This window comes from Ailuropoda melanoleuca, chromosome 1 (assembly GCF_002007445.2).
Source record: "Ailuropoda melanoleuca isolate Jingjing chromosome 1, ASM200744v2, whole genome shotgun sequence".
In the NCBI taxonomy this organism is placed as follows: domain Eukaryota; kingdom Metazoa; phylum Chordata; class Mammalia; order Carnivora; family Ursidae; genus Ailuropoda; species Ailuropoda melanoleuca.
In genome coordinates this window covers 190,398,193-190,542,371 of record NC_048218.1, presented here as the reverse complement: position 1 = coordinate 190,542,371, position 144,179 = coordinate 190,398,193, and the positions used below count along the sequence as shown (strand labels likewise).

The 144,179-nt window shown below is 42.4% G+C and overlaps 1 protein-coding gene across 2 annotated transcripts; it reads left to right on the top strand.

The window, feature by feature from the left end:
- The first annotated feature begins 25,550 nt into the window (after nt 1-25,550).
- On the top strand, nt 25,551-128,818 carry UBE2H (ubiquitin conjugating enzyme E2 H). Of its 2 annotated transcripts, XM_011230345.3 has the most exons (7): nt 25,551-26,051; nt 85,479-85,555; nt 86,189-86,263; nt 103,081-103,120; nt 104,698-104,750; nt 119,336-119,464; nt 124,533-128,818. In XM_011230345.3, exons 1-7 carry the CDS (start codon nt 25,999-26,001, stop codon nt 124,655-124,657), a joined length of 552 nt encoding a protein of 183 aa, XP_011228647.1. In that variant the 5' UTR covers nt 25,551-25,998; the 3' UTR covers nt 124,658-128,818. The 2 variants fall into 2 exon arrangements, with proteins under 2 accessions (XP_011228647.1, XP_034527926.1); XM_034672035.1 differs by lacking the exons at nt 25,551-26,051; nt 85,479-85,555; nt 86,189-86,263 and adding an exon at nt 96,251-96,823.
- Nucleotides 128,819-144,179: the final 15,361 nt, after the last annotated feature.

Sequence of the window (144,179 nt, the reverse complement as noted above, 5' to 3'; positions counted from 1 at the left end):
GGGCCGTGACCTCACTTGCCCTTGCAGAACCAGGGGTGGCCTAGAGTGAGGAGATCAAGGCTCAGCCCCAGAGCAGCATTGCCACTCACAGGATGTGGTGGGCAATCCAATGTCTCTCCTCATTTAAAAAATTAGGATAAATAATACCTGTTCGGCCTTTTTCACAGGATTCCTGTGAAAATTAAATATGGAAACATTTGTAAAAAAAACCCTTTGTAAAGTGTGTAAAATGATATACAATGTGAGACATTGCAGTCATTACCTGGGGCACCAGCCCTGGAAGGTAAGGGTTCTACAGTCTCTTATCTGTTTAGGATCGTATGCCTACCCTGTGTGACTTAGCTCCTGAGTATGTCCAGAGTGTCCATTTTCTCAGCTTGCTAATGAGCCAAAGCAGTACCAGCTGGAGCCTGAGAGAGACAGAGAAAATGAGAGACAGAAACAAAGATAAAAAGACAGACTTCACCTCACTTCATGACTGAGATTTTGCAGGGTGGGTATCAGCACACTCTGGGACTTGCTTACTCCTGTTCAACAAAGACCAACTGTCATGGTTTGGGTCTGAGCTCATAGAGAGAGCGCGAAGTTAACTCTAAGATACTCATTAGAAATCCATGGCAAGGGGCGCCTGGGTGGCGCAGTCGTTAGGCGTCTGCCTTTGGCTCGGGGCGTGATCCCGGCGTTCTGGGATCGAGTCCCACATGGGGCTCCTCGGCTGGGAGCCTGCTTCTTCCTCTCCCACTCCCCCTGCTTGTGTTCCCTCTCTCATTGGCTGTCTCTCTGTCACATAAATAAATAAAATCTTTAAAAAAAAAAAAAAAAAAAATCCATGGCAAGGTATCATAAAAGCACTTAGGACCGTGGGGTTCATCATTCTATTCTATTGATTTTCTATAGATTTGAAAGGAAGGAAAGAAGGAAGGAAGGAAGGAGGGGAAGGAGGGAGGGAGGGAGGGTGAATGAATTACGGTATATGAGCCTGGAACCCCAGGAAGAGGCTGGGTTAGAGGTGTAAACTTGGAGGTGGTCTGAATACACCTGGTGTTAAACTCATGGGCCTGGAGGAAGTCCCCTGGGAGAATCAAGGAACCAAGCTCTGGGAGCCCCGATATTTAAAAGCCAAGAAGGTAAAAGGTGGAGGGACATAGGAGATGAAAGGATGTGTCCTGAAAGACAGGTGATGAGGCAGTTTTAAGGAGGGGATGACCAACAGTGTCCTTTGACTAAGATGAGGGCTGGGGATTGACTGTGACCTTGGTAAGCTGGAGGTCGTGGTTTCAGTGCAGTGGTGGGGGCAAAGTCTGGATCAGATGGGGGTAAAGAGACCAATGAGCGAATGAGTGTGTGTGTGTGTGTGTGTGTGTGTGTGTGATGAAGACAGATACGCGTAACACCATTGATGGGCTTTTGCTCTAAGAGGATGGGAGTGGTAGGTAGAGCACTTTGCTTGATTGCGTCACAAGAGAGAAGATATTACTGCGTGTCTTTATGCTGATGGGAATGATGGGGGGGCAAACATGATGAACAGCACTGATACGGGGGCGGGGTTAACTGCAGGAGCAACGTGTTTGAGTAGAAGAAGAGGGAATGATATCAAGGGCAAGGATGTTGGAGATGGTCCTAGGAACAAGGGTGATTCATCCTTCGCTCAGGAGAGAAGACAGAGTACGTGTATCAGTCAGGGTTTAGTTTCAGGAAACAGAAGTCACTACAGCAGTTCTCAGCAGAAATGGTTTAGCATGGAGACCTGAAGGCTTATAAACTCATTGACACGTTTCTGAACAGCTTACAGGGAGCTAGCAAAAAACGGGTCTGCCAGGGCAGCTGCGGCCTCTGCTGTGATCAGGATAAGTAGGAAACATGTGAGTTCAAGACTATGCCATGTAGTTAGGCAAAGATGTCCTGCATATTAAGCCAAAAGCACAATCCATAGAAGAAAAAATGAGCAACCCCGTCCAGAAGCCGTGTGTAGGCACTCTGGTGGCAGTCCTCATCTCTGAGTCGTTGTCACCCTAGCCCTGGCTCAGACATGCAAGGCAAGGGGCAGATTCCAGCCTCTAGTCAGTTGTCAATTCACTCCTAGCCTGTGGGTCTTTCTAGCTCAGTGTCCAGACATCATGGAGCAGAGACAGGCATCCTCACCTGGCCTGAACTCCTGACCCACTGAATCCATCCACACAAGAAAATGTTGGAAGGAAAGAAGGAAATTAGTTCAGTATATGAGTCTCTACCTCCAGGAAGGAAGAGGTTGGGTCAGAGATGTCAACTTGACGGTTGTCTGAATACATTGGATGGTTGTAAACCACTGAATTTTAGGTTAATTAGTTATGCAGGAAGAGTGACCATGACAGAGAACATGATCGATGTTCTCGGGCCGGAGTGGGAGGGTAAACATGCCGCCTGGGTAATGCTGATGGCACCCTGAAATTGTCCAAAATTTAAAGTGAATCTAATCAGCATGATTTTGTGTTTTGCTTCAATGACACTAGACTGAGCAAACGCAGAGTCACTGGACAGTCGGTGTGCTCATTTCCTAGAACTGCTATAACAAGTTATCGCACACCAAGTGGCTTAAAGTAACAGGAATGTATTCCCTCACAGTGCTAGAAGCTAGAAGTCTGAAAAGGTGTAAGGGGGGCTCTGCTCTCGAAGGCTCCAGGGAAGGATCCTAGCTTCTGGCGGTGGTTGGCCATCCTTGGCATTGCTGGGCTGGGAGCTGCAGCACTCCAGTCTCTGTCTCTGTGGTCTCGTGCCATTCTCCCCTCCTGTGACTGTGTCCGAATTTCCCTGTTTTTATCAGGATATCGGTCATTGGATTAAGACCCGTACTAATCTAGCATTACTTCTTCTTAACTTGAATACTCCTACAAAGACCCTATTTCCAAATAAGGTCCCATCCATGTATTCACTTCAATACATCTTTTAGTGGGACACAGCTCAGCCTGTGACAGTTGGATTCGAACCAGAGTTGGGTTTGCCAGGTGAACACCATGGTGGAAGAGACGGGAAGGGCGTGCGTCGTGTGGTACACGTTAGAGTCCCTATAGTGATTGCTGTGGGCTGAATTATGTTCCCCAAATCCACATTTTTTTAAAAAAAATATCTATTTAAGTAATCTCTACACCCAATATAGGGCTGGGACTCAGAACCCTGAGATCAAGTCGCATGCTCTTTCGACTGAGCTGACCAGGCACCGCCCCCCACCGAATCCATAGTTTGAAGTCCCAATCCCCGGTCCCTCAAAATGTAACTGTATTTAGGGCTAACATCTTTAAAAGAGGTGATTAAGTTAAAATGAGCATTAGGTTAGAGCCCTAATCCAATCCCACTGGTGTTTGTATAAGAGGAAGACACACAAGGGCCACAGTGAGATGACTGTGTGAAGAAGCAGCAAGAGGGCTGAGAAGAGAGGCCTCAGATGACACCAACCATGCTGACACCTTGATCGGCCTTCTAGCCTCCAGAACCATAAGAAAATAAATGTCTGTTGTTTAAGCTACCCGGTCTATGATATTTTGTTATGGCTGCCCTAGCAAGCAAATACAGTGATGGACCATGGAATCTAACTGGATGAGAAGACAGAAGGACCTGAAGAGGATGTGGACGGTGACACTTGGTAGTATTGTTCTGATGAGGTTGAATAGTCAATGGAGTGGAAGGTCCCAGAGCGAGTGAGCTAGCAAAGTAGAAGTGATGGTCAGAGTGACCGATTCTTGGGTCCTCAACATGTCAGGCCACCTCTTGGCTGGCTTCTCAAAGGGCCCCAAAGATGGTTGACCCAGCTCCAGAGTCACACACAGACCCGCCAACATTTCACAAAAGAGGAGGCACTATTTCTTCCACTGTGTTTTAGGAACAAAGAAATCTTTACTAGAAGGCCTGAACTTGTCTCCCTTTATTTCTCAGAGGCCAGAAATTGTAGCACATTCCATTCTGAGATCTCTAGCACGGGAAGATGATTCTTATTGGTTTAGCAAAGCACGTATCTGTGTGAAGGAAGATGGATTCCCCAAACAAAATTGGAGTTATCCTAGCTAGAAGGAAAGGGAGACTGTGTGCTCAGTACTTTCTGCTACCAAGGGATGGCAGCTGTCATAGGCTAACGGCTTATGCTTTGAGGAGATGGGGGTTCTGAGCAAGGAGAGAGAAGTGGTTTGGGAGCAATCCTGAAGTTACCTGACCTACCTCTAGACCCTGTGGTATAGAGAATATGTAACCTCTTCTCTCTCTCCTCCGTCCCTGTACTCCAGCCACCCTGAACCATAGGATCCCATCTAACATGTTGTGTGGTGCTCTAAGTACACCCTTGTCTCCCTTCATGCCCTTTAATTGTGCTGCTTCTTCTTCCCTAAATACCTCTTTTTCCCCTACCCCAAATCCCTCCTTAGCCTAGCTCATTTAGATGGTCTAGTTCAAAGCTGAAAGATCACCTCCTCCAGGAAGCCCTCCCTGAATTCCTCACTTTAGGCTACATGTCCAGCCTGAGCATCCCACACATGTAGCAGATGTGAACTGCTCAACAATAGTGAGGATGTCAGTTACGTTATTTTTTTTTAAGATTTTATTTATTTATTTGATAGAGAGACAGCGAGAGAGGGAACACAAGCGGGGGGGGGGGCGTGGGAGAGGGAGAAGCAGGCTTCCTGCTGATCAGGGAACCCAATGCGGGGCTCAATCCCAGGACCCTGGGATCACGACCTGAGCCAAAGGCAGACGCTTAACCACTGAGACACCAGGTGCCCCAGTTATGTTATTTTTTAAAAAATGTTTTTGGTATTAATTAGAACTACCCCAAGGCCACCCACTTGGATTGGGGAGAAATCTGATATCAATTGTTCCAGAGATGGGTTCTACTGCTTTGGATCATCACTCGACCCTGGAGTACTTAGAAGGGGTCCCCCAGGCTCCTGGTGAAAGAGGCCCTGGTGTTTCTGCTGAGGTACTCTGCTATTTCTTTCTTTCTTTCTTTCTTTCTTTTTTAAAGATTTTATTTATTTATTTGACAGGGGGAGAGAGAGACAGCCAGCGAGAGAGGGAACACAGGCAGGGGGAGTGGGAGAGGAAGAAGCAGGCTCCTAGCGGAGAAGCCCAATGTGGGGCTCGATCCCAGAACACCGGGATCTTGCCCTGAGCCAAAGGCAGACGCTTAATGACTAAGCCACCCAGGTGCCCCTACTCTGCTATTTCTGTTCTCTCTTGTCATTGACCTTCCATGGGATCCTGCTGCCTCCTGGTTCAGCTCTGTGCTCAGAATACGAGCACCTAAGCCCCTCCTCCAGGCCCCACAACCTTAAACAACCTAATTCTTCATCCCAGTCCTCAAGACTCTCCTGAAATCTAGCTTCAGCCGGTTTCCAACTCCCTGAAGATCCCACCCCTTTCTTAGACAATGAAATCTAATCTCACTGATAGGAGATTACACCACCTCCCGTTATCACTTCCTGAAGGTAAAGATTTCCCAGAAATCGCAGTAGAGGCCTGCTTTAGCAGACCGGGAGGGGAAAATGCCTTTCATTCCCTCCAAGGCTTCACAGTAGCAAGGGAAACACAAGTTCATTCGTAGTAGGTGACTCTCCTACATGCATCATACATTTACCTCTCGTACTAACCAAAAAAAAAAAAAAAAAGGGAAAAAAAAAAAAAAAAAAAGGGAAAAAAAAAGAAAAAGAAGATTTACCTGTACTATAATTATGTCTGTTTCAGTTGCCCTAATGGCCTTAGAAATATCTTGAGGACAGATATCTCATATTACAAATCTTTGAACTCCCCAAATGAGTGCTTGATAAATGTTGGATGAATAAATACCTCGCCCGTGGAATTCAGAACTCTCAGGACAATATTGTACTTACTGGCCTTGTTGCAAGGCATAAATACCAAGGTCTCTGTTTGGCATTCTCTTCTACCAACAGAGAGCTCCTGATTTTTGCAGTGCGAGAGCAGCTTGTCTTTCTAGACTGGGGACAGGCTTGTATAAGGCTGCAAATTTGTACTGGAATTTTCTATTATATCCGGCCAAATCTTTGCCAGCCTGTAAAGATCAGTTCCATGTTTTTTTTAATTTTTATTTAATTTTTTAAAAAAGATTTTATTTATTTATTTGACAGAGAGACAGCCAGCGAGAGAGGGAACACAAGCAGGGGGAGTGGGAGGGGAAGAAGCAGGCTCCCGGCGGAGGAGCCTGATGCGGGGCTCGATCCTGGCACTCCAGGATCATGCCCTGAGCCAAAGGCAGATGCTTAACAACTGAGCCATCCAGGCGCCCCTGATCAGTTCCATGTTTAGCCAGTGGACTTGAGGTTCCTGATTCCAGACAGTTAATAGTCATTGTGTTAATAATTTAGCAAATACAGTCTCATTTGAGGAAATTTTCACCCAAGGAAAACACTGGAAGACCATTTATGTGATCAGACAGGTTTTTGTTTTCTTGCTTGTTTCCTTGTGTATATGGATAATAATTGTTTTTGTTTTGTTTGGGGCTTACTCCATCAACACCTTGGCTTCGAGGTATTAATAACACTGACCAAATAATAAACAACTGAATCGGCAATGCCCCAGAAACCAAGATGCCATGGGATGAAGTGTTTCCACCGTGCTGAAAATGAACATTATTAGCACAACTGACCACTGCAAGTAGGGTTATTTTATTCCAGAAGTCAGGCAGCCAAAGGAGGGCGGGCTCCTTGGCATAATCTTCTGACTCAATATCTCCTTCCTTTCCCCCAGAAACAGAGGAGGGCTTGGAAATGCACTCAGTTATCTCGAGAGCAGACACATTGTTATCCCTCAGTGAGAGAAATTTAATTCCAGAGATCTGTGTGTGGGAGCTCAAGGGACACCAATTAAAACCCAGCAGGGTTTGAGAGAAAGGTATCTAATAACCAACAAACTTTATTTCTCCAAAACAAGTCGTACCAAACACATTTATGGATCCTTTTCTATTCTCTCCCTGACTTAATTACTGCCGGTAGATAGCTGGAACGCGGCGGGAAGCAAACTCGAACACTGTTACTCTCCTCCCCACGACGGCTCGCTCACGCTCAGGTTAGACGTGAGGTCGTCCTACTTGGGTGACAAGGGAGGGTGAGCACTGCTGGGCCTGGCAGCAGAGGCCTCCTCACGGAAGGTGTGATGTGACAAATCAGTGCCCGGTGGGGACGCTGTGTGTCTGGCACAGACAGAATGCAGCGGTGAGGGAATGGAGCAGAATAGGGAAAGGAAAAAGGATGGGAACTAATATCGTTGGATCGAACGCCACTGTGCCACGGGAATTCTCAGGGGCTCCTTCCTTAGATGGCAAGGAAGGCTGGTAGAGAAATTCTCCACAGAAATGGGCCATGGCCACCTGAGATAGAAACCTAGAAAGGGGCTTTAGTGAAATGAAAAAGGAGGTGAGGAACTCCATCTAAGTGTTTAGGTATTAAGTCGGTACTGAGCACTTGACTACGTATTCCAGTTGATTCTGCTGGGCACTGGGTACCTTACCTAAAAGAGACTGGTTTTTACCCTCAGGAGCTTCTGGTACTGTGAGAGAAATGGATAGGACCAATCAGGTCCACAAAAACAACCATGAACACTGACATTCCACGAATATTCTAGTCTCCTGCACTGGCCAGGGCCCTGCCCCAGGCCACGCAGAGTGTGGCCTCCACCTGTGGCCAAAGACCAATTCAGCTCTGGCACAACATTCCGAAGATCTCAGAGGACACCTCCTTTCCTCCCTCAGCATCCCAGAAAGGCAAACTTGTGAACGAACCAAGTTAAGTTCGGGGGCACCTGGGCGGCTCTGTCGGTTAAGCTTCTTCCTTCAGCTCTGGTCGTTGTTCCCAGAGGCCTGGGATCGGGTCCCACGTCGGGCTCCCTGCGCAATGCAGAGCCCGCTTCTCTCCCACCCTCTCCCTCTGTCACTCCCCCTGCTTGTGCTCTGTGTGTGTGTGTCAAATAAATAAATAAAATCTTAAAAAAAAAAAAAACAACCAAGTTAAGTTCATCTGGGGGGGAAGGGGGTGTCCATGATTTACTACTGATGTTGGCTGTACACAGTCTGAAAAATCCAGAGGAACTCCTTTTGCCCAGGAGTTCCACTTTATTTGGAATCTATCCTATGAAATTTTTAAAAATGAGAATGTGATATACAAGCACGCAGTGTTAATTATAACCACGAAAAAAGGGAGGCAGCAAATATCCATAAATCGATTAACAGTTAAGTACATGATGGTACGTCTACACGATGGAATGATTTGTAACAGCTAAACACAATGACAGGAGCAATTGCACATGATTTCGTAAGTGAGAAAAACTGATACAAACTCATATATACAGTATACTTCAATTACGTAAAACCGTGGAAACCTAAAAATGAAAATATGCCAAATATCAAGGCATTTTTTCTGTGGGACGTGGAATTATGGATGACTGTTGTTTTCTTTACATGTTCTAAGTTTTCCCCCCAAGAAGATATTACATCTATCTATCTATCTATCTATCTATCTATCTATCTATCTATCTACCTACCTACCTACCTATCTACCTACATACCTACCTACCTACCTTATCTATTTGTAAAGAAATCGCTACATCTAGAGATTGGGGTGAGAACATCTAGTCGGGCTAGAATTCATGACCCCAAGATCAAGAGTCACATGCCCTCCCCACTGAGCCAGCCAGGCACCCCAGAAGATACTACTTTTAAAATCAGAACAGGTTTATTACAAATGGAAAACAATAATTTCAAGTGTCTAAGTAGCTATGGCTGAGTTTTGAATTCTAAATTTTTCTTCCACTTTCCTGCCCAGTTCCCTTTTCTCTTTGTTCCCATTTGAGGAACTGTGGGCCTGCAAGGTAGGGGTGGGTATTTGGCTAACTAAGCTTTGCCGAGCCTCCTGGGCACCCGTTGAAAATAACTGCTCCCCTCGCCTGGGTCTCCCTCGCCCTGCCTCTGAGGGAGTGTGGGAGCCAGCAGGCACCAGGTGAACCCGCACCACGTGGGCCTAGCAGGAGGCCTAGTTTAGGGCCTCAGGAGGAAGCCAATAGCTCTGAGACGAGTTGGGAAGTGGGGGAGGGAGGCTGCGCTGGGGGAGTGAAGAGTCTGGGGCCAGAGCAAACGAGGAGGCCCCTGGGGCCTTCGTCTGGCAACTTCCCAGCAGCTGCTGCACACCTTTCCTCCTTTTCCAGGTGAGGAAGGAATATTTGAGATATTTGAGATAACCTAGATGTCAGGAGCATAAAAAAGGAATGGGGATGATAGGCTAGTCCTGGCTGGATCTGGACCGGGCAACGGGTTGTACCCCACTGGTCACCCATCTTGTTTGTCGGAAGAGGCCCGGCCAGCGGGTCTGAGCCCCTTCGTGTGCTTCAGAAGCTCGGGGGTAGAGGATGTTAGAGGTTTAGCCCCTCTCTGTGCACTGGTCAAAAATCCTGGGCAAGGAGATTAGTTTAGACAATGTATCACATGCTGGGATGCTTGCTGGGCTGCAAGAGTGTTTCCTGTCTTTATTCAGTGACAATGAATACCAAAAAGAGTTTCCTTTTCAGGAGTTCCATAAGTCAAGCAGCCCTGAGGGGAACACAGCAGCACGGGGCACAGGCCTGTGAGCTTCCACTGTTTGAGGGGGGGGGGGGGCTCCTGGGGAAATCAGGGTAATCTATTTAGAGGTGGGAGGAGAGGGACAATGGCCTCACGGGACCGGAAAGTCTACCATGACCTTCAGAAGAGGCGGAGCCAGAGCCTACGTGTTACTTCCAGGGCTGGAGATACCAATAATGGAGGAAAGGAGGAAAGGTCTTTTAGGGACTGGGGTGGGAAGGTCTGAGGGAAGAACTCAGGACATTCGGTTGTCCTTCCTCCAGCGTGTCCTCTCATTCTCCCTTGTGGCCCTGTTCCAGATGATCTCTCTACTCGGATAAATCAGATTGATTTCCCACCTCTTTCTCCACTAAGAGAGCACAGGTTGTCTTCAGTTCATTTCACTGCTGCACTATTCCTTCAGCAAATATTCCTCCGACCTGCTTCTTCCATCAGTAATTCCCAAACATTTTCGATTAGTGGGCCACCTCAGGGGGAGCAAAATATCCCTTATTAAAAGCATGATTTAGGGATGCCTGGGTGGCTCAGTCGGTTAAGCGGCTGCCTTTGGCTCAGGTCATGATCACGGGGTCTTGGGATCCAGTCCCTCATTGGGCTCCTTGCTCAGCAGGGAGCCTGCTTCTCCCTCTGCCTGCCGCTGCTCCTGCCTGTGCTCTCTCTCCCTCTCTCTCTCTCTGACGAATAAATAAATAAATTTTGAAAAAAGCATGATTTACTTCATGCTTCTCAGACTTTTTCATGCCATGGCACACGTCACAGCTCATGTCATGGTAGATTTACCATAGGTAATATTTATATGACACAAAGGAGAAACTGATTTTGTAAGGCTGGATGCAATCACCAGGAGCCAGCTACCCCGGGGCTGTGGGGGGCCATCTTTCCTCCACACACCTATAACCCACAGCTTGGCACACCATTGGGAATCTCCAATCTGACACTTGGAGCCTAGCTACTAAAAAAATTACAATAATAAAAAAAAAATCCCTAGAACTAATCAATGGAAGGAATGCCTGTCAGTGACACAATGATGACCTAAACTATGTATCTTAAATACTGGGAACACATTTTAAATTTATGCCCCAAACAAAATATGGACATTTTATTTTAAAGATTTTACTTACTTATTTGANTGGGGGGGGGGGGGGGGGGGGGGGGGGGGGGGGGGGGGCAGAGGGAGAAGCAGACTTCTCACTGAGCAGGGAGCCCAGTGTGGGACTTGATTCCAGGACCCTGGGATCGTGACCTGAGCCGAAGGCAGACACTTAACCAACTGAGCCACCCAGGCGCCCCCAACATGGACATTTTAATATGACACTGTCATTCTGTTACCAGCATCATTCCTATGAAGTCCCTGCTTGCTACAACTAGACTACCCTGGGAGAGCTAATGGCTAGAGGCAGCTCGCTTGGGGGCCACAGAAGACTTGGTGTTCTTTGGATATCTATTCCAGCCCGTGAGGGGTATGAGGGCTCTTTGTAAGACTCATAACAATAGCCTCCCAGCTACTACAGGTTCTGAACCAAATGAGAACAGGGCATGGGCATCAGATACATTGAGATGAAAATATAGCTTTAGGGACACCTGGATGGCTCCCTCCATTGAGTGACGACCCTTGATCAGCTCAGGTCTCGATCTCAGGGTCGTGAGTTCAAGCCCTAGGTTGGGCTCCATCATGGGCATGGAGTCTACTTAAAAAAAAAAAGAAAAAGAAAGAAAAGAAAAAGAACTGGATTGGAAGAAATATAGCTGGTATCTACATCCAAAGGGGCTTCCTATTTTTAATTCTCTGAACTAAGGGGACAGAGTCTTCAGCAAAGCAGCTGGATAACTACAGGGCACAGACCCCTATCCTTCCTGCCAAGGACTGCAGGCTCACCCCATGAAGTGCGGGAGGTCAGGAGAAGGATTAATGTTATTTTCCCAGTACCATACAAGCAGAAATCTCCATTTAATGGGGCAAGGTAGGATGCAGAGTGATGAAAATAGCCTTTATAAACCTTTTACTCTCAAGTAAATGCATAATTTATCGGTCTTGGCTTTCTGGAAAACAGAGCTCGAGGCAAAGCTTAAGGGTTAATGTTTCACTGGGGAGGTTGCAAGTCCCCGGCAGCAAGAGTGAGGGAGGGAGATGAAGGAAGGAAAGAAGGGAAGCAAATAATACAGTCACGTGTTATCAAGCTGGCTAGGACCGCACAAGAAAATACACGTGGTTGTCGCTTAGTCACTTGGGATATCTCCAAAGATTGGGAGAGTCCGTTGGGGAGAGAGAAGCAGGGCAAGCAATGGGCCGTGTCTCCCGGTCTCCCCTCCCTTTTGGGTCAAAGTTTACTCCATAGGGGTTAACTTCCTGGGTCTGGGTTGTATGGGCCCTTCTGAGCCGCTGCTGGGAAGCCAGAGGCTCCTTGAGCCCAGCTGGGTTAGATTTGGGGGCTGGAGCTGCTGGGCCCTCACTCCCTGGGTGGGGGGGGATTGACACAGTGCCCGAGCCAAATAGAGCAATGGCAGCAGCTGCGACTCTAGAGACGCAGAAGAAGTCAGTGCTACAGCGTCTCCAGCTGGGAAGCAGGGCAAGATGTGGCAAGATGGCTGGGGAAGGGCTGGGGCTTGGCCAATCCAAGAAGACGTAGACACTGGGCCCAGAACACGAATTACAAAAAACCTATCTTGGTTCTGAATTTGCTCAGGACCCTGATGCTCAGAGCGGTCCGATGTCTCGTGACTACAACTTTGATAAGCCCTGGTTAGAGGAAAAAAAAAAAAAAAAAAGGATGTGCACGGAGCGATTTCTTGTGCTCTCTCTTCAAGATGAAATAATCCAACAGTCTGCAAGGGCCCCGGCAGCCTTGCAAGTCTGAGCAGGGCCTTCAAAGGTACAGAAGGCCTGGGTCACTGGCCCCACCGCTAGCCAGGTAGCCAGGTAGTGGGAAAGCATCATTTTGGTTTTTTTTTTCAAGCTGTATATGATATTATTATTATTTATTGAGATCGAATTCACGTATCCTAAAATTCACCCTTTTCAAACATACAGCTCAGTGGTTTTAGAATACTTTCAAGGTTGTGCAATCGGCAGCATAATAAATTTTATTTATTTATTTATTATTTATTTATTTTTAGATTTTATCTATCCATTTGACGCAGAGAGAGAGAGCGAGCACAAGCAGGGGGAGCAGCAGGCAGAAGGAGAGGGAGAAGCAGGCTCCCGCCTGAGCAGGGATTCCCCACGCGAGGCTCGATCCCAGGATCCTGGGATTATGACCTGAGTCAGAGGCAGACGCTTAACCAACTGAGCCACCCGGGTGCCCCAGCACAATAAATTTTAGAACATCATTACCCCCAAAAGAAATCCCACTACCCATTAGTGGTCACTTCCCATTTTCCCTTCCCCAGCCCAGGAAACGACAAATCCACTTTCTGTCCGTATAAATTTGCCTATTCTGGGCATTTCAGATAAGTGGAATCAGACATTACGTGGCACATCGTGGCTGGCTTCTTTCACTTAGCCTGTGTTCAGAGTTTATCCATGCTGTTGTATGTGTTAGAATTTCATTCCTTTTTATGGCTGATGAATATCCCATTGTAGGGATATAGCACAGTAATTTTTCCATTCATCAGTTAATGGACTTTTGGGTTGTTTCAACTTTTTGGCCATTAGGATAATGTTCCTATGAACATGTATGTACAAGTTTTATGTTTTCACTGCTCTTGGATTCATATCTAGGAATAGAAATGCTGTGTCATACGTTAACTCTATGTTTAACATTTTGAGGAACTGCTAGACTGTTTTCCAAAGTGACGAACCACTTACTTTCCCACCAGCTCTGAATGAGGATTCTAATTTCTACATATCCTCACCAACCCTTATAGTCTGTCTTTTTGATTACAGCCAACTTAGTGGGTGAGAAGTGATAGGTACCTCAGTGTGACTTTGATGTGCATTTCCCTCACGACAAATGATTTTGAACATCTTCTCATTGGCTTATTGGCCATGGAGAAATTTCTATTCAAATCCTTTGCCCATTTAAAAAATTGGGTTATTTGTCTCTTTATTATTGAATCATAGGAATTCTTTACATATTCTGGGTAGTAGAACCATGTCAGATATATGTGTGCAAGTACTTTCTGCATTCTGCGGCTTGTCTTTTCACTCTCTTGATGTGTCCTTTCAAATACAAAACTTCAATTTTTAAAAAAATTGTTTAAACTTTTCAACATTTTTATTTATTTATTTTTTATTTTTATTTTTTAAAGATTTTATTTATTTATGTGAAAGAGAGACAGCCAGCGAGAGAGGGAACACAGCAGGGGAGTGGGAGAGGAAGAAGCAGGCTCCCCGCGGAGGAGGCCGACGTGGGACTCGATCCTGGAACGCCGGATCACGCCCTGAGCCGAAGACAGACGCTTAACGACTGCGCTACCCAGGCGCCCCAAACTTTTCAACATTTTTAAAGATTTATTTATTTCAGAGAGAGGGAGCACAAGTGGGAGGGGCAGAGGGAGACGGAGAGAGAGAATCTCAAGCCGACTCTGTGCTTAGTGCAGAGCCCGACTCCGGGGCGATCTCACGACCCTGAGATCACAACCTGAGCTGATACCAAGAGTTGGACGCTCAACCGACTGTACCACCCAGGCACCCCTAAACTTTTCAATTTTTAAAAATATGTATCTGATGCATATCTTTTTATCATTTTTTGCATGCATACATTGGTATATACTTTTTTGAGATATGACTGATGTATAACATATTAATTTCAGATGTGCAACATAGTGATTTAATATATGTACAAACTACAAAATGGTCATTTTTAACCAAGTAGAATGTGATCGAATCACAGCAATCGTGGTATAGTTTTTTTTTTGTTTTTCATTTTTTTTTTTTTAAGATTTTATTTATTTATTCGACAGAGAGACAGAGATAGAGACAGCCAGCGAGAGAGGGAACACAAGCAGGGGGAGTGGGAGAGGAAGAAGCAGGCTCATAGCAGAAGAGCCTGATGTGGGGCTCGATCCCGTAACGCCGGGATCACGCCCTGAGCCGAAGGCAGACGCTTAACTGCTGTGCCACCCAGGCGCCCCAGGTTTTTTTTTTAGATTTATTTATTTATTTTAGAGAGAGAGGGAGAGCAGGTGTGAGTGGGGGGAGGGGAGGAAGGAAAGGGAGAGAATCTTGAGCAGACTCCCTGCTGAGCGTGGGCCCACCACCAGGCAGACAGGAAGCCAGCATGGGGCTAGATTCCACCACCCTGAGATCTTGAGGCAAAATCAAGAGTTGCATGCTTAACTGAGCCACCCAGGTGCCTTAATCACGGTATAGTTTGGTAACAATCCTCTCTCCTTCCCCTGCCTACCATCACGGGCCAGTCAGCTGAGGGCACATTTCCTGGACTCTCTGCCCTGTGACCACTGGAGGAAGGCCAGGGTAGCCAATATGCCCTGAGGGAAACCTAACTGTCTCTTGAGACATTGGGAGAAGTCAGAGAAGAATTTAGGGAGGAAAAGGGACCAGGAGTCCTAGTTTCTCATGTTAGCTTTCTTTTTCTTTGGTCAACTGAGCAAATTCATACATCTCACTTTCCCCCATTGCAACTCCGCTTCTCCTCCAGCAAAATTAGCAGAAGACACCTGGCCAGCATTGAGAGGACTAAGAAGAATTTGGTTAAGTCCCTTAACCAAAAAATTTTTTAAGTTCCTGGTTCAACATAAACTATCGTTAAGTGTAACCTTCCTGGTATTAGCCAGTTCCCTCTGCCCCTCCCCCCATAGTCTCTCAGGGGTAAGCAGATGAATTCCCCAGGTGCCTGTGGCCGCTGGGATTGGAATTCAACACCTCAGATTTTGAGGCCATTTCCTTCAGGGCCCATACCTCCCCATTCCTTCCCAGAGAGCCGGATTTGAGCAGTGGGTGTGGAAACCCTGACTCCACACGTTCTGCCTTTTAAATGCAAACGTCTGTTTTAGGCACAGAAAATACAAAGATGAGCAAGACCATTCCTGTGCACAGTGCAGTAGGGAACCTGGACCAGAAACAAATAGTCGCTCCAACCACATGACACCCACAAAATAGAAGTGCTATGTATACATGGAACTTGGCAAGGGGGACCTGGACTCCAGTAGATGGGCTCAGGTGGGCGGCCATGTTTGCCCTTGACCTGCAATAACCCAAAAAGCTGGGGGAAAGGGCTCATCCCACATCTGGTGGGACAAAACGGATCTCTCTCTCTCTCTCTCTCTCATAGCACCTTTAGTGTAAAGAAAGTTGAAGTTCTTCTCAGTCAACAGACTAGAAGACAAAGGGCCATTCCACCAAAGCAAGTGAAGCTTCCATTTCTCCAATCCTCCACACTCCTGCTATGTTTAAGAGGGAAGGAGAGTCCAGAGGAGGAGAGATGGGAGAGGAGGAAAGAGAATGTTTGGTCAACATCTGTTTCTGCAGCAATCTGGAGCAACAGGGCAGATTTGTTTTGTTTTTGTTTTTTAAATAATACTTTTATTTATTTTTTAGATTTTATTTACTTATTTATTTTGAGAGAGAGAGAGAGAAAGTGCGTGCGTGAGCAGGGGGAGGGGCAGAGGAAGAGGGAAAGAATCCCAAGCCGACTCTTTGCTGAGGGCAGAGCCTGACACAGGGCTCAATCCCATGACCCTGAGATCATGACCTGAGCTGAAGTCAAGAGTAGGATGCTTACCTGACCGAGCCACCCAGGCACCCCTAAATAATACCTTTATTGAGCTAATTTACATACCATACAATTCACTCGAAGTGTATAATTTAATGGTTTTTAGTATAGTCATAGAGTTGTGCAATCATCACCACAATCAATTTTAGAACATTTTCATCCCCTCAAAAAGAAATGGCTGCATCCCTGAGTGGCCACCCTCCATGCTTCCTAGTCTCCCCAGCCCTAGGCAACTATCAGTGCATTTCCTTTCTCTACAGGTAGGCCTATTCTAGACACTTAGTATGAAAGGAATCGTACAATATGGGGTCCTTTGTGACTGGCTTCTCTTTGCAAAATATCCTCAAGGCTCATCCATGTAGAGCGTGGAGCTGTGTTTCATTTCACTTTATGGCCGAATAGTATTCCATATTCCATTGTATGGACAGACCACATTTTGTTTATCCGTTTATCAGCTGGTGGACATTTGGGTTGTTTGCACTTGGTATTATGAATAAGGCTGCTTATAAACACGCAGATACAAATGTTTGTATGGAGGAGTAGGACTTTCAGTTAGTCATCGTCAATCATTTATTAACTGCCTATTGTGTATACAGCACAGAGACGGGAGTAGGGCTGAGGGAGGGGGGGAGGGGGGTTGAGACCCAAAGAGCTATAAATGTGAAATATAATTTCCCAACTCTCTTCTGACTAAAGAGATATAAAATCAAAATGTATTCTAGGAATCTTCAAGGATTCCAACTCAAAAAGAACTGGCATAGAGGGGGCAGTGAAGAACATCTGATGATTTGAAGGTTATTGCCTTTGTCATGTTGTAAGGTACGTAATTGTTGAATCACTATGTTGCCTACTTGAAACTAATACAATACTGTATGTCAACCATACTTCAATAAAAAAGAGATTTATATTAAAAAATCCGATAATGGACTGGAAACTAGAGGATATTAGGGAATCACTGCTCATTTTCTTATTTGTGATAATGATATGGTTAGCAAGGAAAATGTCCTTATTTGTAGGGTATGTGTGTTGAAGTATATAGGGCTGTAGAGTCATAGTGTCTGAAGGTATTTTCAGAAGGGTTAGCAAAAAAACAAAAAAAGTAGACGCATTTCACATACACATGCCTGTAGGCAGATAAAGCAAATATAGGAAAATGTGAACAGTTGTTAAACCTGGATGGTGGGTATTAGGGTGATCATTGTATTATTCCCTCAAATTTTCAGCATCTTTGAACATTTCCAAAATGCCAGTCTAAAAAGAGTACCAAAAAACTAAAGCAAGGTAAGGAGATAAAAGTAAGGGGTGTACCTTTTCACACAGGGTGGTCAGGGAAGGGCTTCTTTGAAGACAGGACATTTGAATAAAGAACTCAGTGCCAAAAGGAGGGAGTTGGCCCTGAGGATGTAGGGGAAGAACATTCCAGGAAATGGGAATAGCAGGTAGAGGTCCTGAAGTGGAAATGAGCTTGGTGTGCCCATGAATTCAAGCAACTAGAATGTCTGAGGGGATATGGGGGAGGTCGGAAATGAGGTTGAGAATGTAGCCTAAGGCCAGATTATATAGCATCACAGAGGCCACAGGATTGAGATTTTATTCTGAGTTTAAGGATGACCCACTGAAGGACTGTGAGTGGGGAGTGACTTGAGCTGAATTATATTTTAAAACACCTGTCTAGCTCCTGGGTGGAGAATAGACTGTGACGTAAGGGGGGGGTCATGGGAGGTAAGAGTGGCCGATAAATGGATTTATTGCAGAGAAGCTGGTACCTCAGATGAGGTGATGGACACAGGGAGAAGGGGTTGGGTTTGGCAGACGTGTTGGCCAATGGAAGTTGCTCATGGACTGGGTGTGAAAGTGAGAACAGAACAGCCAAGGGAGACTCCAAGGACAGTCAGCAAGGGCTGAATGGTAGTGCCATCTGCTGAAATGGGGGAATACCGGAGACTTCTTCTTTTCAGAGGGATATTCATTTGGTTTAGAATGACCTGGAAGTCTTCCTGGTCACAAAAGAGGTGGCGTTTGGGTTGGGCCTTCAAAGGAATGGGTTCATCAACATCAACAAATTACATTTTTCATTGAATTAAGGAACAGGGTGGCACAGCATTGCAGATGGCACGGGCTTTGAAGTTGAGGACCTGGATTTGAATCCTGATGCTGCCCTTTACTGGCTCTGTGACCTTAGGCAAATTACTTCATTTCCTTGAGCCTGAGGCTCTTCATCAGTAAAACAGGCAAACAACATCAGTCCTGCCAGGTTGTTAGGTTGGAAGTAACATACCTTGGCATAGTGTCTGGCATAGAGTAGGTGTTCAATATATAAGATTTCCACCACTCTTCAGAGACCATTAGGAAGAACTAACTTTGTGGGGCGCCTGGGTGGCTCAGTTGGTCAAGTGTCTGCCTCAGGGTCCTGGGATCAAGCCCTGCACTGGGCTCCCTACTGAGAAGGGAGTCTGCCTCTCCCTCTGCCCCTCCCCCATCTGTTCTCTCTCTCTCTCTCTCTCTCTCTCTCTCTCTGTCTCTCAAATAAATAAATAAAATCTTAAAAAAAAAGGGGGGGAACTAACTTTGTGAACTTCCAAGGGACTGCTTTAAGCTGTTAATGTTTTGTTGCCTTCTCAGCTAGAGCCTTCCTTTTTTCTTTTCATTCATTCCATATTTGAGCCTTTACCGCATACCACATGCCCTTGTAGGCATTGGTTGCAGAGCAGTAAGTGCAACAGACAAAATCCTTGTCTTCATAGAGCTTACATCCCACTGGGGGGAGAAGATACACAGAGAGCCAAGTAAATACAGTATGTAGTATGTGAGATATTGGTGAGGCCTAGGGAGAAAAGCTAAATGGAGAAGAGGTGCTGGGATGGAGGTGGGACTGCAGTTTGTAATAGGGTGCTCGGGGAAGTCTCTCCAGAGAAGGGGACATTTCTGTAGAGACCTAAAAGCGATGAGGGAGTAAGCCATGTGTTTATCTAAGTGGAGACTGTTTTAGAGTGGAAGAGTGGCAAGTGCAAAGGCCCTGGGGCAGGAGCATACTTGGTGTATTTGAGGAACAGCAAGAAAGCCCTTATGGCTAGACGAAAGTGAGGAAAAAGGGTAGGGGCAGCTCCTGTAAGGCCTGGGAAGCCTGTGATGGCTTTATCTTTGACACAGAGTAAAATGGGAGTCTCTGAACAGTGAGGAGACAAGATCTGATTTATGATTTAAAAGATCACTGGCTTCTATATGAATGAATATGGGGGTTGAAGAGAGGAAGTCAGTTGAGAAATGATTGTAGTAATGATGATGGCTCAGTAGAGGTGGTGGGAAAAAGATTCTGGATGTATTTCATAGTAGAGCCAACAGGATTTCCTGATAGATTGGATGTAGGGTGTTAGAGAAAGAGAGCGGTCCAGAATGGTAGCCCCAACTTCGACCTGAGCAACTGGCAGGATGTATGAGGTTGAACCAAATGAAGTGGCCGATATTTGACTGTTCTTAACTTCAGAAAGGCAGTTCTTTATATTTCAACTTAATGGCTGCCATTCACTGGGGAAAACTATGTGAGAAAGAGGTGGGGATGGTGTCAGAAGTTTAGTCTGGGACTTGAGGAGATGTCGAAGACGTACCCGTATGCATGTGTCTGGAGTCCAGGGGCAAGGCTCCAATCCGAAATGTGCACTGGGGTGTCAGGGTATGCATGGCAATGTAAGCTGAGACTGGATGGGGTCACCCAGGGATTAAATGTCGACAAAGAACCGGAGCTGAGGGCTGAGTCTGGGGCCTCCCGCATTTCCAGATCAGGGACATAAGGAAGCAGCAAAGGGATCACAGGAGGCTACAGCTGACAGAACAAAGTCTCCACACAGGGCAGCTGGCCCGGATGAGTGCTCCCTGCATGGAGGTGTCAGTAATTTCCAATCTTGCTCCCTCCTTGGGCCTTGACATTAGGGTGTGTGTGTTTGTGTGTATGGGGGGGCATGATCATATTTCATATATGATTAGCACTTTATTTTTTAAAATTTTTTAATAATAATTTTTATTATGTTATGTTAGTCACCATACAGTATATCCTTAGTTTTTGATGTAAAGTTCCATTATTCATTACTTGCGTATAACACCCAGTGCGCCATGCAATACGTGCCCTCCTTACTACCCATCACCAGCCTATCCCATTCCCCCACCCCCCTCCTCTCTGAAGCCCTCAGTTTGTTTCTCAGAGTCCATAGTCTCTCATGCTTCATTCCCCCTTCTGATTACCCCCCTTTCTTTATCCCTTTCTTCCCCTACCGATCTTCCTCGTTCTTATGTTCCATAGATGAGAGAAATCATGTGATAATTGTCTTTCTCTGCTTGACTTATTTCGCTTAGCATTATCTCCTCCAGTCCCGCCCATGTTGCTGCAAATGTTGAGAAATCGTTCTTTTCGATGGCTGAGTAATATTCCATTGTATATGTGGACCACATCTTCTTAATTCAGTATGACTAGCACTTTAGAGGGGCAACATCTCTTCTATTTGATCGAGAAAAGGGCAGTGCCAGTACTATCATCCCATTTTACAGATGAGTAAACTGAAGCACAAAGGTTAGGTTACTTGCCCAAATGATATCAGTGATAGGCAGCAGACCTGGGACTGGAAGGGGTTGTCTGTCTCTTAAGTTCCATGCTCTCTCTGAGTCATGCCGCTTTTGGGGGATTGCTGTTTGTCCAGCGAGCCTGTTGCCACAGGTAGCAAGCCAAACAACATATGCAGGAGATGAAATCTTCTGTCCTTGCTGCCATCTGTCCTGCATGTGCCTGAGCTCCCCCTGACTGCTTCTGTGGGGACAAACTGTAACAGGGTTACATGGAAATGGCTTGAGATGATTTTCTTTCTTTCTTTCTTTCTTTTTCTTTCTTTCTTTCTTTCTTTCTTTCTTTCTTTCTTTCTTTCTTTCTTTCTTCTTTTTCTTTCTTCCTTCCTTCCTTTTTTCTTTCCTTCTTCTTTCTTTCTTTCCTTCTTTCTTTCTTTCCTCCTTCCTTCTTCCTTCCCTCCTCCTTCCTCCTTTCTTCCTTCTTTTCTTTTCTTTTCTTTTCTTTTCTTTTCTTTTCTTTTCTTTTCTTTTCTTTCTTTTTCTTTTTCTTGTAATCTCTACGCCCACTGTGGGGCTCAGACTCACCATCCTGAGGTCAAGAGACTTAGCCAGCCAGGAACACCTTGAGGTGATTCTTAAGCTTTTATTTCCCTAGCAGCAAGGAAAGTGCTGTTATTTGGCTTCTAGAGGGGTCTGGGCCTGTGATCCCAGATGCCGAGAGCGCCTGCTCAAAATGAACCCATTGCCCGATAGAAATGGTCAAATGGAATCAAGAGGCTTTATTTGAGGGATCTTCACATTTGGTGGGAACAGTGATAAATTCACTTTGGCTTTAGAGCTCTTGTGTTAACAGGTGCCTTCAGAGAAAGAGAGAGAGCTAGCTCAGCTTTTAGGCTGTTTGGGCAGTGGTCTTCCACTCACTCCATCAAATGATGGCTTTCCTCTTGCTCCCTCTTAGTGTCTTGCTCAAAGCATTATATTCTCTCCAAACTTGTTTGCTTGCTTTTGGGAAGCAGCTCCTGAGATCGGAGGCTCCATTGGTCAAGCTTGGCCCTGCCCTGGGGAGAGATAAACAGGCCCAAATACATTTCCCAGATTGCAACACGGGTGACTCAGGCAGGGTGGACAGCTGTTCCCTCAACGGCACCCTGGTTGTACCTGATAAGGAAAAACATGGTTCATTCCAGCACATTGCCATGTGTGGGCACACATATAAACAGACACTCCCAGGCCCCAGTGTTGTCTTAGAGTAAATTATTGACATTCTGAATGGCTAAAACATTGGATAAAAAAGGTGAGTGAAAAAAAAAAAAAAAGGTGAGCCCAAACTTACATCGTTCATTCGAGAGGAACTCCAGGTTTTGTAAGCCAACAAAATTAGTCAAACAAAGGCTGCCATTTGCCACCACTTTGGAGCCCCTTTTGAACCTACCTGGTCAAGGGCATATTCAGGAGTCTTCCGAGGCTCTGGAAAGATGAGGGGAGGGGTTGCAATGGAGGAAAGGGGATGAAGTCAGAATAGAGGAAACGGATTTATGAAGGAGCAAATGGCAAAGCGCTCAGAGAAAAAAGGCGTGTCATAAAAACGTGAACATACTTTTACCACAAAGAGAAAGAACTGACACTATGACATCTTAAAAAAAAAAAACCCCACCTGAAGGCCTTTCTCCTTAAATGATAGAGAGTGCATAAGGAGTGGGGCAAAGGGGGTTTGAGATTAATAATAATACCACCCCCAGTAATATATTGCATCTTGTAATCAACACTTCATGTTACCTTTATGAAAAGCAATTTATAGTTTACAATGGGCTTTTGCATTCATCCTTTCCATTTATTCCAACAACCCACTCAAGTGGCAGGGCATTAGGGGCCCCATTTTACAAATGAGAACACTGAGGCTCTGGGAGGCTATCTGCAATTAGCTGAGGCAAAATTCAGGGCTGGGGAAGGGCAGGTTTGTCCTGAGTAACCCAGAGCTAAGATACTTACTAGACACTACCACTTCTCTAAGTGATTGTTTTTCAGTGACTCCTCAGAGGGCTAAATCTGCATTGCATTTCTAGGTAGGGCAGCCCCACCTTCTCCAGTGTTGTCTGGAACACGTTTCTCTAAACACCTCTCTAATTATTTTTGCTTAGGGCTTAGATCACAGCAGCATTGCATCTGTAAAAATTAAAACCCACCAGGGATAATTTCTAGATCCACCCCATGCCCTTTTTTCTCAAAAGTCCCATCCTTGACCTGTTCTTTCTGTTCTGGAAACAACACCTTTGGGTCCTCTGAGCCAGCCACCTTGCTCTCAGGTAGGGAGGAAACATCCTTATTTGCACTGGATATTATGGAAGAACAGGATTCACCTGGAGGGATCAGGCAGGTGTTTGGAAAGTGCTGATGCCTATTGGAATCTTCACATGGTGGTTCTCAAACTTTGGCCTGCATCAGAATCATCTGGAGAACTTGTTAAAGACATGGACGTCCAAGCCTCACCCCAGACCTTCTGAATCAAAATCTCCAGTGGCGGGGCCTGGACATTTGTGAGCTTAACAAGCTCCCCAGATGATTCTGAAGTACACAGAAGGTTGAGAATCACTGTCTTAGCACGAGAATGGGGGTTACTCAGGTGAAGGAGAGTGAGGGGCAGTGCTGGGAGAGGAGGTCGTAGCAACAGGAGCCTGGAAAGCCTAGAAGAGACAGGAACAATTTTCTGCTCCATCCTTATCTCCCTCTAACAAAGTGATCACATAAAAGGGGTTAGAAATCTCCTCAGGTCCTCCTTCTGACAGATTTGCTATGTGCAGTGGGAAAGACCAATGTACCCCTTTTAGAAGCAGTTAAAATAGTCTTTTTTTAGAAAGTGGAGTAGAGGGGCACCTGGGTGGTGCAGTCGTTAAGCGTCTGCCTTCGGCTCAGGGAGTGATCCCGGAGTCCTGGGATCCAGCCCACACCGGGCTCCTCCTCTGGGAGCCTGCTTCTTCCTCTCCCACTTCCCCTGCCTGTGTTCCCTCTCTTGCTGGCTGTCTCTCTCTCTCTGTCAAATAAATAATAAATAAAATCTTTGAAAAAAAAAAGAAAGTGGAGTAGAGGTTATCAGGGCCTTGGGGTGGGGAGAGTGGAGAATGAATGCGGAATTGTGGTCTAACGGGTGTGGGGTTTCTGCTTGGGATGATGAAAAAGTGGAAATGGAGAGTAGTGATGGCTGTACAACATTATGAACGTATTTAATACACTGAATTGTGCACTTAAAATGGTTGCAATGGCAAATTTTATTTTACGTATATTAATCACACACACAAATAACAAGTCCTTTGGAGGGATGGAATGATAGGAGTAAAGAAGGTTTAATTTTAATTGATTGCTGCCGCCCCAGGTGTATGTGTGTGTGTGTGTGTGTGCGTCTCTATGGGAGGTTATATAAGGGGACCCGTCTCACAGCACATGGTCTGACAAAGTACAAGTGTATTCATAGGAACAAGGGAATAGATAAAATTTTGGCAGCAAAAATGTGGCATAAACATCAGGAGTTGCCTAGATTACTCTTTCCTGCCCCCTTTTCCTGGTTGACTCCTAGGTCCCATACCACTTCTTATGGAGTGCTTTGCAGAGCAGGGACTCTCAAACTTCACTGCGCATAAGAACCACCTGGGGACCTTGTTAAACTGCAAATTCTAATGCAGTCGTTCTGGGGTGAAGCTCTAGCCTGCATTTCTATCAAGGTCCCAGGTGATGCTGACACTCTAGGGCCACAGACCATATGTGGCGGGCTGTGTAAATTTGAGGCCTTCGGGGTCGCCTGGGTGGCACAGCGGTTAAGCGTCTGCCTTCAGCTCAGGGCGTGATCCCGGCGTTCCAGGATCGAGTCCCACATCGGGCTCCTCTGCTGGGAGCCTGCTTCTTCCTCTCCCACTCCCCCTGCTTGTGTTCCCTCTCTCGCTGGCTGTCTCTATCACTGTCGAATAAATAAATAAAATCTTAAAAAAAAAATTGAGGTCTTCGTTCACCATGATAGCCTCATGTCCGGCAGAGTGATTCACACACAGTAGGTGCTCGATAGATATTTATGGAATTAATGTCGGAGTATATAGCTTTGGGACAGGGGTGTGGAGGGCAGAGCAATCTTTGTCTTTTGAACTACAGCATATTCGGGGTGTTTCTGCTTCTATCAGTCATTCACTTTGTGAAATTACCTCATACTCTGTGGGGTAAGGACGCTAGTACCAAATTATTTCTGGTCTTGACAATTTGCTGCCTCAAGTCTAATCCTTGAAATAGTGGCCCTCTCTACATGGAGGGTAATGAGCCCTGGTTTGCAAGCTCTGAGGAAGCCTTGCTGTAGTCTACAATCGCTGCAAACAGATTCTCTCCATTCAAGGAGGAGGCAAGGTGGAGGGAACATGCTGGTGTGGGAATTTCCAGATTTTAGTGCCTATCCTAGTAACTGCCACCTCAAATTAAATAAACAGCAGTTTTAACAGTGTATGTGAGAAGGAGGTTCGTTACCCTAAAACACACAAATGTAATAATATTGCCATTATTTACTATTATCGTTTATGATGATGATAACGACACTGGCAGTTGAGCGATTAAGTGTGTGGGGGAGTTGGGGGAGGGGGCACAGGGCTGTGAAGGTAAGAGAAAGAGGAACTACAACTCCCAGAACCACCCGGGAAAGTCCACGCCGCGGCGGCGGCGCCCCACCCCTTTCGCCAGCTGGGCCCGCCCTGCCGATGACGTCACAGAGGTGACGTCACGGCGCCCAGAGCGAGGCTGGGGTAGAGAGGCCGACTGAGCCGGAGTCGTCTGCTGGTCGTGGAGGCTGCTAGGGAGCCGGCGAGAGGGTGAGCGGGCGAGCAGACGAGCGAGCTAGAGCAGGCAGGAGGGAGCGACGCGCGGCGCAGAGTAGCGCCGGGACCAGGCCGCGGAGGAACCCACAGCCGGAGAGGGGCAGCCCGAGCCCGGCGCCGCGGGGTCCCCACCCCCACTCGGCCGGACAGTGCCCGGTGTTCCCCCGTGCGGGGGGCGGCGGCGGCGGCGGCTGACGGGACCGGACAGGACCGCGGGGGTGTTGCCACCTCCACCGAGGAGCCGGCGCGGCCGCGGGCTCTTCAGAGCCGGGGCCCGGGGCCCGTGATAGACGGGCCGAGGAAAGGAGAGAGGCGGCGGCGCAGGCGACGGGGAGGCAGCGGCGACACCATGTCATCCCCCAGTCCGGGCAAGAGGCGGATGGACACGGACGTGGTCAAGCTGTATCCTTCGTGGAGAGGGGATTCGGGCTGTCGAGTGGGGGCGGTGTGGGGATGCCCAGGGCACCCCTGAAACCCAAGCAGGGGCCATGGGGGCACTCCAGGCCACTGTCCGAGGCTCCCTTCCTCTCCTCCCTCCCCCTAGTGCCTACGGCGGCTCCTTGGCACCTCCCAGGAGCCAAGAGCCTATTCAGCTCCCCCTTTATCTGCAGCACCCCGAAATGTGCGTTGTTCCTCGCTCTTCTGCACCCTCATTGCCCGTGACTTCCTTTCACGACGTTTGGATTCCCAAGACGGCCTTTTTTTTTTTTTTTTTTTTTTTTTTCCAGGACCATCCACCTCTCTAGACCGTCGTGCCCACCTCAGGGTCTCTCCTGTTTGCTCGTTCTGGATGTAGGGACTCATGATAGAAATTCCCGAGAGTGAAGCCTTTCTTCCTTTCTTGAGATGCCTCCATTCCTTCCACTCACTATGCTTCTTGAACTGGGGTAACTCAAGTGACCTCCTTTATCCCTAATTCCTTTCTATATTAGGAAGAGTAGTCTGCTCAGTGCCCCCTGTTGTAATAAAGAGCTCTGAGTGTTTTAAATCAGAGACCCTTGTTAAGCTTTCTGGTCACTAAAAGAACCCCACCGTTTTTGTTTTCACTGACAAAGCCTGTCCCACCCATAGTTGGATGTGGTGAGGACCCCCAGCCCTCCAGCAAGCCACCCTCCATATTGTGGATATGACAGCTGGGGGAGGGAGAGAAAGAGGATCTCTCCTTGACAAAATAGCCTCTCTACTAGCCACTTAAGCAAACTCCCTGTATGAGGATAAGGTTCTTGGGGAATAACTGCCCTGATTTTACCAAGTGACACCCTTTATTTCCACCCCCTCCCCCAACTTTATGTACTCTGGAGGTAGCAGTGGGAAAGCTGTAACTGATAAGGGCCCTTCAGGCAGTGGTTTTGGTTGGAGTCCAGACTGATTATTTCATGACCAGCTAGAGAAATTCGCGAAGGTTCCTGTGACAAATCTAGAAAAATTTTTAGGGGTAATTTAGATGGTGGGGGGGGGAGAGGAAATGAGCCCAGTGTTCTGAACAACTAATCCCTGGGGAGAAGGGGAACCGGGGATGGGGAGTGGTGGTGTGTGAAACGCAGTTAAAAAGTCCTGTCTCCTGCTTCTCTTTCTCCCTCACCCCCATCCCCCCACCATTTCCCCCTGTTGCAGGGTTTTGTTTATATAACTCAAGTTGTTTGGCTAGATTCTTCAGGTGAATTCCTTCTTTCTTCCTTTTATTTGTTACTGTTTTTGACTGGATGTTTTTCTTCTTTTTAGAGCTTGATGATTACTGTTAAATACTCAGTTATGGAATTCTCCGAAGTTTTAAAAAAGTAGTTTTTGTATTTGGTTTGGAAGTGGGGGATGGGAGGGAAGTTGCCTGGGCAAGAGATTTTTTTTTTCATAATCTTTTCAGGAATAAGGTGTTTTTCGCCTCACTCAGGAAAACTTAGCTAGAAATTAGGAACATTAGGTAGACTTCTTAGTTTTAGGGTTTTGAAGTTTACAGTTTTTGGTAGGTGGGAGGGGGGATTACAGAGAGGAGCAAATAATAAAATATATGTTCCAAATATATGTCTAGGCACAAGTGAAATTGACTCTTTATGAGCTGTTTGTGGCTGTGATTGAGTTTTGTAAATGTGTGAATGATACCAGTAATGTTGGCTTTTCATAAGGTTTCAGGAAAACTTGTAACTATGGCTGTGTGTACATTTTACACAAAGCAGTTTCGGGTTTTATTTTTGTTTAGAAACTAGGAAATGACATGGTGGCAGAATCTGAGTTATTTTTATCCTGAATTGAGAGTTACTGTCACACCTAATGCAAATTTCTACCTAATGTTTAATTGGGATGGAGGTGGAGAGAGAATTCCAGCTGTTTTTGATCAATGTCAGAGTCTCAAATTTTATACATATATATTTTTAGAAGATTGAGGATAAAGGGTGAGGCCTAACTTGACCTGATGCCTTTTCCATATAGTGCCTTTTGTTCATTTAGTAGTTGTGGCATCTAGAATGATTACCGCATTTAGGAGTCGGGGTGTGGGGGGTGGAGAGGGAGAGGAAAACAGACAAAGAACAGCAGGGTGTCTTTCTCTTTTTTCTTCCCCTAAGTGGCTTATTTCATAGCTTATTTTTAGTAGAAGATGAAGAAAGGCAAAGATGCATTGGCCTTCTGTTCTTTCCCCACCTTCCTCCTTTCTGACAAAAGAAAGCAGAGGCGCTTTAAAATCATAGATCTCTGAGATAGGAGGACAACAGTCTCGGGACTTAAAAGCCAGAGGTTATCTTTGTTTCGTATTTATTTTCTGGTCTCACGTAGTTTGGAAGTTAAAATTTTTGTATTTCCTTTTGTGTGTGCATGTGTGTTGTGGGGATGAGAGATTTTGTGGCCCCTTTTCTCTGTTGAATTCGTATTAGTAGGCCCAAATGGAGCCAATAATTTTCGAGCAAGGTATATTTAGCAAAAAATTGAAGGTAAAATATTCCAACCCACTATTAAAATTAGTACAATTGTGTGAAAGGGCCGGGGGTTGAAAATGAAAGATGGTGGAGAGGAAGTAAAGAAGGTCTGAAGGAATGTACTTGCTTTTTGCCCCTCGGTGCCTCTTGATGATTTTTTTGGTTTGGAGGCCGATAGCTGGTTTCATTGCAATCTCCTGTTTCAGCCCATTTTGGGATGTCTCCTGAGTGTAATTATGCCACCACGATTTACAGCTTGGCAGGGAACCTATATAGTAGGAAAGTAGCGGTGTGGGGGTAGGGAGAGAAGGGGATCTGTAACTAATTGGCCACTGCTTTCCACCAGCTTGCTATGTTCTTTCGGAGACAGTCTCTGGTTGTTGTTTGGAGTCGGTGATATTTCTTTTGTGACGGGTTGGTAGGAGGAGAGCTGACTCTCAAGTTATGCAGGGAGTGAGTGTTTTGCACTGATGCACTTAATAATCTGCTGGGCGATTATGTTCTGAAACTCTGACTCATTCATTGTTTCAGTTCTGATCCTTTGCTGAGGGTTGTGCAAACCTCTCCAGGAGCCTAGAGACTGATGTACTGACTTTTGGGCCCTGTAGGAATGTGTCCCAGTCAGAAAACTTACAGTCAGCCCAAATCCTGTGGAACGGTCGTGAATAGTGTGGCCATTTGTTTGCAAAGTCAGGTAGATTGGTTATACTGTGCTGTTCCCAGCCTGGCAAGCTTTGAGGTTTCCATCTCTGATTATTTAGATTGTCTGAGAACTGGGACTCTGGTGACCTTAAAGCGTGATTTGCCCTAAAGGAATATCGGTTTAAATTCTCCCTGGTGGAGGAACAAACAGCTCAGATTACACGGGTTTCCTTGTTGGTGGGGGTTACTCGTCTCACCCTGTTGCACAGCCTGGTGATCCTTTTATCTTGTGAACCAGTGCCCCTGCTGAAGGCTGGAGCTGCTTGTTTTGGAAAAGCATATGCAGGCAAAAGGCCTCAGGCATAGCTCCTCACAGCTCATTGGCTGCTCTGTTACTACCCGGAAAAGGAGGAGGGGCGGAGCTACAAAACAGCTGATGGAGTGTGTGACCAGTGTGTGTTTATATACAAAAGAAGTAGGGGCTGGGGAGGCCTTGTGAGTAGTGTTACAGGTTCAGGTGTATTTTCAGGGGGTAAAAAGAGGAAAACCTGACTTTTTAGAGTACAAGAAATAACTGTTCAAGGTTAAATCAGAGAAGTGAACCTGATAATAATGGGGACTTGGCATATACTATATTTGTTATTGGTGAGATTTTGGAACTTACTTTATAATACTAAGTTTTCAGAGATTCCCATTTTCAGAGGGAGTTGCAGTAACTTAGGATATGCTGCCATTTTAAATGTACTTATATGACTCACGCAGGGATTCAAAAGTATGGTAGAAATGTAAATTTTCCCGTCAAAAGCTTGAAGAGTGCTAGAAAGGGTCAGTGACTTTAAATTCATTAACAGCATTAGTGAAGTCTTACAGAATCCTGGGTGTCTGCTTTAGGGTCTCAGAAGCTTTCAATAACAAGTTCATCCCCCTAAAACATTTGAGCACACTCTTTATGCCAGGCTTGGTGCTAGGTGCTGGGGGTTTAGTAGTGAAACATTTAAGTGTGGGTGGTCATGGTGCTTATGTAACCAGTTAAACAATTTAAAAAAAAATCAAAGTAGAAGCTGTTTATAGTAGGTCAACACTCTATGTAGCAGCTTTTTGAATAACTTGTATTTACTTTCAGAATTGACTTTTCAAGGAGTAGAAAGGTTAAAAAGTGAATTTTATGCGATAGGATGTATGGGGATCTGTATTTCTAGTATTTTAAAGATAGATGTTAAAAAATGGAAACAAAAACATTAAAATGCTTAGCTGTTTGTCTTTCACCTCAACTTTGGTATTTTGTTGTTAATCAGTAGTTATTCTATCCCTAAGTCAGTAGTCTTTGTTACTCTTTAATTTGTGCTCAAAGTGTAGACAATTCTGTAATCTTTTAACTAGCTCCAGTGTCAGTTGAGAGAACCTGTGTTTTGCTTTTATTTCCTGTGGCCTCTGTTTTTGTGAGATGATGAGGTGGAAGGTGGAACAGTTTTATGGTCTTCAAGCTGGAAGTTAAAGCTTTGGCAACTCCCAGTGTTCTGAATTTGTCTTCTCTGCCTAGATTTTGGTGACAAATATAACACACTGGTACTTATTTTTGTTAAGCAGGAACCTACATGAGTAAGCATTCACAGCTTCAGAACATCAGAGTCCTGCAGTGCAGTTCTAGTAAATTACACACAAGCCTAAAAATTCAGCTTATAGGGGAAAAAATCTTTTGCAAATGTGACCCATAAAAGTCACTTAACCCTATTGGTGTGCGTGTGTTAGGAAAAACCTGGATTGGTTGGTTTCCCAGTGTTGTGCAATTTCCCTAGCACCTTGACCTGTTTTATATGTGTGTATACACGTGAATTTGTGTGTGTGTATGTGTATACACATGAGTATATATGAAACTTAGTATCTTGTTCACCCCCCCTTTTTTTTTTTTTAAGATTTTATTTATTTGAGAGAGAACCAGAGAGCACAAGCAGAGGGAGCAGGAGCAGATGAAGCAGGCTCCCCGCTGAGCAGGGAGCCAAGAGGGGGCTGATCCCAGGGCCCTAGGATCATGATCTGAGAGGAGGGCAAATGCCTAACTGACTGAGCCACCCAGGCACCCCTATCTTGTTCTCTCTTAGTAAATTTGATGATTCCAAGGATCATTGAATTTTTATCCATTGCAGTTCAGACGCGTAAAAGTACTTATGGTATGATAGCTTCTTGACCGTAGACCCACCGTATATGTTTTAATAAAATACTTTAATGAAAATCCTTGATTGGATTATGCAGGTAGTAAGGTAATTGAGGAAAGTATGGGTTACAAAAGGTAAAGAAAACAGTCCCCCATAATCCTATCCTTTAAACAGTGGTTCTCAAACTTTAGTGTGATCTTAATTACTTGCAGGGTTTGGGTTGCTGGGGTACCAGCTCTGGAGTTGTCTGATTCAGTGAGTTTAGAGAACTTGTATTTCTGACAGGTTCCCAGATGATATTGATAGTGTTGGTCCAGGGACTACAGTTTAAGAAGCACTGTCCTCAAATATTAATGTTATGTTTTTTCTTATAAGTCTCCTACCCCCATACATTATTTTCCACCTGTTGATCATACTATATGTGCACTGTTTTTGCTTACTGCTTCTTGCAGCTTATTTTCCTGATTAAAAGTATGAAACATAATGAAGAGGTCACATAATATGTGATTCCATGCCATTGATTTAATTCTTTGCCATTTTTCTGTGATAAGATTGAAATTAACATCTTGTGCATAAGGCTTTTCTTGTGTTTTTGGATTATTTCTGTTTTCTACTAGATCAAAGAGTAACCATTTGAATTAAAATATTTAATTTTTTCTGTTTTCTTCTAGATCAAAGAAAGTAACCATTTGAATTAAAATATTTAATTAAAGATCGTGGGGCCCCACACTCAGTGTGCTCTCATTTTGTTCTGTTGTGTTTTAGTTAGTGTGATTTCAGCAGTGAAGCAATCAACCTGTCGTAGTGATGACAAATGGGTTCTGATCTCTTTGTTTTAAACTTTGTGTGTGTGAGATAATGGCACTCTTTAAATTAAGGACACTTTTGTACTTCTCTAAGTGCCTACTGTGAGTTGATGGGTTAAATATATTACATTCATGATTAGATGTGACTGGCAAGAGCTACAGAATTAGTTTTGGTATCTGGAATTTTTTTTTCCTTTTGTTTTTTACTGAGGTATAATTGACATAACCACATATATTTAAGCTGATAAATTAGATAAGTTTTGACAAAAATATCACCCGTGAAGCCTATCAGCACAACCATTGATCTAATTTCTGTCTCTATAGATTATTTTGCATTTTCTAGAATTTTATATAAATGTAATTATACAGTATGTACTTTTATGTGAATTCTTTCATATTTTGAGGTTCACTGTGTTTTTTTTTTTTGTTTTGTTTTTGTTTTTGTTTTTGTTTTTTTTTTACTACTGAGTAGTATGTGATTGTATAGCTATACCACAATTTGTTTATGCATTTACTTTATGGGCGTTTGGGTTATTTCTAGTTTGGAACTATTACGAATGGAGCTGCTTGGATGGGTGTTTTCTTTTCTCTTGAGTAAATATATAGGAATGGAATAGCTGAATCATGGGGTAGGTATAAGCTTAACTTTTTAACGGGTGGCCTGAATTTAATTTTGATGATGTATTTCCCATAGAATTAAGTAGTGACATTAAACTATTGTTTGTTTTGTATTTTAAAGGAATCCCATTAAATAACATTCTGAAGTACTGATTTCTAATCTCAGTCTGTCAAAGCTAGTTTTGTAACTGTTTTTCCCTCTCCTCCATTCAAAATTAGTTAAATTTTCATCGTAAAATATTTTTGTTTTGCGGCCCTTTGACATGGTACTTCAGGAATTATGATTACAAATAACTTTTATTTTTGCATTTGTTAGTAAGACTATCCTTTTCTGAAAAGATAAACACACTTTTTGTTGGTGATTCCCTTTTTTTTTTTTTTCCGTAAAATACTGATAAGAATTTTTTTTTTTTTTTTTAAAGATTTTACTTATTTATTTGACAGAGATAGAGACAGCCAGCGAGAGAGGGAACACAAGCAGGGGGAGTGGGAGAGGAAGAAGCAGGCTCATAGTGGAGGAGCCTGATGTGGGGCTCGATCCCATAACGCCGGGATCACGCCCTGAGCCGAAGGCAGACGCTTAACCGCTGTGCCACCCAGGCGCCCCAGAATTTTTTTTTTACATTAGTTTTACTTAGCACCTCCAAGTGCATTTACGGCAGTTGACAAATACTGATGTCGAGAACTCTGTTGAGGTCTGAATATATCTTCAGTTTTCATATGGACTAAATTCAGGAACAATGGTGACTCTGACAGAACCGGAAACAGATTATATGTTTCCTTAATATGTTTTCCCGGAATTTTTTTAAAGTTAATTTTTAACAAAATAGGATTTTTTTGGTGTTTTTTTGTTTATTTGTTTTTTTACTTTCTGGCATTCAATGTGAGTTACTTGATAGATTGATAGACATTTGCCATAAGAAAAAAAAAAGACATTGCTTTGTAGTAGCTGGTATTGTCACGTTCTTACAAATGACAAGCATTTGAATTTATAGGTAGGTGTTTGCGTGCATGTTGCTTTAACAATTAACATATTAATGGCAGCTGGAACTTCTAACTTGGCTAACGAGAAAAAAGACGACAACCTGGTTTATGCCTGTTTCAGTTTGCAGTCAATGACAATTTATTTGGTGGGGAGACTTCGGGTTAAGTCATCAGACACAAGGGTGGTGCTCTGAGCATGTTTATTAAGAGTTTGTTATTTTCAGATTGCCAAAATGTAATTAAAGTGCAATATAGAAACCTTCTGAAAAAGCAGAAAAGTCAGTTTGTACTTTTGAGAGACTGTTGTTACATTAGCGATTCTCAGGGGGTGGGGGTATGGTGGTTTAGAAGAACTGCTGTATTTTTATGTGCAGGTACCATCGTAGTTTCTTCTCTGTACCTCACCAGATGCTTGCAGAGGGTGTCTGGTTGTTTGCAGGCCTGTGCTTGTGTAGGTTGCTATGCCTGGCGGAACCCAAATCCTCAAGAGCCGGGTGGTGGAGAGCCCCACAGGGCAGCTGTATGCGGACGAAGGATCCTTTTTGCCTTCCCCTGCTCTTTAGGCATCTAGGGCATAAGGTAGGAGGTTTGTAAGGGTGCTGCTGATCTTTTGACCTGGCCCCTGCAGAGAAGTCAGGGAGGAGTAGGAAACCCATGTGCAGGGGAGAGGCTTGGCTGGACTTTGCCATCCTCTGCAAGACAGATGTGGTTGGTGGGTCTGTCTCCGGGCCCACAACAGGTACCACTTGCAGGGACCATATTTCGGGATTTACAATATTGCTTAGTTGATTGGGAATGGAATCTTACGTGTTTTGTTCAACTTCATCGTCTCTTTTAGACACTTTTATTTTATTTTATTTTTTTTTTTAAAGATTTTATTTATTTATTCGACAGAGATAGAGATAGCCAGCGAGAGAGGGAACACAAGCAGGGGGAGTGGGAGAGGAAGAAGCAGGCTCATAGCGGAGGAGCCTGACATGGGGCTCGATCCCACAACGCCGGGATCACGCCCTGAGCCGAAGGCAGACGCTTAACCGCTGTGCCACCCAGGCGCCCCTCTTTTAGACACTTTTAGGGAGGCATTATGTATAAAAGAGAGATTCCCTACGTGTGAAAATGTTATTAATGTTGTAAGTTATGAGTTTTCTTCTTTTTCCACGTATCATGTTTTTATCATGTACACTTTTCAAGGTTTCTTGGATTATAAAATCTTAGTTGAGGTAATATAAATAGAAGAGTAGATACAGCGTGTGCCTGGTTCGTGTTACCGCAGAAGCAATTGGGTTACTACTCAGCTTAGTGAAAATAAATTTAGCTGTTTTGTCCAAGTGGTGCCAGTATAACTTTGGTTATCTGGATATTGCTCTTTAATCAGTTGATGTTGTGTAATTTCAGAAAGGTTGATTAATTTAAAAATTCATAAATTTGGCAAGCCTTTCCACGTGGTTACCTATAGAAAGTTGATTCAGTTAGAACTGTGTTCGTAAGAGATCACTGGGTGTGATATAGTTGGTTGTATTGTTTTATGATCTTACAGACTACTGAATGTTTAGTACCCCTTTGCTAACCTATTTATGTAAATCTGTGTATAAATTAGTTAAGTCTCCTTGGCAGCACGGCCTGAAACTACATAACCCTTTTTGTTTCACTCCAAAGGAAGGAAATGATTTACTTTTTTTTTCCATTAACAGTCACTTTTATATGGCTTTTATATATGGTCCCACAGCTGTGAATTAGTAAGCACTTGGTCAGACCGCTAATTTAAACTAAGGCTTTTATAATGAAATCATCTCATGATGTAGATCTTGGAGATTTGGGGGTTTTATTACACATATTCACATTCATATAGTCAAAGTACATTAAAATGTAGAACATGATACATGTCTGATAACAGGAATGACTGATCTTGGCAACAGAATTTGACATTATTAACATCTCTTAATTTTACCAACTAATTCATTCAATTCGCTACAGCCACCGTCTTCATAATGAATGAAATGAAAAAAAAAGTTTCTTGCCCCTTTATTCATTTGTATCCTTAGAGATTAGAAACAAAAACAAAAAACAAAATACTTTTAAGTCAGATTTGTTTTATGGGTAGAAGAAAGAGAGGAAGTAGACCTTTGAGTGTGTTCTTTAGTCTCATTGTCTGGATTGCTGCCCATTTCTCCTGGCAGTTAAGAAAGGCAGGTCTTGAATGCGGTCTTTGATGATCAAGTGACATATATTTGAGTATACCTGTATTGAATCATTTGTATACTGAGAACACTTACTTGCTTTTGTCTTGTCTTTCTATAAGCTCTTGGGTTAGAATAGTTAGGTTCCAGATTCTATCTTTGAGTAATTAATGTGGTGTTTCCTTTGAAATTTAGCTGAGTTTTATAACCTATAAACCATGATACATCAGGAAAACTATTGGTGGCTCATCAATACTGTCATTTCATTTCATGTATTTCCATTTGTTTATCTGTTTTCTTTTTCTGTTGGTGTTCCTAACTTACACTTTGACTAATTTCTAGAAATCAAGCAAAAGTTAAATACACTGGCAGGAAAGTACACAAATAAACCTTTGAGGAGAAGTTCTTTCCAGATCCTTTACGGTATCTTATGTTCAGTCTTAACCAGAAGTAGTAGTGAAGCCACGTCCTTTTTTCTAGGAGTTTGGAAATCAGAGTATACTAGACTTTGTTCACTTTGTGTGGTTCAGCAATTACTTATCAAACTAGAACTTATGCTAAAAATACATAGTAGTTTACAACTTTGCTATGTGTCCTCTGAATGTAAAAATAGGCTATGCCTTAGATTTGCCTTAACTCCGTTCAGTGAAGTCAGACACAATGGAACTTGACACCTGAATTTTGTGTTATACTTTAAAGGTCCTGGTGTCTCCTTGCCTCTGAAGAATTTGGTGTTTCTCAGCTAGTTTTATGTAATCTGGTCAGTGTTTCTGAGATTCAGAAACTGCTGACTCTGCCTTCTTTTAATAAGTCCTCAAGGTAGGAAGTCTGGAGGTCTTTATCATCCAGCATCCTCCTGTGTTCTTAAAGCAGGGTAAATGGGAACAGTCCTGTACTCCTGTGGGAACGTATTCCCAGGGGTGAGTTCTAGCCCCTTTGCATCTTGTACTTCAGAGAGTGACTAATGAAATAACCATGTTTACTTGGGCTTATTGTTTGTTTTGGGGGGTGACCTGGTACATATGCACAAGCCTTTGAACTGGATTATCTTAATTGACAAAGATACATGTTTTATCTTTCCATTTGCTTAGTGGGTAATACAATTAGAAATTCTGTTTTTTATAGAATCGGAAATTAGCGTATGATCTGTATGCTTTTAAATTGGGGCTTATTACTCATTTGAATGAATTGGTAAAACATAAGGATTTTAGTGTTAGTTCTGGCTGTTTTATTTCTTAAATGTCATTCCTACGGTGTTTTGTCAGCTTTGATGAAGTTCTGATGACATTTTATTATTTAAAGTTAAATTTTAGTAGATATTACACTTACATAGATTTTAGCATGTTTTTCCTACTTGGAGAAAACCTGGAATGCAAATAATAGTATTACAAAGCAATGGTTGCTTTCTAAATATAAGAGCTCTTTGAGTTGAGATTAATAATTTTATTATTTCTAGGCAAGATCCTTTGTGGTTTTGTTTGTTTTTAAGATTTTATTATTTGAGAGCCCACACAAGCAGGGGGAGGGGGAGAAGGAGAGGGAGAAGCAGACTCCCTGCTGAGCAAGGAGCCTGATGTGGGAACTCCATCCCAAGACCCTGGGATCATGACCTGAGCCTGAGGCAGATGCTTAACCGACTGAGCCACCCAGGCACCCCCCACTTCGTGGCTTTAAGTAGTAGTTTGAGAAATACTAATTTGTGGCTGTACTGCTTCAGATGAGGAGAGTAAACTCTGGTAACTTTGTTTTTATTATTGATACCAAAAATAGAAGCCAGAGTTGAAATTAGGAGTCTGTTTTTCATTCCTGACTTCTAAAATCAGTTTTACTATTTAGTAGTCACATTTGCTATATGAAAAATAGAATTAAAGCAGTATAACCTAATGCCTTAGTTAATGCTATTTATAAGAGTATAAGAGTCCTAGAGAATAAAAGATGACACTAAGTAGGTTTTAATATAAATGTTCTGGTGTCTCTTTATAATAATAGAGTAGATGGCACTGCTTTTATATTTTTGAGGTTTCTGAATTGTATGTGACCTGTCAATAATTAAAAAAAAAATAATATAAGCCCTGTAATGGTGCCTGACTTATGGAGTTTTTATCAGCATAGAATGACAGCATGCTGTTCCTTTCAAAACTTTGTATTTAATTACCTAAATCATACTTTGGTTTTTAAAAGGTAAATTTAGGGAATGGGAATACAGGTGAGTAAAAGGATACATCCAGAGCCAGAATAGGATCCCATCAGAGTTTAAAACAGTTCAGTAGTTAATATTTTAATACTCTTTAGGTATTTTGAAGATATCTTTTGTAGAAAATTTAGTTGCTAACGTTTTTTTTTGTTTTTTGTTTTTTGTTTTTTTTTTAAGTAATCTCTACATCCAACATGGGGCTCAAACTCATGACCCCAAGACTCATGCTGTATGGACTGAGCCAGCCAGGGACCCCAGTTGCCAACATTTTCTTTTCTTTTTTTGTTTAATTTTTTTTTTTAAAGATTTAATTTATTTATTTGACAGAGATAGAGACAGCCAGCAAGAGAGGGAACACAAGCAGGGGGAGTGGGAGAGGAAGAAGCAGGCTCCCAGCGGAGGAGCCCGGTGTGGGCTGGATCCCAGGACTCCGGGATCACTCCCTGAGCCGAAGGCAGACGCTTAAGGACTGAGCCAGCCAGGTGCCCCCAGCATTTTCATGGATATTTAAACTCTGGGTGTCTATAATGGATCAGTTTTGCTCCATGTTATAGTAATTTCAGTTATTAGTCTCAAGGCAGCTAAGCATGTATAAAAACTTTGGATGCTTACTTTTTTATTTATCTCTAAATTTTTTTATTTTTTAAGCAGGCTTCACACCCAGTGTGGGGCTTGAAGTCACGACCCTGAGATCAAGAGTTGCATGCTCTACCAGCTGAGCCAGCCAGGTGCCCCTGGATGCTTAATTTTTTTTAAGTTGGGATGAGAGAAAGCTTGGGAAGTAAGCAGCCTTTCTCATTTTCTGCTGTTTTGCTTTAACGTTTGATAGCTTTTTTTTTTTTAATTTTTTTTTTTAAGATTTTATTTTTATTTATGTGACAGAGAGACAGCCAGCGAGAGAGGGAGCACAGCAGAGGAGTGGGAGAGGAAGAAGCAGGCTCCCAGCGGATGAGCCGGATGTGGGGCTCGATCCCGGAATACCGGGATCACGCCCTGAGCCAAAGGCAGACGCTTAATGACTGCACTACCCAGGCGCCCCTAACGTTTGATAGCTTTTTACTCTTCTTAGATAAGCTTTTAATTTTGGATTTACAGAAAAGTTGCAAAGATCCTACAGAGAGTTCCTGTACCTCACCCAGTTATGATTACCCCTGTGTTATTTTATGTTACAGAGACAACACTGGTCAAAACTAAGAACAACCAACAGTGGTTGGTATGTTACCATAAACTAAACTTCAGGCTTTTTTCAGATTCCACCAGTTTTTCCATGACTATTCTTTTCAGTTCCAGGATTGAATCCAGGATACCACATTACATGTAGTGGTCATGTCTCCTTGGTATTCTCTAGTCTGTGACAGTTGGTTCAGTTCTTTCTTGTTTCATAGAACGTTGACAGTTCTGGAGTACTGGTCAGGTGTTTTTTTGAATATTCCTCAGTTTTGGTTTATCTGATTTTTTTCCACTCATGATTAGACTTCATAATAGTAAAGGTATTAAGATTGGCCAAACTCATTATGAGGTTTTGGAAAGAATACCACAGGGGTGAAGTGCCCTTCTCATCGCAAACAGGCTGTGTGAGGGGCATACCTATGTCCTTAGGACATCACAGGCCTTAGTGGTGCTCGCCAGGTTTTTCCTGTAAAGTTACTATTCTTCCTTCGGTATTCTGTTCTTTGGAAGATAGTCACTAAGTGTAGCTGACATTCAAGAAGCCCCAGGGGAATTAGGTTCTTCTCCTGGAAGGAGTTACTGTTTCTCACTTGTGTGTGTGTGAATGTTTTGTTTTTGTTGTTGTTGTGTTGTTCTTGACTCTTTTTCTATTTAAATTTCTTCTTGTGGCCTCTTCTCTCCCTTTCATTGTAGAGTTTGTTCTGTCAGTCTTCAGGTCGATTTCTAGGGGTTTTGAGGATGATTTGATAGTTACTAATTGTTTTGGTGGGCGGAGATGAACTTGTGGTCCTTCTACTCTGCCACCATCTTCCTGCTCCTTGTTTTTGACCCTTGATTGTAATATATTAGTGCATTAATCTAAGTTATTAGCTTTTGTTCAGAAGTTATATTTGATTTTCAATGAAGTATAAATTAGTACGGCCTTAGGGAAATGAAATGGGAAGTAAATATATGAGGATGTGGTCTGGGAGCTTACAGATTTGTAGGATTTGTTTATTTAGCAATTTGCAAGTGGCAAATTGAACTTTCTACATTGGCTGTTTTTAGGTCTATAATAACATTTATATGTGAAAATGAAGGTAAACTTAGAATGAGCTGCGAAGGTATTAGTTAAAAGCTTTATAACTCAATCTTAGAGTTTTAGGGTGGGGTACTGATAAAATGCTATTACATTCTGTGTGGCATCTTGTTATTAACCAGTTATATAATTAACTCATAAGAGAGAAGAATATATTCTCATCAGCCGCTAGTTTGAGCAGAGGATCATTATTTTGGCCCACAAAAGCTTTTTATTCTATCTTAAAGGAATGCATTTTTTACCATTTTGATAACCTTTTTCTTTTTAGCAGGTCTATTTGTAGTTTCACTGAAAATCTTGACATAATTGTAGTTGTCAGTTTTTTTTTTTTTTTTAAGATTTTATTTATTTATTTGACAGAGATAGAGACAGCCAGCGAGAGAGGGAACACAAGCAGGGGGAGTGGGAGAGGAAGAAGCAGGCTCATAGCGGAGAAGCCTGATGTGGGGCTCGATCCCGTAACACCGGGATCACGCCCTGAGCCGAAGGCAGAAGCTTAACCGCTGTGCCACCCAGGCGCCCCTGTAGTTGTCAGTTTTAACCAGAAATTCAATTTTTTTTTTTTTAAGATTTTTATTTATTTAACAGAGCGCGGGAGCATGTGCGCACACACAAGTGGGCGCAAGCAGGGGGAATGGCAGGGAGAGGGAGCCCAGTGCGGGCTTGATCCCAGGACCCTGCGATTATGACCTGAGTCGAAGGCAGACGCTTAACCGACTGAGCCACCCAGGTGCCCCCAGAAATTCAGTTATTATGGGAAGATTAACTGTGTGAAACTTCACTTTTTCTTCAGAATTTTGTAAGCATTTGAAGCTTAACTTTTTTAAATGAGAAGACTCATTTTACTTTGACAACCCCAGTGTATTTTTATTTTGGCTGATGTTTTTGTCATTTTCTCCTTTCTCCCTGGGAATAACACTGATGATGAAAGTCCTAAAAGTATATACAATACATTGTTTTCTTTTTATGATTTTATTTTATTTGTTTGTTTGTTTTTAAGATTTTATTTGTCAGAGAGAGAGCACCAGCACGAGGAGCGGCAGGCAGAGGGAGAAGCAGGCTCCCCGCTGAGTAAGGAGCCCCATGCAGTACTTGATCCCGGGACCCTGGGATCATGACCTGAGCCAAAGACAGACACTTAACTGACTGAGTCACCCAGGCATCCCAGATTTTATTTATTTTAGAGAGAAAGAGCGAGTGTAAGTGGCCGGGGGCGGGGAGTGAGAGGGGGAGAGGGAGAGAGAATCTGAAGCAGACTGTACTGAGTGCAGAGCTGGACACTGGGATTATCTCACAACTGTGAGATCATGACCTGAGCCAAAACCAAGAGTCGGATGCTTAACTGACTGAGCCACCCAGGTGCCCCAGTACATTGTTTTCTTGAACAGAGTGTATTTATAGTTGAGGCTATTAGGTAAGTGACCTCTGGAAAAATGTTGGCCAAACCCATTTGGTTTCTAGGCTAAGATGTTAAGCTAAACTATCTCTCTTAGGAACTTCCTTGAAAATAGGAAAAAAGGTAGAAGTTGAATATTGGTAAATATCTTGCTAGTTATAAACATAGTAGTAATAAATAGTAACACAGTCTTTGAGATTGTAGAGGACAGTTTGGAATTTGTATATTAGTTCATGGGGACACCTGAGCTTTTGTGTGGTATATAGGTCAGAAGTGTTTATAACCAGCTGTTTATTGGCTTAGGAACCCCAGTGGTGCACTTGTAGACCTTTGGCCTTATTTAATACTAACAGCTGGAGGTCATGTAGATGCTGAGAGTCCGTAGTGCGGCACTTAGGGCCAGTAAGGCTTGGTGACTCTGTGCCAGTTTTGAACTGGTTCTTTGCTCACTTTAAGTCCTTTAAAAGAAAAGAAACAAGGCTTAAGTTTTAAAGAGCAGTTTTAGGCTCATAGCAAAATTGAGGAGAATGTACAGAAAATGTCTCATATCCTTCTGGCCCCACTCATGCACAGCCTCCTCCATTATTAGCATCCCCCACCAGAGTGGTGCATTTGTTACAACTGATGAATCTGCATTGACACATCATTATCACCCAAAGGCTGTAGTTTGCATTAGAGTTCATTCTTAGTGTTGTGTATCTGTGTGTCTGGACATACATATAATGACATATATCCATCATTATGGTATCCTACCCAGTATTTTCACAGCTCTAAAAATTCTCTGTACTCCACCAATTCATTCCCCTCTTCCCCAACCCCTGGCAACCAGGTATCTTTTTATTGCCTTCATAATTTTGCCTTTTCCAGAATGTCCTATAGTTGGAGTCATACAGGCTATAGCCTTTTCAGATTGGCTTCTTTCAGTTAGTAATATGGATTTAAGTTTCTATTATGACATTGCGTGGCTTGATAGCTCATTTCTTATTAGTGCCAAATAATGCTGCATTGCCTGGATGTACCACAGTTAGTTTGTCCATTCACCTTGGTGAGCTGTTTTTAGTGAACAGAGCTAATATTTTTTCTAATGGTTCTTCATTTTTCCAGATTCACCTTTGTGCTTAAAAAAAAAAAAATCAACAACAAGTGGTTCCATTTTATACTGCTGGCCCATTCTGTTCTTAGTTCTGCCTTTCTTGACCCCTAATACTTGCTCTATAATGTGCTGCTTCTCATTCTGGTATATTTCAGTTTATTCTTGTAGAATCTTTGCTTTGAAGTGTTATGGCCCACTTTTTATGGATTAAAAACCTGGCTGGACAGATTGGCTGAAGTGCTGAGATCGTAGAGGAAGTCCTTTATGGGAGGAAGCTGAAGCCAATGAGAGTTTGTCATGCTTTTGTCCCTTTGGCACACATTTAACTTTGCATATGAAGTAGGTGCTCAGAAAACACCTGTTAAGTGAATTTTGATACATAATATACTATAGGTTTTTGCCAAGTCCTTAGGTCAGTTTTAGACCAAACTTGGCACCTGATGGAAAATCATACAGAAATTATGCTGGGGAGAGGCACGTCCTCCTCAAATGAAGAGGACTGCAGTTCTTTTTCGTTCGTTCATTCGTTTGTTTGGTTTTTTTTTGTTTTTTTTTTTTTTAACAATTTTATTTATTTGACAGAGACAGAAAGAGAGAGAACACAAGAAGGGGGAGCGGGAGAAGCAGGCTCCCAGGGAGCCCAGTGCAGGGCTGACCCCAGGACCCTGGGATCATGACCTGAGCTGAAGGCAGACGCTTAACCAGCAGAACCACCCAGGCGCCCCAGGACCTCAGTTCTTTATGTGCAGATTCCATTTGCCATTTCATGTACACTGCTCATTTTTCCATGTGTGATGTGAGCATTTGTGTTCTGAAATTGTCCTAAATGCTAATACTTTATTTTAATGTTTTATTCATTTGACAGAGAACACAAGCAGGGGGAGCAGTAGGCCGAGGGAGAGGGAGAAGCAGATTCCTCCCTGAGCAGGGGCTCGGTCCCAGGACCCCGAGATCATAACCTGAGCCCAAGGCAGACGCTTAACCGACTGAGCCACCTAGGCGCCCCACTTTAATTTATTAATAGTCATTTTCATATGAGTTCCCTTTTAAGATTGATTGCTGGTTTTATTTAAGATCAAAAAAGCTATTAGGATTGTGGATTGGGGAAAGAAACAGTTGGAACTTCTGTTACTTTGTGAAATAGGATACCTTAGACTCATCAAATCATATAGCTTATTAATACCTCTGTACTTCGTAAAGTGTCTCAAGTTATTCTTTACAAATTAATGGTTGTCAAGGTAGATTTTACTAACTGAAGTTTTGATACAATCAATTTTTTTGTCTGCCCAAGACCTAACTGAGGAGTTTATTCTTGGTTTTTTGTTGTTGTTACCTCTCACCCATACTCTGAGGAAGAAGATTTTAAGAAATGCTGTAATAGCTCACACCTTTTATAAAAATTATATGTGGCCTGTTTTTAGTTACTCAAAATAGTGGGGAAAATATAATAGCAAGGTGTTTAAAATCTCATAGGTACAAAACTTGAAGTTCAGTGATATAGTTAAACTGTACATACACATAAATACAGCTTTTTTTCTTTGTGTCTCTGCATGGGCTGTTAGGAAAAGATTTTTACTCAGGTTATTGGTAAATTCTTTAATAACTTGAATTCTCAACACTGATTCCGAAGTATTGCCTGCAGACTTCTTGGGATCCTGGAGACACTTTCTGGGGGATTGTAAGATCAAAACTAGTTTTTAGGGCACGTGGGTGGCTCAGTCATTAAGCATCTGCCTTTGGCCCAGGTCATGATCCCTGGGTCTTGGGATTGAGCCCCGCATCGGGCTCCCTGCTCAGCGGGGAGTCTGTTCCTCCCTCTGCCTCTGCCTGCTGCTTTCCCTACTTGGGCTCTCTCTGTCAGATAAAATCTTAAAAAAAAAAAAAAAAAAGATTAAAAAAAACTTGTTTCATAGTTACCTTATTTCTTTTTTCATCTTGCCTTTTTTGCTGACATTCGCTCTGATGGTGCAAAACCAGTGGTGGATAAAACTGTTGATGCCATAGCACACCAAAACAGTGATCATAGTAGAAATACTCTTACCCCCACATACCTAAAGTTAAAAAAGGGCAGCTTCATTTGAGCATGGCTTTGATGAGGAGTAAAGATACTTATTAAATTTTGGCCTTCAATTATGTGTGATTCTAATATTCTGTGTGATGAAAGGGGAAACACCTTTCCTGCAAGTCGCAAGTATGGTGGAGTTTTCTAGAAGCAACAACACAGGTGATTTTGAGTTGCCAACTGAACTAGCTGTTTTTCTGTGGAATGCCGTTTGTACTTGAAAGGATGTAGTTGAAACAGTTGTAGTTGTTCAGAGTTGGATGTTTGGCAGACATTTTCTCCAAATAAAGCGAGGCCATCATTTCAAGGAAAACTGCTAGTATATAAAATGATATAGTAAAAATATAAAATACAAGTTTTAAAGTAAAAATTGGAATCTTGGGTAACTTGTTTTCTGCTACCACATGCTTGACAGTCGTCTAATACTTACATTTTGATGGGATTAGTGGTGATATTAACTAACATGATCTTTCAATATTGTGTAATGAAATGTATCAGTATTAGGAAGATCCATATGAGTCTATGAACCAGTATTTCCCAAATAGCCAGCACATGATAGAAAATCATGCTTGGATGGTGCCTGGGAGGCTCAGTCGGTTAAGCCTCTGCGTTTGGCTCAGGTCATGATCTCGGTCCTGGGATCCCTGGGATTGAGGCCCTTATTGGGCTCCCTGCTCGGTGGGGAGTCTACTTCTCCCTCTGTCCCTCCCCCTGCGTGTGCTTTCTCCCTCCCCTACCTCTCAAATAAAATCTTAAAAAAAAAAAAAAAAAAAGAAAATCATGCTTGGGTAAAAGACCCATTAAAAAAATGCAAGGTAGTAGACTAGTGGAGTTTAACAATAGGAAAAATTCATTGGTACCATTCCAGATTCAACATTGCAGCTAGCCTTTAGGAAGCTACCACTTGTCAAGTTTTGGTGTAATATCAATGGAGAATGTTCAGAATGATCTGCAAAGTCTATTAAACTACTTTTCTTTTTCTAACTGCATTCAAAACATAATGTACCAGATTTAATACAGAAGCGTATATGAGAATCCAGCCCATTTCTGTTAAGCCAGACGTTAAAGAAATTTGCTAATTTTTTTTTTGCTTTGGGAATTATTTTTCAAAAAAATGATATGTTAACATCCATAAGATTTATTACTTTATTTTTTTTTAAAGATTTTATTTATTTATTCGACAGAGAGACAGCCAGCGAGAGAGGGAGCACAAGCAGGGGGAATGTGAGAGGAAGAAGCAGGCTCCCAGCAGAAGAGCCTGATGTGGGGCTCGATCCCAGGACTCTGGGATCGCGCCCTGAACCGAAGGCAGACGCTTAACGACTGCGCTACCCAGGCGCCCCAAGATTTATTACTTTAAAATGAGCTGATGTTTTAAATTTCACAATGGTAAATGTCAGTAAAAGCTCTTTGGAGTCATCAGTTTTTAAGTGTAAAGGGTGCTAAGACCAGAAAGTTTGAGAACCACTACTTCAACAGATGTATGTCTGAAGAGAAGTTGTGTTGTACAAAGTCTAGGACGTGCTTTATTTGTACCTAATGCATAGTGTTGGCAAAATAGTAGATTCTTTTTTTTTCTTTCAAATTTTTATTTAAATTCTAGTTAGTTGACATAGTGTAATATTGGTTTCAGGAGTAGAATTCGGTGATTCATCACTTACATATAACACTCAGTGCTCATTATATCAAGTGCCCTCCTTAATACCCATCCCCCATCTAGCCCATCCCCCCCCCCTCCCTCCATCAACCCTGGTTAGGAGTAGATTTTTTTTTTTTTTTAGATTTATTTATTTTAGAAAGTGTGTATGAGCAGGGGAAGGGGCAGGGGAAGGGGGAGAGAGAGAGAATCTCAAGCAGACTCCTTGCCGAGTGTGGAGCCCAACTTAGGGCCCAGTCCTACTACTGTGAGATCATGACCTGAGCTAAAATCAAGATTTGAGGGGCGCCTGGGTGGCACAGCGGTTGAGCGTCTGCCTTCGGCTCAGGGCGTGATCCCGGCGTTGCGGGATCGAGCCCCACATCAGGCTCCTCTGCTGTGAGCCTGCTTCTTCCTCTCCCACTCCCCCTGCTGTGTTCCCCTCTCTCGCTGGCTGTCTCTATCTCTGTCAAATAAATAAATAAAATCTTAAAAAAATAAATAAATAAATAAATAAATAAATAAAATCAAGATTTGAATACTTAACTGACTGAGCCACCCAGGTGCCCCAAGAATGGATTATTTAATAAAGTATTTGAATCAGGTTGAATTGAATTATACAGTAAACAAGGTAAATACACATTTAGCCATGGAGGGAAGTTGGTGTAATGTGGAGATGGGAAGTATTTTCATGTCAGTAAAGAGTGTTAGAGTTTATACTGTGTTTTATAGATTCTAACACCTTTTTTTCCATCTCAACATCTTTTGAATTGAGATGTCTTAGAGTTGGTGATGAATCGGGTCGTCAGCCTCTTTGTTTCTTGACGTTCTGAAATAATGTAGATATGATGAAATAAGGTGGCACGTTTTTGTGTGTGTGTGCATGTTTTTGTTTGAAGCTGAGGAGGAAACGTTGAGTAGCAGTTTGCTTTTTGGCCTACAGGATATGTTACATTAAATTTTATCAGGCCCTGAGTTGACTCTGGGCAGTTGGCAATGGGTCCATTGTTAGAATATCCCATTCATAAAACATACATCTTCATTCTAAGAAAGAAGACTAGATTCTACTGCCAGAATTCAGGCTCTTAATGTAAAATGTAAAATGTGATGTAAAAATTTTATATACATAGGAAAAACTTTGTTTTCCCATGTAATCATATTGTTGGGAACGTAATGGTGAGTATTGAGTTATTCTCATTTCTGTTCTAAAGCAGGCCATGGGAGGTTTTACCGTGTAGCTCTTAGGAAATGAAGAACAGTGGGGCGCCTAGGTGGCTCAGTTGGTTAAGCATCTGCCTTTGGCTAAGGTCATGATGTTAGGGTTCTGGGATTGAGTCCCTCGTCCAGCTCCCTGCTCAGTGGGGAGTCTGCTTCTCCCTGTCCCCCTGCCCATCCTCTTGCTTGTGCACACGCTTTCTCTCAAATAAATAAAATCTTTTTAAAAAATTGAAGAGTAGCAGAATTGAAAGACTTAAAAAATTTTAACGATTTATTTTTGACAGCATATGCACACAAGTGGGGGGAGGGGCAAAGGGAGAGGAAGAGAATTCTGAAGCAGACTCTCAACTGAGCATGGAGCCCAATGCAGGGCTCCATCCCATGACTCTGAGATAATCTGAGCTACTCAGGTGCCCCTAAAATTTTCTTTTAATTGAAGAAATCCAATATTTATTAATACTGCACTGAAGCTTGAAGAAGTTGTAAGTTTACTTTTGGCTATTGTTATTCTGAACTTGAGTACTGTTAATATTTATTCTGTGTGGTCTTATGAGGACCTGGGAGATACAGATGCTCATTTGTGTAACTTCAGAGCAATTTCTGTTCTCTTGAAGAGGTCTATTAAAAGATGAGTTACTGGGGGCGCCTGGGTGGCTCAGTCGTTAAGCGTCTGCCTTCGGCTCAGGGTGTGATCCTGGCGTTCTGGGATTGAGCCCTACATCAGGCTCCTCTGCTGGGAGCCTGCTTCTTCCTCTCCTACTCCCCCTGCCTGTGTTCCCTCTCTCACTGGCTGGCTGTCTCTCTCTGCCAAATAAATAAAGTCTTTAAAAAAAAAAAAAAAGATACTGTGTTCTGTTATTAACCTCCTGCCTCTGTTTAATTCTGTATAAAAACAAAAGGACCATAACATGGAGATATAAAGATGTTATACAAGTAAATAGCATAGGCACCCTTAATAATAAATTTAAAAAGAGGATAGGACCTTGGAAAAGTACGGAGTCAAGTCTGTGAGAGAGGCTTTCTGGAGGAAGCTGACTGTCCTAGAGATAGGAGGTAAATAAGCAAGAGGGCACATGTGGGGATGTGAGGTGGCTGGTGGCTTAACTCAAGTAAAACATCAGAGGTTGTAAATAAGTCACTGTAAGTATGTATGTGCTAGAGCACATTATGTGACCAAGATTATGTGGGTTGCTGTAAAAGGGATAGGCTGAGCTTTTTTTGCCTTTTATGATCTAATGGACACTCTGGAACTAGTAGAACCACACCTGATACTTTGCTGGACGTTCTTTGCTGGAGGTATGGTTTCTCATCTGTCAACTGAAGGAGGATTCTTGATAAAGAATTTACCCATAGAAATTGAAATCTGATCATGGGTTGGCAGGGTTTTACCAATGGTGTTAATAGAAGAGAATGCATGGGCTTGTGGCGCATTATATGAGAATGATTCACATTTTGAAACGTGTACCTTTGTAGGCGTATACTGCATTGGAAAAGTAAGATATTTGGAATGACCATAGGCTTTAGTCATATAATGGATTTGCAGCTGCATTTGGTTTCTTCATCCAAAAAATGAAGAAAATACCATATCATAGGATTGCTGGAAGGATGATAGAAAGTCATATATGTGACTGCGTTTAGTACGTAGTTGCTTAGTGAATACCTGAGGAATTGTAGCTGGCTGTTATTAAAAGATCTGTAACGTGGAGTTCACAGATAAGCAGGTAAGGGCAAGATTGAGGTGGTCAAGGACCCAGGTTCCTTCTGTTTTCTCATACCCAGCCATCTTTACTGTCCTGTAGGAGTTGCTCCTGCTATCACATTAATGTTACATGCAGGAGGAGGAAGAAAGGGGCAATTAAGACAAACTTAACTAGCTAAGACTGCCTCCCCCCACCCCCAACTTTTAAGGAATTTTTTGGGTGTCCCTCCCTACAAATGGCACTTACATTCTGGGCCAGAAATACCAGCTGACCAACCCTAACTGCAAGAGAGGCCGGGAAACGTCACTTTTTGACTGCCCTTAATAAAATTAGTTTTATTAGTAAGGGGAGGGGCGGCTGGCTGACTCAATTGGAAGAGCATGCACCTCTTGATCTCAGGGTCATGAGTTTGAGCCCCACGTTGGGTGTAGAAATGACTAAAAAAAATGAAAAGAGAATAGATACTGGGTTGGGTAACCAGCAGTGTTTGCCACAATGTTTTGTTTTTTTCTTTCATTTACATATTGGGGGGTATTATCATTCAGGCTTGGGTTCCCATGCTTTGAATTTTGGTTTATAAATTTTGTTTCTTTTATCCCATCTCTTCCAGATTCTGCTTTGCTGGAAGACTGGGTTTACATGATATATTTACTCTGAGGCATTGAGTGAGAAGACAAAGCATTAACTTGTCTCTTTTCACTTCTAGTTTATCTTCAGACTTTAACTTGGGACCTAATTTGGGAGGTTGGTAGAGGAGGGGCGTCAGTATGAAAGAGGACTGCCTGACAGACCATCCAGCATTCTTGTCCTTGACTCTGTCGCTCAGTGCTGTGAGACCTTGTACCTTTCACTTCCTTCTTGGGTATCCCTTTCTTTATATATCGAATAAGGAATTGGCTTAAATGATCCTAAATCTTTGCCACTTGAATGCTGTGATTTTTATCTGCAGATACTTTGCATATAACTCTTATCGTGTGTATATATATATATGTAAATTGTGAAAGATCTTCAAAGCCATGTATATACCTGGAATTGCCTTCTAGGGAATAGAAAATTGAAAATAGGTTTATGACAAATTTTAAATCTTACTTTGGATCTTATTATCTTTGCAGATATGTATTGTAAAAATTAAGTTCTTCAACTTACAACTTTCTTGGTTTGAATTTTTCCTAAGGCTTTTTAGAGGCCCTTGACATCTTTATTTCTGACTTCCTGAGATAAAATTTTGCTTCATGTTTAGAAATCTGTGTTAATGTTAAGTTTGAGTAGGAAAAGCCTCTGTCTTGGGCCAGTAACAGTTGTTACACTTTCATTTCTAGAAATGGATCCCTGGAGGGGCACCTGGGTGGCTCAGTCGGTTAAGTGTCAGGTTTTGGGTCAGGTCATGATCTCAGGGTCCTGAGATCAAGCCCCGCGTTGGGGCTCCATGCTCGGCCCTTTCCTTCTCCCTCTGCCCCTCCCCCTACTCTCTCTGTCTCTCTCTCAAATAAATAAAGTCTTTTTAAAAAATTAAAGTAAAAAAATGTAATTAAAAAGAATGGATCTCTGGAATTAGTTGAAGTATTATGAAAGTAGAGTTATTAAAATTCTGTTCACTGTTAACTGATCACCAGCTCACCTGAGAATTCAAATGCTTTGTTTACCATGTTAAGTCAGACTTTGACTATGAATAAATCGGTTGTTACCATTATTACAGATGGTGGAATTAAAGCAAGATGTTACAGTCCTTGTCTGTTAACGGGGAGCTGCCAAGTTAAGAATGCCTTCTGATTTTGTCCGGTGGGGTGAGTGTATCTGTTCCCTGTATGTTTTAGGAGAGGGGGACTTGCTGTTCACCCATGTTGTGTTTCAGTTTTGTTTTTCATGTAGAGTATGTCCTGAGAGGCAGTATGGTTTAATAAGTGGGACAAGGCCCTTGTTAGAATTCTCTGAAACAGCCCCCCCCCCCCCGGCTTAGTTGGTTGAGCATGCGACTCTTTATTTCAGCTCAGGTCATGATCTCAGGGTCCTGAGGTTGAGCCCTGCGTGGGGCTCCCCACTCAGTGGGGGAGTCTGCTTCTTTCCTTCTCCCTCTTCCTCAGCCCCTGCCCTTGCTTTCCCTCTCTCTCAAAAAATCCTTTAAAAAAAAAAAAAAAGGAATTTTCTGAAACAGAGTAATTTTCACACTAGTATATTTCTCTTTCATCCTTGTTCCCTGATCCCTGGTGTTATGAATGAACAATAGATTTCAGATTGCTTCCATGTTTTATTTAATTAATTTATTTTTAAGATTTTAAAAACTTTATTAGAGCAGAATGGGCAAGAGAGAGCAGGAGGGCAGGGAGGGGAGAAGCAGGCTCCCCGCTGAGCAGGGAGCCTGATGTGGGATGCCATCCCAGGACCTCCATATGTATTTGTATATATATTTATATTTATTTTATTTTATTTTTGAAGTTTTAATTTGAAAGCACGAGTGAGAAAGAGAGAGAGCATGGTGGGGGAGGGGCAGAGGGAGAAGCAGACTCCCTGCTGAGCAGGGAGCCCAACGGAGGACTGGATCCCAGGACTCCAGGACCATGACCTGCACGGAAGGCACACCCTTAACCGATTGAGGCACCCAGGCACCCCAGTTACAGATTCTTTTACTGAAGTTTGGGTTATTAGTTGGAAATGCTATGATTGAGGACATTGGTATCAGTTTTATGATTTTCCTAAATTACTACGTAACTTCTAATCACATAAAAAGAGTCTAAGCTTGTCCAAGCTACTTTAAGTTATGATTAATAATGCAGAACCAATTTTAGGTTGGTAGTAATATTTACTGGTTAAAATGTAGTGGTAGGCCTTTAACTTGGCCTTATTATAGATCTTTTTCTTTCAGCTGCCACATTTTTATGAGTAAAACTACAAAAGCAGAGAAAACTTCATTTTCTGGAAGTTGGTTGATGAGGGTCATTGGATAGAATTGCATAATGTTGGCATTATTAAGTTTTTGTTCAACAGATATTGACTGGAAAATTTTCTTTATTAAAGTTTACTATGAAAAATCTCAGATACATAAAAGTGGAAAGAATAAAATAAATGAATACCTATCTTCCCACCATGTAGACTCAATAAATATTTTGCTATATTTGCTTTACCATACATATTTTTAGTTGAGCCTTTTCCAAGTAAGTTGCAAAGATAATATTTCTGCCTAAATACTTCATACATCTTCAAAGAGTCAGGACTTCTTCTGTGTAAGCACAGTACCATTATCATACTTGAGGATATTAACAATAATTCCATTGGTTATCATGTAATTTTTCTGTAGAGGAAGTATTCAAGTGATGAGATGTTAATTTATCCGTTTTCAGAATAAGTAAGGCATATACTCCTCCTCTAAACAGTATTAGAAAAGCAAAGTTAGGCCGAAAGATTGCTTTAAAACTCATGTTATCCTAGTGGGGAAAGTATTTTTTACACATACTGGTAAATTATAAACTAAGCTTTTAGAGGTTAAAAATAACTGTTAAAGCTGCCCATTTTATTTGAAGATTTATTTATTAGAGCATGTGGCATCTGCTTGAGCAGGCATGCCTGAGGTGGGGTGAGGAGGGGCAGAGGGAGAGAGAGAGAGAATCTCAAGCAGATTCCCTGCTGAGCATTGAGCCTGGTAGTGGTGGGGGCTTGATCTCACAACGCTGAGATCATGACCTGAGCTGAAATCAAGAGTCAGATGCTTAACCACCTGAGCCACCCCGGTGCCCTAATAGCTTCCCCTTTAAAAACAAGAAGAAGGAAATTAGCAATTTATGTAGAATGTATTTGAAGTGGACCCATATTCATTGAGGGTTTTTTTTTTTTTTACAAAACAAAGGGGAGGCTAGATTAGCTTTTGTTGTATATGTATAAATTTTACACAAACTGAAGGGTAGGGTACGTTTAATAAAATTTCATTTGTGTGACACTTTGGAATAGATTCTTCAGTTTCACAGAGTTCAGCAGAAGAAACTCTTGATTTGAATCCACATTAAAATCTTTTAGAAATAGATTACTCCATTTTTCTGCCATCAGAAAATGTGGACCCTCAGGATTAAAGACCAGAGACAGAGGCGCAGTCAGCCTAATAGAAAAATAATAGTACACATTGTACCAGTGAAGTGAGAGTGTGTACCTAGGGCTTTGCACAAGGTCTGACACTGAAATGTTAGCTCAAGAAAAAAAAAAATGACATGGAATACGTATTGATTTAGAACTATGGACACCAGGACATTTTCAAGATTGCGTTTTGTTTTATTTATTTATTTTTGTTGTGTTCTAGTTATTTGCTCATTTAAAAATATTTTTTAAATGATGAAATATTTTGAGCACCACAACAAATACGATGAGGAAATAAGGTAAGGATAATAGAAGAGACTCCATTATTCACTTTTTTTTTTTTTTTTTTAAAGATTTTTTTTATTCATTCGACAGAGACAGAGACAGCCAGCGAGAGAGGGAACACAAGCAGGGGGAGTGGGAGAGGAAGAAGCAGGCTCACAGCAGAGGAGCCTGATGTGGGGCTCGATCCCACAACGCCGGGATCACGCCCTGAGCCGAAGGCAGACGCTTAACCGCTGTGCCACCCAGGCGCCCCCCATTATTCACTTTTGTCAGATCTTAACATTTTGCCATATCTGCTTCAGAAATTATATTTTTTAGAGAAAGAGAAGACCTGTAGTTACACTGAAGCCCCGTGTGTAGTCCTCTCTGATTCTACTCTCCTCCCTCTCTTCATGAAATGCAAGTAGCCACTTTCTGGAATTCTCTTTCTGTTTTTTTTTTTTTTTTCTTTTTTTTACTTTCTTTATGTATATGTGTGTATCCATAAGTAACCTGTATCATTGTTTTTCATGTTTAAATAAATGGTATCCTATGTTTTAGGTCAGTACTACTGAGATTTCTTGATACTGATAGAAGTAGCTCTCCTTCATTTATACTCATTTATAAAAGTTACATGCAATACCATATTTTACTTATTCATCTTGTTAATGTACATTTAGGTTACTTCCAGTTTTTTACCATTATATATAGTACTGTAAAGAACGTTTATCAATGTCATTTTGAGCACAAATGTATTTCTGTAGAGCAGTGTTTTTCAGGCTTTTTGGTTCATTAGACACCATAAGAAATGTATTTTACATTGAGACCCAATGTATTTTACATTGAGACACACACACACACGTGTATATATATGCATAATGGAAACTATAGCTTTATAAAAATAAGATAATTAAAAAAATATTTAGCTGAAAAAATTAGCCATAAAATGTGAGAGGTGCATCCTTGAGGTATGTATCTAGCCACTCATTTTTTAAAAAGTGCTAATTGGGACCCACTTTTGACAAATAATGACCTAATGGGGATACCCTGATGCAGAATTGCTGGTCTTAATGGTGCACATCTTCACTTTGCTCGAGATAAAAAAAATTACTCTTCAAAGTGGTTATACCAAAAAACTACGTTTCTTTGAGACCTCCTGTTTATTCATATCCACACCAACGCTTACTTGTCTAGCTTTCTAATATTTGCTAATCTAATGGATGTGAAATGTTATCCCAGTGTTTCAGTCTGTTTTCTGATCAAATATTTTGAGTGCCTTTTCTCTGTTGGACCCTTGCAAAGCATTAAAGATGCCACCAAGAAGAGCAAGACATGGCTCTTGTTTTCTAGGACAGAGAGGTGAACTTTGTCAGCTTGTGAGTGGCAGAGGGACACACAAGAGGGAGTGATGCGCAGCCCACTTGGAAACATGGCTCTTGTGAGAGATGAAAGTTGACCTTGGTCCTGAAAGATGAGTAGGCATTTTCAACAGCACACAAAGTTGCAGGACATTCCAGGTGAAGAGGAAGGAACTGGGCAAAAGCATGGAGCTGTAAAACCACATCATTCAAAGAACTGAGTGTTACTGAGTGTGCGTAGAGTCCCTGGATTGGCAAGGCCAGGGGAGAGGCAGAGGAGAGTCTGCGGACATGTGGGCAGGCTGAGGGAATTTGGTTCTGCAGGCACTGAGTCACTGGTGAGGGTTTTAAGCAGGGTATTAACAGGAAAAAAAATTTTTAAGTCTAGAAATGGATTTTGGTATTTTAAAGATTATGTTCAGTCAAGCTTTTGTTTTAATTTCATTTTCAAATTCCTTAGTTTGGCTCTTACTTATTATTGCCCTTTTGAAACAAGTAGATAATAGAAATTGATATGTTTCTTTTGAGCTGGAGTTGATCATTTCCTTTCCAAAGTAGAAATAATTGTAGCCTAGCACATGATGCATTTGCTGTCACCTACACTCCTTGGTTTGAGGTGGGACAGTCTTCTTGGTTATTTTCTGTCTATCGTCAAATTGGGATAGCTGTGTGCAGGTTTGGTAATTTTATTTTATTTTTTTTAATTTTTTTTATTATTTATTTATTTATTTATTTTTAAAGATTTTATTGATTTATTTACTTGACAGAGATAGAGACAGCCAGCGAGAGAGGGAACACAAGCAGGGGGAGTGGGAGAGGAAGAAGCAGGCTCACAGCAGAGGAGCCTGATGTGGGGCTCGATCCCACAACGCAGGGATCACGCCCTGAGCCGAAGGCAGACACCCAACCGCTGTGCCACCCAGGCGCCCCTGGTTTGGTAATTTTAGAATTTGTTTTTTGGACATCATCTTTCATGAAGGTATTTTTAATCTTTGCGTCTCTTGCTATACATCATAGCAAGTATGAATATAGTTGTAAGAAATTCCCGTAGAAAGGTTGATTGCCTCTTGTCAGCTATGTGTGTGTATAAATGATGATATGAGCCATTTCTTTGGGGTCCTTGCTGCTTTTGGCATTCCTAAGCTGCTAGTCCTTTTTTTCTTTTTTCAAGTAATCGCTGTGCCCAGTGTGGGGCTTGAACTCACGACCCTGAGATCAAGAGTTGCATGGTCTGTGGACTGAGCCAGCCAGGCATCCATCTGCCAGTCCTTTTTAATAGGAGCATTTGTCTTGCTTTAAGGCATGAAAGTTGAGGCCTACCAGCACCTATTTAAATAGAAGCAGTTTTTGGTTCCAAGTTGGAGGTAATTGTAGGATTTTGAAACTCTCAGTGCCTTAAGAGAGTAAATGTTAAACGTACAGCACAGAACAGTAAATAGTTTTGGCTGTCAGTAATGAATCTCACACTTGGGTTTGTTTTAAGGAGAGATTCAAATGGCGTGTTCCTTGAGATGCTGAGGCAACATTGAGTACTATATAGATGTGTTATTTATATTTTATTTTTTTAAAAGATTTACTTAGCTCGAGAGAGAGAACGAGCGAGCATGAGTGGGGTGGAGGGAGAGGAAGAAGCAGACTCCCTGCTCAGCAGGGAGCTGGATGCAGGGCTGGGATGCAGGGCTCGATCCCAGGACTCCGAGATGAAGACCTGAGCCGAAGGCAGATGCCTAACCAACTGAGCCACCCAGGCGCCCGATGTTATTTTTAATTTAGGAAAATCATATGCAAGTAGATTATTAAAAAGAACTCTTCTAAATCTTACTGTTCAGAGTTGTAGTGTCTTTCCTAGTTACTTGATGCTTTAAAAATACCCACATCCCTCCATGATAATCTCTAAAAGGCTTTTTATTAGTTTAGGACTTAATCCAGGGAGAACACTTTTTGAGAGTCCATGACTGGGATTAAAAGAATTGGATTAAAAGTGTGTATTGCCCAATATTCCTGCGTGTGCCCTTTCCTCTCAGAACCACCCCCCCCCACCATCGTGTTGGTTCTCTCAGCCTTGTCATCTCTTGTCACGCACCCAGCCCCCGACACACACAGTTCAGCAGGTGAGGAAGGAATTAGGGATATGAAGGATCTGTCCTCAGGGTAGGGGCTGAAACTGTTGTATTTACTTCCTGCCTTTAGCAAATGGAATACATGTTAACACCTTGGCAGCAGAAGTGGGCTGGGTCAGTTGGATACAAGGTGACTGTTCTAAAATAAACAAAATGAAACAGCATAATCTTGAATTTGTGGGCAACATGTGGGACTGAGCAAATGAGACTTCTGCAGGTGGTTTGGCCATTAGCTGTGAGCATGCTAGCAGTGTGCTAGGCAAGTGGACAGGATGTTCTCTGTGTGCACGGTATAACCTTGAAGGCTTGCATCTATTTCCATTTCCCCAGGAATGAAAGCTAAAACAGAAAAGCTACGTTCCTTCCTCTTAGCTTTCAAAACAGAAGTAAGGCTTGAAAATGTGAACCTAGACTGTTGGATAGTGCTGGAGAGGATGGTTCTTGTCCTGAATTTGATTTTTGGTGGGGCTTGCTTGCTTTTTTTTTTAGGAAAAAAATTCTGTTAGAACTTGAGCATAAATGTATTTTAAAAAGTGAGAAGCGCAGAACATTAATCACTTGTGATTCTGTCGCAAATGACTGAGAAGTTTAAATTTGCTAACCTAAAGCTAAGCATGTTGATTTCTGTTAGGTAAAGCCAGTGCTGTATCAGAAGACTTCTCCTATTTTTCTTATATCCCCCTTTAACTGGATATGTTTAATGGCAGAGAACTTCTATGTTAAGCCAGCTATAGTGCCTGTTAAAAGTTTGTTTAGAGTCTTAAGAGTCCTGGACTAAGTAAATGTGATTATCTGCCTGTAAAAAAAAAAAAAAAAAAGAAAGAAAAAGGAAGTCATTTGAAGGAAAAAACAGGTGCAGGAATACAGACTGAAAACATGCATCTGAGAAAACCTTCTGTGAGTCAGGGTTTTATGAATTTCTTCTGTCATGACATTAATAATTGAATTTGGTGTGAAAGGGACATTTTAGCTGGATGGACTTAGAAGGCTGGCAAAGGACGAGGAATTTTTTATTATAGATTGTCTTTGCATTGCCTTTGATCTGTTTCTAAATCCAGAACTAATGATTGAAAGAAAACTCTGGAACTCAGTATTTTTATGGCTTTGGAGGGGGGGGTGAGGCTCAAAGGTGACTGTATGTTGGGGATTGGGGAGTTCTTTTGAAAGACAGGCAGACTGGGGTTTGGGCCTCTTAGCCTGTTGGTTTGGGCTGTGGCCACAGGTGCAGCCAGGCTGTTTTACAAAGAGTTAAAGTTCTACTTATCAGCTTATGCCTTTCCAGTGTTTCTTCCTGGTGCTCTGAAAACCATATGTGGGGAAAAATAGTCTTGTTCTGTTTGGAGGTTAAGGGCGTTGCCTGCCTGAAAGCACCAGTAGCATTATTTAGTATTTATTTTAAAGTTAGAGATGAAGAAAACTTCCCACCATTTAACAAAATAGAGCCAAGCCACCGTTTTTTGTTTTTGTTTTTGTTTTTTTGAAATGTGTTTCTGCCACTTTAAAGATTAAAGCTATAAAAGTTAATTTCATAGCCTCAGGGAGAGATGCTGCTTCCCCTAAAGATCAGTTCTAGGAGGGTTGGAAGTTGAGTTGTCATTCTGTCTAAAACTTAAACTGATAATAAGCCTCTTTGAGTGCTTCCTGTGTGTGCCAGGCACTGTGCTTTTTAGCACTTAAGGGATCTTCTCAGTCCTCAAAATAACTCTGAGAGGGAGATTCTGTTGTCAGTGTTCCTGTTTTACAGAGGAGAAACCCGAGGCTTAGGCCCCAGTCTCATGCCAAGTAAGTTGCAGGGCTGGGTGGTAAACCTGGGCTATCTGACTCTCAACCCACTGAAGTACACCACGGTACTGATAGCTCCCCAGACCGTGTGGAAAGGAGGGTGGTCTTGTTTCCCCAAGGGAGAGGGCTCCCAGAAGATAAGTTACTGTCATAGGCTGGTGTTGAAACCAGAATTCAAACCTGGGTCAGTTCGAAGTGAAAGCCTGTGTTCTTTCCACTGAGTGGGTGTATTGTATTACCTCTTAGAGTACATTACTGTAATATCTGATTTACTAAGATCCTTTTATTTCTGGTGCTAGTTGCTCTCAGTTTATAGCCAGGGTTGTCAGAAAGTTAATTTGTGAGGTCGTTTGGAAACCAGAACACATCGTCTGCTGGCAGAAGGTGCTCGTACCTGGTCATGGTTCTGAGGCCAGAGCCCGCTGGGACACTTGATGTGCTTCCCCTTCTCACGCCTGTGATACCAAAACCAGTTCTGAGCCCTCCTCTGAGTTCTGAGTAACAAGTAACAGCTGATAAAGTATGGGGTTGAGGGTGAGCACAGAGCCTCTGAGGTCAGATTTGGTTCGACTGTGCTGGACCAGCTGTCGGTTCTCCCATTCACGCTCTACTGGGTGATGGGAGATGAGGCTCTTAACTTCTCGAAGGCTCAGTTTCCTCATCTGTTAAATGTGTGGATGCCCTCATTGTAGAGCTTAAATGAGACATATGGGCATTAGGGGTTCAGCATAGTTATCTGGACATGGTAGGTGTTCAAGAAATGATGGCAGTGGTGGTGGAGATGGCAGTGATTTAATCTGCTTTATAGTCCAGCTCTTCTATTATCAAGTCTTTGTAGAGGTGAATGCTTACTGGAGTAGACTGTGGTATAACATTCTGAATCGGATTTAAGGGATTTCCTTTATTTTGTAATCACATGTGAATCAGTAAATTGCCTTGTAATTTAAATACTCCTCAAATTATATGTTGTAAATTTTTATATACTTAAAAACCTTGACTTTAATTGGAACTGCAGTTGGTTGTATCACACAACATTTTTTATTATTATTATTATTATTTATTTATTTATTCGACAGAGATAGAGACAGCCAGCGAGAGAGGGAACACAAGCAGGGGAGCGGGAGAGGAAGAAGCAGGCTCACAGCAGAGGAGCCCGATGTGGGGCTCGATCCCATAACGCCGGGATCACGCCCTGAGCCGAAGGCAGATGCTTAACCGCTGTGCCACCCAGGCGCCCCCACACAACATTTTTTAAGGGTTGAACATAAATTTCGATGAATGACTTTGATGTTAACAGTCTTCATGAGCCTTCTGATTTCTTGCTGCATTTATTCATTTATTTGTTTTTAAAAGATTTTATTTATTTATTTGAGAGAGCACGTGAGTGGAGGGAAGAGGCAGAGAGAGAGGGAGAAGCAGGCTCCCTGCTGAGCAGGGAACCCGATGCGGGGCTCAATCCCAGGACCCTGGGATCATGACCTGAGCTGAAGGCAGATGCTCAACTGACTGAGCCACCCAGATGCCCCTTGCTGCAGTTAAATATTGTGTACTTTTTGTTTCTCAAGTGAAGAAACTGAGGTAGGAATTGGGGATGGGCTTTGCCCGAGGGTTATTGATTAAAGGAGGAGTGGGCCAAAAATATTATATAAAGGGCCAAATAGGAAATATTTTAGGCTTTGTGGGCCATTATGGTCTTTTTTTGCAACTACTCAACTCAGCTGTTGGCAGCCTAGAAGAGCAGCTATCAATAATACGTAAATGGATGGGCTTGGCATGGTACGATAAAACTTTATTTACAAAAACCCACAGTGCCATAGTTGATGGACCCATAGATTAAAGAAACATTCTCCATTCTGTTTCACTGGAAAGCCTTTCCTTGCTCCCACATCTCTCTGTGTTCTTCATGAGGTTCACCCAGGACTGACCTCTGGGATCCTTATCTGAGACTCACATCCCTCCTGAGCATTCTTTTCAGAGCCTCTGTGGAGGGACTACCACTCTTTGGTTTTTCTCCAAAGCCCGTTTCCCTAAAGCCCAGGGTGCATTTCTGACTGTACCTTGCATCCCTGTCACAGTCTTGAATCAGTGTGCAAAACATCTGAATGCAGTGCCCCATCTGTATGTCGATGTATAGTTTTATTAAAGGTTGGTTTTCCCATGGTCTTCATCCTCAGTCTTCAGGTAACATGCTTTACCATAAAATGATCAGATGTTTACAACTTCATTTTAGTTGTTTCCCAAACTCTAGATTGGTATAGCTTCCTGTCTTTCAAACTTCTCTCCAGAAATATCCCAACTGGCCCCTAAAACTTTAACATGTCTGTTATTGATTTCTGTATTCTGTCCTCCAAAGTCAGACTGTGTGTTTGTGTTCACCCAAGTGGGAAATCTGAATGACCCTTTAACTCCTCCTTCATCCTGTTTATTCTGCCTCCTTGAGATCTCTGCCCTCCCCCCTTCTCTCCACCCCAGCCCCACTGCTTTATTCAGGCCCTTGTGATCTCCCTGGACTGTTGCAGGTCATCTCACAGCTTCAGGGCTCCCTGTGGCTCGTTTCTGTCTCCTTCCAGGCTACCTTTCACTTTGCTGCTAGATTGATCCTGTGTTTAGTACACCTGGTCTGGCCACTTCCTCCTTAAAACCCCTTAGTTGCTCTTCAGTGCCTGTAGTTTAAAGCCTCACATGGGTATTGAAGGTCCTTTTCATAGAGAGGGAGGGGCAGTGCTTTCCTATGGTGAAGGTCCGAGATGCGGAGCTGCACCCACCCTGCGGGGGACCAGCCTTCTCAGAGGACAGTGGCTGACTGTTCTGCATGGCCCCCTTTCTTCTTCTGGTTAACTTGCCTTTATTCTTTAGTATTCACCTCAAGCTTTGCATTTTCCTCAGCGCCTTCCTGGAACTCCCACGCCCATCTCCATATCTGCCGTAGGTGCTTTTCCTGTCTTGTGTGTGCTCCAATAGCATTCTTGGTTTCCCCCATGAGCAGTTACACTTTATAATCAGCTGTATGTTTGCGGCTTTATCTCCCTCCCACCCCCGTTGTCAGGCTGCTCCTTGGAGGGTAGATCCTGTGTCTTCTATACCTTTGTCCTCCCAGCTCTTAGAACTGTACATTGTACATCCGAGCTTGGACATTTTGAAGAATGGTAAATATTAGTAAAGAGTTAGGGCCACAGGTATATTTTTCTTCCCTTTTGGGGGGGGTTCTAATTTCTACTCTTCCAGGGGAATTAAAAGCCTAAGGAAAGTGGCAAAAGGAAAAGATCCTTGGGCCAGGGTCTGTGGTGCAACAAATGCTCAGTGGACAGGCCTGGGGCTTGGAGCTGAACCTTGTATGCTCTTCATGGCCTGGCAGCGCCCTCCTTAAAGCTGCAGCTCTTCATTTGGAATGTTGGTTGGAGCTTGTGGGGTGCTTCATCAAAGTGGACATGTCTGATGAATACCTACCACCTTCCCCACACCCCCAGTTGTCTGTGGGGCAGGGGATGTTAATACCCTGGTGATTCTTAAGTATTTCTTCCCACATTTCCAGTCACTTCTCCCCGTGCCACCCCCCCACCCGACATTTTCTTCCTGCTCCTTATATTTCATAGTTCTTCATGATCATTCTTATGTCATCTTACTTCCCTTCTTCTGAGAAGGGGCTTTTTAGATGAAATGAAATCCACATGATGAAGATGTTAGCATCTCTGTTTAGAACCCTGAACGCAGCAGCGCCTGGGTGGCTCAGCCAGTTAGGCATCTGCCTTCGGCTCAGGTCATGATCTCAGGGTCCTGGGATTGAGCCCCACATCAGGCTCCCTGCTCAGCGGGGAGCCTGCTTCTCTCTCTCCCTCTGCTCTTCTCTCTTGCTTGCTCGCTCTCAAATAAATAAATAAATAAATACAATCTTTTAAAAAATGCATACGTATGCATTTTCTAGTAGAATCTTGGTATAGATGGGGATTAGTGTTCAGAGTAAAATAGTGTACTTCAGATACAAGTGAGTTAAATTGGCTTTTATTCATGAGGAATTAAGTAATGCACTTAGCTTTTGAAACAAAACTTAAATCTGTTAAGGACGGACTCAGAAAATCAGACATGCTGCAGCTATCAGCGTCCTGTACCTCTTGCTGTACCCGCCTCCTAGACCCTAATTTCTTACCTTTGCAGATAAGACGCCAAGAGCTCTAAAAGGCAGCCTTTCTTGGGAGGAATCCCAGGTTGGCCCCTGGAAGGCGGGGTGGAAAATAGGAAGGAGGTACGTGTTTGTATTTTCTGCAGTTAAATCACAAAGGTTCAAACAGTTATTTGCTGTCACATTTAGAAGTATACTTGGCTGATTTTGAGATGGAGCCTGTGCAGATAGTTAGCTGGAGCCTCTAAAGAAGAAACCTCTTTGTTCTTAAGTGATTGCTTAGTAATCTACATAACAAATGAGCCATTTTGCTTCAGAGATGTGAAATAGGCATCTATAAGTGAATAGTTTTTGAAACTAAAGTTGTTAAGACAGAAGTTCATCTTTTCACCGTAGGGTTTCTCTAGAAAATGCTCTTTACTCTACTGAAATGCAACTGGTTTAAACTAGGAAAGCATATTCCAATAATAGGCCCATGCAATTAGCCTTTCCTATAATGGTGTGAATGCTGGAATTTTTTGTATATTATCATCATCAATTGGTGTTAGTTCCCGGGGAACCACATAATAGCTAGAAAACCTTGATTGAGAGATGCAAACAAAGGTTTCTGTCTTAATTCATAGGCGTGCTTTAGTTCCATGAACTAATAAAATGTTAGGCTCTTAAACCTAATACTTTTTTGGTAAGCATCTGAGGATAAAATTAAGAAATGGTGCTTCAGAGCTATGTCATTATTTTGAATTAGAAGAAAATGTTGAGATACTCTGAGTTTAGTGCCATATTCATACTAGACCTTGTGTAGAAATGACACAGTGGTGTGCTGGTGAATGTTGAACAACTGCCCTGGGGAAATAAAGCCTTGATTTGTAGCATTTGCTGATTTCTGAAGTGTAAATACTCGGCTGTGGCTGGTTTCAGAGTACAGATGTGATGTCACTGAACTTGAAGTTGGGAAGAAATACAGAGAGTCAGCTGGCTTCAGCACATTGCTGAATTAACCTCAACTATCAGCTGTTCAGAATTTTATAGCCTATATATTTTTTACAGCCTGTATTTTTAAATACTTAATCTTATCCCTGTCTTTACCTTTGTTCTTTTTTTTTTTTTTAAAGATTTTATTTATTTATTTGACAGAGATAGAGACAGCCAGCGAGAGAGGGAACACGCAGGGGGAGTGGGAGAGGAAGAAGCAGGCTCAGCGGAGGAGCCTGATGTGGGGCTCGATCCCACAACGCCGGGATCACGCCCTGAGCCGAAGGCAGACGCTACCGCTGTGCCACCCAGGCGCCCCTGTTTTTTTTTTAAATTGGCCTTACTGATGTATGATTTATGTGCTATAAAATTCAGCAATCTCAGGTGTACAGTGTGATGAGTTTTGACATGGTGTGTACCCCTACCACAATCATATTACCTCTTCTACACAGTTGTCAGATTAATCTTTCCAATCTCTTGCTTTTCCAAAATCTTCCACCACCCACCTGTGTGTAAAACCATCACTGGCTGTATACTGTCCATAGGATAAAGTACAAAACTTTGTGGCCTGGCTCTCTGCAGTCTTCTTCTGCAGCCTGCTTCTCTGGCCTTACTGACTATTGCCTGGCTGCATGAATCTCTGATTCCAGAAAGACTGATCAGCTGGTTCCTGCATCTGTGCCTTCGCTCATATCTCTATCCTGCTTGCAATACTCCTGTTACCTCACATTGCTTATCTTGACTGTCTTGCCTTTCTTTAAAAGTCTGGTTCCCACCCCATTTTCTTCTTATGCAATCCAGTCTTTAGTAATGACTCCCTCATTTGACCTATCTTACCACTATTTTTATTTACTTATTTATTTAAGACAGAGTGAGTGCACACATGAGCAGGGGGAATGGGCAGAAGCAGGCTCCCCGCTGAGCAAGACCCTGAGATCATGACCGGAGCCAAAGGCAGCTGCTTAACCAACTGAGCCACCCAGGCACCTGCATTTCCAACCACTATTTGGCACTTAACTTTGCAACTTGTATTGAAATCCCAGGTGTTTTGTGGAGTAGTTTGGTCTTCTCCAGCAAAACCGTCAACTATGATAGGTTAGGAAGTGTGGTACAGTTCAGTTTTTAGCACTTGGCATTGCCATAAATAAATAAAAAGTTCTTGATGACAAAGTTTTCAACTCAGTGAGTCACAAACCCAGTGACACTGTTCGGGAGAATAATACTGTGCCATATCCTGGACCTCGTAGAGCCTGAAGGTTTGGCTTGTTCTAGAGTGTAAGTGGGTAGTTACGTCTCTCAAAACCAATGTCAGTCATTAAAATACACATTGGAACTTTTATCTCCACCTTGGAAATTCATCCAAAGGTGGTTAGCATCATGGACTTTGAACTCTTGGCAAGGTTTAAACATTTTAAAGTAGGTCCCAAAAGAACAACGTTCTTTGTTCCTTTCAACAAGCTTTATTGAACTTTTTGAAGTACTGGTAAGAAGTCAGGAGGGTGTATCTCATTGATTTCCTTCCTGTCCCAGGAAGCCATATTATGGTATTCTGAAAGAACTTCTGTGTCTTTTTCAGTAACTTTAAGCAAATTGTTTTTGTTTTAAAACTTGTACTTTCTCTGTAAAAAAAAAAGTTGTAGATGTAATTGTTGAAATCTGACATTGAATCACCACCTAACAAGTGTTTGAAAACAATTTTAGATGCATGTCTCTGTTTCACGGGCTACCCTGCAGGTTCCTCTTCTCTGTCCTTTAATTCCTGGGTTTGCTCAGGTTCCACAGTTGGTCTTCATCTCTTGTTAGTTGATGCACTGGGTGAATTTATCTATTGCCCTAATACAAGTGTCTCCAAAATTTAAAAATTCATTATCTTTTGAGTTCCAGCCTTGGATGGCCAAATGCCTACTGGACATCTCCACGAAGCTGTCCTTAGGAGACTGCAGATTTAACATATCCTAAATAGGGCATCTCTGTAAGTCTTTGTGTCCCTCTGATTGTTCTTGCTCTCTTGCCGAATGGTAGTGCCATCCCCAGATAATTCCGTTCTAAAATATTAGAATTATCCTTGGCTTGGCCGTCTTCGTTCACCTTCTGTATCTGTCAGATACACCTCAGCTGTTTTTCTTAAATCCTAAACATTTTTCTTCTCTGTTTGAAATCAGGCTAACCTCTTCTTTTGTTGGGAGAGAGACTCCCCACCTCCAGGTATGTAATTGGTGAAATTAGGGCAGATCCGCTTCCCTGGCCTCAGATTAACCAAGCTCATGAGTCTGAAAGGTAAAATTGGAAAGCCTGTGTATTATTTACAGCGTGAACCAGTGGGCTGTCTCCTTACAGGCAGACATCGCTAGCAGCCCATACCATAACTAGAAGGTTATCTGAGAAGAAATCAGAACAAAACCAATGAGATGAATCAAATGTTTAATGGCTTGTCATAATCTGATGATGCCATCATCTTGTAGTGGAGAGATCCCTTGTGACCAGAAAACTCCTGTTCGTGAGCAAAAGCGCCTCCTGCCCAGCTCAGTTTCTTGAGTGGCCCCTGCCAACCTTTTTCTCTGATTTTTCCCTCAGTGCTTGCAGGGCTGCACTTCCTGTTGGTACCTTTTTCTTTACATATATAAATATGTTCAGTTTGGCTCCTTTAGGTGGCTTGCACACTTTTCTTCTTGGTTATTATGTGCTGATACCTAGTTGAGCTTTGGGGGTCATCTTATTTCATGTGTTTGGAGCAAACTTCCTGTAGCTGCCATGTAAGAACAAAGGGTTAATCTCCCCTTAGGTTTAGCTGGCATCACTCCCTCCTGAAAACACCCTTTCCCTTCCCACTCTCCAACATTAGGAGCACCTTTGTTAAGCCTCCTTCGCTCCCTCGGGGTAACTTTTTTTTTTTTTTTTAGAAGATCCTGTCCATTTATTAGAGCATGAGCAGGGGGAGAGGGACAAGCAGGATCCCCGCTGAGGAAGACACAGGGCTCATGACCTGAGCGGAAGGGAGACGCCCAACCTGACTGCTTGTCATTTTCCCACTAGAACCTGAGCTGTATGAGGGCAGGTACTCTCTTATTTCCAGATCTCACTGTCTAACATAGTGATCGGCACCCGTTCACATTATTTATTTATTTTTATTTTTCACATTATTCATGTAGCAGTCTTTGTTGAGCACTCATTATAATCCAGGCAAAGAACAAGTCAGATAAGGTTCCTGCCCTCTTGAAACTTGAATTTTGTTGGAGGTGAAGGAGGACGTAAACAGAATAGTACTTCTGGTAAGACCTACACAGAAACGGATGTAGGTAGAGAGTAACTGGGGGTGTGTACTTCAGGTGATCAGAAAGGTATCTGAGGAAGTGGCATTTGAGACACACCATAAAGGATAAGAGGAAGCCAGCTATCTGTAGAAACAGGGAAGTCAGGGCTAGCCAGAAGAAGTAGCCATTGCAAAGGCCCTGAGGAGGGTGAGAGCTTGTTGTGTTTCAGGAAATGAAAGAAGACCAGTGTGGCTGGAAAGGCAGAGAGGAAGAATGTGGTAGAAATGTGTCTTTGTAATAGTAATTTGTCTCCCCGGCTGATGTGAGGGTTTAGAGTACAAAAGGCCTAGTGCAAAAGGCTTGGAACAGTACTCAGCCGATTTGAGTGCTAAAAGGGATAGCTGTTAATATTTGTGACTAAAAAGGGTAAATAGCAATTTAAAAAATTGGAAAGGGACTTCACCAGCATAGAAGTTGGGCAGAATGCCATTTTGGGAACAAGTTATAGGGTAATACTCCCCTCGTTAGTAATTGCTAACATCAGGATAATAAGGATCTAAGCAGGGGTGCCTGGGTGGCTCAGTCGGTTAAACATCCAACTCCTAATTTCGGTTTGGGTCATGATCTCAGGATTATGGGATTGAGCCCCACGTTGGGCTCCATGCTGGGTGTGGAACCTGCTTGAGGTTCTCTCTGTCCCTCTTCTTCTGCAACCCCCCCCCTTAAAAAAATCTAAGCATATTAAAGGTAAAAAGTCATCCATGTATATAATTCTTAAGATTTAAGATATGTAATTTCAGTTCTATATGTTGGTAACCAAGACAGACTAGAATGATAGATATACCCTGTTAAAGGTGCAGATATGGTTTTTGGAGTATTAATAATAGCAAATACTGAGTCTTTCCTTAATCTTGTATTTACTGTACTCCTTTTTTACATTGAAAAAAACAAAGGCACACACAGGTTTAAGTGACTGCCCACGACCGTATGGCAAGTAAATGATCAAGCTGAGATTCACATTAGTGAGTCCACCCCTCTAACCACTAGAATTCTGAACTCATTTTCTTATAAAGTCTGTGTTCTTGGAAAAAAGCCCTCTTTTGCAGTAGGGAAACTCTGAAAGCGGGTGAGTTTGTGAAACTGAGTGGCACAGAGGTGACTGGGCATTTGGACTTCTTGGTGTCCTGTCAGTCTCTAACATGTGACTCTGCACTTCTGGGTTTTATCATCTAGGTAGTACAGATGTTGAATATTTTCTATTTAAAGTGATGTTAGTGGTTCCTTTTTAAGATAGAAATTTTTTTTTTTTTAAAGATTTTATTTATTTATGTGACATAGAGAAAGCCAGCGAGAGAGGGAACACAGCAGGGGGAGTGGGAGAGGAAGAAGCAGGCTCCCAGCGGAGGAGCCCAATGTGGGACTCGATCCCGAAACGCCGGGATCACGCCCTGAGCCAAAGGCAGACGCTTAACGACTGCGCTACCCAGGCGCCTCTAAGACAGAAATTCTTAATTACTCCTGGGCATATTGCAGTCAGGGATCAATCCCTTTCTGGCTTCCTTCTGCTGGCATATTCGTGAGTCCCCTTCCTTTGCCATCCAGCCAGTATATGCTGAGGGAGTGGAGTGCATGCTACCTGATCAAGCCAAAGATGAGAAAGGTAAATTTGTGAGGGAAAACACTCAAATACAAATACTCGTCTTGATGTGTTTAAACATGTTGAGACACTTCTATCAGAGTTGAGGGACAGATTAATGACAGATGGATTGGTTTCTTGTTTGCTTAATTTAAGGCAGTGATTATTTCCTTGGGGAAAAAATACTGAAAAGAAAAAACTTGGTCATATCTGTATGTCTCAGCAGTGACTAGTATTTACATAGTCATTAGAATTGTAGTCTCTGAATATCAGTTTGACCAGCAGTGGTGCTGTACCTGTGTTGCATGGATAGAGAGAGGGAATGTGGGGGAAGGTGAGAATCCTGATATTCCATAATGAGAAAGTCACTTGATAATATTTGTAACTAGAAAATCAAATAGTATATAAATACATAGGTACATGGAAGGTAAGTACCATTTTATATGTTTGAATTATTTCCTGTGAGCACAAACTATGGCTTTTAGTAAATTGGAGACTAACATTATTTCTTAAAATGTTAAATATCTGTTAGATGTTATGTGTAAATCTGTATAAATCTTGTGTGAGTATTCATTATTTTGTACGCTGTAATAGCAGAAGTAGTTTGGTATAAGGAACTATTTAAAATATCAGGTCTACCCAAGAAATAAGAAATTAACCTCACGTCCTCTTTGGGGCATAGATACAGAAGTTGCAAATACTTTACGTATTTAGAGAGGTAGGTAAAATACAGTTCCTGTCATTTAATTAAATGATGCCATGTCAGACTAAACTCTCCTTTTTTTCACTGTTTTCTGCCCAGGTGCTGGAGTGAACCTATCTTTGAGGTTAAGTGAGATGTAGTGATTTAGTTGACTAGTCTAGTCTTTGAAATAGCTGATAAAAGGTGCTTCATATCTTAGTGCGTTTTTGTTCATGAATCCTGAAGGGCCGCCTTCACACCCAGGTGCTGTGTTCGGGAGGCAAGAAGGAAGGTCAGTAGGGTGGATCCTGTTCCCTTGGGGGACCCAGCCAGGGCTGCAGTTGAATTGGTGAACAGCAGTTTGAGGTACAGATGGCAGTTGCAGGAGTCTTTAAAGATGAACTTTGTTTCTCTGTAAAAGCTTTAATAGCGGTATTGGTGAGGGTGTGAGGAACACAGATATGATGGTGGTTAGAAAGTAACTGGATGCAATCTTTTTGAAGGATGTTTATCAGAATTAGGTATATATCCCTTTGACCCAGAAGTTCCACTTCTGGAAATTGCAAACAGAAACTTGAAAAAGTATAGCAGTTGGCCTGTACTGGAGTGTTCGTTGTGACATTGCAATAGCGAAGAAACTGATGGTGAACTACCGTGTCACTAATGGTTGCTTAAGCTACAGTTCTTTGGTACTGTGCGAGCTTTAAAAGGGGGAGGTGCTTAGATCTGTATGTCCAGATCAAGATGTCCTCCATGGGTTCCTTGGAGAAAGGTATCTGCAGAACGCTTTACATGTGTGTGTCTGTGATGATGTGACTGGGTGCATGTATAAACATTTCTTTATAAAATTAACTGGTAATATCTGGGCAGTGAGATGAGAGGGTTAGGGGATGAGAAATCCGCTTTAGGCCCCACTCACATTCTAAAAGATGGCTTAGGAAAAAGCCTAAAACTCTGTGCTTCACTGGCCGAGGTTATTTAGTCATTTTGAAAGGTGTTCTCAGAACAGCCCTCGGCCCTGTGGTAGTGGCAGCAGCCCGCCGTTCTTTCACTTAGTGGCATCTGAACCTGTCAGTCCTGTTTGACCCCATGGCACAAACAGAGAAGGAAACCTAATAGTTTCGTCACCTTTTCAATGCCAAATTTTCTTACTATATATACACCCGCTGTTGTATGTGTCTAGTTTGTTTTCTCTTGTTTTGCCAAAAAAAATTTTTTTCCACATTAATTATTCAGGAAGCACTCCTTGTGAGAAGCTTGATTTTTAATTTCCTTCCCATACCTCATAACAATACAGCCTTTATTTCTTACTGTTTATGCGTATTTAAACCTAAGACTTTTACTTTAAATTATTCGGTTAGCTTCCCTATCACTATTTATCACTTGCCTACTTCTTAATTGTACCTGGCAACCTCTTTCTTACTGCATGTTAATCATTTCTACGGGTCTTGAGCGACTGCTCTCATGGCGAGAAAGTGTCCCCTCGGCGCTGTCACCTGTTACTTGTATGATGCTTAAAACAGCTCCAGCCACGCTCGCTGTATCACATTGCATACCTAGTGTGCAGTCCCCCTTTTCACCTCCCAACTCTTGGCTTTCCAGGGTTTTCTGCTTATCTAATCATTTTGGGGTTATTTTCTTATGGTAGGGTGTTTTCTTTAAAAGCACCTCCCCCCACCCTTTTTAACATTTCACTTCTTTTGCTTATTTTCACTATGGACTTTTTTGAAAAAAAGCAACATTCCAGTTTCTGTTGAAAGTTGTCATCCAAGTTCCTTCATCCTAATTACTCATGAAGATGTTAAAAATAGCTTATAATAGCTACTTGAACATACCAAAAACGGTATTTGCCTACTAACTACCCCTTCATAAAGTTTTTAGCAGAATTTCAATCAAGAAGACACTGCTATTTTCCATATGACATTAGATTACATTTTAATCCCCCCCCTTTTTTTTTTAACATTGTCTAGGCCTTTATTAAACTTCCAACACAGGACACTTTGGTGCCTCAGTCGGTTAAGCATCTGACTTTGGCTCAGGTCATAATCCCAGGGTCCTGGGATCGAGTCCCTCACTGGACTCCTTGCTCAGCAGAGAGCCTGCTTCTCCCTCTCCCTCTCCCTCTGCTGCTCTCTCTGCTTGTGCTCGCTCTCTCTCTGTCAAATAAATAAGATCTTTAAAAAATAAAAAATAAACTTCCAACACATAATTGCTGCTACCTCTTCCAGATGAGTAATAGAAACAAGGCTCAGTTGAATACAGACATATTCGTGAGTTTTGGAACGCAGCGTTCTCTGCATTGGTGGACTGTGCTTTAACTTTGCATTCGATCCCCTGTATTCATCTGTAGTTCTGCTTTATTCAGTATAAATCATGACAGTGATCTCGAACCTGTTACTTAGTCCTTTGCACAGGTATTGCTTTAAAAAGCCTGAGTCTGTGCTACTCTCTTCCCTTGTTTAATTTTTATGAAATCGATGTTAAGGTGTTAATATTTGGCATCTGCTATGCCTAATGAACGTGGAGTAGTAAAGGGAACAGCAGGTGTTGGTCCTTCGTGTTCTGGAAAAAATTAGGGAATGAAGAGGTACTTGTGACCAGAACTTCAGAGCAGTGATTTGTAAGGGCAAACTGATGGTTTGTATGTGCATGTGTGTTCTCTTTCCCCTTTCCTCTGGGTTTACAGGCATTTATATTGAATTTTAAAGAACTTGCTTAAAGAGATTCTTGAGATTACTGAAGTTATAAAATTACTCTGGGTAATTCTTAGTGTCTAGAGACACAAACTCATAATTAGACAGTATGGAGAAGGAAGGAAAAAGAGTCATGGCCTGGGTTGTAGACCTGGATCTCTCCATAAGCAGCTCCGTGACTTTGAGATTGTTGACTAGTTTATAAAAAGAAACAGATAACCACATATCTAAGATCTCCTCTTGCTCACATTTTCTGTGATCCATTGTTGTTCACTTTACTGTAACCTTTATCTGTAGAATGGGTACCACTGCTTGTATTTATTAATTTTTACACAACACTTCGCAGTTGTAATACAATATATGTCACTTGGAGAGTGGCAAAGAAAATATTTCCTTTAAAAATGTTACTGCTGGGCTGCCTGGCGGGCTCAGTCAGCAGAGCCTGGGACTCCCAATCTCAGGGTAATGAGTTCAAGCCCCATGTTGGGCATAGAGCTTACTTTAAAAAAAAAAATTCAGGGGCACCTGGGTGGCACAGCGGTTACNGTTGTAATACAATATATGTCACTTGGAGAGTGGCAAAGAAAATATTTCCTTTAAAAATGTTACTGCTGGGCTGCCTGGCGGGCTCAGTCAGCAGAGCCTGGGACTCCCAATCTCAGGGTAATGAGTTCAAGCCCCATGTTGGGCATAGAGCTTACTTTAAAAAAAAAAAATTCACTGCTTACTGCAAATGATTCACCTATGCCTTGATTAGAATGTCTGTGGGTAGGGATTATTGAACACNTCTCGCTGGCTGTCTCTATCTCTGTCGAATAAATAAATAAAATCTTTAAAAAATAAAAATAAAAAAAAAATTCACTGCTTACTGCAAATGATTCACATATGCCTTGATTAGAATGTCTGTGGGTAGGGATTATTGAACACGTCGGCTTAACTGTTTTCATTGAGTGACATTGCAATCTACATGTCAGGTGTTATGGTGAAAACTGGTCTGTATTTAAAACAAAGGAAGTAAAGTCTTCAAAGATTATTAGAGAAGAGAAGAACATTGAAAGCATGGATACCAAATACACGGTATAGATATTCCATAAGGCCACATTAAATTTTGCTTACTGAGAAGCTGCTTCATGATGCACTTTGTCCTGGAACTGTGGATGGCACAGTGAAGAAGCAGACGGCCCACAAAGGGAGATAGGATGTATTTTAAATAGATGTTTCCATTAGGATTTTGCAGAGGGCCACTGGACTATTTGCATGTTTCTGTATCATTTATGGGGAAATCATATGTTGTCTTTGACTTCAAAGTTCTCAAGTTCAGGTGCTGCTGTCATCCTTAAGGTTGTGATTCATTTGTTTTTCTTCTCTAGCCTACTGTGATTAGGTAGTCTGCCTCTGGAATGACAGGGTTCTTTCTGTTTACTTCTCTGACATGTGGCCAGTGGTGTCATCTACCTCCATACTGAGAACAGGAAAACTGGAAGTTGTAATTAGGTAGCAGTATCTTTTAATGTGTCCTACGTCTAAAAATTCCCCCCCCACCAAAAAAAAATTTTTTTTAGAGAGTGGGAGAGGGGCAGAGGGCAAGGAATAGACAAAATCTTAGGAGCGCTCCGCACTCAGCACAGAGCCCAGCGTGGGACTCGATCTTACAACCCTGAGATCATGACTTGAGCTGAAGTCAAGAGTCGGACTCTTAACCTACTGAACCGCCCACGTGGGGCCCACCGGCAAATTTTTTTGAACAATTTTACTAGATCATTCGTTTAGATTTTCATTGTGAGCTTGATGTCTCTAGGGTGTCTTATGTCTTGAGAATCTTTTAAGTATTTATTTTTTCTCTGCAGTTCAAAGCTGTATTCTAAATCTGTAGGTTTTAAACTGGATGTTTGACTAGTTCTTGACAGTGAGTGTCACCTTCCATAGAAGCAGAGTGGAGTTGGATATATACAATCTTCTGATTAAAAAAAAGAAGACATGATAGATATTGGAAATTAAATAAAAGTAAATAATTGATTTTTATTATGAAATTTTTCAGCTGTACACAAAATTAAAGATTAATAAAACTCAGTTAAAATTTTTCAATCAGGACTTTGCCACACATCTCTTTTTTTCCTCTTTAAACTATGGTAAGGCAAATCTCAGATGTTGTTGTTTAACAACTACATAAATCAGTTGGCCCCTCTTAAAAATAAGGACATTTATATACATAGCCATAATGTCATTATGCTTAAGATTATAAGCAAGTCTTTTGGTAGATGATTTGTTTTTAACATAGTGTTTTTTAACCTTTGAATCAAGCTATAACAAATGAAATCATGAAAAGCTTTTTATTTTTTGTTTTTTATTTTTTAAAAGATTTTATTTGTTCGACAGAGTGACAGCAAGAGAGGGAACACAGGCAGGGGGAGTGGGAGAGGGAGAAGCAGGCTCTCTGCTGAGCAGGCAGCCCGATTTAGGGCTTGATTCCTGATGAAGGGCTTGATTCCGGGACCCCAGGATCATGACCTGAGCCAAAGGCAGACGCTTAACTAACTGAGCCACCCAAGCACCCCTTAAGATTTTATTTTTAAGTAATTTTTACACCCAATTAGGGGCTCGAACTTAACCCTGAGATCAAGAGTCACATGCTCTACTAAGCCAGCAGCCATCCCTAAAATTAAGCTTTTGATTAACCTTTCATGAGTTATTGAAGACTAATATCCTGTATAATTAATATACTGTTAACATATGTACATGGATTTGTACATTTTTAATTAAAAGTAAACAAAACACCCAGTTGCCATAAAATAGCAAAGCAGTGAAGCTTATTGAAGAGCTATTTATATTTAATTGATAACCTTCTAAATATTTAGAGGTGCTTAACTGGAATATTTAGAAAATATTACATTTTCTGGTTTGACTATTTTTGGTCTCAAAATGGCATCATTTTTCAGTATTTCCCTTCACTTTTCTCTCGCTAGTGTTTCTGCAACTGGGTCATCTCTGACTATTGGACTTTCTAAGTCTGCTTTATAAAACATTTTGTTGGTTGTGGAGTGGGGCTTAGATTTCCTATATATGTTTCTGATATACTTCCTTTTTCTAAAATCTATTGGAAAAATTTATTTTCTGTGACTTATGACTCTTAATTTTTCTTTTGAATTTTTTACTTTATTATTTGGGAATCTGGTAACAGAATACATCTGAGAAGAGCTAAGTTATGAAGATTTTTGCATTTAAAAAAATAAAATTTACTTAGATATTGCCAGTACTTACTTTTATTTCTGACATGGAAGGTTTAAATGTAACACTTGAGGGGGAAAAAATGTGTTCTAGGGCTAGTGTGATTTATAGCCTATTGGGTGGTAATGAACATGGTTGCTGTTTAACATTATTTTTCCCTTTTTAACTAAATTTTTTGACTATGTAAAACTAAAAATAATGCTACCTAAGAAAATGATAATACATGCTACCTTTTATCCCTTAGATAATGAGTCTAAGTGTTCAGTATATCTAAGAAGTTGTCAAGTTTTTTGCTTTATAGACTTTTGGACAAAATTATTTTGAAAAGACCATTTTTAAATAAGTGATACTTCCATCACTCAGGTTTTTGGCAGCTACAGCCAACTAATTTAGTTGTAAACCTACAAACAGCTTTTAAAAAAAAGTATTTTATTTATTGGAGAATGTCTTTTTTAGAATGTATTTATTTTTTTTCTTAATTAAATTTCATGAGCTTTGGTTATGTGATTTTTATAACCCATCACAGATACCATTTTATAGTTAAAGATTATTTTTTTGAGAAAGAGAGAGCAGGGGGGAGGGGCCAAGGGAGAGAATCCCTATGCACACTCCCCACTGAGTGTGGAGTCCCATGTGGGGCTCGTTCCCACGACCCGTGAGATATGACCTGAGCTGAAACCAAGAGTTGGATGCTTAACCAGCTGAGCCACCCAGGTGCCCCCACAGATAATATTTTAAAGGATGGTAGCCCAGTGACAGCTCTCAAATCTGGCTAAAAAAACCCCCAAAAACAAAAAAACCCAACAACTGGAGGGGGGGGGGGCGCCAGGCTGGCTCAGTCGACAAAGCATGGGACTCTTGATCTTGGGGTCATGAGTTTGAGCCCCATGTTATGTAGAGATTATTTTTAAAAAGTAATAATAAACTTAAAAATCACCACCAACAACTAGGAAAAGAACCTTCCAATGCCTTCACCATACAGTATGGGAAGTTTCTATTTCAGAAAATTAGTGTATGCCTTGTTAGTTCCTCATGGCATCATTGTATTTTGTGGTTCCATACAGTAACTCATTATTCATAATAATATCAAGAAAGGTTTTTTTTGGGGGGGGTGGGGTCTCAAGAATGTAGAAGAAAACTTAATTTTTTAGATATTAAAAAAACTGTTGCTTAAGTAAATTTTAGTCCTGTGAAAGTTAATTTAGTCAATTTTGTATATTTTTTACATTAAAAAAAATTTAATTCCTGTTGTGTCAGATGCTGGGCCAGATACCTTTCTTTGTAGGTGTTTCATCTCCAGTGTCCATGTGAATGAGGTGGTAATCCCTCCTCAGTCCCCTCCCCCCTCCTTTTTAGAGATTGGGGAACAAGCTGAGAGTTAAGTGATTTACAAGGTGACTCCTTTTAAATCACCAGTTTTCCAGCTGCCTTATAGTATATCGCCACTGGGTTTGTCCATTTATACTTCAAATGTTTTTGTGTTCAAAACCGAACTTGGCATCTTTCATAAAAAAACTTGTTCCATCTGTCCAGTGTCCCACTTTGCTGTCAATAGTATCACCTTCCCTGTCTGACGAGGTTGAAACTGTCCTTAGATCTCAGACTGGCAGTTTCAGGCCGTGTCTGTCTTGCCACTTCATTCATGTGCTCATTTAATGTGGTATTAATTGAGTGCCTACTATGTTCCAGGTACTCTTCTAGGCTCCAGGAACGCAGCAGTGAACAAACCCGATAAGCCTTGCCCTTATAAAGCTTGTATTGTAGTAGTACGAGACAAGTGATAAAGTGGGAAACATAGTATATTAGTTGGAGACAATGTAGCAGTGTGTGATTGTAAGTGGGATGGCCCCAGAAGGCTTCGCTGAGAGACATTGGAGCACATGTGCTCTGTTTGCATTTAGGAATTAGGATATTGGCTTAGAAATCTAGTTTTTTAGTTTCTTGTGAAAATGAGGTATTCTAGCAACACGGAAGCTTTCTACTAGCTGTGCTATATCTAGACAGTTGCAAAGCCTGTGAAGTCTCTAATCTCTCCCATCATTCCCATGGCTGTTACCTTAGTTGAGGCCTTGAACGTTTTGTTTTCGTTTCATTTTGTTTCTTTCATTTCATTTCTTTTTCCTTTTTCTTTCTTTTCTTTTTTCTCTTTTTTTTTCCTCTTTTCTCTTCTCTTTTCAAGATTTTATTCGTCTATTTGTCAGAAAGAGAACGTGGAGCAGCAGGTTAGAGGGAGAAGCAGGCTCCCTGCTGAGCAGGGAAGCTCACAATGGTCTCCATCCCAGGACCCAGGGATCATGACCTGAGCCAAAGGCATACACTTCACCGACTGAGCCACCCAGGCGTCCTTTGGCCTTGAACGTTTCTTTTCTGCCATTTTGCTTTACGTGTGTAATCACACCTTCACCTGGTCCTATTCACCATGGCTCAGTTATCTTGTGTAAAGCACAGTTGTGTATCCTGTGCCTAGAAATAATCAACTGGCTCTCTGTTCACCAGATAAAATCCACGCTTTGGGGCGGTTTGTAATCTGGTCTTGACCTACTTTCTAACACTCCTTGTGGTCTGCTCATCAGTATAAAATTGTAGTCCTCATTTTGTAGACATACCTTGTGCTTTTCTGGTTTTGTTTTAAATGCCTCTCCCACCTCTACACATCCAAATCCCATGCTGTTCCTTTTTTTTTTTTTTTCTTTTTTTAAGATCTTATTTATTTATTTGACAGAGACAGCCAGCGAGAGAGGGAACACAAGCAGGGGGAGTGGGAGAGGAAGAAGCAGGCTCCCAGCAGAGGAGCCTGATGTGGGGCTGGATCCCAGAACCCTGGGATCATGCCCTGAGCCGAAGGCAGACGCTTAACGAATGAGCCACCCAGGCGCCCCCCCCCTTTTTTAAGATTTTATCTATGTATTTGAGAGAGAGGGAGAAGCCGACTCCCCGCTGAGCAGGGAGCCCGATATGGGGCTTGATCCCAGGACCCTGGGATCATGACCTGAGCCGAAGGCAGATGCTTAACTGACTGAGCCACCCCAGCGCCCTTCCCATGCTGTGCTTAAGGCCTGTGTAAATCCATCTCTCTATATACACAAACTGAAAGAGCTATTCCTACTCCAAACCCTAGTAGCAAACTGTTTTTGCATTTGCTCTTTAATGTACAATTTCATGTTCCCTTGCTAAACTTGAAGCTTCTTGGAGCAGGCTCATTTAAAAGTTGTTTGCCTTATGGCTCCTGTGTGGGGGAGGTTTGTAGAATAGTTAGTAAACCAGCTTTTAATAGAAATAAATACTGTGATCTTTTGTGGATTTAATAGATGCTACCACTGTATTCTCTGTAGTTCAGCTTAATAGATTTCTATCACTTCATGTGGAAAGCTTTAAAATATTTTGTGGGGTGATATAGGGAATAAAATTGCTTGAGTTTAGGGGATATGACACCTGTATATTGTTCTGTTGATTGCTCTTGACATTGTATTATTTCCTCCCAGATTGGGATAAATGATAAAAATATGCTCTTATATTTTATTTCATCACTGGTGGAAGGCTTTTTCCTTCCCTCTTACTGCCTTGCATCCTTTTCCCCATGCTTATTTTTCTTGATAGCTTTTATTTCTGCTGTTTTCATTATTTGTCTTTTGTGTAAAAATCTTCCCCTCTCCTAATAATAAAGAATACAAACCTTTCAAAACTTTTTTTTTGATTTAAACTTTCATCTCACCCAGGAGCCTCTGTTATTGTACATGACCATTTTTCTTTACAGATGTACTTTTGTTTAAATTATAAGTATTGGGGCGCCTGGCTGGCTCAGTTGGTAGAGTGTGCAACTCTTGATCTTGGGGTGGTGAGTTCGAGTCCCGTGTTGGGTGCTTGAAAATAAAATCTTAAAAAAAAAATATATATGTAATTATTATTTTGCCCAGAGGGTATTTGTCATAGATATGCAAAAGCCATGCTTATCTTCCTTCAGGGCGGTTGGATTTTTCTTAGGTATCCTTTTGAATGCACTTAAATTTGATTCATCTAGAATGTCACTCGTTGATTTGCTATCTTGGCAGAATATTCTTCTCTTTCAGTAAGAAGTCTTTGTTCTCTTACATATTGAATCACTTGCTATAGTTTTTCTTCCTCAGACTAAGTATTGGACCTCAGGAAAAAAATGTTTAATCGTTTCATAAGCTTTTATTTATTTTTTAAAAGATTTTATTCATTTGAGAGAGCGCGTGAGTTGGGGGTTGGGACAGAGGCAGAGGGAGAAGCAGAGGGGTGCCTGGGTGGCTCAGTCAGGTAAGTGTCTGCCTTGGCTCAGGTTGTGGAGTCCGGGGCAGGCTTCCTGCTCAGCAGGAAGTCTTCTTCTCCCTCTACCCTCTGCCCCTACCCCTGCTCATGCTTGTTCTCGCTCTCTCTCAAATAAATAAATAAAATCTTAAAAGAAAAAAAAAACAGAGCTGTGGGGTTCCTGGGTGTCTCCGTCGGTTGGGTGTCCGACTCTTGGTTTCGTCCCAGGTCATGATTTCATGGGTTGTGGGGTCAGGCCTTGCGTGGGGCTCCGCACTTGGTGGAGAGTCTGTTTGGATTCTCTCCCTCTGCCCCTCCACACGTGCGCACGTTTCTTTCTCTCTAAATCTATAAAAAAGAGCTATAGCAGCTTACTTCTTCTACACTGAGTGCTTGTTAAATGCTAAAGTTCCAGGAACTGACTACTTTTTTTTTTTTTTTAAGAACTTTTCTTATGGAAAATTTCAAGCATAAAAGAACAATGTGATAACCGCCCCCCCAGGCACCCATCATTCAGATTCAGTAATTCCCACCTCAAGGCTTATACCATTTCTTCTGTACCTCTCTCCTAACTCCGCCCACACTGGTTTATTTTGAGGCAAATTCTAGACATCATATAGTTTAATAAGTAAATATTTCAATGTATGTCTCTAAAGAGAAGGATTCCTTATAAACGTAACCCCAAAAGTATTGTTTTTGTGATATTTTGCATATTAATGGTTTCATAGACATGCCTCATTTTTATCCAGAATACTAGGTAGTAAATAAAGGTTGGCAAGTTTCTTCAAGTTCTGTAGTATGATTCATCTCAAGGAGAGTTGGAAACAGATTGGTCTGAACATACATAGAGAAAGCCACACGAATTGCCTCTACCTTCTGCACAGAAGTGCATTCTTCACCCCCAGTCCCTTACTTCCGTGGACACAGCTCAGGGACGCCACCCTCATTTATTTTATAAGCTCATTATCAGTAAACTTAGGAAACAATGCTGTCTGATTCCTAGGTCTTTGACCTGTTAAACGTCAATCCTGTGGCACAGGCTTTTAGCTCTTGGCTCCCTTTCTGGAAAATTCCAGAACTATATAAAAATCATTTCTAAAATCCCGATAGACACGTTTTGCCAAGAATGTCAGTTATCTCTTGATAGTTTGGCATTAACCTTTAAATATTAGATTGTGTAATCATAATGCCATTCAGGGAAAAAAAGGTGGTGGGTGGCTGGCATTTTACAAGTGAAATGAACTTGGGTTCCCGGGAATGTTAATCATTATTCTACTGAAAATGCTGATAGTCCTTAATAGTGAAATGCTAAGTAAGTAAAAAGCCGTATTTTGCAAATAACTTAGATCATAGGTGAGTAAAATGTGTTTTAATGGGTTTATTTAACGTCTGTTTACCAGAACAGTATCTGAAGGATATTTTCTGTGTTCAAGCTTTGAAACTGAGAAAGTAATGGAGAAACCTTCTCGTGAGTTCCCGCCAGTCTGCTAGCCTGACCATCACGTCTCAGAAATAGATCATTATTTTTGTCATTGTAACCTGCCTTCTCATTTGCCTTCCTTGCCCTTGACTTGCAACAGAGGGGAGAAAGAAACTCGTGGCCTCTACCATAAATACACATGGTAACAGCAGTCGAGTAATTTTATATTTTTTGTGGGCAAGTCATTCATTGGTGATGATGAAATGGCTTATTTTTAATGCAGTGTTTTTCTTTCAACTAAATGTACATCCTTTTTTTCCATCTGATTTAGTCGTCTGTACCATTCTGAGGCAGCATAAATTTAGTGTGGCTTCTTCGTCTTACCAACTTGGTAGGAGTTTTAAAGGTTTCATTCAGTTTACTTTTTAGCTTTTCATATGAAATGGACTATAGGAACTCTTTAATGTACAGGTTAATGTGTAATTAAAGACAACCCAGGATATCTGATAGAAGTTGTACCAAGGATAGTGGGAAAGGGGAGGTTTGGAGCATTGACTTCTAATCTCATTTTAACATGACTGCTGGGAAAGGAGAATTTTCTCTGGAGAGTGGATGAAAGCATGGACTAACTCTCAGGTCACAAAATGGAAGAAACCCAGGTTTACTGCATCCATATAAAGAATAGAAATATCTTCAGTTTTCTGGAGGAGACATCCATGTGGATAGCTCATAATTTTAAATGATTAATGAAGAGTAATTGCTGTCCGTCCATGCTGTTCATAACAGATTAGTTCTGACTGATGGGGAGTACTGCTTCTACAGAATTGTTAGATTATAAAATTAGTTTATGACTTCTTTTGTTAAACTCTTTGAATCCTCTACCTTACTTTATCCTTTCATTATCCTTGTGAGTTTATTTGGTTTTGTTTAATGACTGGGATGTTTTTACCTGTATTACCTTATTCAGTTGCCTGCTTCTGGGTATCTCAAGTTGAGCAGAAACGTACATTGGAGCTCTGGGTGTGGAGAGGGCACCAGTAAACTCTAGTGGACACAGTGGCAGCCTATTGTATACGATGGCTTATAACCTATTTAATCCATTCCTTTTGATAAATACTTAATTTCCATTTTTAAATTTCACATATTCCAGTAAACATACTTGGCACGTTTCAGATACACTTTATCTTTTTAGTAAACTTTTTGTTAAACAATAGCATATATATGAAAAGTCCACAAATCTTTGTAGCTCAGTGATAAATGGAACAATAAATGTTTAATCAGCACCCTAGAGGTTCCCCTCAAACCACTTCTCAGTGATCACAGGCCCCACTAGGGTAACTACTATCCTAATTTCTAACACCATTGATTCATTTAGCCTGTTTGAAATGTGTATAGATGGAATCATATCATGTGTGCTCTTTGGTATCTGGCTTCTTTCACTATAGTATCTGGGCAACTCATACACTTAAATGTTGCAATTCATTTTTTATTGCTCTGCAATATTCTGTTGGGTGTGACAACCATAATTTATCCTTTTTATTGTTGATGAGCCTCTGGTTTGTAACTTGAATTTGGGATATTATAAATAGTGCTATGAGCATTCTTAAACCTGTGTTTTGGTGCTCATAGCTATGCCTGTGTAGTGGGAGGAGTGCTCTTGGGCATAGGCTATGCATATGTGTAGCTTTCCACACCAGCAGTTTTCCAAAGTGGTGAAACTGTATCACACTCCCACCAGCAGTGTCTGGTTATTTTTTAAAAAAATAACTTCATAAGAGTGAAATTTGAATAAAAGAATACATTTATTTTGAGTTTTGGAACACAGTGCTAAATTTATCCTCAGGAATACGAATTTATACTCCACTGAACACTAGGTTTTCATCAGCTCTTTCATCTTTATCAATTTATAGTGAAAAATGTCTTATTTTTAAACTAATGAGTTGAACTTTTTTAGCTTAATTTTGCCCATTCCCTTTTCTTGGTTCTTGTCTTTCCTTTGTCAAGGTGTTTCTAATTTTTCTTTTTCTTTTTTTTTTTTTTGGTTTTTTTTGGTTTTTTTGTTTCCAAGCGGGGGAGGAGCAGAGCAGGGAGAGAAGGGGGGAGCAAGAGATTCAATTTTATCTTTTACAGTATAATAGTTTTAAATGTGTGTGTGTGCTTGTATCTGCTAATCTTTCCTCTCTGGTTTCTGGCTTTGGTGTCACTCTTAGGAAAGCCTTTTCACCCCAAGATTATTTTTTAAATTGTTTTCTTCAAGGGCTTTACTGTTTATGTTTAATTTTGTTTATTGTAACTAGATTTAACTTCTAACTGAAGGTGCTTTTTTTTGTTTTTTGTTTTAAAACAGATTTTTAACCTGTTGTACTTTTATTTATTACATTAGAGTTAGCTTTGCGGTATTTTGCTGGGTGTCAGGGTGACCGGTCAAGAAGAATTCAGTACAGCAGAGCATACACATGTGTGTCATTTGACCGAGTGAGAAATGAAGCCCATTTTCCAGTGTGGATACTATTTGAGTCATTTCAGTGTGTGTGCTGTTAAAACGGTTTTCATTTAGAAGAGAATGAGATCAAATTAGCATAGACTAAGTTGTCTTACTAAATATCTCTAGTGGAAATTGTTCAAGGCTTTTGAGCAAGGACTTTGCCAAAAGTACACCTAGCGCCTCTGTTCTGTGGCCTGTAGGACAGAGTATAAGAGAGCCAAATACGGGGGCGCCTGGGTGGCTCAGTAGCTAAGCGTCTGCCTTTGGCTCGGCGTGATCCTGGCGTTATGGGATCGAGCCCCACATCAGGCTCCTCCGCTGGAAGCCTGCCTCTTCCTCTCCCACTCCCCCTGCTTGTGTTCCCTCTCTCGCTGGCTGTCTCTCTCTCTCTGTCAAATAAATAAATAAAATCTTTAAAAAAAAAAAAAGCCAAATACGTAATTTCATATCTTTAAAAATACTGTTTTTCCTCTATGTAAGAGAACATTTTAAAATTTCTTTGGCTTCTTTGTCTTTGGTATAATAGTACTTGTAATTAAAATGTGATTCGCACTGCTGATGGAGAAAGGTGAGACCAGTTTATTGTTTGGGGTTTTCTTGTTTTAATTTCATTGTGATATTCGAGGGCCCCTTTATCATATCTGGTTGTTTGGGGATTTCTTGTTTAATTTCATTGTGAAGATTTGAGGGCCCCCCCAAAGCCCAACACCTATAATTCCTGAGTTATTATTTGTTTAGACCACAAAGAAGAAATATAAAACGTACATAATTAGACCGGTATCCCTCTTCTCTACTGATACGGGTTGATTTGGTTTTTACAGTTGAATCTTAGTTCTTAAACATAAAAGAGTCTCAGGGACAGATAAATTTCTGAGGAAGAGAACACATAAGTGTTACTCCTGCGATTAGAGCCCCAGAACACACCAGAAACTGGAGGCCAATCTAAAGCAGGGGAGAGAGGTTTGGAAGGGAGGGAAAGAGTAGTGAAAATAAATACTACATTTTGCTTCTCTTTTGCATTTAACAGTACCTGTAGCAAGGTGGTATTACTAATTATTTGATTATTCTGTAAGCCAGGGGGAAAACAGGTGGGGACTTTGCTTAAGTAAATCCATAATTTTGAATGTGTAGCATTTCTAGTTTAGGAGAATCAGTATTTTGCTACGTTTTTGAGTTTGAATAAAGGGAATAATGGAGTTTATGTTAAAGGTTCACTAGGGCTAGTAGATTGGGGAGGAGACTACAGAGGAGAAAAAACCTAAAACTAAGTGCCTATTTTTGATTTACATTGATTTAAAAAATGCGGTTTACATGTTTTACATACTTAACCCATTTAATCCTCACAGAAATCCTATGAAGTGATGTTTCCTGATTGACAAAGATAACGAAGGCTTGGGGAGTGAGCTTACATTGTGTTGTGTAGGCTCACAAACCCAATACATGGCCGTCCCGGGCTCAGTCTCTGAATCTAAAGCTCATTCACGTTCTTTTCGTAAGAGTGTATATTGCCTTCTAAATGACCAGAATGACTATGTATATTCCATATTTTATCAGTTTCATATCAAATGTTGGAAACACTTTACATAGCATACCTTGGGGATGTCATCTTTAGTTCTTCCAGGTAATACAAAGGCTGTGTACTTTCCTTTACCTTTCACCTTAGCATTGAGAGTAAGCATGAGGTTACGATCCTGGGAGGACTCAATGAATTTGTAGTGAAGTTTTATGGACCACAAGGAAGTAAGTACACGTATTCATATGTGTTCTTCTTTTTCAGTTTCTTTTTTTTCTCTATTCCTTAATAGGTAATGAGAATATCAGTGGAGGTATGTGTAGTATTTGAAAGGTAAATTTAACAGAACTCTAGAATCCTTAAGGCAATCTTGCTCTTACCGTAATTACTTTATATGCTTTTCTCTTTTATCTTTGTGTGACAGTATTAAACACAAATTGTGAGTACTGTTTTTTTGGTTTTTGTTTTATTAATGAGTGGCCGCATAGATGGTTTTGGGGAAATGTTTCTTGTTTTTCCCTGTTTTTTTGTTTTTGATGGGGGTCAACAGGGCAGATTGAAATAGGCTGTTACTTATCAAGTAATTGAGTAGTGTTTAATACTTAAAAAATCAGGTAAACGTAGGGGAGAAATGAATCTTTGCTTATTTTCTAACTCTACATCTTTTAAAGGAAAATATTTTAATCTGAATATAGAATACCTACTGATTATGAGGTCCCTGACTCCTGAAGGAATTAATTTGCAAGGTTTTCAAAAGATAGTAGGATTTAATTGTTTCACTTACACTCGGGTTTATTTTTTAACGTGGAGACACGATTCTGATGTTTAACATTTTTACTTTTATTTTACTTTTATTTCAGCACCATATGAAGGTGGAGTATGGAAAGTTAGAGTGGATCTTCCCGATAAATACCCTTTCAAATCTCCATCTATAGGTATGTAACTACTCAGTTTCTCTCATTAGAGAGTTTTGAAAGCAAAGAGAAAAGGAAAAAAAAAAGGCCTACATTTTGTGGGAGATAATTCCAGAAATGGTTACTTAACCAAAGCCTAAAAAAAGGAAAAATTCATTTAATTAATCAGTGAGTTTTTGTGGGACTTCACTGTGTGATAGATGATTAAATATACCCTTTGCATGATTGTAATGCTTATAAGTAGATTTTTCTGTCAGGGTCAGATTAAACAATCTTAAGGCCCACTGTCTATTCAGGCTAAGCAGTAAAATAATAAACAGATCTTAAATCTCATTTTAATTGCTAGATTGTTGGAATTAATGTTACATAGTGTTTATTCTAATTCTGTCATTTAAAAATCCTGTCTAGATCCTCCTCTGCTTTTGTTCACTTCAACTACGGCTGCCTAGCAGTGAAATCACCCTTCTCTGCTCTCTCTACTCCTCATCTTCTTAGCCACCCGAACAGCTGAAGAAAGTAGAATAGGAGCCCTGTATAAAGAGGGTTTTTTTTCTCCTTCATCTTCTCTCTGCCCTAACTGGTGATGTTGCTAACCCGTCACCCCCATTAAGGCACTTAGTGACAATTCAGGTGTTCCAGCATCGGGTGCTGTAGAGGTGTATCTGATTGAAGGTTGACACCTCTTTAAAGGTTTGAGATTGTGGAGTGGTAGTAACGCAGCTAACATAAGCCAGCTTTTACAATTTTCATTCTAAAGATGAGTTTGAAATACTATAAAACATTGACCAATTTTAAGAAAGCAGAAAAAAATAAAATTGGAATATATTATGCATTCTCACACTGAACCTCATGTTCAGAATTGCCCGGGTTCATACATCTTGCTCCTGCTCTGAGCTTGCCTTTGGAACAAATGCCAGGTCTCTTGGAGTTTAGCCACCACACACCCCTACTCACCCTCCAACAAGAAGGTTTTTTGTTTTTTTGTTTTTTAAAGAGGAGGACCGAAGACATCCTCCGCTTTGTATTTTGATTCTAGGCCTCCACATTTCTGTCTAAGATAAGTAATGTGGAAAAGGTAGGATCATTGTAGACTAATTTTCAGTCAAATGCAGCAGCTTCTCCTCCACTACCTAGCTACCCTACTGCTTTCAAGCTTTGCACTATAAAAATAATACAGAGCACCTGTACTTACACCAGGACCTCTTAGCGTTCATTTTAAGAGTAAATTGGTGATTTCCTTTTCAAGTCCCTTGCATGCTTTTTCTTAAGCTCAGGAATGGAGAAGGTACTTTATGAGTGATTGAATTGGAAATTTCCCCCTTGCTGCAAGGGTCTCTGAGTTGTAGGGTTATCAGATGGTAAAATAGGAAGGGAGCTGTGAGATAATCCCCAAGTGTATCTGACTTAATACCTAGAGAGTTAGGACAGCAGTCCTTCTCAGTTCATTCCAGGGTGATAAAATATGTGGTGCTGCTCAGCTGGTTGCGGGGGGGGGGGGCTTTTCTGTCACATTGTGGTCGCCTGTCCCCTCCCATTGATCCTTTCTTTCTATATAGGCATTTGAACTTTTGTGTAGTTGAGCAGTGTGATCTTTAAATCTTTACAAATGGAATGTATAAACCATACAAATTCGTTGAAATATACTTTGTATATGTCCATTTTCTTAAAGACTAAAAATTGGCATGCTGAATCTAGTTTTGAGCCCTAAATTCCTAGTCAGAAAACAGTATAGCTGTTTAACAGTGAATTGTATAGAAAAGCAATTGACATATCCTGTACAAATGCAGTTATTTCTCAAGCCTTATCTTAACATATTTTTCCAGATAATGTAATTATTTCATCATAACTTTCAAAGTAAACATGTCTAAACTTCAGGCATTGTTTACTTACTCACTAATGACACAACAGGTGCCTATGGACTTTCTTAAATTAATGATGTAATATGAAATTGCTTGGGACAAATGACTAGGCTGGTTTAACTTCTTCATAATTTTTCTTTTGCCTTTCTGTGTGCTTTCAGAACTTAGTAGTACCTACAGATGTGTACCATCTTCTCTTAGGGAAGTAGGTCTAGTTGAAATATTTGTACAAGCTGTGCTTGTTTCCTCCAAAGGAACATTGCATAAGAGAGTTATAATCAGTTGTGGGGGGTGACCCATTTTCAGGTCATCAACAATGTAATTACTGTTGAATTTACTTTAAACATTTTGAGGCGTAGTGGCTCATTTAGAATAGGCAAGGTTTCCTTTTTGAGTTGTATAGGTAGTTGTAGAATTATATGGAAGGGCAAGGAGATGAGTGAGATAAACCCAACCTTACGATTCTTTTTAAATTCTGACTCTGTAGTATCTAGGCATACCCTTCTTCTTGAGCCAAATTTTGAGCTCTTAAATATTAAGATGTTCAAATTTAGAGTAAGCTTCCTTACTGCTTAGATCTTGGAATGTTAATATGTTTGTGTGTGTGTGTATATATATATGTTTGAGCTTTACTTATTTATTGTATAAATGCTCCACATTCTTAGTAGGAATATAAAAAGGTCCAGGTGACCAAAAAAAATAAAAATAAAAAATAAAAATGTCTGATAATCCTGTCCCTCAGTGGATATCATCATTTACATTCTGGTGTATGTACTTTAAAACAATTTTCTATGCCTATTTCAGTATATATTCAGTGTTATTTGACATGCTCATCTCTTGGGGTATCCTCTAAGTTTTAGAGATTTTCAGTAGTTACATCATTGCCTGAGTTATAACTAAAAATATCCTTAAAACAATTTATATCATTATACAAGTTCCCCCCCCCCGCCAAAATAGCAATAAAGCTATCTCAAATTATCTTTGGGAAGGGAAGGAATATAAACAAGTGATTTACAGAAGGAATATAAAGAGGTTATGAACTTTCTAAATGCCATCATTATTTCGAACATCTTAAGCTGATCTTTTGGAATGTTATATTCTCTTTGAGTATCATTAGTGATAATGTTTATGAAATCATCTTGGTACTTTGAAGCTAGATGCAAGTTTTTGAAATGACTTAAGGTCATTTAATTTCACAGAATAAGATGAATGGAAAAATTGAGTGATATCAGTTGGAGTGTAAAATGATACAGGATTATGAAATTGGCTTAAGTTTAAGGATTATGATTTTCTTGTGAACTGGCCCTAACAGCGCTTTCGAAGAGAAATTATAAAACTCCTCTAATCAATTGTAACATCATTGAAATATTTGCATAGCTTTCCAGAGAGACTGCTTTGAAATAAATCGTATTTGAATCTTTAAGTTCTGTTTTATTAGAAAGTTCAGACTTGTTATCTTTTTCATTCAGAAACATTCCTAGAATGCTGGTACTGCTGGTGTCACCGCTGTGTAGTTAGGAGAGAGTGCTTGATCAGTGGACTGGTTATCAGGAAAGAGTGCTTCTGGCCCTGGTTTTCCTTGACCAAGAGAATGATACTCATGTGAACCGTGTTTCCTTTTCTAGAAAATGTGATATTAGAATTAAGCAAACTCTGCATGTTTGATATTGACCAAGGATAGATGGCATTCTTCCTAGTAATTAGGAAGGTCACATAAGGCTCTCTCACTAGTTAGGAGAGAAGACCAACATAAATAAAATACTGCATGGGCTTTAGTGACAACATTTCATGGCTCTTTAGGAGAGGCGTGAGTTAGTGCCTCAGCTGGGGAAGAGAGTGTATGGAAGGAGATAGGCTTTTACAAGAAAGATTTTGTTTCATGTGTTGAGAATATAGTTTTTAGAAAGCTTCAGAGATGTGAAGATTCGCATAAGGACTTTAGAAGTAATACTCTTTCAAAACCCCAAGTAATCCCCAGTCCATGAAGATTTTGTTTTATGCAGAGAAGTTGCTCCAGAGACTGCCGTATGCCATACTTCTCCAGATTGTTGCCAGCATGTGTTCATCTATTAAGAGAACGCTTTTACCAAAAAACACAGACTTGCAGTTGCTGTGGGGCTGAAATAAAGATGAGTAATTCCATGTGTGAAGAGGGTAAAATAGAGCAGTTTTGAATAAAAATTTAAAAGCAACCAATAAGCATAGGATACAGAATGGGTTTATGTCTATTCCGAAGAATGCATATTTTAAAGAGTGGGAAGTAATAGGACTTGTCAAATTGGTAGGTATGATGTAGCCGACTTAGCAGTATATGTTGATTGATGAAGATTTTGTATCCTTTTAGTGATTTTACTTAAATTATCGTAAGATTCAGAGATGGGCACTAAAATTAATATGAGTATGCAAATTGCAGTGTTATTCTTAAAACTTCTATTTTTAAAATTCTGAAACAACCTAAGTGACCCAGTAGATAATAAAGTAGTTAAATGGTGGTATATCTTAATGGGCAAAATGCCTTACAGTCATGACTCATGTTTTAACCCCATCTTTAAAGGAACACGCAGGGACGCCTGGGTGGCTCAGTCAGTTGAGCCTCTGCCTTCAGCCCAGGTCATGATCCTGGGGTCTGGGGGTCCAGTCCCGCATTGGGCTCCCTGCTCAGTGGGAAGCCTGCTTCTTCCTCTGCCTGCTGCTCCCCCTGCTTGTGCGCATGCTCTCTCTCTCTCTGTCAGGTGAATAAATAAAATCTTTAAAAAAAATAAATAAGGGAACACACAGGAAAATGGTAACCTTCTATAGTGTAACTTGTAATTTTTTCCACGAAATTCCAAGTATGAATGCCAAAATACTGATACAGGTATCCATGGCTGTTAGGGGGATTAAAAACATTTTTCTGTAGTTTCTAAATATTCTACAATAATTTCCTTTATATTATAAAAGGATATATTTTTAAACATATGGCAAATGCGTAACTTTTGAATATCCTGTCTACCTCTTTGTCTGGGTCTACACTTTTCCTGTCCTTTGTTCTAGAAAGCCATTAAGCTTATCCTTGGCCAGAATTCTCACCTGGTAGTTTGCTAAAGGCCTGCTGGCCCTCGTGTTTCCCACCAGTTTCCTTTCGTTTTTCCTTCTGTTCTAATGAATTGTGTGTGTAAGGGTACAGGCTGTTCTCCTTCCTTTGTTTTTCTGCTTGCGATTCAGTTTATTCCATCTTGGGCACTATCTTTACATCCTTACACGTAACTGTTCTTCACTCCTTTTCCTTCTTCCTCTCCTGTCCCTTCTCTTGGGTTGCTGCCTCCATCAGTTCTTACCTACTTCTCTTTTCAGTCTGACTCTTCCACTTGTGTTCCCCCTTGCTCCATTTTTTCTCTTCATATGAACCAAAAAAGGTCCTTGTTCATAGCTAATAAATAATACTAATACTTTTGATAAACCTAAGCCTAGGGGGAAGAACTATGTCTTCTAATAAAATATAGAAATAAAATACTAGATTTAAGGCTCTCAGCCTCTGAAGGTCTTGAAAATACCTTGAAGTCTTCCTTCAGGATCGATAGTAGTCCCCATCATACCATAGTGCCTTTACTTAAACACTAGCATTCAAGAGAAAATTAAGAATTTGTCATTTTATCTTATTTTTAAATGATTGCTGGGTAGTATATTAATAGAACTGCGTTTGACTAATTTCAGAACTAGAGAGTATTGTAGAATCTTTTGTAAATAACCTGAGCCTTCCCTTAGTGTGGGAACTCTCACCATTTATACTTATTTTTTTCATTTATACTTCTTTAAAAAACTATGTTGTAAGATGCAGCTAACAAGTCTAGAAACTAGAAACTAACTTTTGAAATATTGCCTTTGTACATCCCCACATTAACAGTGAGGAGGACTCTTCCAGGAGCCGACTGCATGCATTTTTGTGTGTCTGGATTGAAATCTGATGATACCAGAGCAGAGTAAGAGCAGTGGTTGGTTGAGAACAAGATTCTGGAGGGACTGCTTAATAGTTTGCTTAATGTTGATAAAATGGCCAGGGGAAAAAACCATGCTCATTCTGCAATGGAATTTGATGGCAATGGCATATAACAAGAGCTAGCCAAACCATATGAATAAATGGAGACACAATGGAAAGGTCGTAAGCAATAACAATAGCTGGATACTATACTGAGTTCTACCAGTGGCTTTTATGGTTAGGTCAGCTATCCTCTAAATAAAACGGTCTAGATCTTGTTTCAAGGAAACTAGATTAGATAACCTGTCAGAGTACCTTCTAAGTCTCCCAGTCTGCCATAGGTTCTTAATTAGAAGATACTCTGATAATCAGTGCACCTTATTTTTATTTGTGCCAGCAATTAAAGAAAGTGATTTAACCTTTTTCATTGTCAGAATAGCAGACACTTCTAGCATTATACATTTTTAATTCACTATGGCCAGGAATTACCTCACAGTATTTTTGGAATGGAATTTTATGGTATGACAACGATGGAGTTGAGAATGTTTACCATTTTACTTTGTCTTCCTAGACGGAAACATTGTACAATTACCTCCTCAGGTGTGTTGTCAGGGGTAGACCAGGATTTGGAGTAGAGTATGTCATTTGAAAGGTTTGGCGTTAGTCATTTAACAGAGGCCTGTTTGGACCATTATATTTCCACAAATAGAATGAGTTCTTAGACTGAGGAAGCAAAATTCCATTCAGATCACCTCTATACTTCTCTACTTTCATGACCTTGGTTTTGAATTTAGTTTCTGTCTCAGTTATATAATTGCTACTTTGTAGTGATCTATGTCTTTTGAATTCCAGTAGAGAGAAACAAGGTTCTAGTAGGAAAGTTTTGTAAAAGTTTTGTTTTAGATAATGCTATGAGAATGTAAGGCACTGTTAAGCGCTCTCTTTTTACTGCTGTTCTGAAAATGACATTTTTCAGGGTAGTGTTTTTTTTTTTTTTTTTAAGAGTATGTCTGGCAGCTGCAGCAGAACCTACTTTCTCAGAATAGGGATACATTTTACACCATTTCTTCTAATCAGCTCCACAAATGCATTAGAAACCAGCTGTGTGCAGGGCATTATTATAGGTGCTAGAGATAACAGAGGTGAACAGCGTGCTCTCTTGAGCCTTATATTCTTTGAGGAAAAAGATTAAGCAAAAATTTTAAATGTCTGATAGCTTTGTAGAGAATGCATGTGATGAAATTGACATTATAGCTACCTTAGATTAGGTGTTCTGGAAGGGCTTCTCTGACAAAGTAAATTTAAGCTTGAGGTTTAAATGAAAAGGGGAAAATAAGCCAGCCCTGATCCTCCAAGGTCAGGGTGGAGAGCATTCCAAGCAGAAATTGTGAAGACAAAGGCCCTGAGGCAGATAGGAGCTTAGCGTGCGCGAGGAAGGAGGAAGGATGACTGAACAGTGAAATAGGAGAGAGGGTCCAAGTGGCAGGCAGGGTGAGGTCCTATACGGCTTTGTAGGCCAGGTTAAAGGCTTGAGTTTTATTTTTAATGCAATGGAAAAATCATTGAAAGGTGTTAAGCAGGTTTTAATGATGACTCTGTTATTGTGGGAGAAGAGTAGAAATACTGGTGGTTTGGATCAGGGTGCCAACATTGAGAAACTCTGGTGTCTATAATACATTGCCTTGAAGAAGTTTGGCCGTATGAAGGAAAGCACACAAATGGGGGAAGATAAGAGGAAGGTTTTGTTTTTTACTTCAGAAATGGGAGATTCTGAAGGATGTTGATGTGCTTGTCGTAGGGAGTTGTCTAGAAAAGAGGGAAATCTTGGTGATGCTGGCGATGAGGAGGAGGATTGAAGGCACAGTGCGTTTGAGATGTTAGAAGGGACGAGATCAGAACACAAATGGAGGACTTGTGTTTGAGGAAACTTTAAACATTTGGGTGAACTGTTGAGGCAGGAAAAAGGAGCATGTGTCCTGGGAGGATTTTGATGGGAAAAATGAGGAATCCTGCCCATTGGCTCCCATTTTCTCAAAGAAAATGGGCAGGGCTTTTAAGTCAAATGAGAAGTGGAGGAGCAAAGGGAATGGGAGATTTGCAGAATTACGGTAAAATGCCCAAGTCACTGGAGAATGGGGAACAGGTCACTAATGAAAGGAGAAAGGAAAATTACCAGTAATGTTGAATCCACAAAAGGTTATTGAGCATACTTTTTTGAAGTTGGATACGTACACTTATGTCTCTCCTCCCTGCCAGCCCAGGAGATACAAGCTCCATGAGGGCAGTCCCTGGGTCTTTTGTACTAACATTCTTTCTCCCCACCTCAGGGTCTGATACACTGCCTGCTCTGTATTGAGGTGAGGGCATGAACAAGTGAATGAATGAGTGTTTGGTGGCGCCTTCAAGTCCAAGTACAGCGAATGTGAATGATGGGTTTCCTGCAGTTGCAGATGGGTGTTTCAGAGGGGAGAGGGCACAGGATTTGCAGAGGGTTGTTACAAGTGATGATGGTGATGGCTCTTAAATCTTAAACTAAGCCAGGAGAGGGGTGAAGATAGGAGGCCTGGTAGGTGGGAAGAAAAGGGAGGGTCAGTGGATTCGATTCGCATTCATAGGAGACTGTGGTGGGTGGGAGGTGTCTGTGATTTTGGAGGTGAAGCTGTTTGTAAGATGACAAAGTTCAAGGTAGTCCTTGCAGTGTGAATGAGGTGCGATAGAGGAAAGGTCACTGAGGAGAAGCTTCAGGGACTGAGAGGACAGGGTGTCAGGAGTGTGGTCTGTATGGGTGATAGATAATGTCTCTAAAAATGATAGGTGACAGACTTGGGGGTCAGGTGCTGACGTTCTCAGTGTTGGAAGAAGCTAGTAGTCAGATTGGCCCCATTAATGAAAAACCCTGTTAGCAGTCTGTAATATCTAAATTCATTCACCTTCATCTTGCTATTAGCCAGAGTAAAAATAGTAGTGTGCTTTCCCTCCCCCAGGCCACCTCTGGAAGGAGAGCCTTGCCTCCATATAGGCTTGCTTCTGTCAGATTTGTCCATTTCCTTCTTGAAGCTGGCTTATGTCAGTTTTAATTCTGCCTTTGGCGATTCATTATTATATAATCTTTCTACTTGCTATATAAAAATTCCACCTAACTTGCTCTTTAGATTAGTTCCTACTTTAATTATAGTAGGTGACCTCTGGCTTTTGAGCTGGTTATTAATTTTGACATCTTTTTGGCATTAACTCCATTCCTCCTTTTTTGGATTGTTATCATAATGAAAACATGTATTCTTGGCTTCCTCTTTCTTTAGTTAAACTGTGATTCTTCTAAAAACAAATAAGAGTGATGTCTTAGTTCCCTTTGAAAAGCTTGTTCACCACAATTTAAGATGTGTTTCATATTTCTGGTGTTGTGAAAACCGTATTGCTAGAGGGAATGTCAGAGATTATATCACCCAGTTGCCTCATTTTAAGGATAGTAAAAATGAGGCTCAGGAAGGTGGAGATAAATCACTACTAACTAGTTGCAGAGTCTACCTTATGGTTTCCAGTCTAGTCCCCCCCGCCCCCGCCAATCCCAAATGCAATTAGAATGGTCTTTTTAGTATTAAGTGATAGAGTAACTGTGTTTGCTGTTTCCAGTTTGATGGGGTTGTAGGAAGCCTAATATCCAGTAATCAACACAGCCTCTTGTGCCCTGGACAGTTGCTAACGGATTTAGAGAGGAGTAGGTAGGGGCAGATATTTTCATTCTTAGGGCGAGGAAAGTGAGATGAAGTTACTTGCCTGAGCTCTGAAGCCCATAGTAACGTTGAGTGCTAACTGCGGGCCGGCTGCCGGTCCAATGCTGTGCATAGATTCATTTACTCTTCATAACAACCTTATGATGTGTAGATACCAATATTTAACCTAGCTTATGAAGAAAGAAGCAAAGGCAGAGAGATTCAGTAACTCTTAACTTGCCCGAGGCTCACAGAGTGGAATTTAGGCAGTCTGACCGGAGCCTGATTTTTTTTTTTTAAAGATTTATTTATTTATTTATTTGACAGAGACAGGCAGTGAGAGAGGGAACACAAGCAGGGGGAGTGGGAGAGGAAGAAGCAGGCTCCCAGCGGAGGAGCCCGATGTGGGGCTCGATCCCAGAACGCTGGGTTAACGCCCTGAGCCGAAGGCAGAAGCTTAACGACTGAGCCACCCAGGCGCCCCTGGAGCCTGATCTTTTAAACACAACTTTGTTTACCAGGAGTGGTCACATGCGTTCTAGACTTTACTGCCTCTGACCATGAGAATAAATACTGCCTGATTGAGACAGTGTGGTTATAAGAATGACCAGGAGAGTGAAAAATAAATTGTGGAGAAAGGAAAGAGATTATCATCTTCCAGAAATGAAACTACAGGAGAATAGATTGAAGGCTGCAGGTTTTGGTAATCTGCTGGGTTGGTAGCAGGGTTAGGCTGTTGAAGGATAACACTTCACTTTTTCTTAGTTATAAATGAACTTTTCTTATCCATCCAGCCCATTCCTCAGATTCCATATTTTCAGAGAGAAAGGAAGAAACAGAAAAGAGGACCCCTTGTTGAGTTTAGATCTCCTGAACACACACAGGATCAGTTCAGAAGTTCCCATGACACAGGGCATTGAGAGTGAGCTCCTTGCTTGGTTCCTCACCCAAGAAGAGACCGGCCCAGGTCCATCTCTCCTGAGTAGGAAAGGCTCAGCTCTCTGAAGAGACTTCTGCCCGGGTGCGGGCTGCCACGGGCTGGGCCTGGCTGTCTGAGGTAAGACGAACATCTCTCTGAGCGTGAAAATCTGCTCATGCGCAGAGCTGCCAGGATGGCTGTCGCTGGTGAAGCTAGTGGCAGCCCCTCTGCTTTTCTAGCCGGAACATCCCAAACCTGGTCCCCTCCTGCATGCTAGGAATGGACAGTCAGGTTATTACCCTTAAAAAAAAAATGTATAGTCTGAGATACTACTGTTAGGGGTGATAAGATTCAATCTTCAATAAATATATTTTGAACAATTAATATCTACTTTAAAAAGAATGAATCTGTTTGCTTCTGAATAGTCTACTTCATGTGGGCATCTGTCATGAAGACGGAATATCAGAATAATTGAATGTATTCACTTACTGTGTTCTCACAGGAATTCATAACTTATATTCATAACTTAATAATTAAGTTGCATCAACCACAGCTGCCGCAGCCATCTGCAGTCCAGGCTCATTTTATCCCTGGGACAGAGCTACCATTTTTGCCTTTTCACCTTCTTAACCTTAGGGTGGATTTACCTTACCTTTCATGAGTCACTTTTTTGGCTTCTCATTTCTCAAGATTATTCTGAAGGAAATTTCTGTATTGATAACTGGCCCTAGGTATTTCATTCTGTCCACAGGTTTGATCACTAAAAATACCCTCACAAGTAAAACAGAGGTGATGAATTTTTGCCACTTTTATTTACATATTGGCCGCAATTTCGGAAGTTATTCGAAAGTGTGTACAATTTTGTACAGATCCCCTCCTGGGATTAGACACAGAAACAGGCTGAAATAAAACCAGTTTTCAGCTTGACTCGGCATGATGTTATTTACTTTCTCTGCCTATTAGCCTATGGGTCAAAAGATGTGTTATTCTAGAATAGTTGAATATTGGAGTGTAACAAGCAAAAAGCATGGCATATTTTTCTATTTTAATCTGTTCTTTTATTTTTAAGATATGTAGAGGGTTTTTTTTGTTTTGTTTTTTACCTCAACTAAGCATGATTTGGATTCCTCCTCCAGAGTTAAAAATCACCTGATTCCCTTCTGCGGAAAGATAGAGGACAGAGGTAGTGAGCTTTTCAGCTAAACCTTTGTTCCTAATGTCCGCCCTCTTACAAGTGCCTGAGTCATGCCAGAGAATCATTGTCTAAAAGATTTGAAGGAGTTCTGAATTTTATCTCGTCAAATCACTGAAATATATATATGATTAGAAAATGTCTGGTAGTGAATAAAATCTTAAATCATGTAGATTAAAAATGACTTGCTGCTTCCACTTATCGTGTTTTCATAAAAGCAGTTTTCAAAATACGTTTTCTTAAAATATCTTCAAAATAGTTCCTGGTTGAATGGAAACAAGTGTTGGGAAAATTCTCTTGTTGCAGACGTATTCATTAGTGTGGTGATAGCATTGCCAAAAGGAAGGAAAACATGCCAGGGCAAACACGCTCAGTCCTGAGAATGTTCCTTCCCTGAATTCCTAGCCTGTTCTTTCTCCGTCTCCTCCCCTCCTCGTCCAGAAGTGCCATTGTTGCCATCATTATCCAGAATGCAAGTGGCTTTGCCAGAAACACTCCCCACAGTTTGTCCAAGAGCAAATGTAAAGGAGATATACTCCTTTCTGTTGATTTGCTTTGGGTATTTTTCTAACAGTTGAAAAAGCCTGATACAGGAAGAGATCATTATAGTCTGGAGATTGTTTTTTGGGTAGAATCGGTCTGGCTGAATTTGTTCCTCAAAGACAAGGTCATAAACTCTGTTTCTACCTACTTTGGAATAGTCCGTGGATTTTGTGTCTCTTTGTGGTATTTTAGCATGTTCTTAGCTTTGTAGTATATGCTCCAGAATATTTCTGTACCTAAAAATGTGCCTTGCAGAATTTACTTTATGGACTTAACTATTAGACGTTTCCCCTGAAGTCCTCTGTTGTCAGAGCTCTGGCCGTCGTTACTAAATCCTAGATTGTTAGAGCTGATAGTCCCTTTATTAACAGAATAAGAGTGGAGATTTTGGAGATCATACAGTCCGGCTATTTCATGTAAAGACACAGGCCCACAGAAGTGAAGCAGTCTAGCCAAGGCCTGCAGTTAATAGCAGGGTTGGGACCAGAACTCGAGTCCCTGTTAATACTTTTCTCTTTCCAGTCTGATTTTGCCCTCTGTCTCAGAGCTCAGATGATGTTTTATACTTAGCAGGGGCACTGGGGACTGGGCTCCAACCCATTTATTACTAAGAGTGTGTTTACTAAGTCCTTTTTGGTGCTCCCTATTATGGACTCTTGGATTCAACCAAGCCAAAATCTTGACTTAATTGAAAACAGTGTGGAAACTGTATTGATTCCAAATGTAATCTGCAGGCCTTGTACCAGGAGGGAGGCACCTTAATCTTTCAGAGACCGGTTTGGTAAACATTTAAAGCTCTTCTGACCCTGGCTGTTTTCTTGAGTTACACCTTTGAGGTTCCCTGCGACATCAGATTGTTGAAGCTCCATTCTTACTGTAGGCGAGACAGACCACTCCATTTTGCTCAAGACCTTTCCCCAGCACTGAGGTGCTGTGACCTGATTGAGCTTTTCCCTTATTCACCTTTTTTTTAAAAAAATATTTTATTTATTTATTCAACAGAGATAGAGACAGCCAGCGAGAGAGGGAACACAAGCATGGGGAGTGGGAGAGGAAGAAGCAGGCTCCCAGCAGAGGAGCCTGATGCGGGGCTCAATCCCAGAACACCGGGATCACGCCCTGAGCCAAAGGCAGACACTTAACGACTGCGCCACCCAGGCGCCTCTCACCCTTTTCTTTTTTTTTTTTAAAGGGATTTATTTAAGGCTTTTATTAAAAACAGAAATCTTAAAGAAGGATTGTGTGTATCACTGCTCTAGCTAAGTCTCTGGCTTCCCACCCCAGAACGGTTTAAAATCATATCCTTGATAGGGCCCACAGATGCTCATCACCTCTGTGACCTCACTTCTAGGCTTCTCCCTGTTTGCTGTGCTTCAGCCTCACCAGTCTCTCTGCTGATCTTCAAATACATCAGGCAAACTCCTGATATTCTGCACTTGGCTGTTCATGTAGTATAGACACTCTTCCCCTAAATACTGAATGATTCCTCCCTTACCTCCTTCGAATTGACACCTTCTCCATGAGGCCCTCCCTGACCATCCCATTTAAAACTGCAGCCCCCACCCCAGCATTCCTATCCCACGTCCCTTTTGCTGCATTTTTCTCCATAACACCTGGCACCTTTGAGCATAGCGCTTCTGTTTTTAAAGAGCTCTCCAGGTGCTGCTTAACCTGTAGCATTGGGGACCTCTGCCATAGATGTTGCTTCACTTGATGTTACTCATGAGACATCTAGCAGAAGCAGGATTTTAAGCATCAAGAACAAATTTTAAGTTCTTAATTGTGTCCTCAAGCCAAAATACTTTTCACATAATAGAATGAGTCTCTCGAATTAAACCATCTAGTGGTGAAACATTAATGTTTCCCACTCATCAGGAAGTTTCTTGGCAGTTGTGATAGCAGTGTGTTTCTATATGTAACTGATCTTGAAGATGACATGCCTTATAACCTGAAGATCTTTTGTTTTTGTTTTTGGGTTTTTTTTTTTTTTTAGTAATGAATTTGTAATATTTAAATAAGAGTATGTAAGATTTGAGATCAAATCAAATAGTTGATTTTCCTTAAAATGGTTCAGCATTAGATAACCTATGTATAATTAGGTCTGCTTTAGCATGTTTGCTACAGTTTGTAATTTTTTAACTTGAAAGGGTTTTTTTTTTCAACTGTTAAAATTACACAATGTAGAAATTTTGGAAAGTCAGGAGAGTAGTATTAATGCGGAGTCTCTCAAAGTTGACTAGTGTTGACACTTGGTTGTTTCCTTCTAGCTTTTTTACACTGCTGTGATCCCACTTCTTTTATGGGATTAGGGAGCGGGGTGGTGATATGATTTGAAAAGTATAATGGAGAAAATATTCCCACCATAAAGAATTAAGCACTGTTAACAGTTGTATATGTTTGCTTCTAGTGTCCTATCTATGAGAGCACTTAAAAAAAAAAAAAAAACCAGAGCAAAGAATATACAAGCACGTTACCTCTTTTTCAAAGGAATATAGTGTTATAGATAGATTCATCTGTAATCACCATTTCCATTCTGTTCCCCACTCCCACCTTGGCCGTGTACCCTCACTGAAATAATTACTTGGGTGAGTTTGGTATATGTTGGTCCAGTATAGTTTTCTATACTTACTACCATAGAGAGAGATAGTGTTGCTTTGTTCAGTTTATCTAAGTGGTATCATGCTATAAATATCATTCTGCAACTTTTTTTTTCTCCCCTCAGCTATGGGTCTATCCAAGTTGATACTTACCTAGTTCATCACCTTGGCTGTATAGGACTCCCACTATATGGATGTAGTACAGTTTCTCCAGTCCCTTTGATAGGATTGCATTTGGTTCTTGGCTTTTGTAAATAATGCTGGAATATATATCCTGCTGGTTCTTCCTGGATACGTTTAGTAGTGTTTTTCTAAGGTCATATAGAATTGTTATCCTCTTAACATTGAAACGTGAACATTTTTATTGGCTTAGTTGAATCTCTTCAATAAACACATATTTCTTAAATCTAGACTTGGAAGCATCTATTTCCTTAATGAAAAATTAATATGAAGCAGTAATTGGACACAAGGCAATTCTTTTTTGCATCAGAATAATTTAAACATTGCACGGGCTCTCTTGATAGCAACAGAGAAAACATGAAGCTATTTCAACACTAAAGATTAAGAAAGAAAAATTAGAAGCATAGTTAGTATTGGAGTGACTAGCAAACGAAGACCGGAATACCTAGGATTTTGTATTCTTACATCTGTTTCCTAAGTCTAGAGAAGTTTCTTAGATTTTCCAAGATGACCGTTGTTGAAATTCATCCTTGAGGATCAGATGCCACTTCTCTGCATCTTTCCTGGCAGCGTCCTCTTCCCCTTCTCATGCCTCACCTGTGTCAGTTCTTTGTACGCACTGCACTACCTGCCTTGTATCCTGTCCTGCTGCCACACTGACCTCCTGGAGGACAGTGTACAGGGCCTGACAAAAAGCTGTTGACCAAACATATTTTGAATGAAGGAAAGAGAAATGTGAGGTGGGGGTGGGGGGTGAGAGAGGGTGGGATCGGGAGGGACATAGTGATGGTCACTTTAGTAGGGAGCTTCAATTTATTGAAATGTGAAATGGAATAAGGAAGTCTTGAAATGAGAGAAGGATGATAAAATGACAGCTTTGACAGTGGACCTCTGCTTTAGCGTATTGTCATTTGCATATATACAAACTGATTAAATCACTGATTCTAATTAGAGAAAAATTAGTTTCTCCTTTGAATTTAAATGTCAACTTATTTGTTAAAGTCTAGGGATGCCTGGCTGGCTAAGTCAGTATAGCATGTGATTCTTGATCTCAGGGTTGTGAGTTCGAACCCCACGTTAGGTGTGGAAATTACTTAAAAATAAAATCTTAAAAAAAATTATATATATATATATATATGTAAATTTGTTAAAGTCTCTACTTGTTTTTCTAGGAATAAATCAAGAAATTTGAATCCCTGACAAATATAGCCATCTGACAGTTTTTTTTTTTTTTTAACTCCTTGCCTCATTTCTTGGTTGCCCCAATTTTAATCAAAACTGGGTTTCCTGGAATGAGTAGACTAAAGTTAAAGGAAATATTTTGGTCACTGTTCTTATGAAATCCTTTGTGGTTTGGAAGCGGCGCTCCTTTAGTGTTTCAACAGCTTCATTCATGTTCCGCACACAGTGTAGCAGTATGATACCAGTAACCCTGCTTCAGGAGGAGAAGTTCAAATGCAGAACCTCTAAATTTAGAGATTGAACAATAAAACCTTTGGGAGGGAAGTCAGAGTAGCTTTCTTAACTTTCTGATTAAAGTAATTGGCACTAGTTATAACCTATTTAGTACTACAAATTTCCTTGGCAAGTTACCTTCATAGCTCAGAAAACAGTTTCTCTTAATGATTATTTTGTATATAAGAAGCTGCACTGCTGTCAAAGTCTGCTCATTTTTTTAATAGAACTCTGATGTGTTTTAAGTAATTGACACTGTCGGGAGAGTATATAGTCTTACCAGTAACCAAACATTTAAGAGTAAAAGTAATGAGTTATGGGTATCATCACCTTTTTCCAATACTGAAATTGTTCCCAGTACTAAAATACTTAAAAACGAATTGTTCTCTGGACACTTTTTTGCTGCTAATTAACATCTCTTTTTACAGGATTCATGAATAAAATTTTCCATCCCAACATTGATGAAGCGTAAGTAACTATTTAAAAATGTTTAAATCTTAGCAGCAACTGCTCTTGTTAGCGTTCCTCTCTCTCTCTATTATTAAAAAAGCACCTCAGTTATCTTTTTGGATTTTATCAACAGGGAGGACTGTATGGTCACTTAAACTGTGGAGTCCCAGGGTTATGATATTCTAAACCACTTCGTGGAAATCCTGCTGTTGGGCTGCTTAGGTTTTCCATTGTCATGCGTGGGCCCTTCATTCCCTCTGATACCTAGCTAGCATTCCTAGTATTCCACGGCTCCGTTCTCTTTGTGTGGACACAACTCAGAGATCAGTTGTTTGTATACAGATTTACTCTTTTCAGCCCTTGAAGTATTTCTTAGTTCTGGGGAGTAAAGCAAACATGAATGGCTGTAGTTTCATCAGTTAATGAATCTTACCCTTTCTTTCCTTCTAATATTTTATTAGTGATACTTTAAAGTGTGCCTCCTGTTGTATACTTCGGATGCTGTTTGCAATATATGAATTTTTTTCTGCAGTTTTCCTTGTCACGGCACTAAATTGTTACACACACATACACATGAGCTTTTCTGAACTCTGCGTGAGTGGGTTGTACACACACATCATCCCCATTGTCCTTTTATACTTCTGTGTGTCATTCATCCTAACAACAAGGATGTTTGTTACGTAACCATGGTATCGTCGTCAGGTTCAGGAATTGAGTATCAGTACAGTACTTTTTAATCTGCCACATTCCAGCAATGTACCTTTTTGGCACTTCTTTTCCTCCCTCCAGTGAAGGATCCAGCCCAGGACCATGTGTTGCATTTACTTGTCATGTTTCTTTAGTCTGGTATAGTTCTTCAGCTTTTTTTAAGTTGACATTTTTAAAAGAATATAGATAAGTTATTTTAAAGACCATCCCTCAGTTTGGGGTTGTCTGGTGTTTCCTCCTCATTAGATACAGAGGATGCACTTTGGGCCAGAAAACCACAAAGTGTGATTGTACCCTCGGGGTCCTGGGGAGGCACACAGGTTTGTCTGCCCCCTCCCCCCGCCCCCAGTCTTCAGTGTGAACTCTGAGCACGTGGTTGAAGGTGTTGTCTGGTTTCTCCATGGTATAGTTGTGGGTTTTTCCTTTCAGTCTCTGAGGAAACACTAAGACTTTATGTATATTCTGCTACTCATCATACTTTCCCTAATTGGAATTCATTTTCTTTTTTTCCTTCCTTCCTCCCTCCCTTCCTTCCTTCCTTCCTTCCTTCCTTCCTTCCTTCCCTCCTTCCTTCTTTTCTTTTCTTTCTTTCTTTCTTTCTTTCTTTCTTTCTTTCTTTCTTTCTTTCTTTCTCTCTTTCTCTTTCTCTCTTTCTCTCTTTCTCTCTTTCTCTCTTTCTCTCTCTTTCTCTCTTTCTCTCTTTCTCTCTTTCTCTCTTTCTCTCTTTCTCTCTCTCTCTCTCTCCCTCCCTCCCTCCCTCCCTTCCTTCCTTCTTTTTTTTGATGATCTATTAAAGGTACTTTTCTTGATAAATAAAAGTAGTTGCCAGATACATGCGACTAGCTTTCTAATTTTTTAAAAAATGCCATTCTTTCCATCTGTTTCAGGTCAGGAACTGTGTGTCTAGATGTAATTAATCAAACTTGGACAGCTCTCTATGGTGAGTTTGGCCATGGAATATTTTTTAGAGATGTTGAGACACTGCCTAAAAAATGTTGTTTGGCTTTTCTTCCCTGGATGTTTTGTTGGGAATGGGAAGGGATTATGAGGGCCTGGATGGGAAAATTCGATCAGTGAAAAAAATATTTTCTCTCAAGTACAGACTTTGATTTAGCAGTGGAAGTTTAAAATAATCTTGTGAGATTCTGGACTTAAGGTATAGTGGTGTACATATGGCCTACAAATACACATGTAAGCATTGTATGTGTGTGTGTATCAGAAGCTTGCTGTGTACCCGTTTACTTCTAATACCTTCGAAATTTGGAAAAACTGGGAATGTCCCTGTGAAGTAAGTTGGTATATTAAGAGGTTTGGAGAGTCCTGTTTTGAAGCCCAAAACCTCGTTATGAAGCAAAGAATAATTTAGCCCTGCCTTGGTGCTGAAATCAACATCTCTTCTCTTACAGTGAATCACAATACATCATAATACAATGCTCAGTATCACAGAGAGATGTAAGGAGTATCAGGCGTTCGCTCCCTGAGCTTGTAACTTGGTTGGGGAGCTAAAAATATTTTGAAATATACTTAATTAGGGATACAACGGACCGATCTGTATTGCCCCACATGCCCAAGTTCAGGCGTCCCAGCCTCTCTGCTCTCATGCCCCCACCCCATGAGGCCTCCCTGGATGCTCCAGAGGCAAGCAATCCCTGCATGCTCCTACATTTTATATCCTTTTTTGTGGCCCACTTTTACTTGGTACCTATTTGTTCATGCCTACCTTTTTGTGCCACTGGATGATTTCCTGCCATAGGGGTCACTGGGGTGCTTGTCTGATTGGTCTCTATGTCCCAGCACTTGGTTACACAGCACCTAGTACCCACGTGTGGTGAGAGAATGGGCGGTGCACATGGTAAACAGCTGCCAAGAGGTCCGAAAAGATCCCTTTAGGCAGGGCTTAACCAGGGCTGACCTTTCTTATTGAACAACTCTGACACATCTTACTCCAGCACAGTCTGCAAGCTGCCTGGCGTGCCTGTACTAGGTGCCTGAGACCATTCGCCGGCGGAATGCCGGTCACCGGCACCACATGGGTAATCCTTGTTTTGTTTTGTTTGTTTTCTCCTGATTCTCCCATTCAAAAATTATTTCCTCTGCCTGGAGTTATCTTCCCTGGTCTTTGTATGGCTGGGCACCGTCTTCCCTCACCTCAGACATCCTCAGAGAGGCCTTCTTTCCTAGATACTCCATGTAAAACAACATTCCTCCATAGCATAGCACCCTGTTTTACAAACCTGTCTTTAAAACCAGCATTTATTGTTTATCTTGTCTTATTAGATTGTAAGCTCCACAAGAGCAGGGACTCTGTGTGTGTGTGTGTGTGTACACGTACACAGGTATACAAGTGCCTAAAACACTGCATGATGTACAATAAGGGTTCAGATATTTGTTGAGTGAATGACTGAATTAATCATGCCTAATATTGTTAAGCATGAGAATTTTAGGGGTATGATGGCTTATAAGGAGATGAGGCAACAAGAAAACATATACTCTGAGGTTGGTTAAATGGATTCCTTTTAAGATGTTTTTTTTTAGTAAAAATGTCTCATGGCAGGCTGCCTGGAATAGCTGATGTAATGATGTATTTTCTTAAACTGCATTCACATTTTAGAAATGTACATAACAAAATGCTGCGAGCTGGTTCCAATTACAGTAAAGTAAATTGGACTTCAGCTAATTCTTTTACTGTTGACCAGAAAAGCTTTGTGGAAGAGATTTGCTGATTCTCAAGTACTTCACATCTCAGAACAGATTTTTAAAAATAGCAGCTCATTGAATTATAATTCGTATATGTGAAATTCACCCATTTAAAGCATGTAATTTGATAGTTTTTAAGCAAAATCAGTTAAGTACAACCATTACCACATTTTCATCATAGAAGATTTTCTTCAACTTAAAAAAAAAAAAATCCCTTAGCTATCACCTCCTCACCCCCCAACCCTGGGCAATGACTGATCTACTTTTTGTCTCTATAGATTTGCCTATCCTGGAATTTTTAATAATGGAATATATAATATGTGGTCTGTTGTGACTTTTTTTTTTTCAGTTCACGTCATGTTTCCAAGATTCATCATGTTGCAGCGTGAATCAGTACTTCATACCTTGTATGGCCAGATAATATTGCATTTTACATCTATCACATTTTTATCCATTTGTCAGATGATGGACAATTGGGTTGTTTCTACCTTTTGGCTGTTTTGAATAGTTTCTGTGTGGACATACATTTTCATTTCTCTTGGGTGTCTACCTAGGGGTAGAATTGCTGGGTGACATGGTAACTCCGTGGTCAACCATTTGAGGAACTGACAGACTGTTTTTCAAAGTGGTTGTACCATTTTACTTTCCTACCAGGGGGTTTATGAGGTTCAGGACAGACTTGAAAGCAGAAGCCCAACATGACTTAAGATTTCATCGCATCTATAGAATGTTAGTAAAACATTGCTTTGTAAGGCACTTAGTAACAAGGATTAAATCACATTGGTCAAAGTGAACTTTTATTTCCCTATTACATGTGTATGAGTCATGTTCAGGTGTTCCATAATACATAAACAAGGACAACACTAACATTGTAGGTAAGTGCAAGAACCCAAGAAGGAGTATTATTAGAGTGTAGTCAAAAATACACTCATGGGGCACCTGGGTGGCTTAGTCAGTTAAGTGGCTGACTCTTGATCTCAGGGTCCGTGAGTTCAAGCCCCATATTGGGCTCCACGCTGAGCATGGAGCCTACTTAAAATATACTCAGTATGGGGAACTGTTCTGACGTTTTGCTCAAACCCAGACTATGACTCAAGAAAATTCATTTTTTTCATGGAAAGTTTTAGAACAGGTAATCATAATTGATATGAAAGTGCTAGAAGTGGTTGGTGCAGATGACCTTGAAGTTTCTTTTAGACTTCCCTGATCCTGAGATCAAAACTGAATTTTTATTGCAAACTGCTAAAGCCTTTGGCGTTGAAGGCTAATCTATAATTGGTGAATTTGGAGGCATACAGTTTCCTGCTGTGATTCTTGAGAGAATCTTAGTTCAGGGGACAAAAAAACCTAATTTAATATAAAACAACGAATAGGAGAAAGTTGTCGTGTTAACACAAATACTCAAAACCAAAAGGCTTAGCCTGGCAACCAGAACTTGTTTCAACACCTCTACTGTATAATATAGTAAGGAGCAGGGAGTTACTTGTGAAATTTCCTGCAATTAACTTTGCCCCAAGGCATGTACTGTGCAATGGATATACGGAGTTTCAGTATAGCAGCAATTCCCAGTTGAAGCTTCAGATTTATACTTACCATAACCTGCTGTTAATCAGTGTTGTTGTTTATAGCAGCTTTAGTCCTCTAGTCCCCCTGACTCATTGCTTCTATTCACATTTTGTTTTCTTTTGCCAAGTGTCCATGTAGTTTGTTCATTCAGAAACTTAGAATTGGTATGATTGTAGTGTAATCACCCAGTAATTTTCAATTTTATATTATTTAACCTTGCGAGAGAGCTAATTATAGTGGGTAATATGGTTAATTTTGTAAAGATGCTTGTCATCATATGAAATTGAGTATGAAGTTACTATTGTTATACCCTTGTGACATTTAAGGGAAAGTAGCAGATGACCTCACAAAATTGATTTATTTTCATTTCCTGTATGATAGCATCTTTTTCTTTCTTTTCTTTCTCGTTTTTTTCTTTTCTTTTTTTTCTTTTCCTTTTTTTCTTTTTTCTTTTCTTTCTTNCAAAATTGATTTATTTTCATTTCCTGTATGATAGCATCTTTTTCTTTCTTTTCTTTCTCGTTTTTTTCTTTTTTTTCTTTTCCTTTTTTTCTTTTTTCTTTTCTTTCTTTTTTCTTTTCTCTTCTTTTTTCTTTCCTTTCCTTTCCTTTCCTTTCCTTTCCTTTCCTTTCCTTTCCTTTCCTTTCCTTTCCTTTCCTTTCCTTTTCTCTTTTTTTCTTTCTTTCATCCCTTCCTGCTCTTCCAGACAGCAATGATAAAAGCTCTGGAAAACACAAAATGCAGCCAAAGGGATCTGGATTTTAGTTTCAGAAACAACTGTAATTTTAAAGATTGATGGGAGGAAAGTTCATTAAGCCACAGGTAGCTTTTTAACCATCCCTACTATTTTCCAGTTTTCCTTTTTATTTCCAAATACAATTTATCCATAGTTGGCTTTTCTACCTACACTCCTGGAAGCTGGTACTTCCCCTGCCGTATGGCTTTAATTTCTCTCCCACCCTTCTGGGCCGTGCATCCTTGACTCCTATAAATTGTGTTTCTCTACAATTTAATTTTACTCATTTTTCAACTGACTTCGTAGATTACTTATTTTGTGGATTAAGTTGTGCACAAGTAAGGTCGAAAACAATTTTCTATAAAATGGGCAGTTGACAGTTTTATTCTTTCTCACCTTTAGGGTTGCTAGCCAATGGACTGGATACTCCTCTTATTTTGCTGGTGAGAAAAATCAACATTTGGGAAATTACTTCCCCTAGAGTCATCTGGGGAGTCAATCACAGACAAACGAAGTTGACTACAACAAAAGGAATGCTGCAGGGACTTTGAGATTAAAATTAGACAAGAGAAGCAAAGCTTCTTTTACTAGGCATTTAGAAAATTTAAACCATGGATTTATTTAATAGTACTATACTGTGGGCCTAATGAATTTAAGTGTTCTCATGGTGGAAATATTTACACCATCCCTCTTTTCAGTCAGCATGTGAATCTTTCCAGACAGTTAAAATTCTGGCTGAAGGTAACTGTCTTAAAATAATGCTTTATGTTCTACAAGTGTTTGCTAACTATGTTTCTAGCCACTTTAGTGTAGTTATACAGACAAGAGATACATGTATCTGTCTGCATGGATGATTGATTGACCAACAACTACCGTCTGAGAACGGGCTGGAGAACTCAGTATTGATCGTGCATGTTGGAATCATAAACATCATCCTGCCTTTGGAGCAGCTGGATGTCATTATGAGTCTCCTAGACAGAGTCCAGGTGGAGCCGTTTCTCTTCAGTACTATGGGGGAAATGTCAGCTGGAGGAAATAAAGATAACATGCTGAGTTTGGGATTTGANAGCAGCTGGATGTCATTATGAGTCTCCTAGACAGAGTCCAGGTGGAGCCGTTTCTCTTCAGTACTATGGGGGGAAATGTCAGCTGGAGGAAATAAAGATAACATGCTGAGTTTGGGATTTGATGGCTTCCGCAGTACTTAGCTAGCTCCATGGCCCACCTCCTCTGTCATTCTGCTTGGAGATACTCAGATGTGGTGTTGGTATGTGGCCCAAGAGTTTAATTAGCTCTACACAGAAAAACAGGGTTGTCTTAGGTTAAACAACTTAACGGAAACTCATTAAAAACACCACATTCACGTTCACTGGTGGTCAGCATTAGGATCGTGGAGCGGTCCAGGCTGTGTGGATGGTGGGACGTGAGCCAGGCTGTGGCCTTGAAAGACAGCCACAGCTGTGTTCTACCTTCTTTGGGGCTGTAGTTTCAGGGCTCAGTCGTGAGGGTGTGGATTTGTTTTCATTTGCTTGTGATCACTGTGTAGAGGTTAAAGTCTTGGCCATGTGTGGCCACTTACCTTGTAATTGCATGAGTATCTTTTTTTCTGATGTTAAAGACAAACTAAATTATTGTCTAGTAATTAAAAACTTTAATAATGAGTTTTAGTATGACTGTAAGATACCAGCTAGCTCATTGTACATTAACTGCCCTTATTTCTGGAAAGTTAATAACAAATCCTATCACTGTGTTTCAGCTGGCAGTCTTTTGAGGTAAGCAGGGTCATACCAGGTCTGAATTAGGATGAACGGCCTCTCAAGAGCACCTGAGTGAGGCAGGGAGTGTGAGACTGACAAGGCAACAAGGGAAATGGCTTTGGGGAACAGGAGCCTGTTTTCTTCATTCTCATCTGTGTGCAGCATTCATTTTGCTCTGCAGACCTCTACTGGTTAGGGACTTCAGGGGAGGGAGCTGCAGTGCATGGGAGAGGATTTTCTAAGTCTGGCAGAGTGCTTTAAAATGTTCCATGTTCTGTAACTACATACCTCTGGTTGGTGGCCTGGTGATCTGGCACTTAGCGGAATGGATCTGGTATTCCTCCAGGTTTTCGTGCCTTATGTCTTTGACAGTGACCTTTCCAACATATAACAAAAATGCCTGTGTTTACCTTGGAATACTTAAAAATCGTAATGCTACCCCTAGTGAGATTAAGTCTATCAGTCATATTGAGAAAATTCTTTGAGTGTTACTAATTCTTATCAATTCCTACTAATTGCACTCCTTTTTTTTTTTTTTTTGAAAGGTGTGAGGAGGGAGGTGTGTTTTGTTTTTTGCTTGCATGACCCTCTTCATAAAATCTTATTCTGTCTTTTAAAAGATCCCCATGGGGGGTGCTTGGGTGTCTCAGTTGATTGAGCATTTGACTCTTGATCTCGGCTCAGGTCTTGGTCTCAGGGTTGTGAGTTCAAGCTCCATGTTGGGCTCCACACTGGGCATGGAGCCTACTTAAAAAAATAAAAGATCCCCATGGACCAAGCTGAGAACATTTATAAATCTGATGAATTCAGACCTCATACATTTTATCCACACAGAAACACAGAAGACCCTCTCAATTAAGTAATTGGATACATTCTTGAGTTTATCCTCCAGCAGATTGGAGGCTTGATACATTATTCTATTAGCAGCATGTCAGCCTTCAGTAAACTAAATATGGCATGGCAAGCCTTGTGGCCCACTGCTTCTGTGCCACAGTACCGCAGGAAGTCTTTGTGGTGGTCTGCTTCTGCTCACCACGTATGTGCCCTCAAAGCAGCTATAGGATTAGGCTTTCTCGTTGAAGTTGGGTCTCAAGTTAGTTATTTTAGAGAATGTTATTTTTAATTTCAAAGCCATTTCTTGCAAGTCTGCCTACCTGTCTGAGGGCATTCCTCTTGACCAGCTTTTTTGAAGTTTCCCTCAAGATGCCTGTCACCTTTCAGGGCCCCTGCTTACCAAGTCCTTCACACAGAACAACTGCTTGGTCATACGAAATGCTATTCCTCAGGTTGAAGAAATACAGGTTTCTGACTCCTCCTCGTTTGTGAGGGTAGAATTTCACTCTTTTTTTTGGTGTTCACAGACTGAAAACAGGAGAAATTTAAAAATCCATTACTAATATTCCAACTTCTTAGGAGCTAGTAAAAGAGCAGAAAAGTAAACGTCTGTTAGTTAACCAAAATTATTGAATAACTGAAAGAAATCTGAAAATTTTATTTGCTATTTCAATCTTGTAAGAATTTGATTACATGTATATTCATATGTATTTTTTATACATCTAATAGATACCTCCTCCCCCTCCCAAAAAGAAAAAAAAAAGTTGAATGAACGAAATGAAATTTTATGATTGGTTTTGCCTTGAATACATATCGTAAATTTATGACTTTCTTAGCATTTTGTGATGGACTAATTAAAATTGCTTATAAGATGAGCAAAAGTCAATTAGTGGGGTTTTGAAAGGTCAGCTGCTGATTTTTCTCTAATAAATCAAGGATATGAATAACATGGTTGAAATTCTTAAGTGATCTCAACTAAGTTTTTAGCCATTAGCTTCAGCCATAATGGCCGAAGGTCCACAGACAGAGATCTGTGTAAGTTCTAGAGAATCATTAGTTCTAGACCACTAGAATCAACAATTTGCGATTTTTATCCATCTTTTTTTACCTCTTTAATTATGAGAAGGACTTTTATTTTCTTCCTCTCAGTCTTGCTCCCTGTTGATTATGGAACAGATCAATAACCTTGAATTGTGGCTGGTGTAGTGAATCTCAGCTTGAGAAGCACAGGGGGTCTTCCGTTAGAGGGGAGGGGGGACCCGTGAACTCTTTTTCTTTCTTTTTTTTTTTAAAGATTTTATTTATTTATTCCACAGAGATAGAGACAGCCAGCGGGAGAGGGAACACAGGCAGGGGGAGTGGGAGAGGAAGAAGCAGGCTCATAACAGAAGAGCCTGATGTGGGGCTCGATCCCACAACGCCGGGATCACGCCCTGAGCCGAAGGCAGACGCTTAACTGCTGTGCCACCCAGGCGCCCCGACCCGTGAACTCTTAAGTTTGTTTGGATAGCATGCTTCTGGAGTATGAAGAGTTTTGAAGGAAAACAAGAGGAGCTTGCTCTTGATGGGAAATGACCTGACTGATTGTTTTAAGGAAGCTTTCTCTTATTACAGAGGCAAGAGTGTGGAACCTGGAAGGCCAGGCCCTGACCTGAGGTGGAATGGTACATTAGCCTTGGTGTAGTTACATGCCAGGGAAAGCAGAAGAGGAGCTAGAGGCATTTTGTTAGTTATGACAAGCAGTGAGTCTGGAAAACCAACTGAGTACATAGAATAGAGGAGAAAGCCTAAGCAGAGCCCTTCTAGAGGGTTTGGAGCCTAGGGACAGGGGCGTTGGGGGTCTACCTTAGGTATTAGGAGAAAAGATTCGGTTTTCAGGGAAATATTTTTAGGTGTATCGAATTCAGTAAGACTAGAAATAAGAAGGACCAATTAGAAAGATTTGGGAATTATCAGCATAGATTTGCTTCTTTAAAATTGTAAGATGATGAGCTTCCCAGAGTAAGAGTATATGAAGCTCTTACTTTACGAACACCACAGAGTTCACACTGCTGTGCACGTGAATGATGTCTTGCTGAGCAAGCTTTTCTGTGTGTTATTTGTTTGGCTTTAAAAGGAAGGGACCCAGGGCATTGGGCATCTGGGGGAGTGGGAGAGGCGGCCTTTGAGGAGAGGGGGAGTGGCTTTGATGACTCGGCCCCTTGCCATGACTGTACCGTGTGATGGTGGTGGCCTCTGAGTTACAGCATCTGGGGTGTTAAATCTGAAAAAACAGGTGAATATTATTCAAGTTAAAGTCTCTGGGGTGACTGCCTGCCTGGTAATTACAGCTCCTGGTGGGGCAGGCCAGCTGTAACCTGAAGGTAGCAGCATGCTTTACCAAAATTCCCACTTTAACGTTCACAGGAATAGAGGAAGAAGAAATAACTTATGGTCAGTGGTTTATGAACAGCCAAGAATAAAACATGATCTGTGATTCATCCCCTCCTGTGTTTTTTCCCTTAAGCCACGTATCATCTTTTTGTGAGTCACCTGGAGTAGGGTGGCTTTACTTTAAGAATTGGTGCATTTTTTTTTTCAGTGTGACTCATTTTAATTAACATGCATTCTTTGAGGAATACAGGTACTGAAATTTCTATCTAAGAAGGTGGCTTTTTTTTTTTTTGAGTATTTGACTCTAGTCCTTTGATGCCTTATGAAACCTATTTTATAGTCCTTTTTAGTAATGTGTTAATTCTTCTTTGTAAGGAACTGCAGTATTAGACTTCTCTTTTTTGCAGATGAAGAAATTGAGGTGCAGAGAGGAAGAGACCTGCCCAAGGTCAAAGAGCAAGTCAGTGGAAGGCCTGAGGTTAGACTTGTGGTCTTCTACCCTTCAGTCTAACGGAATTTGCTCTGCCCGGTGTCTACACTGTGTTAGGGGATCTCTTTCGCTGCCTCTTATGCTCTGAAGCAGCCCGTTAATGCCCCTTGAAAATGGATCCGCTTTCTCCCACCTTGAGTTTAGAATACCTCCCCCTGGAGGAAGTGCAGGACGGGGCGCTGCAGGCTCGGGTGGCTCCACGGCGTCCAGAGCAGCTTAGTTGAGAAGCCTGAACATTTTCAGAGAACCCGCAGGCAAATAGCCCTCTTCGCGTTTGTTCTGGGGGTGGGGGGGCATAGGGCAGGTAGCATGTCCTGACTGTGCAGTTCTGCACACACATGGTTGCCGCTCTGTCCTAAGCCAGAGTACAGGGGGTAGGTCATGAGGCCTCGGCATGCAGGTGTTGAAAAAACCCTGCAGGTAATTCTGATGGACAGATAGGATCCAGACTCACTAGGAACCATTGCCCTGAACTGAAGGGGGTAAATGGTGCTGCTTTTGATGAGAGATGAGTATGATTTGAGTGTTTTTAAAAATTAAATATGAATATAAATTATTAGTTTAAGTGCCTAAACTGAGGAATGAATGTTGTAATATTGTTAATATTAATACCATAGGATCAGGCTGAAGAATCAGTCTTAATGGACTGCATTTTTGTAAGTGCCGATTTAGTCCAAAGCAAAAGTAAGAGCTCATCATAAACCATACTTCTCAGGGATCTTTGGACTTCCTTTAAAAATTAAGGCAGCCAGTAATGGAATGAGCAGATGGTGATCTCAGGATTGGGTTGTTCTGCATGTCTGGGTCTCTCCCTTTCAAAAAGTGGAGGAGTGCTAAAAAGACTTTTGAACTGAAGAGATGTTGATGTTTTATTACTATTGTTAACAATTCTAGGGGAAAAAAATACTCATTTTATAATGGATTTTTCCAAGGTGAGTATCTTTATTTCACTTTTGGTTTACAGTTTAGATTTCTTCTTCTTTCTTTCTTCTTTCTTCTTCTTCCTCCTCTTCCTCCTCCTCCTTTTTTTAAAGATTTTTATTTATTTATTTGAGAGAGAGTGGTGAGCACGAGCAGAGGAAGGGGCAGAGGAAGAGGGAGAAGCAGACTCCCCGTTGAACAGGGAGCCCAGCATGGGGCTCAATCCCAGGACCCTGAGATCATGACCTGAGCCAAAGGCAGAGGTTTAACCGAATGAGCCACCCAGGCGCCCCAGTTTAGGTTTCTTCTGTCAATACTTTATCTTGAAAGAAGATTTTTATCTGCAGCTTTTGAGAGAAGTTTCCTTGGAGAGGACCCTCTCAGTGGCATTCTCTCTGTTAGCCACTTTCAGGGCTGTGTTAAATGGCCATAGCAGGGCACTTGGCTGGCTTAGTCAAACGTTTGACTTCGGCTCAGGTCATGATCTCACGGTCCTGGGATCGAGCCCCACATTGGGCTCCCTGTTCAGCGTGGAGTCTGCCTCTGCGTCTGCCCCTCCCCCTGCTCATGCTGTCTCTCTTTCTTTTTCAAATAAATAAATAAAATCTAAAAATATAAAATGGCCATGGCCATGACATCCTGGTCTTCAGATGCTGTCCTCTTCACCCAGAACTGGGCTGTGTACTTTTCCTTTTCTGCTCTTCTGTTTTACAGGTGTGACTCAGCACATCCATAAAATGGATCAGAAGTGTGTTAATGCAGGAAGACAGATGTAGGAAGGTAGAACAAATAATCGAGGGTTCTTTCACTTGTTGGGAACAGGTACCTAGGCAGAGCCACTTATTGGTAGCTTGAAAAACTTAAAAGTATGGGGAAAGGGTATAAAAATCCCTTCTTGGAACACAGGAAACACCTAGTTACAAAACATGTCATCTGCCATATTTCTCAAGTCCTAAAGCACTTCTGAACATTACTTAGAGAAAATAAAACTTACACTTTGTCGTGTGTGTGTTTTAAAGGTTTTTGTGCTGTTTGATAGGAACATTCCGTTGCGAATGTTTTTGAGTAGCACCTGGAATGCTGATACGACAGGAGAACGCCCAGGTTACCATGTGTGGGTATCTGTGAACAGCCATGGGCTACTTCTCTGGTTTAGCTACTTGAAAGCAAGCACAAGGCCTCTGTGAAGTGTCAGACAGTTCAGCCACAGAAATCCCTTAACATTCTCTGCTTACAGATCATTCTACTGGCCTTGAACTTGTGAGAAAGGAAGACTTGGCGGGGGGTGGGGGGGTGGCCATCTCTGAGGATATGCAATTTTAATGCCAAGATGTGGGTAGCTTGTGCCTTCATGAAAGTTTAGACAGTGCTCATTTCATCTGTTGACAGAGGCAGCATGGTGGTTAACCCCAAGATTGAAACCCAGCTCTGTGGGCAAGTCCCCTAACCTCTCTGTGCCTCAGTTTCCCCCATATGCAAAATAGAGATAGTAATGGTACCTAGCTCATTGGCTGTAGTGAAACTGAGTGTGCATGTAAAGTGCTTACAGGAGACCGGCTTGTCGTGAGGGCTTTGTAAGTGCACACTGTGGCTGCTAACATTCCTGTTACTATTATTAGTATTAATGTAACTCTTGTTAACTCTTCTTTGCTCGCGGATCATGTTGAGTTTGTAAAACTTCCACACCCTTGTTTTTCTTCTTCTGAATTTATTTACCTTGACTTTTTTAGACTTATGTTTTATTTAAATATTTCAAACATATGCAAAAGTAGAAAGGACATATTCATAGGAAAATGCTATTTTTAAAGGTAAAAAAAGCAAAGTGTCACTTGATGTGTGAAAAGTAAAAGTCACAAGCATATTGCCTTGAGATAGATTTTTAGATGTTCTTATTATGCACATGCACTGTACATAGTTATCCTTCTAGAGAACATGCCATTTTATGGGCTTTATCCCCCAGCATTAGAGCATAAGTGTTTTCCTCTATTCTTCAGACTTTGAGTGGTTTTCGGTGGTTTTGTACCATGAATAATTACTGGTTTGTTGAATATGTTGCTTCCTTTTTTAAAAAAAATTGTAAGTAAAATGGCAGTGAAAATTTACTACAGGTGATTGGGGTTATCTTGGAAGATTATTTTTGTTTTGCTTTTTTGATTAGGAATCTCTGCATTTATTTCCTGGTACATGGGAATCTTACTATAACATGGTTCTTTGGGAAGTTAGCCTTATGAAGGTGGAAATAGCTCCGGTCCATGTAATTATACCAAGTCTCCGTTACTTGGGGCTCAAGGTAAACTTGTTCTGCTTCAGTACCTGGTGCGTGGGAATAGGACTATGCCCGCTGTCCTGTGACTGTCCGTGACATTACCGTCTAGACCTGAGCTCTCCAATACGGGATCTACTGGCCATGTGTCCTTATTTAAATTAATTAATTAGAATTAAATCAGAATTAAATTTTAAAAAATTTCAGTTCCTCAGTCACACCAGCCATAGTACGTCCACAGCCACGTGTGGCCAGCAGCTACCATATTGGACAGTGCAGATACACAACATTGTCGTCATGCAGAAAGTTCTGTTAAATGTGCAGCTCGTTCTCCAGCTGCTCACCCCAACCATTAAGGAAGCCTTACACTGACGAGGAAGAGCTGATTGTTACTCGTGGCATTTTCTAAAGCGGAGGGTGACAAACGTTGGCTGCCTGCTTTTGTATATAAAGTTTTATGGGAACGCAGCCACACCCGTTTGTTTACCTATTATCTGTGAGTGCTTCTGTGCCACAGTGGCAGAGCTAAGTGTTCAAACGTAGCCCACAAGGTCTAAAGTATTTATTCTGGCCCTTTATGAAAAAGTTTGTCAACCTCTTTTATCTAGACCAGGATTTCTCAACCTCAGCACTGTGGAATTTTGGCCCGGAGAATAACTTGTGGTGAAGGGCGGTCTGGTACTGTAGGGAGTAGAGCAGCACCCCTGCCTCAGTCCACAAGGGCTAGTAGCACCACCTGCCCCCCTCCCCCATCCAGGTGTGACAACCACAAGTTTCTCCAGATACCACAAGATGTCTGCTGGGGAGCAAAATCACCCCGGCTGAGAACCACTAATTTGAAGTGATGTGGCTTGACCAAACATTCATTTATAATACTGCATAAGAGTGCTCACTCTGGAGGGAAAAAATACATTAAAAGAGCAGAATAAATGAAAGAGTAGTTTTTATGCTGATATGCTTCAGCATTCCCTCCAGAACCAGAAATCTTTCTATAAAACATGATAGAATAACTGAAGTAGGGCAGAGAACTGGAGGCACTGATTCCACAGTTGACTGCTGAGGAGCAAATAGAGTGGAAGTTACCGCATCTCTGAACTGATGGGAGCGTGTCGTTTATTTTACAGGTGCGAGGCCTATTTCCTTTATAAAACACTATGTGACTGCAAAGTTCGTGTTGACTTTGCTGTGTGTGTAAATGTTACCTCTGTATACCCGGCACCTTGTGCTGCGTCTGGCAAGAAGGGAGTTAATAAATGTCTATCAGAATGATTGCTAATAAAATTCAGTAAATTCGTACTTCTCTGTCTTATGATTATCTGTTATTTTAAGTGGCCTGTGTAGGTTCCTACCTTCATAAGCCAGAAGAATTAGAAAACTGGTTATATTTACCTTCAATAAAGGTGATGAGAATTGAGTTAAATATCAAGGCCTATAAAATTGTGTTCTTTTTGACATCTGGTGCTTGAATACTTTTCAGAGTGGGGATTTTCAAAGCTGTAGAAAAGGTTGATATTAAGAGAAATCTCATTTTATAAAAATGTAGAGTGCTATAGAGTTTTGGGGCATGCATTTTAATTAAACAATGTATGTACTATTTCTGAATTCTTGGTTTAGAACATGGAGTGAATTAGAATTGGGACACTTGGCCTTTGAAAGCAAATATCAGGTGTACCTTTATCTGGTTCTTCAAAGAAAATTAAATTTTAAGTTTTAAAGTTGTACTGAAAAGAATATGCAATAGAGATCGCATGTAATGGAGCACACTTTGATGGAAAACTTCCGTGTGGTTGATTATTTGGGAAGATAAGCAGTTTCGCCTACTGAATTCAAGTGAATTTTAGGTGAACTTGTTTTTCCGTGCATGACATATTCCTGTTTGTTTTTTCAGATCTTACCAATATATTTGAGTCCTTCCTGCCCCAGTTGTTGGCGTATCCCAACCCCATAGATCCTCTCAATGGTGACGCTGCGGCCATGTACCTCCACCGACCGGAAGAATACAAGCAGAAGATTAAAGGTGAGAAGGCAAATAGTTTAGGGGCGCCTGGGTGGCTGAGTCGTTAAGCGTCTGCCTTGGGCCCAGGGCGTGATCACAGAGTTCTGGGATCGAGTCCCACATCAGGCTCCTCGACTGGGAGCCTGCTTCTTCCTCTCCCACTCCCCCTGCTTGTGTTGCCTCTCTCGCTGGCTGCCTCTCTCTCTGTCAAATAAATAAAATCTTTAAAAAAAAAAAAAAAAAAAAAAAAAAGGGGGCAGATAGTTTAACCTGGAGACTGAAGAACTTACNATCTTAAAAAAAAAAAAATTTTTAAAAAAAAAAAAAAAAAAAAAAAGAAGGTGGCAGATAGTTTAACCTGGAGACTGAAGAACTTACGTGTATTGGGCTTTGATCATTAAAAGCCCTTCTGAGTTAATAATAACTTTTCTCAGGCCTTAAAAGAGACCGTGGTCTGTGGGCTGGAGCAGAACTCACCAGCCCCTGTAGTTCCAAGGGCTCATCCACACCTTGGGAAGACTGAAGGTCCCAGCAAGGAAGGCGAGAAGGAGTGAGAAAGAGCAAAGGAGAGATGGAAAGTGGGGGGCACCTGTTGGGTGGTGGTGGATGTGACTGTGCTGGAAATCCCCAGGAACCCCTGTCCAAAAGAACCTTAGCCTACATTTGCTTCCTCTTGTCTTGTAAAATCAGAAAATTGGGACTCGAGAATGAAGCATTAAGTGAAAGGCATAATCTCCTGTTATTATCATCCTGGCCCGTCAGGAAAGCAGTTAACTTTGGAAGTTGGGAAATGTCAAATTTATCCATATACTTTTTTTATACTTTTTTTACACTTTACCTGTTGGATTAAGAATATCCAACTGGCTTCTTTTCTTGGTCCCGTACTGATTTTCATTTACTTTGGGAAGTTTACATCTGAGCACATTTCTTGTCTGCAGCAGATAACTGGCCCCAGGGCCGTTTTCTAGTAAAACTTGAAATGTGCTGTGCTAGGTAGAAATGTGCTCGTGGTAGTAGGGCTAGTTTGCTCATCCTGTACAATTTAGAACCCCCCTTTCTCATTCTGAAACAGTTTACCTGCTAGTGGGACATGAAGTTCATTAAATGAACTTGTGGTTTCAAAAGAACTTCTGTAACTTATCGGTTTACTGGTGTTCATTTTACCTCTCTGTGTGCTTGAGAACCTTCATAGTGAAAGTCTAAAGTTCCACCAGAAGGGAAAGGAATTCAAAGTCCATGAAAGTAGGCCTGCTCTCCTTAGCAAATGGCAGGCATTGGTATTTACCTAATTGTTAGCATGACTTGTCCATCTGTATAGCAGTTCAGATTGTCAATATCTGCCAGTTGTACGGCCCTTCTGAGGTCCATTTGCAAGAGATGGCAGTAAAAATAATTTACAAGAGCCTGGAATATATAGGTCTTCACTCTTAACGGTGAAGGTATGAGACAAGCGCACCTGAGGCTTTCCTTTGGTTTAATCATTCTTCTCTGATCTCTGTAGGGTACTTGTTGGTACTTTTGTTGAGATAAAATAGAAATAAATCTACTCCATTTAATTTACTTAGGTCTCAGTGTTTTTGCAAATTAATATCTAATTTATGTAGCAGAATATCTGTATAGCCAAACAAACATGCATTTCAAGGGGGGAAAAAAGCAGTCCGTTTCAACCAGATAAAATTCTGTTATGAGACTATATTAAAATTGTGACACAGGAATCACTTAACAGTGTCTGCAACCCACAGATATCTTGGTGCGGAGCGTATTTCTATAGTTCTTACATTCATTATGCCTCAGCAATTTAGCAGTATTCCTGTTTTAGTACATATCTGCTATAATACCAGATACAAAGGAATCCAGTCTACATTTTTATTTTAGAATGGCAAGCTCTAGCTTAGGGAATTTGAGCTTTCTGAAATGTCAACGTTGGCTATCATTTTGTCTTCCTGAGTAATGTGGAAATCAGGGCTGTAAGAACTATCCTGATGGCTTACACGCAATTCCCCCCCCCCCCCCCCCCCCCCCCCCCCCGCCCCCAGCCTGGAGGCTTGTTCTCCCAGTTCTCCCCTGCCTCCCAGTGCCCAGCCTGTCAGAGGCATCCCCATTTCAGAAAACTTTGTCTGCTCCTGTGGACTTCTTTAGGAGTCCTGCTCTTTATCTCCTGTCATTTTCAAACTTCCCACTTCTTGCCCTCAACCCCTGCTAGTTTGTTTCCCCCCCTCTACTGATAATCTGTGACCCCATTTCTTCCTAATCATGTGCACCTTGCTCTAGACCCATTTGCCTCACTTCTTTGCAGCTTTTGTATTTTGCCCCTTCCCTTCCTGAAAACCTTTCTCATTCCATCCCCAGTCATGGTCATTCAGCCCTCCCTCGCCCTCCCCTCCCCCCACGACTTGGGAGCTGATTCACCCCCCACCGTTGTAGATAGTTCCCTCCAGGTAGGTGATTTCCAAAAACGTGTGTAGGTGGGCCCTCTCTGCCCGGCTGTTACCGGACATTTCTATGCCTAGCCTCACAGGTCAGTGTATATAACCTTTCTTACCGTGCATTTTAGTCAGCGTTCCTATTTAGTTGATGTTCTTTGTCATATAAATGTGAGCTGCCTATAGGCCGCTTCAGTGGAGCTGTCTGAAGATACATTCCTTTCCTGCTTAAAAACCTTCTCGGAGCGGGATCTTAGCCTGCTGTTGACGGCTCGCTCTCACTGTGCGTGATCTCAATCTGTGCCTTTACTCCTGAGCTTCGCAGTGTGTGACCATCACATTGGACGAGTTTCAGATACCCAGCTACATTCCCTTCCTTAGTCAGGGAAAGCTTCAGCCCTGTGAAAAAACCCAGAGAATAACTTAACCATATAGTCACCATCCAACTACAGCAGGACCTATACATTTTGCCTTCTTTGCTTCAGATACAAATGTAGTTCTCGCCTTGGTTTTGACATCCTGGCCACGTCCTTCTCCCCTGTGTTGTTGGTTTTGTTTTTGTTTTTTTAATTAGATTTTTTATTTATTTGAGGGAAAGAGCACAAGCAGGGGGAGCAGCAGGCAGAGGGAGAGGGAGAAGCAGGCTCCGCGCTGAGCAAGGACCCGGATGTGGGGCTCCATCCCAGGACCCTGGGACAGTGACCTGAGTTGAAGGCAGACGCTTAACCGACTGAGCCACCCAGGCGCCCCCTCCCCTGTGCTTTTGGCGAGGCTGAGCCTTTCGCCTGGAATGGCATGTCCTGTGCTGCAGCTGAGAGTTCCTTCAAGGGTCAGCGCAGATGTGCCTGCCTTCCTAGCGCTAAGAGGCCAGAGGCCCTTCCTCCATGCTTCCCTCCAATGTCACTCGTCAGCCAACTGCTTTTATCTGCATCTGTGTCTCCTGCTCATCAGCGACCTTGCTCTTCATTTTTTCTATCTTCTGAAAGGCCTTGTCCTGTAAGCTAAGCACTAAAAACGTATTTATTTCCTCAAATATACTAAAGAGGACTAATAGTATCACCTTACAGTGTCGGAGAGAAATGTCAAAGTGCAGCCACTTCTTTCTACAAATCCAGCAAAGTAACTGACCCATTAGAGGGTAAAAATAACATTTCTGAGACTAATAAACATCTCTGTCTCTCTACAAGGTAAATTTAGGTAAGTTCTTACCTAATCAGGAGCTTTTGGAACCTCATCTCCACATAAAACTTCATTACGAATTTGTAGGGTTCTAAGTCAGAAGTCTGCAAACTTCTGTGAAGGGCTAGATTTGGCCACATGCAGTCTCTGTCACATATTCATTCTCTTCCCCCCCCCTTTTTTTTAAACAACCCTTTAGGGGTGTCTGGGTGGTTCAGTCAGTCGAGCAGACGTTTGCCTTCGGCTCAGGTCATGGTCCCAGGGTCCTGAGATTGGGTCCCTCATCGGGCTCCCTGCTCAGTGGAGAGTCTGCTGCTTCTCCCTCTGCCCCTCCCCCATTTGTACTCCTCTTTCTCAAGTAAATCTTTTTAAATAAATAAATAAACAACCCTTTAAATATATCAAAAATACTCTTCGCTAGGCCCCTGTGTTACAATGATTCAAAGTCAGCAGGCTCATTTGGCCATTTTCCTTCTCTTACTCTCATACTCAGTCCCTATGAGTCCATAGGAGGAAAAACGAAGCCTAAGGCTGTGAGGACATGTTTCTGTCCTGCTGGCACGCTGAATAGGGTTCTGTCTTGTCTCTTCATATTGTGTGTAGGCTGTTTACTGAAACACAGTCCGCACTTAGAGTTTTTAGAACAAGTTTGTTTGTTTAGCAGTTCTTAACAGTTTTCTTTCAGCCAACAGATTTCAGCCTAGGCTGTAGCTGCATGAATCTTCAGGTAAATAATAGATGATAAAGTTGCTCACGCTCCCTGTGTCTCCACATAGCATCTCATTCCCGAGCAGACTGAGAGACTGTTTTCACCAGCTGCTTCAAAAACCTGACAGGCAGGATCTGTTTAGACTAAAATCTATTCCTAAAATAATAGATTTGGACTGACTGTAATTATATAACTGCAAGTCTAAAAATGATGGGGGATTTCCTTATAAATTACTATGGAATCATAACTAGTCCTGCTCTACCTGGGAGGTGAATAGTTTTATTATCATAGTGATAAGAAGAAAGTCGGGGGTTCACACATCCCCAGTCCTGCAAGTTTGGAGGAGCACAGCCATATGGATAAGCCAACGAGGCAAGAGTGAGGGCAGCCTGGCGGCTGAACTGGAAGCCGGTTCACACCGCACACCGTCCTGGACATCTGCCGGCCTTCCCGGCCTCACAGCCAAGGTGCAGGGCGGTCGGCTGCCTCGTACACGTGTGTCTGGGAGGTGTTCGTCCACCTGGGAGGCGATGGCCGCAGGGAGTTCGGGGCTGCAGGTGCAGTGTGTGGTCTGTTCCCCTGCAAATCAGATGTGCTGCTTCGCCTCTCTTATTCCAAAGATGTCTTCTGTGGGATTTCCCCCTAGCTTTAGTGACCATACCCAGGCAGGTAAGGAAGGCTCGAACTTCCTGGGACTTGGCCAGCTTTGGGGTCTCTGAAGCACATGCCTGCCTGCTCACCGGCCCTGTGTTTTCTTCATCCCTTCCCCCCCATGCAGAGTACATCCAGAAATACGCGACGGAGGAGGCACTGAAAGAGCAGGAAGAGGGCACCGGTGACAGCTCGTCGGAGAGTTCTATGTCTGACTTTTCGGAAGACGAGGCCCAGGATATGGAGTTGTAGTAGAAAAAGCACCTGCTTTTCAGAAAGACTATTATTTCCTAACCATGAGAAGCAGACTATAATATTCATATTTAAACAAAGCAATTTTTTTTATTACTAAACAAGGTTTTTATGGATAATAGCATTGATATATATATATTATATATCACCCTTTAGATCTTGATTTCTTGGTCATTTCTCAACCTGAGGTGCATAGCATATTCGCACATTCCATTTTGGTAGCAATATGCGGTCCGAGTGCATGCGTTCATAAGTCCATGTGGCCAAGTCAGCCTGCGTGCTGCTGAACTGTCAAAAGAAATAGCCGCTCTGATAGTTAGACGTGAGTAAAAATAACAGGAAAAAGTTGCTTTTATTGATGGTTCCAAAGAAACAAACCAAACCAAGCAGCTTCTTGGATGTGAAGGTAGAATAGTGCTTTTTTCAGGTTGGGTGGGAGGGACGGGAGAGGACCAGGACTGCTGTGGGCGCGTAGAGCCGGCCCAGCAGCGCCTGACTGCTCCTTCCTGAGTCCCAGGTGGCCCCGTTTCTGCGGAGTAACAGGATAAAACAGGGAGCTAATTGGAGTACTGAAACGTAAAACAATTTTCGACTCTGGATTTTAAGTACATTTTTATATGTAGATCTTGGCCGTCTCACTACCAGGCCCTGCAGCCACAAGTGTTTTGCTTTGGAGAACCTTTTGGCAGTGTGTTCTGAACCTGATTCTTTTTCTTGGGGTAGAGCTTGTGATCTATACCTTTTTGAGGGGACAGGAGGAGGAGGAAAGTGACTGGGAAGGTGTTTCATGTCGTCTAGCATGCGCAGTGTCACATCCTCATCCTGTCGGCCACTTTGAGACTGCTTCCCCGGACTAGGAGCTTTACATTTGAGGGTGGTTGTGGGTGTTTTTGTTTGGATTGGAGCTTTTTTTTTTCCCCCCTTCCTTCCTTTTTTTTTTTTAAATGGTGTGTGTGTGTGAATTGTGCTTAGACAGGTTGCAGATTTAATCTTCGCCTACCCAAGAGACGGCCTCCTCCTGGGATAGCCGCTCCGTGGACCATTAGACTCGGCAGGAAGACCCTTTCTGGTGGCTGTGACTCCCGGGTACTCTCATTCATGTTTTTGGTTTTGTTTTCCCTTCTGCTGCTGCTCTTGGCAGCAGCCTTGGTCATTATCTGCTTGTGGAAGTGGGAAATGGGTATTTTAGACCCAACACATATTCTAAATTTAAAATGAGTAATAATTGGAACAAATAAAAGTCCTTGTACCCAAAGTGAATCTACACGGGAAAAACAAACCACTTTTTTCAGAGTGTGACTGAATAGGAGGAAAGAGTTCGGAAATAGGCTGCAGGAGAACAGGTTTTGAAGGAAGAACATATTCCCTCCTGTATGTGTTAAGAGGAAATCAGACAGTTTGAAATGCCTGCTAATCAGATGTGTGCTCAGCTCGCCGTATGTCCAGGTTGCCAGCAGGCTTGCTTTCAAATAGGAGTGCTGCCTGCTGAATCCGGAGAACTTGAGACAGCAAGTCTGTATCCCTTTTTTGCCACAACCAATAGGACAATAGCAGAATTAGCCAATTCTAAAACCTTCTAAAGACAATTTTTGAATGTCCCACCGGGATAATTGCATTTTTCTTTCTGATGTGTGTTTTTTAGTTGAGACGTGCTATCTATTCCACAAGATTGGAGTCCATGAGGTTGGAAGATATCCTATCTTTTTTTATTCCAAAAGCACAATCAATCTTTTCTTTGAAAATCTATATAAAGTACAACTTTTAGCATGATTATTTTCCTAAATAAAAGACAAAGAATTTACTTATTTTATGTTAATTACGGGCATGAAGCAAAAGGTTTTCTTTAAAAAAAAAATTTAAAGTGCAGTTATGTAGGGCTGTGGTTAGTTAACCGTACTGAGTTATCTATCTAGCATTTGTGGCTTGTTGGAGGGGTAGTGTTAACTATTTAACATGGAATGGTGTGCTTTAACTTTTCTAGCGCGTTGTCTTCTCATTACTTTGGGGGAGGGAGGGTCTCTGCTGGCACTGTCTAACCTGCTTACCTGCCGAATTAGCAGTTTGCTTGTGCTATAACCGTTTAAATTGTAGGTGCGACTTAGGGTAGGCTTTAAAGTGCTGGGTGGTGATTTGAGTTCAAACAATAAAAAATTGTATTTTTTCAATATTGTATAAACAATAGTGTTCTAATTACCTTTCAAAAAAAAATAATGTCCAAATAATAATTGCTTTTAATCTTGTCAAAAACAAGACAAAACAAAGCTAGGAGAGCCAGGTCTAGGGGAATGTATGTGAGCCCCAGCTCTGCTCCCCGACTAAATACCTTTTTCTCAAAAAAAGACACAGCTCGCGGCAGATTGAACGCTCTGGCACTGGGAGTCTGGTGGTGCGGAATTTCCAAATGAACACGTGTCGGGGGAGGTTGCAGGGGTTAAGAAGCAGATCTGAGTCTGGCTGCGGCATGCGTGCGTGTGTGTCCGTCCATCCAAGTCTGTCTGATGAAGGTGTAATGAGGCTTCCCTATTAGCACAGGAAGCTCCTGGAATTGCTACCCAAAACACACTGTACCCTCTCAGTCTGTGCAAATCTATCCTTTCTCGGCACTAACCTTGGTCCCATGCATGCTTTTGGCTCTGTGGGGGGCTTTTCCTCTCCTGAGAAATTGGTTTTTGATGAGTTGAACAGAATCCCTTTTTATCCTAACTTTTTGTCCCTCCCTGTACCCGGGAGAGGTAGGTAGGAGAAGGAGACCATGCTTCTAGGTACAGAGGGAACTGGAAGAAAGCCCGGCTGTGAATCAGAGGTCTCGCCCCCCATTATAGATGATACAGTAAGGCTAGAAGAGGGGGTGTGACGGCACCAAACGCTTTTTCAGGTTTCCCGTCATAACACTCAGAAAAGCATCCAGAGCCCCTCAGAAGGGCTGAACATTATTGTTTTAAAAGGTGGTGATAGTAAGTCAGAGTGGCTTCTGGCAGTTTCCCTCCCTTTCTTAGTGTACCCATCTTTTTGAAGTCTTACCTAATGGTTGACCAGCGCAGGCCATCCTTTGCCCCTGTTCACATGACCAAGCTCAAGCTCCCCGCCAAACCGACAAGCGAGGTGGCCGCAGCCGCAGCCCCGGGGCCTGGCGGGTTGCATTTCGTGGTTGCCAACCTAGATGCTGGCATTTTGCTCTTTCGTCTTTGATCTTCTCGCCCTCCTTGAGGTTACTGTGCAGTTCGAACCAGCATTTTATACTAGTAAGGTAGTTCTCAGAAGTTGCCATGTCTCTCCTGCCCCTAACGTTCTTCCATTCAGAAGCTGTTCTCATTGCCAACGGCTGATCGAAGCTCCTGAGGAGTGTCTGCCTTCGAAGGAATTTTTTTTCTGCTCAGAACGCTCCCTGAAGCCATGGTTGGCCTTGGCCTGACACTTGCTTTTCTTTAGGCCTCCTGTTATGGCTGAGAATCATGAAAGATCCTCTGTTGGCCTTCACGGGTGAAGTTTATAGACACCAAGTTTCTGGGAACCGGTGTATGATTTTACATGGTGCATGGCCCTCCTGCGTTCTAGGGACACAATCAGAAAGTGAAAGCCATTAACAAGAGTTAGCAAGAGTTCCATTTACTTCTACCAACTTCCAAACTGGGTTCACGGCCTTCTTGACTAAAATCATTTCTGATTGGGCATAAAGACCTACATTTTCTTTGGACTTCTGAATCCATGTTCATATTTTCTCTGGCCACTGAACACCTTGGCAGTTGCATCAAGGATTGGGGCAGAGGGCCCTGGGGGAAGGGGGAGCTAATCGTTGTGGTCGGGCGGGCAGGGTCTCCACCCACCAGAGGAAGGGCCAGGACTCTCACTTCAGCAAATGCTTGTCTTGGCTGTGGGCTTGGGAAGAAATGGCCATTATTTACTGATTGTCTTTGGTACATATTGTGTGATACTTGAAGAGAGAAAAGGGACTTACCAGCCCTTAATGGAAATCTAAGCTTTTTACCGCTTATTTTTTCCTTGCCCTATCTCCTCCCTTCCACCTTTTTCCTTGCATTGTGATGATCTAGCGGGCACTTCTGTCAACAGGACAAATGCCTCCTCTGACTATAACCTCTTAATAGTTGTGTATAATGAAAACTGTAAACTTTTTTAAATAAAATGTGTATATACCTTGGCAAATGGCTGGACCTTGATCAATAAGATGATAGCCTCGATAATCACTTAGCCCTTTCTTAAAAAACAAAAATCAACCAGACACCCTCCTTGTTCACCTGACTCCTCTCAGCAGCAGGTGTTGGCTTGTTTCTGTTTTTGACCGAGAAGCTCTTACAGAGGGAGTGTCACCTTCAGTCAGTAATAACTAAGAGGCCCCACCTCCGGAGTCCTGTCTCTGTACCTGGAATGGCAGGTGACTGCTTTATAGACAAGGCTGGCTGTGAGGCTTCTTTACAACCTTCAAGGCCTTCATGTGGATCAGCAGGTATGGCTGCCACAGTGCAGGTCAGCCCAAATCTTCTAGACCCTGTCAGCTAATACTGAGCGAAGGATACCCACTTGGCCCGGAGTCCACAGGCGGTGCAGTCTGCCCCAAAACAGGCGCCCCGCTGCGCCAACCTCAAACCCCGAGGGGGAACGGCGGGTTTTGCATCAGAAGGGTACCACTGGGTTGATTGACTCAGCATTTTGATTCCTGTCTAAAGCATATGCCGCGATGGCCACCAGATGGCGATGTTGCCTCATCTTCTGGAAAATCCCACCGGTCGATTTTGTTAGAAGGCCCTTAAGACAAAGGGAAGACTTGGTCACATGCTTTCATTCCCCCAAACTCTCTTCCACTGTTTTCTTCTTCCTTTTCTCAAACTTCTTTTATTCCTCACTGCATCCTAACGTGTTCTCCGGTGGGCCCAGCTTTGTATCTATGAAGGAGGGGGGAAGAGGCCCCCTAGGAGGGGCCCTCTGGAGAGAGTAAGCACCGGAAGCTCTCCTGGGGCAGGTGAGCCCTCGACTTCCCTGGCTGCCTCCCGTGCTCAGAAGCAAACATTCAGCAGGTTCTTTGCAGGTGGAGCTCGCTGACCGCTCAGTCTGGGCTAGGGCCTCAGCCAGCGCGCTCAGTTCCCCTCCCATTTCTTCGTTAGCTGTGCGGCCTCGGGTTCATTTTTTAAATGAGGTCCCTTAACTGGTAGGTTCTGACTCTGACACCCTGTGACTCAGAACTCTGGTCTCTGAAACAATACCTACCTATCACGGGATATAGTATCGTGAGCTTATATCCCAGAAACCTATGAAACCGAAGTTTCAAGATCAGACATTAGAGTTCGGGGACCCAAACAGCTTCGGGACTTAAAGCATCCATTTTCCAGGTGAAAGGAGAACTCAGAGACGCATGGGTCATAGGAGTCTATCCTCCTGATCTCACGCGAGGGAGCTGCTTTTAAAACTCCCTTGAGGAATCTCGGGGCACTCGTTGGGGCTTGGGTCCCCCCTTCCTCCCCAGTAAGGTCACCCAGTGGTGAGATCGCCTCGGCCTCGGTCCAGCTGCTTCCGAGGTGGCAGGGGCTTTCCACAGCCTGCCTAAGACAGGAGGTACCCCTGTCCTGGGAAGGGGGACCCAGGATTTCTGAGGTATGTTGTCGTGGAAAAGACTTGACCCCAGAACTTTCATCACCTTCAATCTCTTGCCATCCCTGAAGCCTGCTGTCCATCCCAGGGGATGAGTACCTGTGACACTATACCCTGGTGTTCCCTGCTCCCTGCCTGGAACCAGGGCAGGAGGGGACTTACGGCTCCCACAACCCCTGGCTCTGCAGAGGCCCTGGAGCCGCCTGGTAGACTGAGCAGCCCAAAGGCTTCTCAGAGACCCAGATCCCCCAGTGAACCCAGGACGGTCCACGTTGGGTCAACCCCGCTCCCCGTGCCTCATGCTGTAGGGTTTGTGCACCCAGAGCTGCTTGGAACTGAAGAGTCACCCTGACAAGGGATTTAATACTAAGTTCAAAATACAGGGATAGTTCCCTTCTTGCCCTGTGTGTAGGGTGTGAGTGAACGTGTGTATGTCTGTAATGTTTTCTTTTTTCCAAGGCTGGACACTTCTGTGGAACTGGGTTCCTCAGAACCCTTTGGGCCTCAGACTTGGCTCCTAGGACCTGCTGTCAAGCAGTCAGGGGTGGCGGGGACAGACTTGGGCTCCCTCCTGGCTGCCCCATCATTGATGATTAACCAGGAGAGGTGCTGCTGCAGAGCCGAGGGGTGTGACCTTCAGGTCTCTCTCAGCTTCACTTCCTGTGACCCCTACCAGCTAAGAGCAGAACAAGCAGCTCCCCTGAAGAAGCTTCCGCCTAGACTCTGTTCTCTTCGGTTATATGAACAGGGAATCAGGGGCCTGCTCCAGTCCACTAATATGCACTTAAAATGTGTGGAATGAAGCTTTTAAAGATGCACCTCTAAATATTTCAGAAAAAATATGTACTGGTAACAAATCATTCCAAACACACGTGGAAGTCTTCCATAAAGCCTTCCTCTGGAGACAATTCAGAGATACTGGTGACATCAGCCGTGGCTGAAGAGGGCTCTCCATTTTGATCTTTACACTGGCCCTGAGAGCCCGTCGGGAAGGAAACCTGGACTTGGCCCCATTTCACGTTAACTGCTTTGTGAGGCTCCAAGAGACGAGCACAGAGCTGGCGAGTGGCACAACCAATGCTGGCCAGGTCTTCAGGCCATAGCGGAGTGTTCTTTCCATGAGTTCACACCGTGCCAAGCCTTGTGCCCATCTCCCACATACATTCCCATGTTCACTGATAACCAACCACGTCACCAACCCCTGGGGCCTGCGGTGGAGTCAGAATATAGTAAAACTCACATTTAGCCCAACCCACTCCCTAGAGCAAACAGAAATAGAATGCCATCTACACAATTTACACAACTTTCTAGTAGCTATGTGCTTTTAAAAACACGGTAAAATTAATGTTTTTTTTTTACCTCAACATAGTCCCAATATTTCAGTGTATAATGACTATTTAAAAATGAATATTTAGCATTCTATTTTTGTACTAACTCTGAAGTCCAGTATGTATCTTCCCCAGCACATCTCAATTTGGACACTAAATTTTCAATGTCTAAAGGGGCACGTCGTCCTACCAAGACAAAGCTGTGTTACAGAAAATTTTGCACTGCAAAAATGTAATGACAAGTAAATTTAATGACTATTAAATAAGACGAAAAATTCGGTTCCTCGGTTGCCACCCTTCAAGTGCTCAGTGGCCACAGGTGGTCGTGGCTACGAGGCTACGAGGGACAGCGCAGCCCCGGAGGCCTCCAGTACACCTGCAGGAATTGCTTGGAGAAGCAGGTAAATCACCAGAGCGACAGTTACTGGGAATGGGGACAGAGCCCAGAAGCCGCCACTCGGCAGAGGCTGTTCCGGGCCCGCGCGGGCTTGGAGGGGCTGGCAGCGGACCGAGGGCGTCGGGCGCACCGCCACTGTCGCCCCGCCCCTCGACCGCTGAGCCCGAGGAGCCGGGCGGGGCTGGATCCGAGGGCCCGGGGCGTCCCTCCTGCCGGAGACCCCTCCGCCCCGCCCGCGGGGCCTGGCAGCTGCCGGAAGAAAAACAGCGAGGCCGCGGAACTCCGAAGCGGAGTTCGGCTGCCTCGCCCGGCGTCCCCCGGCTTTGACCCCCCGCGCCCATCTCTCGAGGAGCCGGGGCCTCTCAGCCTGACTTGCTCCCTCGGCCGGGCTCCCGGTGGCCAGCGACAGCTGTGGCTGCTTAAGCAAGCAGGGGGCTGGTTGGAAGGTCAGGGCGGGGCCCCAGAATTCCGGGGAGGCTGTACAAGATTTGGGAAACGAGAGGAGCTGAGGGACTCCGGAGACCCGGCATCGGGAGCAACCGGGCCAGAGCAAGGCCACCCTGCAGGCATCTCACCATCCCTTCCCCTCTGCACCGCGTGCGCTTGACGGAAAAGCCCCAGCGGGAGCCATGACCCCATACAGGGGCTGGGAAACCAGCGACGAGGGCGGTAGAGCTCTTGCAAGTGATCACGCCGGGGGAAGAGCCCCCAGGGCGGAAAGGGGATTGAGCCTACGCGCTCACTACCTCTGCGCCAGCCACTCTGCCGAGCCCACCGCACAGTCCCGGGCAGGGGGCAGCTCATCCCACCTCCCCGCCCTCCCAACCCACCTTTCAGGCAAGGAGCACTACGTGTCACGAAAGCATCACAAACCACAGGGAGCGGCTTCCTGTTAAGAGGGGGCTCGACCAGGGTCCGGCTGGATGGGAAGGAATTGGATCAAGGCAGAAGGGAGCAGGGCACCCCAGGTAGGGGAGTGGCCTGGGGTGCGGCCGGGCGGGGAGGAGGGGACGGAGGAACTCTGAGGGGAAGAAGGTGAAGGGTGGCCAGGAGGTCCTGATGGGAAGAGAGGTTGAATGGTGGCTTGGGGCCATGTCTGTCATCAGAGGCATGAAGCACGGTTGGGAGGAGAGAGAACTGGACGGGGACCCGACGTTCTCCAGAAGCAAGAGAGCTGGGCAAGGAAGGACAATGGGACAGGCTGCAGTGGCGGCCTGGGGACAGCAAGAGGGAAGGGGGCAAGGGCAGAAAGGGTAAAACAGCTTGGGGGGGGGCAGTTCTGAGACTCATGGAAGCCTGTAGCTTCGGATCTTGAGTGCTCTCTCTCTTGCTCCTCCCTGCAGTCTTGGATCCCTCTCTCTAGCGGAAGCCAGCTGATAGGTTTTGAGCTGCCCTAGGGGGAGACCCGCATGGCTGGGAATTGAAGCCCGAAACCAGTGGCTCCTCCAGACCCAGTCAAGCCAGCAGTGACTTCAGCTCAGGCCTCAGAAATCCCAGATCCCTGACCCTCAGAAACGGAAACTGATAATCAATTCTATTAAGCTTCTGAATTTGGGGTGTAATTAGTTACACAGATATAGAGATCTAATAGTCTATGATTTTGGGGAACCACTCTATCACTCCCAGACTGCCTATCACTAGACTTATAATAGAAACATAATCTCTCTCATGTTCAAGCTACTGCTTTAAAATTTTTGTTTTGGGGGAACCTGGGTGGCTTAGTCGGTTAAGCATCTGACTCTTGATTTCGGTTCAGGTCATGATCTTGAGTTGTGAGATCGAGCCCTACGTTGGACTCTGCACTCAGCGGGGAGTCTGCTTGAGGTTCTTTCTCTCCCTCTGCCCCCCACGTGTGTGGATGTGCGCGCGCGCTCTCTCTCTCAAAATAATAAATAAATAAATATTTTATTTTATATTTGTTAGAAGGAAACTGATCTTAAGTAATTCAATAATAAAGGCTGGAAATAACAGTGGGGTGGGAAATTCAGTTCCTACTCTCTGCCATCCTAGCTTGAGCTTCCACTTGCAAGGTCACCTCATGGTCTGACATAGCTGCTAGAGCTCCAGAAATCATATCCCAAGTTCTAGGCAGCAGGAAGAAGGAAGGAGGGAAAAATAAAAAGTCCTCGTCTCCCAGACGGCAGCTTCTTTCAGGAGTCTTCTTGGATGCCTTCTCTACACTTCCACCTCCTTGGCCAAACTGAGACACGTGGCCACACATTGGTTAGAGAAGTGGGGAAATGCAATGTACTGAATGTGTGGCCCCCTTGAATAAAATTGGGGTTCTACTAATGCAATATGTGGATTTTCTGTTTTTTAGAAAGTGTTGGAACAAGTCAGCTCTTAAAAAATTAGGAGGCAATTGGAGAAATTTGAACAATGAATGGCTATATGATGATATTAAGAAATTGAAGTTATCGCTTTTTATGGGTGAGAAAGGGATTGTTTTATATCGTGTGTGTGTTCAAAGAGTACCCTTAGATACTGAATTTATGGATGAAATTTCATGAAGTCTGGACTTGTTTCAAAATAATCCAAGGGGGAAAAAAAATAATCCAAGGGTGGGAGGAGTGGTGATCAATGAAATTAGGTTAGCCATGTGTTAATTGCTGAAGCCCAGTGGTGGGTACATGGGAGTTCATTATACCGTTTTCTCTACTTTTTGAATAGGTTATAATACTTTCATCAAAATCCTGCCATTAAGTAAAAGCATTGAGATTTATATTTTAAAAATTGGGGTTCTGAAACACTGGAGTTCTATTATTAAGGAATAGCGGAGGTTGGCTTTGGGGACACCCAGAGCAGTCCCTGCCAGTCGCTAGCGGCTGAGCTCAGTTCCTAACGGACAGAGATTGTCCGAACATTCCATGATCTGATATCCTCCAACAGGCCTGGGCCCTGTCCTGCTGGCCATGGTACCAGCTGGATCCTCATTTGCCTGGCACTTACTGGATCCTGCTGTATGTCCATATTGGCATCATAGGCCTGAGAGGAAGGGGGTATAACTGAAGGCATTGAGACCCAGACCCAGGTCCCAAGGAGTGTGTGGTTTATTTGAGCAGATAGTGTGAATTCAAGGACACCCACACTCCATGCAGTCAGGCCAAGAGAGGAAACGAGCAAGTGGCAGATTGTTCAGGTGTGAAGAAGGGTGAGGCCACGGTGTGCAGGAAGGCAGCATGCAGGAGGCAAGGGTGAACAGGGCCTGGACTTGACCGGATAAGGAGACGAGGCGCCTCTGTCGAGCGAGGGGAGCAGCATTGGGGAGCTATACTGAGATGCTGTGTGTCTGGGGCGGGGGGCAGGGGGATTCTACAGCTCTGTGCCTGTTCTTGGCCCTGGCCAAGAAATTCATTCTTCAGGATAAAAAGGCCAGCCATGGAGTCTCCCCACGGAAAACAGCAATGATAACAGCGGCAACAACAGCTGATGTTTTAGGGTTCCGGGCCTCAAGCTGCGGGCTTCATTAATAGCAAGGCTGTGAGGCCAAAGTGATCTCCCTGCAGGACACACCTGTTACTGGTGCCTGCCCAGCATCTGTTCCTTCTTCTGGGATCAGCCCTGCTGTGCTGTTTGGGGGACCTATCCCTCCTCACTCACTCTCCTCCATGTGGGTTTTGGAGGCTAACTCCCTCTTCCCTGCCCCTGCAATGTGGGCCCCCTCGACCCTGCCTCCTTACCAAAACCCCTACAATGACAGTAAAGGGTCACGGAGGGGGCAGGAGCCATAACCACCAGAACAAAGGGAAGGAAGAGTAGACAACAACAAACAAGAACACAAAAGCATTGCTGGGGACTGAGAAAGAGGCACAGTAACCAATATGATAGATTAAAAGCAAAACAAAACTCTTCACATCAAAACCCTTTTCCTAAGTCAGAAGGGAGGGAAATGAAAAAGCAACCCAATTTCCACCACAGAACCCTACACCCCTCCATGGCTGGTGGCCCCAGGTTCCTTTGATCCTGGGGGTGATTGAAGGCTGTAAAAGGAGGAGGGGTTGAAAGTTTAGAAGGTGTTGGACACCAAGATCTTGTCCCCAGTTCTGTCCCGACCCACGCCTCTGGCCCTTTCGACTGGACAGATTAGAGGATTTTGCTAAGGGAAAAAGGAAGCCGGGGACTCCAAGCACAGCTCGGGGAAAACCAGGGTGTAAGTGAAACTAACAATCATAGAGAAAATCACCCACACCAAAAGTTAGTTCTTTGAAAAGATCAACAAACTTGACACAATTTTATCTAGATTTAACTAAGCAAAATTGAGAGAGGAGTCAAATTACTAAAATCAGGAATGAAAGAGGGGCATTACTATTGACTTGAGGGAAATAAAAATGATGCAAAGGGAATACTGTGAACACAAATTAGGTAATTGGATGAAGTGGAGAAATTCCTGAAAAGACACAAACCATGGACCCAGGAAGAAATCCAAAATCTGAATAGACCTGTAACAAAGTGCTTCAACTGGTAATTTTAAAACCACCCACAGAGTAAAGCTCAGGTCCAACCAGCTTCACTGGCGAATTCTATGAAACATTTAAAGAGAAATTAATACCAATTTTTAAAATTCTTACCAATAAATAGTAAAGAAGGGAACACCTCTCAACTCATTCGATGAAGCCAGTATTATCATGATACCAAAACCAGACAAAGATATCACAAGAAAAGAAAATGACACCTTATACAATTTTACATGTCAATTATAACCCAATAAAACATTTTTTTTACAAAAGTGAAAGGAATGGGGTGCCCAGGTAGCTCAGTTGGTTAAGCGTCTGCCTTCAGCTCAGGTCATGATCCCAGGGTCCTGAGATCAAGCCCCTCCTCTGGCTCCCTGCTCAGCGGGGAGTCTGCTTCTCCCTCTCCTTCTGCCACTCCCCCTGCTTGGGCTTGCTCTCCCCCACCTTTCTCTCTCCCTGTCAAATTAAAAAAAAAAAAAATCTTAAAAAAAAAAAACTTCCTAAAAAAAAAAGTGAAAGGAATACTCACTGAATGAGAGGATTATTTGCAAATCATCTATCCAATGGGGGTTTAGTACCCAGAATATATAAAGAACTATTATAGCTCAACAATAAAAAGACAAATAACCCGGGGTGGCTGGCTGGCTCAGTCAGTAGGGCATGCAACTCTTGATCTCAGGGTCCTGAGTTTGAGCCCCACGTTGGGTGTGGAGATTACTTTAAAAAAAAAAAGATCTTAAAATCAAACCAAAACAAAAACACAAATAAACCAATTTTAAAATGGGCAAAGACTCAAATAGACATTTCTCCAAAGAAGACATGCAAATGACCAATAAACACATGAAAATAGGCTCAACATCATGACTCATTAGAGAAATGCAAATCAAAACCATAAGGAGGTACCACTTCTCGTTACTAGAACGAGATCGGCCGGAAGGGCTCTAATAGAAAAGGTGGGCAATAAGCAGTGTTGGCCAGCATGTGGAGAAGGGAGAGCCCTCCTACACTGGCTGCTGGGAAAGTAAAACACATAGAGTTACCGTATGTTCCAGCAAGTCCACACCTAGGTGTATACCCAAGAGAACTGAAAACACATAAACATGTGTTCAATAAAAACCTGCAAGGAATGTTCACAGCAGCATTATTTATAATAGCCCATAAGCAGAAATAACTCAAATGTCCATCAGGTGATGAAAGGAAGAACAAAATGTGATATATAGTATATATAGTATATATATAATATATGTCCCACATATATCACAAGATATCTGTATCTATATATATCCATGCAATGGAATGTTATTCAGACCTGAAAAAAATGAACTATGAACATGCTATAATATGGATGCAGCTTGCAAACCAAGCTGAGTGAAAGAAGCCAGACACAGAAGGCCACAGATTGGAGTGAAATGTCCAGAATAGGCAAATTAATAGAGATTTTAGTAGATTGGTGGTTGCGGGGGCTGGGCTGAGGGGGCAGTGGGAAAGGACTACCAATGGGTAACAGGTGTTTTTTTGGGGGGGGGTGATGAAAATGTTCCAAAACTAGATACTCGTCATGATTGCAGGACTTTGTGAATATACTAAAAATCACTGCATCGTTTGCTTTAAAAGGGTGAATTTATAGGATGGGAATTATATCTCAAAAAAAGTTGTTGTAAAATGTAAGTAGAAATAGCTCTCTTGATGGGATGAACGGGCTATTTTTTTGCAATTATTTCTTACAGCTATGGTGTTAGGACAGAATTCAGGAATAATTTTAATCCTGTTTTTCATCTTTAAAGATGTAAGCACCAAGAGACATAAATAAGGAGATGGGACTGGAAAGCACTTTGATACAGCAATTTCGATCAATTCTTTGAATTCTTTCTGAATTCTAGGCAAAATTGTAATCTATGATCACAAATTATTTTTAATTATCTACCTGCTGACAAACCTATTCAGTTCTCTGGTTTGCTGGAAGTCACCTGAGTTACAAAACAATTTTTTTCAACTCAATTGCTTAAGTTATTTTGTTTATCAATTGTGGCAAGTATACTAAGAAAACTTTGCCAAGACTCAGCAAATAAATTATCAAATATATCAAAGACTTAGCAAATATGTCACTTATAACTATTACTTTTTTCACTTTTAGGAACTTGCTTAACTGATCATATTCAGAAGGTTTGGGAAAGTGAAAAAGTTTTAATGATTTTATTAACATGATTTTTAATAAAATGGCTTTATCTGTCACACTATGTATATATGTATATATACATATATGTAAATATACACACACATGTGTGTAACACACACATGCATAATTTTTTGTCAAAACCTTGAAATAGACTTGACTATTCAATTTATAGAAAGTATTTAGTCCTCAAATCAATCAACCAAATCAGACTTATTTCTGTCTTAAAAGTCAGATGTCACTTTCCAATTCCAATCAAGGCTTTAATATGCATTTGGGGAGGGGTACCTGGGTTGCTCAGTCGGTTAAGCGTCTGACTCTTGGTTTCAGCTCAGGTAACGATCTCAGGGTCGTGAGATGGAGCCCCGAGTCGGGCTCACCCCCAGCAGGGAGTCTGCTTCTCTCCCCTGCCCCCCGCCCCTGCTGCTCACTCTCTCTCTCAAAATAAATAAATGAATCCTTAAAAAAATACATGCATTTGGGGAAATAAACATTGGGAAATAAATTATGAAATACATCTTCCAAAATAGATGATAAACGCAGATACAATTAAAATCATAAAAAAGCGTCTGGCTTGGGGATGCCTGGGTGGCTGTGTCAGTTAGGCGTCGGCCTTCAGCTCAGGTCATGATCCCAGGGTCCTGGGTTTGAGCCCAAGTTTGCCTCCATCCTGGGCAGGGAGTCTGCTTCTCTCCCTCTCCCCCTGCTTGTACTCTGTCTCTCTCAAATAAATAAATAAAATCTTTTTTAAAAAATCATGTAAAACTAATATAAATACCAACAATTGTGCTCCTTGCTATTTACCCAAAGGAGCCGAAAATTTAGGTCCAAAAAAAACCCCGCACACTGATGTTTATAACAGTTTTATTTGTCATTGCCAAATCTTGGAAGCGACCAAGATGTCCTTCAGGAGGCAAATGGATAAACACATTGTGGGACATCCCGGCCACAGAATATTATTCAGCACTGAAAAGAAGGGAGCTATCAAGCCGTAAAACGACATGGTGGAGTGGTGCCTGGGTGGCACAGCGGTTAAGCGTCTGCCTTCGGCTCAGGGCATGATCCCGGTGTTATGGGATCGAGCCCCACGTCAGGCTCCTCTGCTGTGCCTGCTTCTTCCTCTCCCACTCCCCCTGCTTGTGTTCCCTCTCTCACTGGCTGTCTCTATCTCTGTCAAATAAATAAATAAAATCTTTAAAAAAAAAAAAAAAGACACGGTGGAAACTTAAATGCACCATTGCTAAGCGAAAGGAGCCAAAGGGAAAGTTTCTATACTGATGATTCCAACTCTATGGCCCTCTGGAAAACGCAAAACAGTGAAGACAGTAAAGAGATCGGGTTGCCCGAGGTTGGCCGGGGCGGTGGAGGGAAGGGATGAGTAGATGGTACTCAGGATTTTTAGGGCAGTGAAAACACTGTGTATGGTGCTGTAATGACGAATACCAGGTCAAATACAGAGTTTCACTGAGAGTGAACCCTGATGTAAACTGTGGATTTGGGGGATACTGACAAGGCAATGAAGGTTCAACCATGGGAACCACTGCTTTGCACGGGAGAGGGGCGCCTGGCAGGCTCAGTTGGTTAAACGTCTGACTCTTGACTGGGTTTGTAGGTCAGGAGGGAGGCTGTGCACGCGGGGGGCGGGGGACATGTGGCAATCTCTGTACCAACCCCTCAGTTTTGCTGTGAACCTAAAACTGCTCTGAAAAATAGTCATAATTAAATAGTCATAATTTTAAAAAATTAATTAAAAATTTTAAGGTAAATCCTTTTGTCCTTCCTACTTTTCCCTACTCAGTTTCCTTTCCCGGAGACCAGCCGTTATTTGTAGCCTCATGAGCGCCCTCCCAGAGCCGGCTCCTGTGTGTAGAAGCATAAAGTGGCGGATTCTTTATATTCAAATGGAAACAAATTATACACACTGCTCTTCATCTTGCTCTGTGTTTTGTAGGAATAATTCCGCATCAGTATAGAGAGAGCCGCTTTGTTCTTTTTAAGAGCTATGTAATATTCCCTTGCACTGAGCTATATTTAACCAATTATTTATTGCATCAAAGTTCTACAAGTTCTAGATGCTTCTTTTTATTGTCTACTATGTCTACGTATGTATACAGAACACCTGATAAATGCATAATAATAATAAAAAAAAAAGGATACATATCTTGGTGGGAAAGAGAGACCCAGGACGGGATAATTGACTTTGCAGAGAGGGCTGTGGTGGAGATGCAGGCAGGGCAGGGTGGGGGGCAGGGGGAGGGTGGAGGGGCGTGTGTGCAGGGGCGGCATCTCCGGCTGGGGAAGAGGCCCGGGTGAAAGCAGAGAGGTTGGAAGAGCGTGAGGGGAACCACACAGCGTGTTGGTGTGAGGGGCAGGCGGGGCCGCGGACTCGATCCTGAGACATGGTGACCACGAGTGGGCCTGAAGCCGGGGACCGTATGTCATGGGCAGAGCAAACGGGGGCTATGGGGCAAGCAGGGAGCCCAGCCAGGGGCTATCCCATCCTCTGGGAGAGGGGGGTGTTGGCTTGGACCAGGCCAGAGGCCAGGCAGACGGAGTCTGAGTCTACGTACCGGCTGGAATTGGAAAGACTTGGTGACGGGGGCCGTGGGAGGCTGGCTGTGGCAGGGGCACAGTGGTAGGGAAAGCAGGGGTTGGGGGCATAGGTTTGAGCCTGATGAGGGGGCCTGTGAGACCCTCTGGGGTGTGAGACCCTTGGGGGTCCTGGGGAGTCTGCTTGACCGCCCAGGTGGAGCTCTCCAGGGCCAGCAGTTGGAGTCAGGAGGCCCAGCTCTGCTGAATTATTCAGCCACTGCCTCTCAGCTGGGACTGCATTAGCAGGGCCTTAGCGGCTGCTGGAAACACTAGCGGCTCTGCTGGCTGCCCGGGGACAAGGGGCAGGGGAGCCCTGAGCCTCCAGGGAGAGAGCCCTCCCTCACTTGCCTCTGAGCTGGCCAGTTGGAGGCACGCGCTCCCTGCCATCCTCCCTCCTGCCCACTCCCAGGAGGCCTGAAGCCTGTCGCACCGGCTCTGCTTGGTGGGGCCTGGCACCCTGCGAGGGCTGATGAGAATGAAGCCCCAAAGGCAGCTTGTGTCCTCACACCGGTCCGGGGTCTCAGCTTGTCCCCCTGGAAACCAGTTCCCTCACAGGCCCAGGGTGGTGGTGCTGGGGAGCCCAGGGCAAGGTGAGCCGTGGGGGCAGGCCAGCCAGGTGTGCCGGAGCCTCTGGTCCTGACCCCTGGGGCCCAGAGTTGGGCAATCTGTGGAAACTCCTCAGCCAGGGAAGACCACTCTGGTCATCCAGGCCCTGAGACCCCATCTCGGCTCCCACCCTAGCCTATATCCATCGTGAGCCCAGAAATCAATCTCCACAGGTGTCAGTAGCTCTGTTCAGAGCAATCTTGGGGCACACTAGGGGTCACAGTGGGGGGAGCTGGAAGGGGGCTGAACTACCTTCCTGAGGGTCGTTGTTTCTTTGAGGTCCCATGGCTGGTCACCTGCAGAGCCTGACCTGGGTCCCCTTCCCTTTAGTACCACACTTGCCCAGTGTCCTCGAGCTACTCAAACTCCAACTTGCCCCACCTGAGATGTGTTCCCTGCCTGAAGTCTCCCTTCCCACACAGGCCTATCCATCCTGCTGCTGATGGCCTAATTCCTGGAGGAATTAGGAATTAGGAATCCCTGGCTTTTTGCTCGGGTGTGACGTGTGGTTGGGTAAAATGCCTTCTCTCTCACGGGGGGAATTACAAGGCTCCTAGGAGAGGCATTTTGGGGCAGCCAGGAACTTCCCATTCAAGGGTGGCTGCTGGAGACAGGTCCCAGGTCCCAGGACAGAGCCTGAGTTCCTCAGGGACATCCCAGAGCTGCAGCGGGAGTGGAGGGACTCAGGTGGGGGGCCGGTGGGAGGCAGGGCCTGAGCCTCTGCCCTTGGAAATGGAGGAGCTGCTGGCTGCCCATAGTCCCAGGGTGAGACGAGCTGCCCATGGCCTGCTCCCTCCCTCTACCTGAGCCTGAGGAGAACAGCTGTGGTGTGAGCAATGCTCCCTGTCCCCTCCCCCCGCCGGCCCCCTGTCCTGTTCTCCTCGAATCTTACAGTCATCCAGGCCTACTTGGCCCAGGACATATGCTCAGGAGCCTGCAGAGCTGGGCCACTGCTGTTCTTTGGGTCTAGCCTGCCAGGGTCTAACTGTGGCCCTGCCGTGTCCCCCACCAACCGGCTGCAGCCCACATTAGGGCAGAGGCCAAGTCCCAGGGCCCCAGAATGCCAGGCCCAGAGGCAGCCTCAGAACAGACCTGCTCACTCCAGATGAGGAAACAGGCCCAGCCCAAGAAGGCATTGTCCCCGAGCAAACTGGTCCTTAGAGGCTGCCGGGGTCATTTCCTAACACTTCCAAGTGGGGAAATCTTCTGAAAGAAGAGGCAATGTGAACAACAGAAGAACTCTTCGTTGTTGGAAGGGAAAGAACTTGTTTGCATTTCTCTCGGATTTGATGCAGAGACTAAGGGCCAGGAAAAGAGGAGGCATCCCGTGGCTCCATCACAGGGTGGAGTCTAGAGGGCAGGGGCCCCCAGGCTCGGGTTACTGCCCCCACTCTGGAAACAGGGCGCAGGGCCAGCAGGATCGGTGGCCATTACTAATGCATGTGCTGGCTGTGGCCATGTCAGCCTCCCCAGCTGGGTCCCAGTGGGGCAAGGGTGGCGGGGGGAGGGCGCCGGGGCCTGCCTTCACCCCGGCCTGGCCCCAGCGACAGCACTGGCCTCAGCCACAGCCCTGGGGAAATGCCAAGACTGGCCTGAGCAGACCACCAGCCCCCAGCGTCTGAGAGCTCAGACCAGCAGAGCAGGGGTCGGGCGGAATCATGGTCTAGGGCTTTCTCGCGCTGCCATACCCTGCCCCTCAGAGCCTCTGCGCCCAGCTGCCTGCCCCAGCACCAATACCTTCTCAGATTTGAATTTCATGTTTGCAAGGGAAATGACCTGTGCTCCTGCCAGGGCCTCCGCCCTGGACCATCTCCTTGCTCTTCCAGAGGAGTCCCTCTGGGGCCCCGGGGCAGGAGGCTCCCTGGCTCCTGAGCACGTGGCTTTCTGGCTGGGCCTGTGTCCCCACCTGGATCCTGATGCCTTGGGTGCCATTGGTAGTCTCTCTATTTATACCCTGCCCTGTTGCAGAAGGGATCTCGGGCATTCCAGCACCTAGTAACCCCCCTCGGTCCTGTGAGATGCAGAGGGAGGATTACTGTGCTGTCAACAGAACTCACCCAAGGTCACACACCAACCTCCTTATCGCCAGCCCAGGGTTCTTTCCACCCAACTCCTATACTCTCCATGAATAATTTGCACCGGCCTGGCAGGGCAGTCACTGACCACATCCCTCTTCTCACTTTTCTGGAACATCAATGCCAGCTTCTCTGCTCTCCCTCGGGCAGCCCTCCTGTCTGCTCTGGCAAGCCAGAGGACCCGTATGTTCAAAATTCTTGGTCAGTTCTTTGCCCTCCTGGAGGGAAGACCGCCAAAGAATGTCTCTGTCCTTGTCAGGTGGGCATCTCACCCCCCCACGCTGCCTGTGTCATCC

Bases quoted from the DNA above. Each gene is read 5' to 3' on its own strand.
- UBE2H (XM_011230345.3), top strand. From the start codon at position 25,999: ATGTCATCCCCCAGTCCGGGCAAGAGGCGGATGGACACGGACGTGGTC. The intron at 85,556-86,188 runs GTAAGTACACGT...CTTTTATTTCAG, and splicing joins GTTTTATGGACCACAAGGAA to CACCATATGAAGGTGGAGTA. The intron at 119,465-124,532 runs GTGAGAAGGCAA...CCCCCCATGCAG, and splicing joins ATACAAGCAGAAGATTAAAG to AGTACATCCAGAAATACGCG.